The 131,965-nt window shown below is 44.1% G+C and overlaps 3 protein-coding genes and 1 long non-coding RNA gene across 6 annotated transcripts; 2 read left to right on the forward strand and 2 right to left on the reverse strand.

Annotated features, from left to right (window-relative positions):
• Nucleotides 1-131: 131 nt before the first annotated feature.
• On the forward strand, nt 132-2,938 carry LOC143288222 (uncharacterized). The gene is made up of 2 exons (XR_013056049.1): nt 132-695; nt 1,102-2,938. It is a non-coding gene; the product is annotated as an uncharacterized LOC143288222 (long non-coding RNA).
• A 7,853-nt stretch (nt 2,939-10,791) lies between these two features.
• Nucleotides 10,792-84,211, reverse strand: LOC143288647 (ATPase MORC2-like). The gene is made up of 30 exons (XM_076597315.1): nt 83,925-84,211; nt 81,649-81,773; nt 80,465-80,518; nt 79,637-79,671; nt 78,872-78,940; nt 78,262-78,352; nt 77,150-77,258; nt 74,531-74,605; nt 74,006-74,223; nt 70,180-70,425; nt 67,722-67,767; nt 66,624-66,709; nt 65,468-65,608; nt 64,253-64,272; nt 62,163-62,297; nt 59,432-59,456; nt 58,596-58,699; nt 56,930-57,035; nt 55,944-56,037; nt 53,454-53,585; nt 48,712-48,951; nt 46,761-47,174; nt 45,328-45,442; nt 43,671-43,713; nt 41,321-41,410; nt 19,216-19,258; nt 18,455-18,624; nt 15,908-16,040; nt 14,731-14,847; nt 10,792-11,097 (listed from the first exon to the last, which is right to left on the reverse strand). Exons 2-30 carry the CDS (start codon nt 81,705-81,707, stop codon nt 11,014-11,016), a joined length of 3,294 nt encoding a protein of 1,097 aa, XP_076453430.1. The 5' UTR covers nt 81,708-81,773; nt 83,925-84,211; the 3' UTR covers nt 10,792-11,013.
• Nucleotides 84,206-92,621, forward strand: LOC143288648 (uncharacterized). The gene is made up of 6 exons (XM_076597316.1): nt 84,206-84,367; nt 85,111-85,180; nt 85,969-86,067; nt 87,378-87,460; nt 88,110-88,227; nt 91,150-92,621. Exons 1-6 carry the CDS (start codon nt 84,211-84,213, stop codon nt 91,808-91,810), a joined length of 1,188 nt encoding a protein of 395 aa, XP_076453431.1. The 5' UTR covers nt 84,206-84,210; the 3' UTR covers nt 91,811-92,621.
• Nucleotides 92,622-92,729: 108 nt separating this feature from the next.
• LOC143288649 (transmembrane protein 248-like) lies at nt 92,730-121,430 on the reverse strand. 3 transcript variants are annotated; one of them, XM_076597320.1, is made up of 8 exons: nt 121,308-121,430; nt 110,281-110,436; nt 106,291-106,433; nt 105,171-105,292; nt 103,756-103,909; nt 102,525-102,684; nt 101,639-101,779; nt 92,730-100,567 (listed from the first exon to the last, which is right to left on the reverse strand). In XM_076597320.1, the coding sequence occupies exons 2-8, from the start codon at nt 110,428-110,430 to the stop codon at nt 100,547-100,549; spliced, it is 891 nt and encodes a 296-aa protein (XP_076453435.1). In that variant the 5' UTR covers nt 110,431-110,436; nt 121,308-121,430; the 3' UTR covers nt 92,730-100,546. The 3 variants fall into 3 exon arrangements, with proteins under 3 accessions (XP_076453435.1, XP_076453433.1, XP_076453432.1); XM_076597318.1 differs by having other exon boundaries at nt 92,730-100,552; nt 106,174-106,433; XM_076597317.1 differs by having other exon boundaries at nt 106,174-106,433.
• Nucleotides 121,431-131,965: the final 10,535 nt, after the last annotated feature.

Genomic DNA, 131,965 nt, shown 5'->3' on the forward strand with positions numbered 1-131,965 from the left:
AGCGGTATTCAGAATTTTCGGATTTCGGAACACATCTCAACGAAACAAACCGTTAATGATTCGACACTGGCTTAATTCGGGATATTTACAAGCTGTTATTGGTATGACTGTTTTGTTAATACTATGTTTAACTCACTCGCTGCCATTGTCCGCATATGCGGATGTCATCGGAAAAAGCGTTCGATGCCAATGTCCGCATATGCGGATTTGGATTTTGAAAAGTCGCACTGTTGAAGTGACGTGTCGGATGCGAAACTCAAAAGCAGAACTGATTCTTAAGTTATCTCCGGCCAACTGTTCATTCACACACACAGCGTGTGTGCAGTGACACGCTCATTAGCAGACGACAACGAAGCATACCCTCGGTCAGCTCTGCAAGTTGTTTGACAAGATGGCGTCGCGTCCGAAGTGTTCGACACGGTAGGAGAGGTCAAACGCAACACAGTGTTGAAGCTACTTTGGAAATGATCCAAACTGAAGGCTCCGATGTTGAAGGAGATAATGTTGGTTCGTCGGACAGTGATTTTGAACCATATCCCGATGAACTAGAAATAGATTCGGCCGCTGAAGAGGGTGTTTACAGTGGAGAGGAAAGCGAGTCCTGACCATGTGCCAGCTGACCGACACTGACAACGAAATCACTGAGGAAACGGACGACTTTGCTGGTGTTTTTACCAATGACTGGACTGAAAATGGTGAGTGTGTATGTATTATATATATATATATATATGTGTGTGTGTGTGTGTGTGTGAAAGAAAACAATGTCACATGCTCAGGTGTACAACTGTGTGTGTGTGATTGCATGCATATGTTTACTTATTTTCTGTTTTACTTGTTCATTTGTAGAACAAGGTGCTGTAGAAATGACAGTAATAGTACTAATACTGATGATACTGTCATTATTGTTTGTTATTTTGTAAAAAAAAAAAAAATCTAAAGTGGTTTTCCTTGACTACATGTAAAAAAAACTTACCACATTATGCTTCCATTCACATAAATATTTAGAATAAACAAGGGAATAAGCAAACAAATAATTTATAAACAACAATAAGAAGAAAGAGTCAGACCTGCATGATCATTTGTGTGTGTGTATGGTTGCAGGGCATGTTGCTGTGCTGAAGTGGCAGAACAAAACACCAGTTCATGTGCTGACAACAGTCATGCTGCCAACTACCATGGTCAGTGTGACAACACAACACTGTTCTGAAAGACAGAAGCTAGCTGCAGTACAAGACTACATCACCAACATGGCTGGAGTGGATATGAGTGACCAGCTACTGCAAGTGCAAGGTCTGTGAAGACCTGTTCAAGCGCCACAACACACCAAAACACCAAACTGCCAACTGGTGTCCAAAATGTGGAGTTCCACTGTGTGTGAAGCTGTGCCCAGGACTCAACATCACCTGCCATGAGCTTTTTCACTCCAGACAAGACTATTGTCAGTGATAATACATCAGGTTTTTGTGTGCAGTGAACTCCCGAAAGCAGTCAATGCCCTGTCTCTCGAACAAATCCAGTCTGATAACTAGAATTGTGCAATCAACAACCATCTACCTGAAGATCTAATCATCAGCCCCATCCACATGTAATATGCGGCTTCTCTTCAAACGTGTGTGTGTGTGCATTGATATGCACTTGTGTGTATGCCAATTTCTAGTGTATCTGTGTATGATTTTCGATTTATGTTCGTACCTTGTTATTTACTATCCCCCCCACCCCCACCCACCCCCAAATATTCCTTGTGACCCCGGTACACTTGGTAATAAAGATATATTCTATTATATTCTATACTAATGCGAAAAAAATGACAGAAAAACACCTTCCAAAACCAAAATGAACCCTGGGCATTGCTTCATCACATTGCTCCTGCCCCTGTTCATAAATGTGGTGATGAACACATGGAGACACCCATCTTTCGTCTGTACGCGTATCCTGACAGACAGTGAGAGATCGGTGCGTGTGTGCGTGCGTGTTGCATGTGTGCATGTGTGTCTGCTGTGTGTGTGTGCGCGCACTTGCGAGGGCGCGCTCGTATCATTATGAACTAGGAAAGTGTGTGTGTGTGTGTGTGTGTGCTGTCTTCAAATTCATGTCTTTCCTCTGGCTATGGAAGGAGAGATCGAAGGGACAGGGTGTGGGGAAAAGGGAGGACTGGTTAAGGATTGGGTATAAGTGTAAATCCCATCCCCCACATGTGTGTGTGTGTGTGTGTGTACGCGTGCGTGTGTGTGTGAGTGAGAGACAGACAGACAGACAGACAGACAAACTGAGTTTCAGTTTCTCATGGAGGCGTCACTGCGTTCAGACAAATCCATATACACTACACCACATCTGCTAGGCAGATGCCTGACAGTAGCATATAACCCAACACGCTTGTCAGGCCTTGAGTGCATGCTTATATATTTGTGTACCTATCAGAGTGGATTTCTTTTTACATAATCATGCCAGAGGACAACACTCTCGTTGCCACGCTTTCTTTTCCAGTGCACAAAGTGCGTGCTGCACACGGGACCTCGGTTTATCATCTTATCAGAAAGACTAGACGCTCATTCGACTTTCCAGTCAAACCTGGGAGAAAGGGCGAGAGCTGGATTCGAACCCACACCCTCACGGGCTCTCTGTGTTGAGCATCTTAACCATTCTGCCACCTTCCTCGGAGAAAGACGGAGACAGAGAGAAACTAAAGAATACAAAACCGTTTTTTTTGTCCAAGAATTAAGATTCTTAGTATGGCCTATTCTTCCAGACAGTGACGGGGTGTGTGTGTTGGGGGGGGAGGGAACAGGGTAAGAGGAGAAAGGTATGGTATATGGACAAAGTAGCAAATGGGTGGGGAGACACAAAAATCTTCTATCATCAAAAAAGTATAACAAACGTCCTATTGGATGGTGAATTAAACTTTCTGCAATGTCACTTAACGTGTGTGTGTGTTTGTGTGGTTTTACAAAGCTGCTGAACACTCCTCTAACATTACCCACCCCCCTCATCCCCGCCCCTTTTTTCCCCTCTTGTGATAAATACCATTTCTCAAAATGGAATGCAAGCGAACATTTAATTCAGCAATCAACCGCTGAGAAAAAATCCCATCCAGATTAAAAAACAAACGAAAAAACAAGGAGTGAATGTGTCTGCTAAACTTTACTGGACACAAGCACATCAAGTCACAAGTGAAGACATCTTAAATTTTTAAAATAAAACGTAGCTGTATTTTTTTGTACATGAAATCAGCATCATACAGTGACATCCTAAAAAATCTGATAGAACCATGACGAGATGATACTCTGATGCAGACAGTCACTGACAAAAGCATATGAATGCCCAACTATACATACTTATGCTTTGTTTTCCAGGTAACATGAAAACCAGAACACAATGAAGAGAACCTGGAAAAAAAAGAAATGAAACAAACACTGCCTTTCAAAGTTTCAATCATATCATCATACGTTGCTGCCTCAGGACAAATGGAAATCTACATAATCATAATTCCTCTCACCAAAGTTCATGGTTCAAATTTCAATCACCACATGTACAGCCAAAGAACCAACACATTTTCTCTACCACACATGTTAATGTCTAACAAGCAAAACAAAAACCACATCCAACATCAACGCAAAATATTTCATTTATATTTTTTTTCCAACTAGACTGGTTTGTTACAGCAAATCTTCATCAACACTTTTTGTACACATGAGCTCACCACCAACCCCCCCCCCCCCCCCTCTCCCCACACACACACACACCCCAAACCCTCCCTCAACTTACTCCACCTATCTGAAGCCTTCTTCTTGTTTAATTTTTCACTGCTATTCCAGATAAAACCTTAAACATACCTTAAAAAAGAACTGAAAATGAACACGCTTTCCCTTGTTAAAATTTCTGCATTAATAGGCTGAATGAATCCAAAAACACAAACCTACCAGCCTCTCTTTAAAATTTGTGATTAACTTTCATTAAGAGTGTTGACTTTGAAATGTCACAACTGAAACATTTGACACTGAGCATACCCTTTGAAATGTCACCATTCGATCACCTGCACACCACCACGACAAATCGCACATGCTCTGGGCAGTAATTCTGACAACGGGAACCTGTCAGTGCATGATGCACATTCATAGCACATTATAATATCATTATTATTTTATTTTTATCTTTAAGTTTTATTGTGACAGAACAAGATAGATGCCATGTCTCCTAACTCAAATCCCCTGTGGCGTTTTCAATTAAGCTCACCACCAAACTCCACCAACAGTGCGTACCATTTCCAAACTCTTCCCACAAAGATGACAAAATACATCAACGATGCAAACACACACCTATCTTTGTAACGCAAATAATTTACCCTGACACCAAGTCCAGGAGAACACTCCTAGCCACCTTCTGTTCTGTTCAAATCACAATGGACAGAGAAAAAAAATGTGGAAATATACATAAAATAAGGTGGCAGTACTGACCCAAAATCTAACCCCCCACCCCCCCACCCCCCCAGGTGAAAAATCAAAATCAGAACCAAATGAAATGATCACAATCTGGTCCAGAAAAAAAAATGAAGGACATTTTCAAGAAAAACAACAAGAAACAACAGACTATAATATAAAGTAGAAATGAGGGCAGGCAAGAAAAAAAGGAGAAAAAAAACCCCAACCCAACAGCACCAAAGAGAGACAGCAAATGGTGCATTTCTGACGCTGAACTGTCAAAGGTCTTTCAGAGACAGCTACGAGCTTCACATTATAAGGTGCACTGCATTTCTGATGCTGAACTCTCAAAGGTCTTTCAGAGATAGCTATGAGCTTCACATTATAAGGTGCATTGCATTTCTGACGCTAAACTGTCAAAGGTCTTTCAGAGACAGCTACGAGCTTCACATTATAAGGTGCACTGCATTTCTGATGCTGAACTCTCAAAGGTCTTTCAGAGATAGCTATGAGCTTCACATTATAAGGTGCATTGCATTTCTGACGCTAAACTGTCAAAGGTCTTTCAGAGACAGCTACGAGCTTCACATTATAAGGTGCATCCTCCAAAATTTGGATGAATTTCCAATTTTAAGAATATATAATGCACAGCATGTAAAAAGGAGCACATCAACATGAAAAACAAGCAGTTCAGTGTTGATGGGTTTGATCACTGCTGCCATCATGGCCATGGCAATGTGAAGTTGAAGCCCAAACATCATCATTGGAACTCTCGTTGCATGTCATCTACTTTCATGTCTGCTCTGCCTTTCTCAATCCGCCCTGTCCACAGCTCTCCCTTTTGCCTTGTTCGTATGCTGCATATCCAAACCACTCACGTGGCAAAAACCAACCAATCGAGATCCAAGTTTTATAGCCTTGATCCGACTGCCTTCCACATAAGGAAAATGACGTCAGTTTAGTGGGGTGATTTTCACGGGTTTTGTGCTTTGTCAGAGGGTTGTACGCACAAACCAGTGACGTATGTGTGTAGCTGAGACTCCACTCTACAGATTCGTATGCCACAATACCACCTTTCTTGGCTGAAAATGCCAGTAACTATGGACTAAAAACGATGCTTTTTCTGCAGTTTGGAAACAAACGAAGCATTTTTTCATTACACCAATGTGTTTCAAAGATGTTTTTTGCACATAAAATAACCATTTTCAGCAAAATCAGATACACAGTGGTGTAGTATAGACTTTATTGAAGCAAAAAGTGCAATGATCCCATATCAGAAAATTTTCACCCCAAACACTTTTTTCTGTCCCAAGTCTCCCCTTACTTCTGATTCATGGAAATATTTCACTAGTTTTCATTGCCATGAACATCATACATAAATAACACTGCAGAATGGACAGCTAGTGCCCATCCCAGTGTTTACATCTCACTACCTAATCGCCAGAGCAAAGCAGCAGATAGCACATCATAGACTGCGGAAATGAGAAAAAAAGTGTCAAGGCTTGCTCAAAAAAGAAGAAAAAAAAAAGCAAAAAGTGGGAATGGACTGGGAAAGCAGAAAAAAGAGACACCAGTGAAAAAAAAAAAAAAAAGTGGGAATGGACTGAGAAAGCAGGAAAAAGAGACACCAGTGAAAGAAGGGGAAAAAAGTGAGAATGGACTGGGAAAGCAGGAAAAAGAGACACCAGTGAAAGAAGAAAAAAAAAGTGGGAATGGACTGGGAAAGCAGGAAAAAGAGACACCAGTGAAAGAAGAAAAAAAAAGAAGAAGTGGGAATGGACTGGGAAAGCAGGAAAAAGAGACACCAGTGAAAGAAGAAAAAAAAAAGTGGGAATGGACTGGGAAAGCAGGAAAAAGAGACACCAGTGAAAGAAGGAAAAAAAAGTGAGAATGGACTGGGAAAGCAGGAAAAAGACACCAGTGAAAGAAGAAAAAAAAAGTGAGAATGGACTGGGAAAGCAGGAAAAAGAGACACCAGTGAAAGAAGAAAAAAAAAGTGGGAATGGACTGGGAAAGCAGGAAAAAGAGACACCAGTGAAAGAAGAAAAAAAAAGTGGGAATGGACTGGGAAAGCAGGAAAAAGAGACACCAGTGAAAGAAGAAAAAAAAAGAAGAAGTGGGAATAGACTGGGAAAGCAGGAAAAAGAGACACCAGTGAAAAAAAAAAAGTGGGAATGGACTGGGAAAGCAGGAAAAAGAGACACCAGTGAAAGAAGAAAACAAAAGTGGAAATGGACTGGGAAAGCAGGAAAAAGAGACACCAGTGAAAAAAAAAAAAAAAAAAAAAAAGTGGGAATGGACTGGGAAAGCAGGAAAAAGAGACACCAGTGAAAGAAGAAAAAAAAAGTGGAAATGGACTGGGAAAGCAGGAAAAAGAGACACCAGTGAAAAAAAAAAAAAAAAAAAAAAGTGGGAATGGACTGGGAAAGCAGGAAAAAGAGACACCAGTGAAAGAAGAAAACAAAAAGTCAGAAATAAAGAGGACCATAGAAAAGAGGAAATTTTTATTACATAATTTCCAGAAGGCAGGGATGCTATTCATACTGAAAGACCTCTGGGGGGAATATAAATTGTTCACCTTCCCCTGAACCTAACATGTTTCAAACATTAAAATCATTCAGCGCTTTTGAATGGTCGTGAAGCACAATTTCTTCTTTCTTTCTCTGCTGTCATTTTTTTCTTCTTTTTCTTTCATGAACACTTCCCGCTCCTCCAAGAAATTCTTCGTATCACTTGTTTTGAAACAACTGTTTTTCAAGTTACAGATCAAGATGTCCTTTAATATCTTTTTCCTCTCACTGATGATAAATGCACAGTTGGTGAGACAGACATTATGTTTCCCCAAAAAACTATTAAAAAAAAATAATAAAAAACCACCTAAAAAACAACATACAAATGAGTACACAGACAAGCCTGACAGGTAGCACCTTTGACACACATCACCAGCATCAACAAGGAAGGAAAGTCCAAAAAGCAAACCAGAAAGAAAACAAGGAAACAACAACAGCAACAACAACAAAACACAACTATTCACAGCGAATACAAAAACCTTTCTATGAAAGAGAATTATGGTCTTTAAACCACTTTTCTTCTGCTTTTTTTTTTTAAACCAAGGTGTATGAAAAAGAAAGACAATTTGCACCTGTCTTGTCCTGTGCAACTACATGACACATGTTTTTAATAAACAGCAAAAAATTCAAACTTCTGCAAAGATTTTCATTTTTTGTGTCCCAATGTTAATGTTATTACAGAAAGCATATACAAAGACAGTTTATTACAATTAAAAAAACCCAACAAAGTCATGTTGTTTACACATATAATTTTTATTTTTTTTAAACAGATAAAAAGTGTATGGTATTTACACATGAATTAAAAAAAAAAAGACTGATGAGTTCATATTGAACAGTATTAAAAATCATTGAATCAACTCCCATGCAAAAATAAAACTATGTGCAGAGGAGTGTTTTGTGAAGGAAACAAAAAAGAAATAAAGAAGAAGCCTCAAATTGATATGCTGCAGGCTTCTCTCGATTAACATTAAGAATTCACAAGTCACGTCACAGAAGAATCACTGTCAGCTTTGCATAACACTTGGCTGTCAGCAGTGACCTCCCCCCCACCCCCAAAATCTCAGAATAATGGTTGGTTGGTTGGTTCTGGTCAAGCTGTTGTGTAAGTTCTCTGACCTGTTCTTGATCATCCTTGCTTTCGGTCACCCACAATACACTCACATAGTACACACACTCACACACACATGCATACACACACACACTCAGTCTGACTCACACACACACTCTTACACACACATTCACACACCCTACCCCCTTCCCACTCACACACATTCACATACCAACACTCTCTCTATCTGCAGCATATACATATGTTCCAAAAACAAATCTCCATCCACCCACAAAAACCCTGCAAATCTCGACAGGGGCAGGGCACTGATCAACACTCACTCCCAAGCACAAAAGCCCCCCACAAAAACCCTGCAGATCTCGACAGGGGCAGGGCACTGATGAACACTCACTCCCAAGCACAAAAGCCCCCCCAAATTCCCTCCCCCATTCACCACCACAGCTGATACGGCATGCGCTGACACGCATCACAATGAACCGTTACACGCAGTACACAGCAGTGTGTGGGTGTGTGTATGTGCGTGCTCACTTCCCTGGCTGGAACTTGTCACACCCGTATGAAGTCAGCGGAGCCAACGTCCAGTGGAAGGCCCCATCAGGTGTGTGGCACTCCACGGTTGAGCACAGGAACACATTCACCACACCACAGCATCAACCACTTTCTCCCAACCACCCCCGCCTCCCTCAGTAATGGACACTGGAATTCATGTTCCGGTTGAGTTGACATCAATCGGAAAGCAGCCAGCTACCACACACACGCAAAATCCATGGCAGCAACACCAATCACATGATGGGTTTTTCCACAGCAGCAAACTGTATGGCATGCACAAACTGACATGGTGCATGCACACACACACACACACTGCCCGGTCCCAGTCACAGCATGTATTATCACATGTTTGTTGTAAGCGGGCCACAAAATTTCTTCATTTCCAAATTCCATTCGACCACCATGACCACAAACGCAGCCAACATCAATCCCTCTGATTGAACACAAGATGCCTTTCTAACTGGTCGGACGTTTCCAACAGGTCTGACAACTTTCCAGCAAGTCAGGCAACTTTCCAGCAAGCCAGGCAACTTTCCAACATGCCAGACAACTTTCCAGAAAGTCAGACAACTTTCCAACATGCCAGACAACTTTCCAACTGGTTGGACAACTTTTCAACCAGTCATTACAAGTTCCCAACTGGTCAGACAAGTTTCCAACAGATCATAAGTTTCTAACAGGTCAGGCATCTTTTCAAGGGGTCAGACACCTTTCCAACCAGTCAGACATGTTTCTAACAGGTCAGACACCTTTCCAACCAGTCAGACATGTTTCTAACAGGTCAGACACCTTTCCAACCAGTCAGACAAGTTTCTAACAGGTCAGACACCTTTCCAACCAGTCAGACAAGTTTCTAACAGGTCAGACACCTTTCCAACCAGTCAGACATGTTTCTAACAGGTCAGACACCTTTCCAACCAGTCAGACATGTTTCTAACAGGTCAGACACCTTTCCAACCAGTCAGACATGTTTCTAACAGGTCAGACACCTTTCCAACCAGTCAGACAAGTTTCTAACAGGTCAGACACCTTTCCAACCAGTCAGACAAGTTTCTAACAGGTCAGACACCTTTCCAACCAGTCAGACAAGTTTCTAACAGGGCAGACACCTTTCCAACCAGTCAGACATGTTTCTAACAGGGCAGACACCTTTCCAACCAGTCAGACATGTTTCTAACAGGTCAGACACCTTTCCAACCAGTCAGACATGTTTCTAACAGGTCAGACACCTTTCCAACCAGTCAGACAAGTTTCTAACAGGTCAGACACCTTTCCAACCAGTCAGACAAGTTTCTAACAGGTCAGACACCTTTCCAACCAGTCAGACAAGTTTCTAACAGGTCAGACACCTTTCCAACCAGTCAGACATGTTTCTAACAGGTCAGACACCTTTCCAACCAGTCAGACATGTTTCTAACAGGTCAGACACCTTTCCAACTGATCGGACACGTTTCTAACAGGTCAGACACCTTTCCAACCAGTCAGACAAGTTTCTAACAGGTCAGACACCTTTCCAACCAGTCAGACATGTTTCTAACAGGTCAGACACCTTTCCAACTGATCGGACACGTTTCTAACAGGTCAGACACCTTTCCAACCAGTCAGACAAGTTTCTAACAGGTCAGACACCTTTCCAACCAGTCAGACAAGTTTCTAACAGGTCAGACACCTTTCCAACCAGTCAGACAAGTTTCTAACAGGTCAGACACCTTTCCAACTGATCGGACACGTTTCTAACAGGTCAGACACCTTTCCAACCAGTCAGACAAGTTTCTAACAGGTCAGACACCTTTCCAACCAGTCAGACAAGTTTCTAACAGGTCAGACACCTTTCCAACGAGTCAGACACGTTTCTAACAGGTCAGACACCTTTCCAACCAGTCAGACAAGTTTCTAACAGGTCAGACACCTTTCCAACCAGTCAGACAAGTTTCTAACAGGTCAGACACCTTTCCAACCAGTCAGACACGTTTCTAACAGGTCAGACACCTTTCCAACCAGTCAGACAAGTTTCTAACAGGTCAGACACCTTTCCAACCAGTCAGACAAGTTTCTAACAGGTCAGACACCTTTCCAACTGATCGGACACGTTTCTAACAGGTCAGACACCTTTCCAACCAGTCAGACAAGTTTCTAACAGGTCAGACACCTTTCCAACCAGTCAGACAAGTTTCTAACAGGTCAGACACCTTTCCAACGAGTCAGCCAAGTTTCTAACAGGTCAGACACCTTTCCAACTGATCGGACACGTTTCTAACAGGGTCAAACACCTTTCCAACTGATCAGAACACGTTCCCAACCAGTCTCATATCTTTTCCAACAGGTAAGAAATCTTCAACCCTTGGCTGTTAGAGGGTAAGGAAGAAAAGAGGGCCAAGAAGGCATCAGGTGATCGCCGTGGTGACCGGCTCTATGACTGGAGGGCTTGACGCACACACATGGACAACAGTTCGTCCACCTGGTCTCCGTCGGCGTCAGGGTCAATGTCAAACTCCTGCAACATCACTCCGTGTTGTGAGAAACAGGACTAGAGTGTGTGTGTGCGTGTGTGTGTGCTCTTGCGCGTGTGTGTGTGTGTGTGCTCTTGCGTGTGTGTGTGTGTGTGTGTGTGTGTGTGTTTTCCTGCTTGCGTGCTTTTAAATGTGCGTGTGCATGTGTGTGTGAGTGTATGTTTTTGTGTGTGTGTGTGTGTGTGTCGTCGTCGTCTTCAGTTTAACGTCTTTCCACTTGAAGTGATATTAGACCAAAAAAACAAAATAAAACAAAACAAAACAAGACAAAAAAAAAAAGCAAAAAAACGTGGGGGTAGGGGTTGTGCAAGTGTGTGTATGTGTGGAGGGTGAATAGAAAGAGACAACGCTAGGGAAAATGGAAACGTTATAAACGCCAACATCAAACAACTATAACCAATGTCATATAGGACTACGTAGTAAACCTTCTGCAACAACCAGTAACATTGGAATTGTAAATAACACATTCAAATGAACTTTTGCTGAAGTCTGGCAAAAAACATTTTAGATTCTGACATTCGAATATTACATGGTTGCTAGATATATGTTCTCCACATATGCATCTGACATCTTTGCTGAACTTAGTTATAAAAGCATTCAGTTTTATCCTGTTTGATAATGTATGAATCTGCTTTAATCTTACTGAATTACTGTATGTATTTGACTGACTGATAGTTCCCGGTTGTTGAACATTAATTACACTATGGTTTAAAGCTTTGCCGTTTTCCTGGTATAATTCTCTGACTTTCTTCCACAATGTTTTTTCTAGTATTTGACAACCCTCTTGTACAGACAGAGGCACATAAAGTTCTATGGTTCCCTGTTCATTTTTTGGCACCTTTTCTAGCAGCCCTGTCAGCCCATTCATTGTGGAGAATATCAAGATGTGAAGGAACCCAGCAAAACGTAATATGTGTTCCTTTCAAGCTTTAAAGATACAAAATGTGGCTGATTTCTATTATGATTTTGGATTTGTTCTTACAATTTGATGAGTTTAAAGCACATAATACAGATCTGGAATCAATGCAAAACAAGACTTGTAGAAGGCAAATTGGAAGATCAAGAATATGATTCAGAGCCATTAGAACAGCAATAAGTTCAGCAGTGAATATTGAACAATTTTTACCAATATAGTATGATCTTTCTGTTTTCAGTTTTTGTATAACGAAAGCTGAACCTGCTTGGTCACTGTCTAATAGTGAGCCGTCTGTGTAGATCTGTAAATGATCACAGTATCTATTTTGAAGGTGTACTCGGACTTCCATTGCCATGATATTCAGATTTTCATTCTTTTTAATGTTAGTATGATTAACATCAAAATGTGCTTTATCCATCTCCCATATGGGGTATGGACTTACGGTCTTCTGTGTGTCTACGTCATCTGAATTAATTTCAGACTTTTCGAACAGGTTTGACACAAACGTGCCCATGGGTGTTAAATAAGATATGTTTTTAGCTCTTTTGGGGAAGTTGTTTTCTGATGTAATTTTTACTTCCTCTGATGTATAATTTTCAGTTGTTGAGCTTCTCAATACGTATTTAGCACATGTGAGGTTTCGGTATTCATCTAGAGGTAGTACTCCTATTTCTTTGTATGTTCCGCGGGTTGATGCATGGAAAGGTACACCAAGGGCAAGTCCATATGCTTTACAGTCTATGCTTTGAAGTTTCTTTAGCAAATATTTTGGAGCATTGAAAAAGGCTTCTTGTCCATAGGATAGTTTTTGATCGAATAAGTGATGATGATAAATGTTTCAAAATCGTTTATCTTGTCCCCAGTACTGTTTACTCAAAATTATAAATGATGATGATAAATGTTTCAAAATCATTTATCTTCTCCCCAGTATTGTTTACTCACAATTTTGAGTAAGTTTAAAGATTTTCTTGCTTTTGTTATTATATATTCAATATGGCTATTCCAAGTTAGTTTTGAAGTAAGCATCAATCCTAAAAACTTAACAGTATCTTTATACTAAATTGTCTCATTTTCAATCTTAAATGTGTGTGTGTGTGTGTGTGTGTGTGTGTGTGTGTGTGTGTGTGAGCAAGTGAGATGGACGAGTTGTGTCATATGTCTGTAGTTTGTGTAAACTGATTTATTCTATCCATTCATCACTTATAGTCAAGAGTTTTTGCACATGCAAAGCACTTTGAGCTCTATTTGACAAAAAGCAATGAATAAGCGCTTACTTTTATCATGATGATGATTATTATCATTAAGCACATAGCTATTCAATTAGCTGATTTTATGACACTAGCACACTACCACTGACTTTTTAATTGATCTTAGAACACAAGCACACTGCCACAACTCTGATTTTCATAACAGGAACACACTGCCACTGACTTTCTTTATTTAAAAAAAAAAATTAAAAAAATAAAAATAAAAATAAAAACAAGACTCTGCCCTACCATGTTAAAACTCCCTGCAGTAAACTGACCCGGGGGCAAAGAACAAACATGAAAAAAAGACAGAAGGAGGGAGACACACAAAATGAAAACCCACAACAACAGAAACAACAACAGAAGCAACATGCTCAAGCCACATCCCCCCCCCACCCCCCCGAACCCTCCACTACCCCCACTACCCCAATGGCTAACCCAAGAAAAAACAAAGAGAGCAACAGGAAAATGCTAGACGACACCAAAAGGTCAGCAAGAACAGCCAACACTGTGGACTGTCCATTAGACCCAACAGCCTCTAGCTGGAGAGGGGGGGTAAAGGGGGAGGACTGGGTGTGGGGGGGGGTAGGCTCCTGGGAGTCGTGCAACAAGGGGCAGGCACTGGGAGTGGGGGTGGAAGGGGGTTGGGGAGGCGGGTGATTTGGAAGGGGGGAGGGTGGTGGTACGTAGACTGCTGGCGATCATGGAATGAGGGGGCCGGGGAGAGGGAAGAGGCTAGCAGTGGGATATGCCGTTCATTGATTTGTGAGTGGGCATTAAGTGCTGTCCGTCCACGTCAGCATCCCTTCCTGACCCCCACACCCCCACTGCTTGACTGACCAGACTTGTTATTCTCCTTCATACATATTCCACTCCTTACGGGAGAAGGAATAGGGGGGGGGGGCAGCCCCCGAGACGTCAAAGCCATACTTACACCCTCTAAGTATGAACGTCCCCTAGAAACTGTACAACACATGCCTGGACTGACTACAGCCCTTTGAGATAACAAGTACAGACATCCCCAGCATACAGTGCAATACATGCCTAAACAAGTACGAACGTAACCTGCATGCAGAATTTATATAGCACCTATTAGAATTGGGCTCTAAACACTTTACAAAATTGGGTAAACATACACACTCTCTCTCTCACACACACATGCTCACACAGTTGGGCCATGCAAAGAGAAAGAACACTGACCAAATATGCATAAAACCCTTTTAAAATAACAAGTACAGACGTCTCCAGCATACAGTGCAACACACATGCCTGAAATCCTATACGACTAACAAGTACAAAAAGTAGTCTGCAAGCACTATGGTCACCTAACCACACACACACACACACACACACACACACACACATTCAAACACGTCACACCTACTTTCTTTCATGTCTTGTATAAGAATCGAAAACAAAACCAGGCAGGAAATCAACAAGTCTGTTCTACTTACTTCATTTGTTGATTTCAAAAGCTTGGCAATCAATTTCCGAACGGAAGCCAGCTTGGCCTTTGAGTTCTCCGCCTCCTGCTTCTGGGCCGTCGCTTCCGCTTGGAAATTGCTGACAAGCTGCAAACCACACAGAACCACGCATCTGATAATGATAATGGAAATGATGATGATGAGTTATGACAATGATGAGGGAGATCATGCTGGTCTACAACAAAGATCAGGAAAATAATGGTGGTTTATGACAATGATGAGGAAGATAATGGTGGTTTATGACAATGATGAGGAAGATAATGGTGGTTTATGACAATGATAAGGAAGATAACGGTCGTTTATGACAATGATGAGGAAGATAATGGTTTATCATGACAATGGCGAGGAAGATAATGGTGGTTTATTATGACAGTGATGAGGAAGATAATGCTGGTTTATGACAATGATGAGGAAGACAACGGTGGTTTATTATGACAATGAGGAGGAAGATAATGGTGGTTTATCATGACAATGATGAGGAAGATAATGGTGGTTTATCATTACAATAATGGGGAAGATAATGGTGGTTTATTATGACAATGATGAGAAAGATAATAGTGGTTTATTATGACAATGATGAGGAAGATAACAGTGGTTTATCATGACAATAATGGGGAAAATAATGGTGGTTTATCATGACAATGACGAGGAAGATAATGGTGGTTTATTATGACAATGATGAGAAAGATAATAGTGGTTTATTATGACAATGATGAAGAAGATAATGGTGGTTTATCATGACAATAATTGGGAAGATAATGGTGGTTTATCATGACAATGACGAGGAAGATAATGGTTTATTATGACAATGATGAGGAAGATAATGGTGGCTTATGACAATGATGAGGAAGATAATGCTGGCTTATGACAATGATGAGGAAGATAACAGTGGTTTATCATGACAATAATGAGGAAGATAATGGTGGTTTATTATGACCATGATGAGGAAGATAATGTTTGTTTATGACAATAAGAAAGATAATGCTGGTTTATGACAACGATCAGGAAGATAATGTTTATTTATGACAACGATGAGAAAGATAATGCTGGTTTATTATGACAATGATGAGGAAAATCATGCTGATTTATGATAATTAAGATCTATAACCAACCAGCACACTGCGGTGAATTTTTCTTCAGTACTCACCTTCCTAAGGCCACGTTCATAATGATCAAAGAAATCATCCAACGGAAAGTCTGCCAGTTCTTGCAGGGTCATCTGTGAGATGGTCTCCTTGTCCATGACCCACTGTGGGGGTAAGAAGTAGCGAAGGCACGTCCTGCAGCATGGCAAAGCAACAGTCACCTTATGTATTCATTTATTTCTTGACTTAATTATTATACTTTTTTTGTTTTCTGCAAAGAAAACCTGGCTCACAGAGGTGCCGATCCCTGTCAAGTGTTTGTAGGAACAATCAGGAAATTTGTAAGGAACATTCTGAATGTGGTAGGAACACTTGGACTCTGGAGCCACATCAGCAAACATACAAAGCTTAATTCATCGGGCATAGACTCTTGTCTGACAATGACGCAACTTGATTTAGCCCCATTCTCTCTTGTTTGGGCGAACAATTAAGTCGACTGGTCCACTCAATGCTGATTCAATGCAAACATACACGCAATCAACTGAGCATCATCACACGAGACAAAGGTTAGTAGTGACTGCTGTGGCCTCATGATCGATAGGTCTAGAGCGTCTGGGTAATGTGAAGACAGGAAAGCAGGTAATCATGCTATGTAGTCGAAAAGTAACTCGTCAGAACAATTTTGACGCTGGTGTAATGTCAAAACAAACCACAATTGAGCGTTAACAAAATACAGCTAAATCGTAACAGTTGGCATCTCTGGGCTCAAGTACAGTCACATTCAAGCACAAAACCAGATCTGCCAATCCCAGAACAGACTTCCAACAGAATATTTTCAGCAGCAGAGAGGAATATTCAGATGCTGAGACAGAGAGGAAAGCGTGTGTCAACTACAGTTTCATAACCAAAAACAAAACCCACACATTTCTTATGCAATTCCAAACACTTTTTTTTTTTTTTTACTTTTCCCTTTCTTTAATCTATTATAAAGTATTTCTGCAGCAGACGGTGACATATATTGTCTTTTTTTTCTTTGCATTTGGACACATTTCACTTTCTTGCATTCCTTCAAGGAACTGTCTCTTACTTCACTGTTGAAGCACGGTCCCTTTTGGCACTTTAGTTTCAAAGAAACCCAGGACAGGCCTCTGATGTTGACCATTCCCAATTTTTCACTAAAGTATCTAAATAAAAAAAAGTAACTGAATACAAACATAATTATACATATACATAAAATAACAGACATAGAAAAAAATTTTAAGCCAGCCGGCAACTCGCTGATCATAGGCTCCAAAAAGAAGACAACACAGAGTGCAAAATTATCAAGTTCAGAAAAAAAGGACAAAAATAATCCAATGTTTCCTACAAAAAAAAATAAAATAAAATAATAATAATAATTTGGTGAATGGACCAGCAAAGCTAGAAAAGTAAAAGAGGAAGGCAAGACAAACAAAAAGAGCAATAGAAAAGAGGAAGAATTTCCAGTGTGTAAATTAAAAAAAAAAAAATTTATATATATATATATAAAGTACAAGACACAACTCCACTAGTACACATGGGTGGGAATCACTGATTTTTGTAACACTGAAGAGTATGAGGCCAGAACACAGGGGATGCTCAAGTTAATACAAAAGCAAACTAAAACAAAGGGGGGGAACGTTTTTTCCATATCACCAGAATGCCAATTGGTACAATACAAAAATATTCCCATCCATACACCATAACAAAAACACATTTCCAAACAAACAAACAGTAAAGCATAATTCAAAACAAACCACCACTACAACAGCACCCAAACCAAACAATGTTGCATACAGCCCAGCCAACTGCAAGGGCGCAGTTTCATAGGATTGAACACCGGTCACTTCTAAGAACCAGCTGAAAAGGACCTAAAACAATGTTGAAAGGTCAGCACAAAAACAGCCCCCCTCTGAGTGACCACACTGCACCATGGTCCCTGTACCTGCATGATTGTCATGTCTGACTTGGACCATCACAACAGCACAAGAGGCAACTGCTGGACCAACTAGCTAGGCTCCAAATTGTACTATAACAGAGAGAGTTTTGCCCAAGTTACATCACCACTCTCTAGGCCAAGAGGGCTTTTTTTTTAGGACAGTCAGCCTCAGGATGGTACCCGAAGGCCAACTAGTAACTAGCCCCCCAAGGCTGCAGCGCTCAGAGCCAGTGCAATCTTGCCTCCTACTTTGAGAGTCATGGTCCTTCACAAAAAAGACTAAGCAGTAAAAGAATTCCCATTACGGTGGAGAAAGCACTGATCATGTAGCTCTCACTTTGCTGTTGGCCCAGCTGTAAGCTTATGACAATCTCTGATATAAACCATGGTCCTTCACAAAAGACTAGGTTGTAAAAGAAGAATTCCCACTGTGGTGGAGACACCACTGATCATACAGCTCTCACTTTGCTGTTGGCCCAGCTGTAAGCTTATGACAATCTCTGATATAAACCATGGTCCTTCACAAAAGACTAGGTTGTAAAAGAAGAATTCCCACTGTGGTGGAGACACCACTGATCATACAGCTCTCACTATGCTGATGGCCCAGCCGTAAGCTAATGACAATGTGTGATACAAGCCAAGCGTCCCATACCTGTAGCCATTAGCGATCTCGTCGTAGTGCTGTGCCGTTGATGCCGTGGCTGCAGCAGTGGTGGTGGAGGAGGTGGGGGCTTCAGCCGACTCCTGGGCCGGTGAGGCCGCCGCCGCCTCAGAGGAGGGAGGGGGAGAGTTGGGGGGCTTGTGGTCTCCCTTGTCCTCCCTCTGTCACACACACACACACACACACACACACACACACACACACACACACACACACACAGCAACTAGACATCAGCGTGACATTTTGATGTTTGATGGATGACACGTTTCGACAGAAGGTGTCTGGCACTGATGTATTCTTACTGGAACTATTGTCCCGTAAAGCGCTTCCAGCAAAATGTATTTGATTTGGCACTACATTAATACAATAAAAATGAACTAATCGTTATTATTATTTGATAGCGTTTAGAGAGAGGCAGACTTTTTCCTCACTTCATAACACACCATCATCTGTCACAAACCACACAACACTTGCAGTACTGTGACGTACATACAATATCTGCCATTCACACCTGATAACTGTCACATGCCCACATTTAAAAAGAGACAACCTTGTTCTCATTCTGTCACACACCACAGTCATAAACCACGCCACACATCACATAACACAAACCACATACCTGTCACAAACACCACATAAGTCACACACAAATATTAAAAAAACAGACTTGTCCTTGCTGTCACACACCATTTACAGTCAGAAACCACATAACACATGACTGTGACAATGCACGCGCACACACACACACTTACCTTTTCCTTGATCAGTCTGATGTCAGAACTATGTTTCTCATACCTGCAGCAAAACAAAACGGATGTGAACTAATAATGAATACAACACATACCTGCAGAAAACAAAATGGATGTGAATTAATGAATATAACAATCTTCCATGAAGAGTCACTTAAAAGTCACTTTGCAAAGTAAATGAAAATGCTCATGCTTTCTCCCCAATCCCCACCCCTCCCCGCTTTATGACATGCACAGAATGCAAACAATACATGGAGTGATGGCCTACAGGTAACGCGTCTGCCTAGGAAGCAAGAGAATCTGAGTGCGCTGGTTCAAATCACGGCTCAGCCGCCAATATTTTCTCACCCTCCACTAGACCTTGAGTGGTGGTCTGGATGCTAGTCATTCGGATGAGACAATAAACCGAGAAGGCACGGCAACAAAAAGGTTGTTCCTGGCAAAATTCTATACAAAAATCCACTTTGATTGGGAAAATAAATAAAACTGCACACAGGAAAAAATACAAAAAATGGGTGGTGCTGTAGTGTAGCGACGTGCTCTCCCTGGGGAGAGCACCCCTGAATTTCACACAGAGAAATCTGTTGTGACAAAAAGAGAAATACAATACAATACATGTGCACAGATACATATGTATGTGTGTGTACATATGCTCATGTGCCTCTCTGTGTGTGAGTGTAATTTTTTTTAAATCAAACTATAAAGGAAAACAACTGTATTTAAGATTCAAAGTGCAAGAGAACAAGGTGAAATATAGCTGTAAGAAAAAAAAAAATCAAGAAAAGAGCGGCTAAAGAAAAACGTATGCATTTATTCACAGCACTATAGCCAGATAAGGAGACATACATATATTTGATTTTAAACAAGACAGAACACTCCTGGCTTCCTGGACTGCAGCTCACACATTCGCTCATATAAAGTCAGTGGGCGTTTATACTTTATGAGTTTAACTGTTATTACCTTGCCTTGCAGGCGGAGCCATGCTTCATTTCCAGTAATATACATGCTGGGAAATTTCATGTTTCCATAACCCACTGAACACTGACATGGATCATCATGTCTTTAACCTGCGTATGGCACAATGTGTTAGATTTTCTGTCCATACACAACAAAAGGATTCAGAAACCAGCAGGTCTGCATATATGTTGGGACCTGGGAGAAAAAAATCTAACCCACCAATCGCTAGCAACCGTGATTCAAACCCAGGAACCTCAAATGATAAAAGTCCTAAGGCTTTGATATGATAACCATCCAGCCACAGCACCCGTCACACATACACAGAAAGGAAGGTTTCCACACCCTCTCCCTCCCCTACACTCAACACCACCACCCCTACCCCGCAACAAAGAAAACAAAATGTAAAATAAAAATTTTAAAAAATTTTAAATCCATTTTTGACTCACTTGTGTAAACAAAGTTAGTCTATGTTTTAACCCGGTGTTCCGTTGTCTGTGTGTGTATGTGTGTGTGCGTGTGTGTGTGTGTGTGCGAGTGTGTGTGTCTGTGTCTGTGTGTCTGTGGTAAACTTTAACATTGCCATTTTCTCTGCAAATTTGGCATAAAAATAGGAAAAATTCAGTTCTTTCCAGTCATCTTGTTTAAAACAATATTGCACCTCTGGGATGGGCACAAAACAAAAAAAAGAAAGAAAAGAAAAAAAAAGAAGCCAAATTATATGCAAACTGGATTTACTGTTATATTTATAAATTTTTTTATTCTCTAAACTTGGCACTTTGATCTGATATTCTGACACAACAACAAGAGCAGTCATTTTTATCATTTTTTGTTCAAACAGGAACTTCTTTTGCTAAGCATGGAAGTTATATTTCTGGTACATGTCTTTGCTGCAGATAGTAAAAAAGGGAAATTAATCTGTTATCAAAGCTAGGGGGGTTAATTTGCTTTAAACTGATCTTTCTCATCTCAAACATTACATTTTGAAATTATACTCAATACATAAAAAGCTTGTGTGTTTTACTCTCAGTGTACAGGTCTTTCACTATGTTCATTCGCCCAAGAGGTCTTTTTCGGAAAATACTAAAATCAGTACTACAAGTGGACTTTATAGATCTACTGGCTGAGCCCTGAAGGTCATGAGCAAAATCAATTGTGTACACATATTTATACACATTCAAAGCACGTGCTCATATTCTTCGAACGCGAACGACACCATTTTGTTTCAAGTTGTTGACCTGCCCGTTCAATCCTATATTCAATCGTCAATACATGATAACATGTGATGGAAAGTTGGAGAAGGAGACAGTTAAATATTTATTCAGAGAAACATTTGTGAACTCCTCAACACTTACTGGATTATGCCCCAAACTGCCATAAAAATATCAGCAAAATCAGTTGGACTTCACAGTTAAAAATAATAAACCATGAGAGTTAATACCCTTGATGAAACGTAAAAATTTCCAGTCTTGACTTTTCTCAAAATGAAGTCCTTTTCACTTCATACAACGTTTAGAAGTACTTGTATTTGGCTCTACATGTTATTAGTTTGACAAAATACTCAATTTTCATATCAACTTTAAAACTATAAAACTAGAATGAACATAAAAGAAAAATTGAATCGACCATGTCGTACATTCCCGTGTAACTAAACTTGTACATCTATCTAGATCCAGAGAAAACGGCTAAATGTTGCAGTGTGATTGTGGGGATAGCCATGTCTCCTTTACCGCAAACTTAAAAAGAATTTTTAATTGCCCTTAAAGATTTTTTGAATGCCCAAGATAAACCAGAATAATATGATTTAAACAGCATTCTCACTGCGAATACCGCAATCAATTTATCACCCTTTAAAAATGCATGTTTAAATGTTAAATTTTTGAACGTCAGTTAAGGAGCCACGATAGTGTATTGGTTAAGACAGTTTCTTCTCACCCGAACACGCGGGGTTCGAATCTGCCGTAGGACTTTTTTTTTTCTTTTCTTTTTTTTAAACCCAAAGCTTTATAATAACAAATACAGAACACAATTTAACGACTGGATTTTTTTTTTTTTTTTTTAAGTGTATCACAAGTGAGTCTTGAAGGCCTTGCCTCTTGTTTAATAATGTGAACATTCCAGGTCCAACAGCCAAAACAGACTATCTCACAGGACAGCAAAGCCAAGATGGGGTATAAAACTGAAATAAAAAAAAGAAAAAAAGAAAAGAAAGAAAGAAAGAAAAAAGAGAAAGCAGGAAGAGGGAAAGGAAGGTGAAGGAGGTCGGGGCGGAGGAAGAGAAAGCACGGTGAGGGAAGAACAGAGGGAGGGAAAGAGGGAAAGAGGAAGGGAAACCAGCAGCAGCCATGTTGTAGCAGCAGGAGGGGAGGGAGGAGAAACAACGGAAAGCCGATACTCCCCTTGAGACCCTGCTCCCCCCCCTCCCCCCGTGGCCCCATCCCTCCTCTCTCTTTCCCCTCCCTCCTCCCCCCTCTCCCGCAGGGGCCCAACAGACAATTGCTTTCAATTAAATTCTAATGATCACTTCAGTAAACAATGCTCATACTCCATTTGCTGGCCCCTCCTCTGGGGGGAGGGGAGTGGGGGGGGGGGGCAGGGGTGAGGAATTCCCTTCCATCCTCCCCCCATCCCTTCCTCCCCCACCCCCCCAGCTCTGTAACTACCATCCATTTGAATTTGGCCCCCATCCGTCTTTCTGCATCCCCCCCTCTCCCCCTCCCCTCCCCTCCTACAAGACCTCCCCACCCCCCTCTCCCCCTCCCCTCCCCTCCTACAAGACCTCCCCACCCCCCTCTCCCCATGGTTGTGTGCCCCTTGTGGATCCATGGAACAGTTCTCTGCTCCTTGTCCTCTTGCGGAAGAGCAGTGCCCCCCCCCCCCTTTTTTTTCTCTCTCTCTCTCTCTCTCTCCTCATTGAACTTAGATGTGGAATATTCTGCGATCTGTTGTATTATTTATTCATCATTTCATGTTATTTTTTTGTTGTTGTTATTGTTGCAAAATTGCACAGTTTTATTTTTTATGTTCTGCCTTCTGCATTCATCTATCGAATTCATCACATTTTTCATGAAAAATATGTTTTTCCCCAGAACACATATTCTAACAATGCATCTCATTATCAATCTACTGACCCATTTCATATATATGTATATATTGATGTGCTACTGAATCCCGAATTTACTTACAAGAAACAAGCATTTCTTTAAAATGTTTTTAATTTAGATTTTTTTTTTAAATCAATTGTAACCCACTGGTTTAACTACAGATCAATATGTATCATAAAAGTTATTAAAACAGACCATTTCATCTTGACTGATAAGTGAAATGATAAATGTTGCATGAAATAAAAATGGATAAAGGATGTATTTGTTAATATGACTGAATCGAGGAGAACAACAATCATAAATACCGTTAAGCATTTTGAACAAGAAGTGAATGAGTGAAAACTATGTGCAAATGGCATACTGCATGACATTCAACATTTACAAGAAAGAAAAACAGACATTAGGCTGCTCTAACTAAGAAAGACAAAAGGTAGAGAGGTGTTCTCCTCTGCACATAGGTGAGGCACAGACCCTCTAAAAACTATGCATTACAAGTTTCTTTCAATAGTCAATTATCAACAATACCACTGTTAATAATGTTTAGTCATAAACACTGTCAGTGTCACTGCTACAAGACTATGATATTAACCTCTTTTTTTTCCCTTTCTTTTATCCCCCCAGTAATGTCAATGATCATTTAGCCCATTGTCAATAACCTCTGGTGACAAATACTGTCACTGTGTATTGTTAAAACACCATGTTCATCACTGTTATTGTCCACATTTGTTTCAGATCAAAGACATGGAAACTCACAAATACAATGCTGACAAAACTCTTATTTACACGGGTGTCCTTACTAATAGGTGATGTGATAACACTTACACTTACACACACACACACACACATATGCACACGCACAAGCAGTCACATTCTCAGTATCATCATTGGCCTCTCCCCCTATTTTGTTCCCCCTCTAATTCTCCCCCCTCTTTCCCATCCTAATAGTAACAAAACAGCATACTAACACCTTCCACACCCCTACCACTCCTCCTGCTCCCTTATTGGCTCTCCTTACCACCAAACGAAAATCACACCACTCACCCACACTCCACCCACCCCTGTCCTCCCCCCCCACTCCCCATCCTCCCCGCTATCCACCACCCCCCCCACCCCCCCACTCCCAAACACCCTTCTCCACTTTCACCATCGTCCTCACAACAAAGATGGCCAACCTTCTCCAACAGACGGCTGGCTCAATGGCCGTTTTCTGCCTGAATGGACAGCCAAAACAGCCGCTCACAATACTCCCCCGCTCCCCCTCCATTCAACCCTTCCTCCCCTCTATGCTGCCACTGTTTACTTTCAGAAACCGGGCTGCACTGCCGCCCCACAATCTTGGGATTAATTAATTAAACGTGTAACGGCACTTAGATTTCCGCCATGATTCAATAACCGGGGGGTCCCCTCAGGGGGACGATAGGATGGCCATCAGAAAACTGTCGGGTCCCCGCCAGCGCATCGACAATGTTGGAGAAATGCGATCTGCGAGCAGATTTTCCGCATTTCTTCGCCCAGCGACATCAATCTGACACCAACATTTCCACTGAGGCTTCCCCGTCCATATGCAGGCAATGCAGTACAGCTCATACACAAAATATGTTTCTTTCTTTTTCTTTTGTTTTCTTTCTTCTCTTCTTTTCACACGCATTTCTTGTGAGGCTTCAACATTTATGGCAAATAGATATGCAGCATTCTCACATGTACACTCCTCTTGAGATAACTTGAATGTTTACTGCAGCTTCACACAGCTTCCTCTCAAAAGTACATCGTCTGTGAGGTTCCCATGTTTACACTGGTCGACAGGTACATTTCTGCCAGTTTTTTTTGTTTTGTTTTGTGGGGGGGGGGGGGGGGGGGGGGTTGTTGTTTTTGTTTGGGTTTTTTTTAAGATGTAAAACCACAGGAGAATATGTGTAACATGTGACACACTGGAGTCTTGTGAGGGTTTGGTGACAGATTCTTGAGTACTCATCTATCAGACACTGATCGTTACTGTGGGATTTCAGTATTGACACTGGATACACAACTCAAGTTAAACAAGAAGTAAGACTGAACAGGAAATTTTCATCGCCACATTGCACCTTTGTCATGGGCAGCTTCTGTTGTTGTTTCACAGTGAATCTGATTTAATACTGAAAGCAAGTTGTTGTTTTTTTAACGAAGTGCTTTCTCTTTCTTTTTCTCACACATGCACAAATTTAATGTGCATACGTGTACATATATGCACACACACAAACTTCTTGTTTCAGGCAGAAAAGAAAATGTGTGATGTTTCTGTTTTTCCAGTTTCCCTTCCTTCTCCTCATGCACACAAACACCCCCACAATACCCCCACCCCACCCCCGCCCAATGTACACAGTGTGTGTTCATGTGTGTGTGTGTGTGTGTGTGTGTGTGTGTGTGTGTGTGTTGCAGGGTGTTTGTGTGCATGAAGAGAAGAAAGGGAAACTGGAAAAACAGAAATGAGTCAGAAACAGAGAGAGACAAGATTCAGAGTTCGTGAAATACAATGAATAAAGTAAAACAAAAGGAAATCCATATTTCACACAGTCTGTAAAACTAGACTAAGTATTTCAATGTTGTCTTTTAGTATCAATCAACACACTGCATTTTTTGTTTGTTTGTTTTCTTTGTCTTTCCCCCCGCCCTCTTTCATATCTGTGGGGGAATAAAGTGACACAGTATCATACTGTATATTGCACTGTATTGTACTGTATATTGTCTTGTATTGCATTGCGTTCTATTATAATGTAAAATACTGCATTGTATTATACTCTACAACTGTACTGCACTTTATTGCACTGTATTCTATTGCATTGCATTGCACTGTATTGCACTGTATTGTATTGTATGGTAATGTATTGTGTATATAAAGGTGCGGAAGGAAACCCGCTATTGCTAACAAACTATGATGCAAATTTTCTTTCATTGTCAGTCACCATCCAGTTTAGGCTCCATCCACTGATCTCACACCCTCTTTCATACAACACTATGTCTGACTGTATGATGGCCACGGCTCCATCCACTGATCTCACACCCTCTTTCATATCACCACACTATGTCTGACTGTATGATGGCCACGGCTCCATCCACTAATCTCACACCCTCTTTCATATCACACTATGACTGTATGATGGCCACGGCTCCATCCACTGATCTCACACCCTCTTTCATATCACACTATGTCTGACTGTATGATGGCCACGGCTCCATCCACTGATCTCACACCCTCTTTCATATCACCACACTATGTCTGACTGTATGATGGCCACGGCTCCATCCACTGATCTCACACCCTCTTTCATATCACACTATGTCTGACTGTATGATGGCCACGGCTCCATCCACTGATCTCACACCCTCTTTCCTATCACACACTATGTCTGACTGTATGATGGCCACGGCTCCATCCACTGATCTCACACCCTCTTTCATATCACCACACTATGTCTGACTGTATGATGGCCACGGCTCCATCCACTAATCTCACACCCTCTTTCATATCACCACACTATGTCTGACTGTATGATGGCCACGGCTCCATCCACTGATCTCACACCCTCTTTCATATCACACTATGTCTGACTGTATGATGGCCACGGCTCCATCCACTGATCTCACACCCTCTTTCATACCACACTATGTCTGACTGTATGATGGCCACGGCTCCATCCACTGATCTCACACCCTCTTTCATATCACCACACTATGTCTGACTGTATGATGGCCACGGCTCCATCCACTGATCTCACACCCTCTTTCATATCACACTACGTCTGACTGTATGATGGCCACGGCTCCATCCACTGATCTCACACCCTCTTTCATATCACACTATGTCTGACTGTATGATGGCCATGGCTCCATCCACTGATCTCACACCCTCTTTCATATCACCACACTATGTCTGACTGTATGATGGCCACGGCTCCATCCACTGATCTCACACCCTCTTTCATATCACACTATGTCTGACTGTATGATGGCCATGGCTCCATCCACTGATCTCACACCCTCTTTCATATCACACTATGTCTGACTGTATGATGGCCATGGCTCCATCCACTGATCTCACACCCTCTTTCATATCACCACACTATGTCTGACTGTATGATGGCCACGGCTCCATCCACTGATCTCACACCCTCTTTCATATCACCACACTATGTCTAACTGTATGATGGCCACGGCTCCATCCACTAATCTCACACCCTCTTTCATATCACTACACTATGTCTGACTGTATGATGGCCACGGCTCCATCCACTAATCTCACACCCTCTTTCATATCACACTATGTCTGACTGTATGATGGCCACGGCTCCATCCACTAATCTCACACCCTCTTTCATATCACCACACTATGTCTGACTGTATGATGGCCACGGCTCCATCCACTGATCTCACACCCTCTTTCATATCACACTATGTCTGACTGTATGATGGCCACGGCTCCATCCACTGATCTCACACCCTCTTTCATACCACACTATGTCTGACTGTATGATGGCCACGGCTCCATCCACTAATCTCACACCCTCTTTCATATCACCACACTATGTCTGACTGTATGATGGCCACGGCTCCATCCACTAATCTCACACCCTCTTTCATATCACACTATGTCTGACTGTATGATGGCCACGGCTCCATCCACTGATCTCACACCCTCTTTCATATCACACTATGTCTGACTGTATGATGGCCACGGCTCCATCCACTAATTTCACACCCTCTTTCATACCACACTATGTCTGACTGTATGATGGCCACGGCTCCATCCACTGATCTCACACCCTCTTTCATACCACACTATGTCTGACTGTATGATGGCCACGGCTCCATCCACTGATCTCACACCCTCTTTCATTATGATGGCCACGGCTCCATCCACTGATCTCACACCCTCTTTCATACCACACTATGTCTGACTGTATGATGGCCACGGCTCCATCCACTGATCTCACACCCTCTTTCATATCACCACACTATGTCTGACTGTATGATGGCCACGGCTCCATCCACTGATCTCACACCCTCTTTCATACCACACTATGTCTGACTGTATGATGGCCACCTTGTTCTCTTTCTCTCTTTCTTTTTTTTCTCGGAAAAGAGTTTTGCTGGGAAAAGCAGTTTTGGGAAAAGAGATAATAGTTTACCAACTATGAAGACTCCATGAAATCTCTACATTACTTCTGTGTACCTTTCAATCTAAAAACCCCATCATACGAAATATTTTTTTTAAATTCTGTTTAGCATGAAAAATGTTAAGAGGATATATACAGTAATTTAAAGAGACTAACTGAAAGGCAGAAAGAGACAGAAACGAGAGCTGTAGAATTAAAAGGTTATACTTTGCATCATCAATATACTTCTTTTTTTTTCCCCATTAATTTTTTTTTTTCAAATCTCTTTACCTCATTTGGTTTCCAGTCCATTGTTAATTAAAAAAAAAAATTATTATTTTTATTTTTTAATAACAAGAAAACTAAACTACAGCTTTCAGTTTCAGCTTCTTTACAATCTTTCAATCCTGACTAAAATTTTTAAAGCTCAGTAGATGCCTTAGCTGATATTCAGATTGGTTGGTTTTTACTATTTCACAGGGAATCCTGACTAAAACTTTTAAAGCTCAGTAGACGTTTTAGCTGATATTCAGATTGGTTGGTTTTTACTATTTCACAGGGATCTGTTTTAGGCCCACCAGTGCTCTTCACACTGTACACTGCTCCTCTCGCTGAAATTATCAACCGCCATAATATCAGTCATCATTCTTATGCTGATGACACTCAACTCCAGAAGAGTGATACCCCTGAAAAATTGTTGTCGCTCTTGCAAGAAACATCCAACTGCTTCCTAGACATTCAAAACTGGATGACTCGAAATAAGTTACAACTGAATGCGGACAAAACTGAAGCAATGATCATAGGAACTAAACAAAAATTGTCTTCCATCACAATTGACACAATCAAACTTGGCAGTACATCCATCCCTCTTTCCACGTCAGTCAGGAACCTCGGTGTTGTCCTTGACAATACACTGTCCATGCAAAAATTTATCAGTCAGACATGTCAGTCCTGCTACTATCAACTGCGGCGTATCAGTGCCGTCCCGTAATATCTGTCCACTGACGCAACATCTAGACTTGTCGTTTCTCTCATTCTCTCTCGCCTTGACTACAGAAACTCTCTATTGTCTGGTTTGCCTGCTTCATCCATTCAGTCCCTTCAGTGCATACAAAACTCTGCTGCCTGACTCATCCTCAGAAAGAAAAGATCTGAGCACATCACTCCTCTTTTGCAACATCTCCACTGGCTCCCTGTCTCACAACGAATAAAGTACAAGATCAGCACTCTATGTTATAGATGCATTCACAAAACTGCCCATTCCTATCTCTGCGGCTGCCTTCACCTCTACACTCCATCTCGCTCACTACGATCAGCTTCGGATCCACTCTGTTTACGCATACCCAGATTCAAACACTCAACTGTTGGCCGCTGTTCTTTCTCTGTCTCTGGACCTTGCGATTGGAATGAACTTCCTCTTTCGCTTCGTCAAGTCTCCACACTCAGCTCTTTTAAGTCTGGCCTTAAAACCCACCTCTTCCCAAAATAGCCTCCCTTGCCTGCCCTTCCTTGTCTTTAGTTTCTACAGTTTTTGAGCTATGCATGCGTGTGAATGACTGGTGCGAAAGCGCTTTGATTTGTCTCTGCACAAGATTCAGCGCTATATAAATACCATTACTATTATTATTATTATTCTCTTAATTCTGAATGGTTGGTTTTTAGTGTTTCATTATTATTTTCTGTTTCCCAGAATCTGTGTGTGTGTGTGTGTGTGTACGTGTTCCCTGTTTTACAAGCAGGGGTATATCTGATCTCTGTTGAGGGCAAATACAAGCGAAGACTTTGGAGATCATCGAGAGCCCAGAATGTAAGCATTTGAAAAATTAAATTGCCTAAAAGTTCAAAAGTTACTAGTTGCTTGGGGTAGTATTTTTAGTTCTACACTATTTATTCTATTTTATCAATGACATTCCATACAATTGTGCTTGAAAAAAAATTTGCTGATGATACAAAAACTTGCTGTAGAATACACAGTAAAAATAAGCATTCAAACCCTCCTCAACAGAGTACTGACAAACTAGATCAGTGAACCAGTGACTGAAAAATTTAACGATAATGAGTAAAATATCACATGCAAACAATAACAACCGCATTTACTAATATATATGAACAACTATGAACTTAATTAAATCAATGCAAGTGAAAAACAATTTAAAGGGTGTTCAAAACTGACAATGTTACATTCACTTCAAAAGCTGGTCATGAGAAAACATATCACTCAGACTGTAACCCCTTTACTGCTGAAGTCTGGTGTAAGCATGTTACTGGTCCATGGTTTTTAAGAAGAGAAAGAAGGCTTTGTGTGTTGTTGTTTTTTCCTTAGATATAGATGGCATTGTCTCAGATAATAAAGTACTCTTGTGTCATTCTTCAAAAGTAATAACACAGAATAGCGTTTGATCAGCAGCGTTTGATAGTACCATGTTCCGTCATCAGAACAGTCTGAAAAATGCAGCGAAATGTATTGTGACAAAATACTCTAAGTGAAATTTGGGCTGCTCTCCCTGGGGAGAGTGAGTACAATGACACAGTGCAACACAAACCTTTCTTTTCTGTCTGCAGGTGCAATACAGTTTGTTTTACGACAAAAGAGGATTCTTGTACAGAATTTTGCCAGGGGAAACCTTCAGTTTCGCCAATGCCAAACATTCTAGTCTCACCGCACCGCACACATAAACACTTGTGAAAATCTGATGAGAGGCAAGAATTCCGATTGAACTATAAATACAATACACATTAACAAAAACATGAAACTATACAAACAAGACACATGACAACTGAAGGGTAAGAACATTGACGTTCATGAAAGAACCACATACCACCATATTGTGCTATTTGGGAACAAACTATTCAGGAACAAACTAATTAAGAATACTGTTTCAGAATGCAGTCATGCATGTCTTGTCAGTAAAGTGAAACCAAAGGTGCCATAAACAAATCCATGGTTGGTGATCTTCAATCCTCTGAAATCCACAGATCTGCTGATTATTCTGATGCCTGCATGTTATCAGTGTGCCCAAACTGAACAGACTTCCAGCTGGAAAAACCCTTGTTAACAGTACTCAGATCGAATACTGATGACAAAATAAAGAAAAAAACGGGTAAGAGCGACCCGAGTTATAATGGTAAAAATTCACTATCTACCCACTAGTTCCGAATTTCAAAGAATTCTAAAAGGTTATGAAACTGAAACTTTTCAAAATTCTTCATGGTGACTGTGATACCAATGTCAAATAATAAATTCATCACTAAATGATACCTCTGTACCTGGTGGTATAAGGTAACTGATTTTTTTCTTCTTTTTTTTTTTTTTAACCCAGTGACAGGGCTATGGAACAATCTTATAACTAATGCCGCTTCCGCAATTTTGAGAAGAAAGAGAAACACCCATAGGTGCCATTATCTAATTAAGTCATCTAATCAAAATTATATCAAAATTTTTTTTTTTTAAATGTTTCTATGCAAATATGTCACTGCTGAAGGTTAGATGAATAAACACTGAAAAGAATTCTGCGTACTTTGCACAAAACAGTATTGTCAGGTTAATGGCTGGTCCTCCAATTTGCCATATACTGTGATTGAGAGCTGTGTAATGCAAGGGAAAGAACCCAATACCATGATCTTTATAAAGGGCAACAATTTACTTCTACTAGTAACCAATGCCTGTCCTCTTATGAGCATTTCCTTTTTTTTTCTCATCTCCTTCTTCATTCATGGATTGTAACTCCCATGTTGACTTGTATGTATACACAAGTGGGCTTTTATATGTATGCTCATTTTTACCCCCACAATATATAAAGTCATTCTCCATTTTTCGGGTTGGTGGATGCCTACTCGGTTGTGTTTTTGTTTCCATAACTCACCAAACATCGACATGGGATACTGTATCTTTAACATGCATGTTTGATCTTCTGCACCAGAAAGAGAGTTCAGGCACAAGCAAGTCTACACAACTGGTGACCTGGGAGATCGGAAAAATTCCCACCCTTTACCGACCAAGCGCCATGACCCAGAATCGAACCTGGAACCTTCAGACTGAAAGTCCAATCCTTCAATCACTCGGCTGTTGCGCCTGTCTTCTCATCTCTTTCATTCCTTTAACTTTTGGTAGGCTATCAAGGCCTAAACAGTATGTTGGGTATATGTATAGGGCAGATGACGGCTGAGAGGTAACGCATCCACCTAGGAAGCGAGAGAATCTGAGCACGCTGGTTTGAATCACGGCTCAGCCACATATATTTTCTCCCCCCTCCCACTTGACCTTGAGTGGTGGTCTGGACAAAGTCATTCAGATGAGACAATAAACCGAAGTCCCGCGTGCAGCATGCACTTAACGCACGTAAAAGAACCCGCGGCAACAAAAGGGTTATTCCTGGCAAAATTCTGTAGAAAAATCCATTTCGATAGGAAAAAATAAAAACTGCATACAGGAAAAAATACAAAAAAAATGGGTGGCGCTATAGTGTAGTGACATGCTCTCCCTGGGGAGTAGCCCAAATTTCACACAGAGAAATCTGTTGTGACAAAAAGAGAAATACAATACAATACAATACAATGTAAAAACAATACAATACAGGAACCTGCCTTGTGTGTGTATCTGTGTGTGTGCTGTCTTCTTGCTGACATGCAGCAAACGTCATGACTGAATATTTGCACACTGTCACAATTTTTTTTTAAATCCCAACACACATTAAGGTAGCCAAATTCTGTCTCAGGGGATGATGCCAATTTAAGTTAACTCTTCTTCTTCTTCTTCTGTGTTTGTGGGCTGCAACTCCCACGTTCACTCGTATGCACACGAGTGGGCTTTTACGTGTTTTTACCCCGCCATATAGGCAGCCATACTCCACTTTCGGGGGTAATATAAGTTAACAATCCATACCATCAGCCAATAGTAAGCCAAACTGGATTTCTCTTCTGCAAGACAGTGATGCACAGGATGTTATGCAAGCATTCACACATGGAACCTAAGATAAGTGCCGTTCTAAAGACTTGTAGGGTATGGAGTCAGAAGCAAGATTAACTTTTGAGGGAACCAATCCCCACCCCCACCACCACCCCCTAAACTGACTGGCACTGCAGAGATTCAAACCCCATTACCCTCAGATCATGAGTCGATCTGTGTGTGTGTGTGTGTGTGTGTGTGTGTGTGTGTGTGGTGTGTCTGAAACTACACATCTGGTGACCTGGGAGATCAGAAAAATTCCCACCCTTTACCCACCAAGCGCCATGACCCAGAATTCGCTGAACTGAATTCGGTGTGCGTCTGAATCTATATCATCAGCCAATAGCAAGCCAAACTGGCATTCTCTTCTGCAAGATGGTGATGCTCAAGATGTTATGCATGCATTCACACATGGAAATCAGATTAAAGTGAATAATATATGAAAAAAAAGTCAAATTACATTTATAAAAATAAATTTAACAGATAAAGGAAATCTAACTTCAAAAAAGGGTGATGAGAAAGGAATCAGGCCAGCGATTGTTTAATTTTTCTTGTTGGAAGAGGCTTTCTGTGTAATTTATTTCATGCAGCCAAGACAATAAGTATGTTGCAAAGATGAGCAAAGTAGTCTGATCTATCCAGAGGTTTAATACTAGAAAAATACTATCATCATTTATGTTGTGTTTCATATCATTTGTATTCTGTTTCTGATAGTTATGTTATTTTAATTGTTTATGTTTAATTTTGGTGTAAAATACTATTGCTGTTATATAATATCCTCCATGCCCCAAAAGGGGTGAAAGGAATAAATGTTCTTGATTCTTGAAACTCCACTCTACAGATTTATATGCCACACTACCGCCTTTCTTGGCTGAAAATGGCAGTAACTAAGGACTAAAAACGATGCGTGTACACACATGCTCAAGTGCCTGTAAGCGTGTGTGTGAACTGGTGGATCCAGGGACAGATGTGTGAAGTGGGAAGGTCAGATTTTTGATGAAAACAACTTCAGAATTTTACCCTTTGCAGGGCTTGACATTTAACTTTTTTTCCCACTTGCCCAGTCCAGCAAGTCACTGGAAAATTCACTTGCCCAGATAGAATTTGCACTTGCCCAACTTTCAGAAACTTACATGCATCACCAAATGCTCACATGTGCACACACACACAAACACACGCACATTTATGGCTTAATGTAAAAAAAGCAATTATTGTTTATTCAATTTACCATCATGAAATAAAATCTTGACTTGACTTGACACAAAGAAGTAGTCAAACCCTTTTCTTTAGCTGAGGTTTGTTTTGTTGGGTTTCACCAAAGATAACTTGTTTTGAACAGCCAGAACAAGCTTTATCTCAGTCTCATTTGACAAAACACTGCCTTTGGCATGATTTTGCAGTTGACTGTAAGCCACAGAAATTATTTCTTTTTTTAACCTCCACTGCAAACAGCAACATGCAGAGTTAAAAAGAAAAGCCAGCATTTGCACTGTGAGACAAACAATGTCAGGATTTGACAGATCCAAGTATGATTCTGTTAGATGGGGTCAACAGTTCCTGTTTCTCACTTGCCTGGTAGGGCAACTCTGATGAAAATTCACTTTCCACGATGGCCACACCAGGATAATTTTCAGTTGTTCTCACCCGGCATCAGAGGCAGAGAGAGAGAGAGAGAGAGAGTGTGTGTGTGTGTGTGTGTATTTGTGTGTGTGTATGTGTGTGTGAGTGAAAGGGGATGGTGAAGGGTCACAGTTCCAGAGAGGGAAGGTGGTACAGCTGTTCTATCTATATGGAGGTTGCTTAGCAACAGAGCTTTCCACGAAGTCCTTTGATATGTGTCGATCCCATCAGCAAAACTGGACTTTGACCACTACCCTGCTTCCATCCTTTCTGCTATTCCAAGTCTGACCAATGTTAAAAAATAAAATAAAATAAATTAAAAAAAGGAGGGGTGGGGGTGGGGGGTAAGGGTAAGCAAGTCTGCGATATGGGATGTGGTCTCAGGAGGGGAGGTAGGGGGTAAGGGTAAGCAAGTCTGCGATATGGGATGTGGTCTCAGGAGGGGATGTAGGGGGTAAGGGTAAGCAAGTCTGCGATATGGGATGTGGTCTCAGGAGGGGAGGTAGGGGGTAAGGGTAAGCAAGTCAGCGATATGGGATGTGGTCTCAGGAGGGGAGGTAGGGGGTAAGGGTAAGCAAGTCTGCGATATGGGATGTGGTCTCAGGAGGGGAGGTAGGGGGTAAGGGTAAGCAAGTCTGCGATATGGGATGTGGTCTCAGGAGGGGGGGTAGGGGGGTAAGGGTAAGCAAGTCTGTGATATGGGATGTGGTCTCAGGAGGGGGGGTAGGGGGGTAAGGGTAAGCAAGTCTGCGATATGGGATGTGGTCTCAGGAGGGGAGGTAGGGGGGTAAGGGTAAGCAAGTCTGCGATATGGGATGTGGTCTCAGGAGGGGGGCTAGGGGGGTAAGGGTAAGCAAGTCTGCGATATGGGATGTGGTCTCAGGAGGGGGGTAGGGGGGTAAGGGTAAGCAAGTCTGCGATATGGGATGTGGTCTCAGGAGGGGGGGTAGGGGGGTAAGGGTAAGCAAGTCTGCGATATGGGATGTGGTCTCAGGAGGGGAGGTAGGGGGGTAAGGGTAAGCAAGTCTGCGATATGGGATGTGGTCTCAGGAGGGGGGTTAGGGGGGTAAGGGTAAGCAAGTCTGCGATATGGGATGTGGTCTCAGGAGGGGAGGTAGGGGGTAAGGGTAAGCAAGTCTGCGATATGGGATGTGGTCTCAGGAGGGGAGGTAGGGGGTAAGGGTAAGCAAGTCTGCGATATGGGATGTGGTCTCAGGAGGGGGGGTAGGGGGGTAAGGGTAAGCAAGTCTGCGATATGGGATGTGGTCTCAGGAGGGGGGGTAGGGGGGTAAGGGTAAGCAAGTCTGCGATATGGGATGTGGTCTCAGGAGGGGAGGTAGGGGGGTAAGGGTAAGCAAGTCTGCGATATGGGATGTGGTCTCAGGAGGGGGGGTAGGGGGGTAAGGGTAAGCAAGTCTGCGATATGGGATGTGGTCTCAGGAGGGGGGGTAGGGGGGTAAGGGTAAGCAAGTCTGCGATATGGGATGTGGTCTCAGGAGGGGGGGTAGGGGGGTAAGGGTAAGCAAGTCTGCGATATGGGATGTGGTCTCAGGAGGGGACAAAGAGAAGTTTGGGGGGGGTGGAGGGGGGGGGGTGAAGGAATGAGAAGGGGGAAGGATTGAGGAGGTCATTGTTGACTTGGTTTAAGTTACGATTCTACAGAATGGCCATTTCCTTTTTGATTGACCAACTTGACCTTCACACACAGATGCGAGGGAGAGAGAGAGAGAGAGACTGAATGAGACAGAAAGGCAGACAGATCACGGTCAAAGAAATGGAGGGGAGGGTGATGAAGGGATAGCGCAGCAGGGATTTTGACAACCTTGCCAGTGGAGGGGTGAAGTGTAGGTGGAGGAAGAGTGGGAGGCTGGGGGAGATGGGTACGGCTATCCATGTAGGTTGCCCTCTTGGACTGACTACAAACATACAAACAGGCCTGGCTGGCTATCATGTAACACCAATGGGCTGGTGCCGGCAGTCAACTTTCACTTTCCTCCAAAGAACCCATCGCCACGCCAGCAGCGTCAAAACTCCCCACTTTGTTGTTGTGGACCCAGAATTCTGGTTGACCAAAACATTTTTTCTTTCCTCATAAGTTGAACTGAAATCGATTTTCACATACTGGTGTATTCTAAGTCAAAATGATGTACAAATTACCCCCAAAATGGCACTGGTAAACAGGTCTGTCATGGAAACAAACTGTTGGTGGGTTTTTTTAAAGTCGAACGACATTTGAGTACATTGCGACGTGATTTTTTTTGTTGTGATGTGATGGGCGGAAGATGAACTACGCTATGAGGAAAATTACCATTGGCTTTCCAAAAATAGCAACCAATGGCAAATCACCTTTTAGAGCTGCATGATAGCTCTCTTTTTCCAGTGACCACTTGTCACAGTCAAACTAGAAACATCGTCTGCTAGACGAAAAGTGTCAGACGATCGGGAGCGTGATGGATATTTTTGAAAACAAAACATGCTAGTCCTGGAAAATATAACTTGTCCGGTCGGGCAAGTTCCGTATGGGCAATACTTGCCCGACACGATGATCTACTTGCCCCGGGCAGTTGGGCAATCGTTAATGTTGAGCCCTGTTTTGCCACATGGTTTCTGGTTGGTAAGTGCATTTGATTTATTCAGTCTGTTCTCACAAACTAGTGATGTGAAAAAAATTCCAAGTAAATAATATATATAAAGTTAAATTGCATTCATCAAAGGAGAAGTTTGTATTATACTCCATGTTTGGTGATACATATACTTACCATGTCAAACTGATGCAAACTAGGCCTATCGGTTCGCTCTGCTTGGCCAAATTTCGCGTGGCGAACAGTGAAAAGACGACCTGTCTTGCCTGGTCTGCTCTTAGCCAATCAAACACCTCTAAAAGATACAAGCGCTGAATCATTCCATGGCCATCAAGAAAAATGCCCCATGAGAACCACGGCAGAGACGCGGGGAAGAACGGGCGGGCATTCGAGTTTGACATGGCAAGTACATGTATCACCAAACATGGAGTATAATACAAACTCTTCCTTTTGGTGTCATACGCTGTACCATGTCAAATTGATGCAGAATTTAAAGCAAATGGAGGAGGGCAACGCCTACTGGTTCGTATGTGAAGCCTTTGTAACTGAGACGGCAGTGTTAGCCGTAACAAAGGAAATCCCCTTGGAACTTTCAGCCCTGGTCATACGGAAATCCTTGAGGTAGAAGTTGATGAAGGGATTCTCAGACCCCCAGAAGGCTGCCTCCAAGACATGCTGCAGTGGCACTGAGTGCTTGAAAGCAGCCGAAGTAGCTATGGCCCGTACTTGGTGTGCTCTGGGATTAATACAACTGATATCCCTGTGAGAATGAGAGTAGGCTCTAAGAATGACTTGGGAAACCCAGCAGGAAATGGTGCCTGCAGCAATGTCTTTCTTGTAATTCTCACTGAAGGAGATGAGAAGACGTCTCTGAGAAGAACGCCTATGGGGAGACCTATCCCAATAGTATTTGAGACACCGAACAGGGCAGAGATGCCTATCCTCATCATCTTGGGCAAGAATATCAGACAAAGGTCTGACCCTCAGAGAGGGGGAAGGGACCTCAGGGTCTTGGTTCTTAGCCAGGAACTCTGGAAGGAAATGGAGGGTGATGGAACCATCTCTGTGGAAGGCCAGATCTTGTGGCATTCCACTATTACCATGAATCTCGCTTCTACGACAGCCTGTGGCCAGCAACAGAAGGAAAGTGGTCTTGAGGGTAAGTCGAAAGGAATAGTCCCCAATCGCTCGAAGAGTTGCTTTCAAATGAAATCCAGCACCAGGAATAAGTCCCACAGGGGTACTCTTCTGGGGTTTCTAGCTTCCTTCAGAGGGGCACCCCTAGCCACCTCTCTGAGCAGGAAATCCGCTTCAAAGGCGGGACCACCTAGCCGTTTGATTGTGGTACAAATGGCAGACCTATACCCTCGCACAGAACTAGCAGACAGGTTGAGAACCGTGGAGCAGTGAGCCAGAAAGTTGGCCAGCTGCATGCTCGTAGGGTTAGTAGGGGGAATGCCCTGAGCTGTACACCACCGCAACCATTTCTTCCAGCTAAAGTCATACAAAGTCTCCGTTCCCTCCCTCCTTGCTTTGGAGACTATGGAGAGGAGGTCAGAGGAGTCAGCCCACTGGGTAAGCGCCACTGACACAGAGGCCGATCGAGGGGTCGAAGACTTCAATGGTGATGCTGACAGTTCCAACCACACAGCAGCCACACGTGCAGGTGGAGCAGTTCAGGATTGGAATGAGGAATCCCCGAACAAGGCTGCCTCAGCAGATGAGGTTTGGAAATTTAATTTCAAAAAAGGGTGATGAGAATGAAAAATCTGAAGGACAAACAAAGGAGAAAAAAAATAAACGGGGGTGGTGGTGAGTAGAAACATACAAACATGCATTTTTAAAAACAATCAGTGCCCTAAACTACAGCTGAAAAAACGTTTTAAACCACATGTGGTGTGTGTGTGTGAGTGTGTGTGTGTGAGTGAGTGTGTGAGTGAGTGAGAGTCACTAAGTGAGTGTATGTGTGTGTGTGTGTGTGTGTGTGAGAGTGAGTGAGAGTCACTAAGTGAGTGTATGTGTGTGTGCGTGTGAGAGAGAGAGAGAGAGAGAAAGTCACTAAGCATGCGTGTGTGCATGCGTGTGAGAGAGGGAGAGAGAGAAAGAGAAAGAAAAACTGACAGACAGACCAAACCCTAGCCCTGGACAGACAGACAGATTACATGTGGGTGGGGTGTGAGTCTGTTGGAAGAAAGCTATCCTGCAAGCAGGTTTACACAAACTCAGACAAAAAAAAAAGAAAAGATGCAAATGTTTCCTGTTTCAATAACAACAGATGAGCTTCTGTCTTCATATCATCATTAACTCTGAAAGTATAAACTGATAAAATCCTGCCCGCTTCTTAATTCACTTCATTCCTAACATGTGGTACAGATCATTTTTGGCAAAATAAAAAGTTATGTGAGTGAGAGGTTATATACGTGCTGTAACAGATTAGTTGGGGGAAATATGTTCGCGCATTATGAGAAAAATGTCATGATGATCTGGTAGTATCAACATCTGAACATGTTATAAAAACGTGCCTACCATTTCTATTGTGACTTATTCTTCCTGAAAAATATTCCAAGCAGTCAACTTTAAATAAATAAATAGATAACCAAGCAAATAGATAATTAACAACAACAAAAAAAGAATAAAGTGGGTAACTTTACCTACCATCAGTTAACTGTACAACCTCCATCTTTGTGTGCGTGTGTGCACGTGTGTATGTGACTGTGTGAACAGTGAACTCCTCCCCCCCCCCCCCCCATCTCAACATCTTTGTGTGTGTGTGTGCGTGTGTGTGTGTGTGTGTGTGTGTGTGCACGCACACACACACACATGCACACACACACACAAAGATGTGAACAGTGAACAAACTCCCCCCCCCCCATCTCAACATCTTTGTGTGCGCGTGTGTGCACGCGCGCATGTGACTGTGTGAACAGAGAACAAACTCCCCCCCGCCCAATCTCAACATCTTTGTGTGTGTGCATGCGTGTGTGCACGCATGCATGTGACTGTGTGAACAGTGAACAAACTCCCCCGCCCCATCCCAACAATACCCGCTAGAATCCAGTTCACAGATCAGGCCGGCCCTTGCATGCTCTTTTCTCTTCTTTTGTATCAGAATCAGACCACTCTCCCCTAAAATCTAACTTGAGCACTGGTCAGCAACAATCTGTGCGCTCTTCAGAAAGGTATACTTCACACACACCAACAAAATAATAATGAACTTTTGTTTTGGTGTCGACCTTGACCCTCACATGTTGTGTTTTTTCTTTGGTGTGTGTCACACCCAGTCATGTTACGGAGCCCAGAGGTTTAACGATAACATCTATTTCCGTTTCCTTTCTTTCTGTGGTGTATTCTTACTCTCAAAGTTAAATATTATCGAATGCAATCACTGTTCCATGGCAATGGACTGTTTCCTCACTCAGAGCAGAAGTCAGAACTCAGAACTCACATGGTTTAATTGTAGAGGACACTGGGGTGAAAAAAATGCACTCAGAGCAGAAGTGAGAGTGTGAGAGAGAAAGAAGCATAAGAAACAAACAGATGCAGACAGATACACACACCAAAGAAAGATAGTGAGACAGACAAATACACAAAAACACATGAGAAAGACACACACACAAAATACACACACTGACGTAAGCACACATACACACTCATACGTGACAGAAAGAGACTGAGACAGACATGCATACGCACGCAAATTAGAGACAGAGACACAAGATACAGCATGACAGAATGAGTCAAAAGACAGAAAGATACCCGTCACAAAGAACTCACCACTTGTCATACTTGTCTTTGGGGTAGCTGTCAAACTTCACCTTCCACTTGGCTTCTGCCGCATTCACTTTTACAACACTGCCCGCATGCCTGTCAAACACACACACACACACACACACATGCATATACAACAGACTGAACACACAATACCAACAATTAATCAAAAACAAAAAAGGTAATCATAACAATGATAATAATAATTGTAAACAATCTCCAATGATAATAATAATTATAAACAATCTCTGTTCATACTGCCATCACCAACTGAATGAAGATTTGTGTGTTCTGAGAAACCCCTGACAAATACAGAATTTCCTGTCAGGAGACAGTGACACTTCAATACCAACAATCAATCAAAAACAAAAACAGTCACAACAATAATTATAATCATTTTAAAATTCTCTGTTCATACTGCCATCCTCAACTAAATAAAGATATGTGTATTCTGAGGAACCCCAAACAGATACAGAATTTCTTGTCAGGTGACTGGCACTTCCCTTGTCCACATACCACATTGGTTCTCGCCAAAAAGAAATGTGATCATGTTACACCTCTGCTGAATCGGTTACACTGGCTTCCGACTGAGTCCCGCATTCACTATAAGTTAGCAACACTCACTTTCAAACATTTTGACAAGTCTCTTCCATTGCATCTCTCCTCTATATTGAAAACATATGAACCGCACAGAACATTAAGATCCAGTTCTGAAAAGCTGCTTAAAGTTCCAAGGACGAATCTCAAATTCGCTGGAAATAGGTCTTTCAGAGCTCAGGTTCCCCAAGTGTGGAACTCTCTACCTTCATCTCTTAGAAATGCTTCTGATCTATATTTCTTTAAGTCAGATCTGAAATCTTATCTTTTCTGTAAGCATTTTTGTTCTGGACGAACGGTTAAACCAAGGTATGCCTGTTAACAAGTATCTTTGTACTAGTATTTTTGTAGTCCTGTTTTAATGCATGGTGTATTTTATGTAGTTTTGGTCTTAGATGTGATGGCATTTTTTCTATCTGATTATTTTTAACGTGTGTGTGTGTGTGTGTGTGTGTGTGTGTGTTTGTGTGCGCGCGCGCACCTCAAAGCCTGTGACATAGACATCGCTTCCTGGGAAACTGATGCCCTTGACCGCTCTCGCTGGAGGATGCTGTGCTCTAAGTTACATAAAGATGTTTGAAAACAAGAGAACGCTGGCCTTTGAGGAGAAGCGTGAGGGAAGGAAGCAGGGCTCAACTTCTGGAGACGTTTTCCCTTGCAACAGCTGTGGGAAGTGCTGCGCATCCAGAATCGGCCTCTTCTCCCATATGAGGACACACACTGACAGATAAGCCTGCCTGCCTACTCATCCGTCAGACCAATGGGAGACTCCATCTTATTTAATGTCAGCGTGTGTGTGTGTGTGTGTGTGTGTGTGTGTGTGTGTGTGTGTGTCTCCATGTGTGAGTGCATGTGTGTGTCTGTAAGGGAGGGGCATCTATATATATATGTGTGTGTGTGTGTGTGTGTGTGTGTGTGCGCGCGCGTGTGCACGCGCATGTATGTGTGTGTGTGTGTGTATGTGTGTATGTGTGTGTGTGTGTGTTCTATGAAATGCATTTTGTTTTAATCGAAGCCTTATTTACTTCATAATTTTTATAATCTGATTCATCACTTAAGTGTGCTTTTTCATTGATATGAACACACTGGATGTTTTCCATTGTCAGATAGCGGCTGATGTGTTTTTTAAGGCATGTTTATAGTCAACTGGATGAATGTAAGGCGCTTTGAGCAGCATTGGTGCTGGATATCACACCATAGAAAAACTATGTATTATTATTATTATTATTATTATACCCCCCCACCCCACCACACTCCCCTCTCCAAACACCTCAGCCACCCCACCCCCCTCTATGCCGTCCCCGTCCCTAACACCCCAAGTGTGTTGACAGAAGGAAGGTGGCAGACACTCCTCTGCCAATAACAGTGTCCATGAGGTTCTGGGTTTCAATTCTGGTCTCACCATCCCCCCCCCCCCCCAATTTTGACTGGAAAATCAAACCAAGCATCGTGTCATTTGGATGAAACAATAAACTGGGGTCCTGTGTGCAGATCCACTTGGCACACAAAAAAGGACCCATAGCAATATTTGTGCAAGTGTTGTTCCCTGGCAAAATTTCATAGAAAAATTCCACTCTGACAGGTTCACAAATTTATATAAGCATGCACTCAAGGCCTGACAAGAGTGTTGGGTTATGCTGCTGGTCAGGCATCAACCTAGCAGATGTTGTATGTTGTATAAATATATATGAATTTGTCCAAACGCAGTGACGCCTCCTTGAGAAAGTGAAACTGACATCAGAGGAGTGGAGAGACTCACCATTTGCTGTTGATCAGGGCCTCCACTCTGGTCCCCACATCACCTGCACAGCACAGCACACCGCCTTTCAGCAACATCTCACACAGCACAATGCACTGATCACATCGCTGACTGACACACAGCACGACATGACAGACAGCCTAGAGGACAAGGCGCCTATCACTGGGTCCTGTCACATACAGAGATACACCCCACACACACCCCCCTCTTCCCCAGACCTTGAGTGGTTGTCTGGGTGCTAGTCTTTTGAATGTGAAGATATACCAAGGTCCTGTGCACAGCACTTGACACTCATTTAAAAAAGAAGAAAAGAAAAGAAAAGGTGAAAAGGTGTAGATGTGAGTTGTCCATACTATTGTTCTACACCAGAAGCTACTTCAACCAAATACCTGCTTACACACCAACAATGGGGAAAAAAAACCTGACAACATTTAAACAGTATTCAGATACACATACCAGTACACATATGACTTGTATCATTCTTGCAGTGACAACGACAATATATGAATCCCTTTCCTTCTAACATAACTGGATATATTCACAATTCTTGTCCTCCTTTTGTAACTGGCGAAGTGAACGTCCATGCCTTGTTGTGAACACTACTCATTCCATCTTGAGGAGAAAAACTGTGGATATTGTAATATAATCCTGCTGACACTGCTCACACACAGATGGTGCAGGACACAGAGCAAGGGAAACTACCACAGTTCTCAACATTTGGTTGTAGTCCAGTCAGGGTTACGTCCCCTGGAGACACAATTGAGTCTGTGCCCCTTTCCACTGCCTCACTGGGATCCTTTCTTCAACAAAGTATGTTTTGCTATTACTGATGTTGTTTCTAGTTGGGAGAAGAAACTGTTGGTTTTTTATATCATAAATTTGCACCTTAAGTGGAAAGAGAGTGAGAGAAGACATTAAACATCCCATTTTTCATTCCCTCCCCCCCCCCCCCCCACCCAATAACCCCACTAATACACACAGACAAAAATATTCCGTCATAATGCAAGCCATCTTCTCAAGGCAGACCTGACAACAACAACAAAACACACACACACACACACACACACACACACACACACACACACACACTGCATTGCATTGTATTGTATTGCAGGATTAGAAGAAAAATATAAACTACTCTGAAGTCAAAAAGAACCATAAATAATTTACATCTGAACGATATATGCCTAAGCAGACACAAAAAGGGATTCATAATGTGACATTGTATTGTATTGCATTGCATTGTATTGTATTGTACTGTACTGTACTGTACTGTATTGTATTGTATCGTACTGTATTGTATCGTACTGTATTGTATTGTACTGTATTGTATTGTACTGTATTGTACTGTATTGTATTGTACTGTATTGTATTGTATTGTACTGTTTTGTATTGTACTGTACTGTACTGTATTGTATTGTACTGTATTGTACTGTATTGTATTGTACTGTATTGTACTGTACTGTATTGTATTGTATTGTATTGTACTGATTGTATTGTACTGTATTGTATCGTACTGTATTGTATTATACTGTATTGTATTGTATTGTATTGTATTGTACCATCCCCAGCAAAGCACCACTACCACACACAAGAAAATTTTTAAAAAAGAAAAAAAAGAAAAAAAAAGAAACAGGTCTGATTCTCTTTCCCTCACCATTGCTGTCAGCATCGTTGACCTGCACACTGCTCTCCTGTGCAGAACTGACGGCCTCTGTCTCCATCGACTCCACGCCCGACTGACTCGCTTCCGCATCTTCATCCGCCGAGGACTGTCACACATTGCAATGGCTGTCCTGTTAACAATGTCTTTCAAAACACATCTCTTCTTCCCTCCAATTCTGCCTACCCGACTTGTGTGTCATCTTCATCCTTCGAGGACTGTCACATTGCAATGGCTGTCCTGTTTACAATGTCTTTCACAACACACCTCTTCTTCCCTCCAATTCTGCCTACCTGACTTGTGTGGCTTTCTTGAACTTCTTACTGGATAAGCGTGAGTGTGCTTGATTTGATTGTGTGTTTGTGGGTGTGTGCACGTTTGTTTGCTTGTGGTATGTCAAACCTGAATGCATGTATATTCATGTACACAAAAGTTTTCACTGTATACACTGAGAGCTCCCTTGTCTGAGAGGCGTGAGCATTGTTATTGTTATCGTCAATTTCATAGTTAGTGGTCTATTACACTTACACACAACCCTCACAACTAGTTGTCTATCCGTTGAAAACATGAAAAAAGTGTTTGTTTCAGTTTCAAGGAGGCGTCAAGTAAAACAAAAAGGGACATGCACAGAGCTGGTCAGCCATGGAGAACCTACCAAATGCCAAAAAATAAAATAATAATAAATGATAATAAACTATTCAAAATTAAATATATGTAACAAAGAAAAACACAACTGAACCAACAACCCTCACAGCAGTCCAAAAGGATCATTCAGAAATAAATAAGTAAATGAATAGATAAATAAGTAAGTAAATGAATGCATATAGAGTAACAAATGAAACCCCGAAAGAATAAAAAAAATTTTAAAATTTTTAAAAAAACAAAAAAACAAATAACTACGCCAGAGCCTCAATGAGAACAAGGCCAGATTATGCCAACATGATATATTTCTGGGAAAGAACTTTTGAGATTTGATATGCTTTGGTTTGTATACTGTAAGCAACAAATGCCCAGTCATGCAACTGAAACACATATGCACCCGTGTGCACACACGCATACACACTATAAATATGAACTGTATTGTGTGTGTGTGTGTGTGTGTGTGTGTGTGTGTGTGTGTGAATAGAACAGAACAGAACAGAATAACATAATATCATGAAACCTTAAGGTTAATAAGACATAAGTGTGTGTGTGTGTGTGTGTGTGTGTGTGTGTGTGTGTGTGTGAATAGAACAGAACAGAACAGAATAACATAATATCATGAAACCTTGAGGTTAATAAGACATGTGTGTGTGTGTGTGTGTGTGTGTGTGTGTGTGTGTCTGTGTGTGTGTCTGTGTCAGTGTGTGTGCGTGCGTGTGTCACTGTAAGTGTCTTTTCAAGATCGGTGTCACCATGGAAAATACACAACGGTGGACCAGACTCACCATGAAGACGCCCCGTGGGGGTTTGGGCCTGGGCCGGGCCGCTTCCTGTCCCCCCACGTCCTTCGCTGCCTTGTGGGGGGGAGGTGGGGGCTCTGCTGCTGCTGCTCTCCGAGAACCCCTCGAGGGGGGTTCCACCACCACCTCCTTCACCTTCACTGGGGGCGGCAGGGTAGCCTTGGCCTTGACTGGGGCCTTCTCAGGTTTCTTTGTCGCCGCTGCCGCCATGCGACCTTTCTTCTGAGGGGACGGCTTCTCTTCCTCTTCTTCCTCCGATTCTTCCTCCTCCTCTTCCGATGAGGTCACCGCCCGCTGTGCGATCCTCCCTCTTGGGGTGGACTTTGCTGCTGACTTGGATGAGGAGGAGCTGCTGCCGACTGGTCGTTTCCGACTGGAAGGGGGTGGAGGGGTGGGCTCCTGGAATTTGGGTGTACGATCAGCGTTAATGTCAACAAAAAAAAAGAAAAAAAAAAAAGACTATAATCCCTTCAAAAAGCGGTTAACACACTGCTACATTGGTTCCTTGGGACTTTGTCTCTATAGCTCAAATAACCAAGCACAATTAAATAATAAATATATGAAGAAAAAGAAGAAGCAAATTTACTAAAACAATATGGGCACACATTTACAGCAGTGTCTTTGTGAAGGATACACAAAACACATGCTACAATTATGATCCCCGTTCCATTTTCAGGATAAATTCAAAACTGTTCAGGTCTGAACACCTGACGCCTAAGTACCACATAATTTCCTTTTGACCCCAAATAAGAAAAATAATAATGAATGGTATCTGCAATGCACATTTCCCTCAGTAAATTTTGACTCAATGCACTAGCGATGCGGCCATGCCCAAGTACCATACAATTGTCTTTTGACCGCAAAGTATTGCACAAGGGCCCAAAACTCTGCCTGTATCAGAGATTGAAATAAGCTTACACTCTGGCCAAGAGCAAAATGAGAGCTGCATGATCAATGGTTTCTCCACTGCAATGGGAATTCATGTACAAGCTTAGTCTCTTGTGAAGAACTACCACTCTCCAACTAGGAGGCAAGATTTCACTGGCTCTCAGGGCCGCAGCCTTTGAGGCCTGTTGGCCTTTGGGAACCATCCCAACACCAACTGAGTGGGGATGGAACTTGGACAAGGCATTCTCCACTATAATCAATATCTACATCCCAACACCAACTGAGTGGGGATGGAACTTGGACAAGGCATTCTCCACTATAATCAATATCTACATCCCAACACCAACTGAGTGGGGATGGAACTTGGACAAGGCATTCTCCACTATAATCAATATCTACATCCCAACACCAACTGAGTGGGGATGGAACTTGGACAAGGCATTCTCCACTATAATCAATATCTACATCCCAACACCAACAGAGTGGGGATGTAACTTGGACAAGGCATTCTCCACTATAATCAATATCTAATGCAGACAGTCAGGACAGCAGTTGTCTTTTCTGATGTTCTAATGGTCATAGTCGGACAGGGCTGACTATCATACAGTACCTCACAGGGATCAGGTTCGACATCGGTCATTGACGCATTTAATTTTGAAATGACCTATTGTTTTTCAAGTTGCCAGGTCACATGACTTATTGTTTTTATGACCAGTCGGTCAACCAAAGTAACCATCTCTCTCTCTCTCTCTCTCTCTTTAACGATCGCGATCGCTTTGTCGTCTGCTCCTACAGGAAATGACTATAAACTGGTTTATTAAAATATGGATCCGTGACGAAACGAAATCCAAAACGAATCTTTATCGCTGCCTTTCGCGAGCTTCAGCGAGAAGAATTGGCGTTCCCACTTTTGCATTAACCGGGTGATATTTGACCTATTGATTTTCAAAATGACCTATTGATTTTATGTTCTTCCGGTCATATGACCTATTGTCTATTGAACCCAACCTGATCTCTGACCTCAATACCCATGGCTGGTGGATCTCACCTTGGTGCTGCGAGCGGTCCTTGCTGGCATGGTCTTTGTACTGGGAGTGTACTTGGGCTCCGGCTTGCTGGCACCACGGGCAGGGGTCTTGTTCCCTGACTTTGGTGTGGGCTTGGTGGCAGGCTTGGGAGACACTCTGGAAGGCGGTGCTTCTGTTTTCGCCGAGCGTGAGCGTGAGGGAGGGGGTGGTGTTGGTTCTCTCTCTGGGGAGGGGGAGGGGGATGGTGCCCGTCGCCGAGACTGTCGTGAAGAACAATGTGATTTGTTGTTGTTGTCGTTACTATTTATTTCTGTTATCTTCTGATGATTTTTTTTTTTCTAATTAAAAGAAAACCTGATTTTTTGTATGCAGAAAGGTCTACACCACGCATAACTTTTTCAAAAGCTATAATCTTTTCTTTCTTTTTATTAACAAAAAAGTCTTTAGTAAGGGGATTATTTTGTAATACTAAACCTAGATATGCAACTCTTCAAGTGTTTCACATTTCTTCCTTTTTTCGGAGGGATGAGGGGGGCCAGCAACTACATATCTGAGTCACCAGATTCTGCCAACAAAAACAAATTTATGTGTATGAATACTGAAAATTCATCACTAAAATCAATCTGCAGTTACAAAATCAATCAAAAGGATTCAATTTAAAAACAGACCAAGTGATCATCTTTAAATCCACAGTGACAAAGTGACTCCATTGAACAGTATCATGATTAATATTAGTTGTGAAGGTGATTCTCTTTTCAAGACTAAAAAAATCCTACAGTTTACCCTGGGTAGGGGGAGGGAGGATTTGATTAACCAAGGACAAATCCCATGCTTTACCCTGGGTGGAGGGGAGGGAGGATTTAAAACCAAAGAGTAAATAAATCCTACATTTTAACCTGGGATAAATCATACACTTTACCCAGGGTGTGGAGGGGAGGACTGATTTCAAAGCACAGACTACATAAACCCTACAGTTTATCCTGGGTGGAGGGTAGGAAATTTGGTTTAAAACACAAACTAGATAATCCTACGCTTTACCCTGGGTGGAGGGGAGGGAGGATTTAAAACCAAAAACTAAACAAATCCTACATTTTTACCTGGGATAAATTGTACACTTTACCCAGGGTGGATGAAGGGATTGATTTCAAAGAACAGACTACATATACCCTACAGTTTATCCTGGGTGGAGGGTAAGTAAATTTTGATTTAAAACACAAACTAGATAAATCCTACAGTTTACCCTTGGATAAATCCTACAAGGTAACCTTGGGTGCTACAGTTTACCCTTGGATAAATACTACACTTTACCTTGGGTGGAGGGTTGGGAAGATTTGATTTAAAAACACAAAATACATAAATCCTACAGTTTACCCTTGGATAAATCCTACACTTTACCTTAGGTGGAGGGTAGGGAAGATTTGAATTTAAAACACAAATTAGATAAATCCTACAGTTTACACTAAATTCTACACTTTACCTTGGGTGCAACAGTTTACCCTTGGATAAATCCTACACTTTACCTTAGGTGGAGTGTAGGGAAGATTTGATTTAAAAACACAAACTACATAAATCCTACAGTTTACCCATAGATAAATCCTACATTTTACCTCAGGTGGAGGGTAGGGAAGATCTGATTTAAAAACACAAACTACATAAATCCTACGGTTTACCCTTGGATAAATACTACACTTTACCTTGGGTGGAGGGTAGGGAAGATTTGATTTAAAAACACAAACTACATAAATCCTACGGTTTACATGGGTGGGCCTACACTTTACCCTGAGTGGAAGGGAGGGAAGATTTGATTTAAAAACACAAACTACATAAATCATAGTTTACATGGGTGGAGGAGAGGAAGGATTTGATTTAGAACCATAGACTCCATAACAGAATAGAATAGAATAGAATATGTCTTTATTACCAAGTGTACCGGGGTCACAAGGAATATTGGGGGGGATAGTACATAACAATGTACAAACACAAATCAAAAATCATACACAAACACAGATACAGAAATTAGGATACATACAAGTGCATATCAATATAAAAACTTGTGCATACTTACACATGCACGCACTGCACATACACACACACACATGTGCACGGACGCGCGCACACACACACGCACACACACACACACACACACACACACACGCACACACACAAACACTCACACACACGTTTGAACAGAAACCGCATATTACATGTGGATGGGGCTGATGGCTAGATCTTCAGGTAGATGGTTGCTGATTGCACAATTCTAGTTATCAGACTGGACTTGTTCGAGAGACAGGGCATTGGCTGCTTTCGGGAAAAAGCTATTGGTGAAGCGACTGGTTTTCATCCTAATACTTATGTACCATCGACCAGAGGGGAGCATCTTGAAAATCCCAAAAGCTGGATGTGATTCATCCTGGCTGATTTAGCTTTTTTGAGTAGCCACTTATAATGCATGTCTTCTAGAGAAGGTAGATCAGCCCCAGTGATCTTGGAGGCAGTTTTTACAATTCTGTTCAGGGCTGCGACTTCTGCCTTGGAAATGTTTCCGTACCAAACAGTAATAGCGAAGGTTAACACGCTTTCAATGACTGCTCGGTAGAAATCAACCATGATCTCTTTTCTAGTTCTCAACTTTCTGAGGTGCTGAAGAAAGTGCAGGCGCTGTTGTGCTTTCTTAACAATTTTTTCCATATTTTTCTTCTATTTCAAATTGTCGGAAATGATCAGTCCGAGAAATTTAAATTCGCTGATGATCTCTACTTGTTTGTCTTTAATGACAAGTGGTGAGGGGTCAGATCTGGTCTTCCTGAAATCTAAAATTAATTCTTTGTTTTTGATACGTTGAGTTCTAAGTTGTTTTGATCACACCAGCTGACAAGTTCTAGTACTTCTTCCCTATATTTTGACTCATCACTGTTCGTAATCAGCCCTTCTAGAGTAGTACCGTCGGCAAACTTGACCATGGTGTTACATTCATTACGAGTTGCACAGTCATGTTTGAATAGTGAGCACAACAGTGGGGATAGAATACATCCCTGTTGGGCGCCTATGTTGAGAATACATGTGGAGGAGGTGAGGTCACGAACTTTAACAACTTGCAGTCTGTATCTTAGAAATCTAGGATCCATGCACAAATTGATTCAGGCAGTGAGAGGTCTTTCAGTTTAAAATATAGTTTTGATGGTACTATTGTGTTGAATGCAGAGCTGTAGTCAATGAAAAGGATCCTAGCATAACTGTTAGGATTTTTGAGATGTCTGAGAACGTGGTAGAGACCTATGCTAATGACATCTTCAACTGATCTGTTGGCTCTGCAGGCAAATTGAAAGGGATCAAAAGATGAAGGAATGCAAGTTATTAGGAATTGCAGAATCAAGCGTTCAAATGTTTTCATGACGACTGATGTTAAGGCTACGGGACAATAATCATTAAGACAACCAAGCTGTGCTTTCTTTGGAACAAGAATGATTGTAGATTTCTTAAAGCAATGTGGTACCACACATGACTGAAGGGACCTGTTAAATATGTCAGTGAAGACACGAGATAGTTGGACTGCACACTTCCTCAAAAGGGCCAGCGGCTTTTCTCATTTTCAGACGACTGAAGTGGCGTTTGACTTCACTCTCTTGGACTATGAAAGGGGGAGTGGGGGTGATTTTGGGTGCAACCACATCGGAAGTAGACAATGGTTTGTCAGACCTGGAGCAGAATGTGTTCAGTTTGTCTGGAAGAGTTCTGTCAGTGATGTCGACTGTCTGGTGGGTCATTTTCTAATCCATGATGTTCTGCAGTCCAGTCCACACATTCCTAGAGTTGTTTGCGGACAAATGTTCTAAATGTTTCCTATATGAAAACTTTGCCTTCTTAATGCATTTTTCAACATTTCTTTTTGCCTTATTGTGGACTATTCTATCATCAGTTTCACGAAATGCTCTCTCTTTTCCCTTTAGTTTTTGCCTAACAGCCCCGTTAAACCGAATTTTGTCGTTTGAAAATATTGTGATATTTTTTGTTGGAATGCACACACTTTCACAGAAAGAAATGTAATCGCACACTGTGTCGGTATGTTCATCTAAGTTCCCTGCAGAGTCTTTAAAAATACTCCAGTCTGTACATTCAAAACAGTCCTGCAAGGTCTCTAAAGCAGGGCCGACCATTGCTGGACAGTTTTCACGACTGGTTTTTTGACTTTTAGTTTTTGTTTGTATACCGGCACCAGATACATCATGCTGTGATCAGACTGTCCTAAAGGCGCACGGCGGATCGTGTGGTACGTCTTCTTGATGGAGGTGTAGCAGTGATCCAGGGTCTTGTCACCACATGTTGGGCAGTCCACTTGCTGGTACAGCTTCGGCATCTCTTTCTTGAGGCTGGCTTTGTTAAAATCACCAGCAATGATGACGGTGGAGTCAGGCCGACTGTTCTCGCACTTGGTAATTTCGTCTGCTAGCAGGCGGAGTGCGGCGGGGAGGTTCGCTGTGGGATGGATGTACACCGTCACTGAAGTAATTTCTCGTGGGAGGTAGAAGGGTCAGCACTGGATGGTGAGAAATTCCGCATCAGGGAAGCAGGCATGCGATAGCACCTTGACATCGGAGCGCCAGCGTGTGTAAATAGGATACTTCAGATGAATTTTGATTTTTGACCAGATAAATCCTAGTTAACCCTGGGTATGGGATAAATCCAATACTTTACCCTGTGTGGAGTGAAGTGGAGGATTTGATTCTGAACCCACAGACTATATAAACTGTACGGTTTTTACCCTGAGTGGGGGTGAGGGCTCCCTGGCCTTGGGTTCCTGTTTGTTCTTGCCGACGTCCATGGCGTCTTTGCTGGACAGCACCACACGCGTCTTGTCCAGCCGGGCCAGCATCTCCGTTTTCTTCCGGATTTCCTGCACACACACAACACGCACGCACACACACACACAACACACACACACAACACACACACACACAACACACACACACACAACATGCACACACACACACAACACACACACACAACACACACACACACACCACACACACACACAACACACACACACACAACATGCACACACACACACACACACACACACACAACACGCACACACACAACACACACACACACACAACACGCACACACACACACACAACATGCGCACACACACACACATACACACACAACATGCACACACACAACACACATACACACACACACACACAACACGCGCACACAAAACACGCATACACACACAGAGGTATGCACGCAACAGCAAATATATGCACACGCATACATATATGCAAGTGCATGCAAATGCTCACACACACACACACACACAGACACATACACAAATTATACAAATTGTGTATAATACAAATTAAACAACAACAAAAATGTATGAATACGCAACTGTAAAACGACAAAAGAAAGGACCAAAATACATCTTTAATATAAAAATAATGAATAAATAAAAGGGGAAAAAAATAGAGAGAGAGAGAGTATATATGTATATATATATCTGTGTGTGTGTGTGTGTGTGTGTGTGTGTGTGTCTGTGAGTGTGTGTGTGTGTGTGTGTGTGTGTGTGTGTAGCACTCTTGATTTGTATTCTTCCTTGATACAATGCATAAAAAAATTCCACCAGTATTGTGATAAAGATTTCCCAAACAACAAAATACAGTCCCTAGTCCACAGCCAATGATGACATCAGCCAATATATATATATATCTGGGTGAGGAAAAAAACATAGCTTTTTGCAGCACAGCAAGATACAGGGGAAAAAACCAATCAGCCATACTGGTAACCCAGTGACTCACACACAAATCAGACACCAGGCATGACCAGCACAACAGCCCAGTGGTTGCAGCATTGAACTTTCAATCTGAAGGTCCTGGGTCCAAATCCCAAAGTAACCCGTTATGGGTGGATATTTTCACTCCAAGGTCAACATATATGCCGACCTGCCAATGCCTATACCCCAGCTGTGTGTATCTGCATGCAGAAGATCAAATGCACGTGTTAAAGATTCTGTACTCCATGTCAGCATTCGGTGGGTTATGAAAACAAAAACATTACCCATCACAAATACCCCCCAAAATGTACTAGTGTTACCAACACAGCGGGATATAAACAGTCATATGCGTAACCCCACCCGTATGAAAGAGGAAGTTTCAGCCCACAAATGCAGAAGAAAAAATTAGCACCAAATGGACCAGAACCAAAACATCCAGTTACTCATTGTCCAATCTCTTCAGGTCGATTATCTGATAAGCATCCTCTCCAATAAGCATGACAAGTTGTGACAAACGACACCGAAAATGACAGAAAAAAACCCGACGGATGACAATTTCCACGACTGATGAAACAGCGACCCATGACACTTAACTCAACACACACACACAACCATCACAGAGGATACTTACACCCATGACACTTAACACACACACACACAACCATCACAGAGGATACTTACACCCATGACACTTAACACACACACACACAACCATCACAGAGGATACTTACACCCATGACACTTAACACACACACACACAACCATCACAGAGGATACTTACACCCATGACACTTAACACACACACACAACCATCACAGAGGATACTTACACCCATGACACTTAACACACACACACACAACCATCACAGAGGATACTTACACCCATGACACTTAACTCACACACACACAACCATCACAGAGGATACTTACACCCATGACACTTAACACACACACACACAACCATCACAGAGGATACTTACACCCATGACACTCAACACACACACACACAACCATCACAGAGGATACTTACACCCATGACACTTAACACACACACACACAACCATCACAGAGGATACTTACACCCATGACACTTAACTCAACACACACACAACCATCACAGAGGATGCTTACACCCATGACACTTAACTCAACACACACACAACCATCACAGAGGATACTTACACCCATGACACTTAACTCAACACACACACAACCATCACAGAGGATACTTACACCCATGACACTTAACACACACACACAACCATCACAGAGGATGCTTACACCCATGACACTTAACACACACACACACAACCATCACAGAGGATGCTTACACCCATGACACTTAACACACACACACAACCATCACAGAGGATACTTACACCCATGACACTTAACACACACACACACAACCATCACAGAGGATACTTACACCCATGACACTTAACTCACACACACAAACATCACAGAGGATACTTACATCTTCCAGATCTTTCTTCTTTTGTTCTTGTGTCCTGACCTCCTTCTTCAGAATGCCCTCCTGGATGTTCAGTTTCTGCTCTGGCGCTGTACATCTGAAACGAGCCAAGGTGCACAACGTTCACTGCATGTCCTGAGATCTGTGTCGTCCTGTCCCCTTTCACAAGAACGCTGGCAAGGTAATCAGCAAAGTGAGCACATTTTCTTATAAAAAAAATGAACAGTTGTCTTACTGAAGTTAGTTAACCAAGAAAGAATTACTCTGGTTATGATCATAATTCATAAAACTTATATAGTTTGACATGACTGCAGCAGTCCAAATGCTACCACTTCCAAGACTGACATACTGTACACAGCACAAAACAGTTGATGCTTCTTTTCAATGCTGCTCTTGTCCACATCCACACACACACACACACACACACACACACACGAATTAACACAAAATGCCAAACAATTATACACCGAAACACAGTGTGTCATGTACACAAACCAAATATACTAGAAATATTTTAAGCATCTTTGAACAAAACATCAAACCCTAAAAAGCTTTATTCCTTTGGTGCTTGAAACCAATATCTTCCCAACACTTTCAGTACTAACTGATGTATAGTGCATATTTTCCTTCTATTTTTTTCTGATCTGGAAATAAAATAAAATGGATAAATATTGAAGCATTAACAAATCATCATGCACACACACACACACACACACACACATGTGCACACACACACACACACACACACACACACACACACACACACACACTCCATGTATTCTGAGACCACCACTCCCCCATGGCATTCATTACACCACTCCCTCCCAAGCCCTTGTATATATATATGTATGTATATGTGTGTTGTTTATGTGCATGGGCATGCGCATGAATGCGTGTGTATGTGTGTGTGTGTGTGTGAGCACGTGCATGCACCCGTGTGTTAATGTCCCTGTGACAAGACATCAGATCGATGAACGGCAAACACCCACTTGTTGTGTTGTTGGTCCGGGTTCATGCTACACTGCCAGTTGTCGGGGAAATCTTTGTTGACGTTGGACGAGAGGAATGGTAGAGTCCTCCACTTCAAACACAGGTCTGGTGAACAAATGCATTCCTTTGTTTGTTGTTGGGTTTTTTTTGGTTTTTTCTTTTTGTCTATTTTTTTAAAACACACATTTGACGTTTGTCCAACGAGACCACAGTACTCAGCAGTGAAGAACTTCCTATATTCTTGAGAGAGAGAGAGGGGGGGAGAGAGAGACAGAGACTGGTGTACAGAGAGAAGAGTCGAGAGGACTTTTTGAGCAAAAGAGGGGCTTATATGCAGTGAATGTAATTATGGAAAGATGAAGGAGAAGAAGCACTGTGTGTGTGTGTGTGTGTGTGTGTGTGTGTGTGCGAATGTAAATGAGAGTGTGCATGCAAATGTGAATGCATAAGAGAGAGAGAGAAGGGTACGGCAAGAAATCAAGAAATGGTGAGGAAAAGAGAGAGAGAACACTTTGGATTCAATCACAATATCACACCACCTTTCTTCCACACATATGCACCTATCCCACCATCTACCCACATAAAACACACACACAGATGTAATATTTCACAAATGTACATTGACCACATTGCATCCCCCCCACCCCAAACACACACACACAGTTACACATTGTAAACTTTCAAATAAAATGTTCACTGATCACACTGCAGTCCTCAACTCCCCTCCCTCCCTCCCCTCAACACCCCATCACAAACACACACACACACAAAACACACACGCTCATGCAGAGAAACAGTAACATGTGATGTGTACACCTTCACCACCGTACACAGACACTGCCTGACCACACTGCGGAGTCTTGTTGATCTGTATAGTCCCCCCCCCCCGCAACACACACACACACACAATACAAGCTCACACAGAGAAACACAGTAACACGTGTACACCTTCACAACCGTACACAGACACTGCCTGACCACACTGCGGAGTCTTGTTGATCTGTATAGTCCCCCCCCCCCCCCCCCCGCAACACACACACACACACACAATACAAGCTCACACAGAGAAACACAGTAACACGTGTACACCTTCACCACCGTACACAGACACTGCCTGACCACACTGCGGAGTCTTGTTGATCTGTATAGTCCCCCCCCCCCCCCGCAACACACACACACACACACAATACAAGCTCACACAGAGAAACACAGTAACACGTGTACACCTTCACCACCGTACACAGACACTGCCTGACCACACTGCGGAGTCTTGTTGATCTGTATAGTCCCCCCCCCCCCCGCAACACACACACACACACAATACAAGCTCACACAGAGAAACACAGTAACACGTGTACACCTTCACAACCGTACACAGACACTGCCTGACCACACTGCGGAGTCTTGTTGATCTGTATAGTCCCCCCCCCCCCCCCTGCAACACACACACACACACAATACAAGCTCACACAGAGAAACACAGTAACACGTGTACACCTTCACCACCGTACACAGACACTGCCTGACCACACTGCGGAGTCTTGTTGATCTGTATAGTCCCCCCCCCCCCCCCCCCCGCAACACACACACACACACAATACAAGCTCACACAGAGAAACACAGTAACACGTGTACAACTTCACAACTGTACACAAGACAACTGACCACACTGAAGAGTCTTGTTGATCTGCATGGCCCGCTTCCTGACAAACTTGATGTCTGAGGACGGGGGGTCTTTCCAGCGATGACTGGTGTAGCCGTACCCCTCCCTGTCACAGCAGTTGTACAGCAACTCATGTGGAAAGCCTGTCATGCTGCTTGGTGATGGTGCAAACGCTAAGTGCAGGCATATGTGTGTGTGTCTGTGTGTGTGTTTGTGTGTCAGTTGTGTGCTTGCATATGTGTGTGTGTGTGTCTGTTTATATACCTGTCTGTTGTGTGTGTACAAGTGTGTGTGTGTGTGTGTGTGTGTGTGTGTGTGTGTGTGTGTGTGCACATGCGTGTGTGTGCGCGCGCGTGTGTGCTTGTACGTGTGAGGGTGTGACTATGTGGTTTACATACATGTCTGTTGTGTGCTTGCGTGTGTGTATGTGTGTGTGTGGGGGTGTATGCATGTGCGTGAGCATGTTTATTTATATCAGTTTGTGTATGTTTGTGTGCGTGAGTGTGTGTGTGTGTGCATGTTCATGAATATGAATCTGTGTTTGCATGTTTTTTTTATGAATGAGTGTGTGTGTTTGTGTCTGCCGACTTATGTGTGAAAAAGTTCCTTTTTAGCTGTCGTTTTTTGATGTTTTTAGTCAAAGTTTCAAATCCATTAATTTCTATTTCATATCTAAACAAAGAATGTGAATCAGTGAGTACAAAGAAAAAACTCCTTTTAAACATCTCTTTTATATCAGATTTTTCAGATACACCGATTAAAAATGTCTGTGTGTCAGGCAATGCAAAACAGTAAATTAAAAAATAATAAGAATAATAATAAAAAATAAAAAACTCACCAAAATTTTACAATCCCTTGTTGGGCTGAAAAGAAAAGAACAAGAAAACATATAATGAACGGAAACTGCAAGAAAAAAATTATCATGTGAGAAAACTGCAAAAAAAAAAAAGAAAGCAAAATCTGCATGGAAAAAGTACCATAAGCAAAAACTGTATGAAAAAGATATGAGCCCAAAATGGCTGAGAATAGAATGATGAGCAAAAACTGCAATGAAAAAGATAGGAGCCCAAAATGGCTGAAAATAGAATCATGAGCAAAAACTGTATGAAAAAGATATGAACAAAACAGCAAGGAATAATGATCATAAACAAAAACTACATGGAAAAATAGAAGCTGCAAGGAAAAAATTGTGACACCATCATTTAACAAGTGCAACCGCTGAATGGTTATAAAGTATTGGACTTTGAATCCAAGTGTCCTGGGTCCAATCCCCATATCAACACGTGGTGTTTCGAAAAGGGTGGAGATTTCTCTGATCTTCCAAGTCACCATGTGCAGACCTGCTAGTGCATGAACCCCCTTCCTGAGTACTTACATGGAGAATACCATATGCATGTTAAAGATCCCATAAACCATGTGAGCATTCATAGGGTTATGGAAACACAAACATACTTAGCATGGACACCCCCAAAAATGGAGTATGGCTGCCTTAAAAACAGTCATGCACATAAAAACCTTCTCATAGATATCAACAAGCGAATGTGGGAGCTGTAGCTTATGAATGCAGAAAAAGAAAAAAACAACATTTTCCTGAAAGAAACTCTGATCTTGTCAAAGACAACAACAACAACAAAAAATCTTGGATTCTTATTTTCAATCTGAAGCATATCAAAAGCTGACACCTGGAGAAGTGTTTCAGATACAAAGCATGAGCAAAAGACTTTTACCAAATCACACCAGTTCTACAATCAGTAGCAAAGTCTTAGAACAACCTTTGTTATCATAACATTACCATAATGATAACGAAATAGCCAAGAGATTAACCCCTTGATCGCTGAACCTTACTGAAATGAGATCAGTGTGGCAAAAGTCTGAAAAGCAGTTGCTTTGTTCTGTGTAGATATCAGTGATACAACTGATTTTACTGAACAAAAGCAATGCAATCCCAAAGAGGAAGAACCGACACCCGGACCTGTAAGGTGAGTCCCATCTCAGTGAGGTGACAGCCCTTCACACTGACAAGCACACCCATCAGGAGCAGTCAAGGCACAAAAGCACTTGACCTGTGGCCTGCAGGTCAGTGAGGTGACAGCCCTTCACACTGACAAGCACACCCATCAGGAGCAGTCAAGGCACAAAAGCACTTGACCTGTGGCCTGCAGGTCAGTGAGGTGACAGCCCTTCACACTGACAAGCACACCCATCAGGAGCAGTCAAGGCACAAAAGCACTTGACCTGTGGCCTGCAGGTCAATGAGGTGACAGCCCTTCACACTGACAAGCACACCCATCAGGAGCAGTCAAGGCACAAAAGCACTTGACCTGTGGCCTGCAGGTCAGTGAGGTGACAGCCCTTCACACTGACAAGCACACCCATCAGGAGCAGTCAAGGCACAAAAGCACTTGACCTGTGGCCTGCAGGTCAATGAGGTGACAGCCCTTCACACTGACAAGCACACCCATCAGGAGCAGTCAAGGCACAAAAGCACTTGACCTGTGGCCTGCAGGTCAGTGAGGTGACAGCCCTTCACACTGACAAGCACACCCATCAGGAGCAGTCAAGGCACAAAAGCACTTGACCTGTGGCCTGCAGGTCAATGAGGTGACAGCCCTTCACACTGACAAGCACACCCATCAGGAGCAGTCAAGGCACAAAAGCACTTGACCTGTGGCCTGCAGGTCAGTGAGGTGACAGCCCTTCACACTGACAAGCACACCCATCAGGAGCAGTCAAGGCACAAAAGCACTTGACCTGTGGCCTGCAGGTCAATGAGGTGACAGCCCTTCACACTGACAAGCACACCCATCAGGAGCAGTCAAGGCACAAAAGCACTTGACCTGTGGCCTGCAGGTCAGTGAGGTGACAGCCCTTCACACTGACAAGCACACCCATCAGGAGCAGTCAAGGCACAAAAGCACTTGACCTGTGGCCTGCAGGTCAATGAGGTGACAGCCCTTCACACTGACAAGCACACCCATCAGGAGCAGTCAAGGCACAAAAGCACTTGACCTGTGGCCTGCAGGTCAGTGAGGTGACAGCCCTTCACACTGACAAGCACACCCATCAGGAGCAGTCAAGGCACAAAAGCACTTGACCTGTGGCCTGCAGGTCAGTGAGGTCTGTTACTGGAAGTCTGGCAGCACTTGGTGCGTTCACAGCAGAGATTGTTTTTGGTGTTGTTTTTGGTGTTGTTTTTGTTTTTTTTCAGTCTTCCAGGGCAACATATGAACTGACCAAATACCGTTCAAATGTCGGTCACGTGTATTTTCATGCATCACATCATGCAGAAGTTAAAATTCCCATGATCTAAGTCAGAATTCGGTGGCTTATGAAAACTCAAACATACCCATAAATAAACCATCCCAAAAACAAAGCATACCTACCGAAACAAGGTAAAAAGTCAAACACATAAAAAACAACAACAACTAACTGGTAGATAAAATGAACAACTGTGGCAGTTACAGTCCAAAAATCACAGGACAGTAGGTAGAAGTGAAAAAAAAACCAAGACCCAAAACTTGTCCCACGCCTGAGTACCATAACAACAGGGGACACACAGAGACACATACCGATGCTGATATCCTTCCAGTATTGCACCATATGTTCCCCCATGGCCTTCATCAAATGCCTGTACTCTTTGGCGTCGGCAAAGTCCTGTTTGTTGTGTGTTGGCTCCAGCACCAGATAGGGCACGTCCACAATGCCTGCCAGCAGAGCACACAACATTCATGGCTGGCAGTGACAGATTTGTGTGTGTGTGTGTGTGTGTGTGTGTGTGTGTGTGTGTGTGTGTGTGATACTGAAAGTAAGTTTGTGTGGTCAGGGTCCACGGGTTGCTTATTCGAAGTGTGTGTCTTAACACAGAAACACATCCAAAGTGTTTCTTAACACAAATACTTATCCAAAGTGTGTCTTAACACAAAAAAAATATCCAAAGTGTGTCTTAACACATTACCATATCCAAAGTGTGTGTCTTAACAAAAAAACAAAATTATAATAAAGGGGGGCAGGGGGGAACAATCCAAAATACAATTCTGAGATTCTCACAACAGGAAATATCACACTCTCATTCAAACAACTTTACCCTTACTCTTAATAATATAAAAAGAATCATAACTAAATGATACTGTAACTTATATAAAGCCTTTCCATTTAAATCATGCTCAAATCCGTTGCACAATATAAAAACCAATGTGTACAACATACTTTAAACACTAAAATGACAACATGCATGCATTCATTTGCACAAACATCTAACCAACCACTCAAACACTCATTTACGTAAATGTGCACACACACACGACACAAAAATATGTCACACAGCATAACTCTAAACATATCATACATCACATTACCTATATTACATCTTCTAATGACAGTACTAAAACAGACAACTGCAGTGTGCCAAGACACAAGGTCGCAATGCAACACAAGACAGTTCATATCACATTGTAATGAAAAACATCAGGTCACACACATTTTTCACAAACTATGACTTTCTCAAGCAGACGCAGAAACTGCGCAAAAAAAAAATCTTTTGTTCATCTTTATTTCAAAAACCCATTTATACACACAGATAGATATCTGAACACTGAAACTTGTCCATTTTCTCCATAATACATAGAATGTTAAACACACAATGAAGTATTACAACAATCCTTTTCACCACCCATAAAAATTTGCTAATTCTTTTTCTGATCTTTTTTTGTTCAACACCCCATCAATCACATCCATTACATCAAATCAAGCTTTATAACATGTAATAATAAAAAAAAAACCACCGTGTCGCCACTGAGCGCAGCGCCACCACATTGTTGTAATACTTCATTGTGTGTTTAACATTCTATGTATTATGGAGAAAATGGACAAGCCCACTCGCCACAGCAACACCTGAACTTCACCAGCAGACGAGTGTATGGGAGCAGACATTATGCGTGCATGTGGGACTGAGCGGGTGAGCACGGGCAAGCAAGCATTTTTGTGTGTGTGTGATTGGAAGTGATTTTTAAATATTTTCTTATTTTACTTGGATTTCATGTATCTTAATGTTCTAATCTTATTTGCGTGACATATGTTATGTGCATGCATACGTTGTTTGTGTGTGTGTGTGTGTGTGTGTGTGCATTTTACTTATATATACGATTTATTCCCTTGATGTTTTTATTTATGTATTGTTGTACAATACCTTATGGTCTTAACGTGTGTGTGTGTGTGTGTGTGTGTGTGTGTGTGTGTGTGTGTGCATGTGTGTGTATGTGTGTGTGTGTGGGTGTGTGTGCGTGCGTGCGCGCATGTCATTTTTAGTAATCTTATACCCTTTTTTTGTTGGATGTTTTCATTTGTTAATATTGTTGTGCAATACCCTATTGTCTTAACATGAGTATGTGTGTGGGGGGGGGGGGGGGTGGGGGGGGTTAGTATATCGTCAGCTATTGGGAATTCTTATTTGACTAGTTTTAATCTCTTCTTATGTTGCGCATGATTTTATGCCAGTGTTTACAATGAGCCTGTGATTGCACAACTTAATTTCCATGTGGATTAATAAAGTGTTTTTGATTTGATTTGATTAATATGCTGAAAGTATATTGTAATATACAAGCTAGCACTTTAGATTGTGTATTGACCATAGTGGGGGAAGAAAAAGGAAATTTTTACTTACCAACAACACCACTGCAGTACCTGTAGAACCACCACAAAAAAACACAAAAAACGGTAATACCACTTTCTGACATTTTTTTTTTTTTTTTACATTCTGTCATATGAAAGTTAATTTGGGGAAAAAAGAAAGCTGAACAGAAGAAAATGTAAACCAAACATATATATCATTCTGACTACCTCTCTATTCTCCAAACATGACTGAGCAAGATACCTGTTTTTGATGAAGGGAATCACTTCTTAAGACCTACTAAAACAGACTCGAGAGAAAAATTTCCAACAACAGAGACTGGAATATTTTAAAAGCTGAGAGGAATGTTTTCATTATGATGCCCAAACCAAACCGACACATTTCTTTAGCTAGTTCTGATCACTCATTTTCTTTTTTTCCAGCTTCAGAGCAATCTGTGTCTGATACATGATCCAACTTGATGCCAGTGAAAATGAAGGCGGAAGTTGACGACATGAACTTTTACCCTCCACTGGCTCTATACACATGGCAGCTATGCAGCTCTGTGCAAGTTACTATCACAAAACCTTTTTTTTCTTTTTCTTCTTCTTTTTTTTTTTTTTTTCGTAGGAGTGGGATTTTTAAAATAAGCATAAATGCAGAATCAAGCAGGATAAATTCCTCTGAAAATTGAAGGTTTGAAATTCCTGCTTGTTATAGTACACTGTCAACTTGACATATATATCACAACTTGAACATGGACAGATGAGATCTTTATTTTCACTGTCCAACGACTTAAAGAATTACACTGACTTTCCTAGAAGTCAAAATACACCACCACCACCCTATCTCGTTCTCAGCAAATTCTGTGCCCTCAAACATCACCCTCTTTCTCAAGTTTGATACATTTCTCATGTCACAATAAAGGATTGCATAAAGACTGACAATGGAAAGCCACAAATGGTTGTGTGTGCAATTGCATATCCACATGCAAGTGTGTATGAACATGCACACTCCACCACCCACCTCCCGTGAGTGTGAGTGTGTGTGTATTCAATGTCATTCACACATAATTCATTTCTGTCTTGCTTATGTCTTTGCTACTAGTACCTGGTGATGTTTTTTTTTTTTCAAACATTTCAACTGTTCCCCCACCTTTAAAGATGTTGATTGTTAGAGCTACGTGCCCTGTGCTACAGAGATAGAGCACACAGTACCCTTTCTTTCTCTTTTTTCTTTCTTTTTTCTTTTAAATCCGAAAATACTTACACTCCTCCTTCATTCTGTGGTCCCACTTTTTCATACATCTTGATGAGACGACTGCAGTTGTAGACAAACACTCCATCATGAGCACGGTTTTCCAAGTTCACTCCAAATATCAAGTTAAGGGTTTTCGGGTCTTTCAATGCTCTGAAAAACAATAATGGCAAGTGAAAGACTCAGTCTGCTGTGAAGAGCAGGTATAAACACACACACACACACACACACACACACACACACACACACACAAGCACACACATGCACAAACACTCACACACACGCACACACAAACAACACACACACACAAGCACACACACACACACACAAAATAAGCACCTCTAATGCCAAGTTGTTTCAGAGCCTTCACACATGACACAGACACTGCATAAACATACACTGCATCAGATCTTTAAAAAACAACATTCAGCGCCAGTCTTCTGGTGCGACAGAAGGTACTTGCTGAAGGCACAGCCAACACTTCAAGTCCCCAGACAATACATCAATACATCCATCAAGTTCAGTTAAAAAGTCTCTGAAAAAAAACATTACCACTACCCTTCTACCTACCACACATGACTTAAAAATGTGCTTTTGGAACTTCTTCTCTGTGTGTTGTGGGGAGGGTGGGGGGGCGGGGGGGGCAGGGGGCGGCAGGAGTTTGGAGGATGAGGTGTGGTATGGTATGGTGTGGTGTGTGAGTCTGTGTTATGTGTGTGAATGCTGAGTTGGTTGTGCATGCATGTACATGCCCATGAGAATGCGTATTTGTGCCTCTGCATGTTAATAAGTGAATAGCTATTGTATATGAGCATTTGCACGTTTGTGTGTGCATGCATTTGCATGTGTGGGCTGCTTGTTTGTGCAAGGAATGTCCTACTTGAACGCACACAATCATGTACGTACAACTTTTATCATAACAACCACAAGCTTGTGCGTGAATGTTTGCATGTTTGTGCATGCGTTTGCACATGTGCACCACTTGTCTGTGCAAGGAATGTCCTAACAGAACGCACACGATCACATACATACAACTTTAATTACTACAACCACAAGTTGCCTGTCAGAGAAGCGTGAGTCTAAGTCAGCATCAGCTCAGTTCTTTCTCCATGCCCCTGTGTGACACCAGACTCCTGCTAACACCCACACAGCCACACTGCGCCCCTACCTCACTTTCCTCTCTGCTATCTGCCGCTTGATGTCCGCCTCTCTTCTGAACTCGGCTGCCGTTGTCTGTGCTTTCCGTAAATCGATCTGGTGAAGGGAGAGAAGGGAAAAAAAGAAAGGTATACACACTGAAATGGTGTGCTATCGTCCAAATTCACTTTAGTGAACAAACGGTTAATTTAAATGACCAACATGGTGCGAGATGCAGCAAGCATTTTATAACTTTATTGTCACTTTTATTGCCACATTTTTATGCTGCCAGAGATCCCATTGGCTTCGGTATTGGTACTGTTCTGAGCCAAAGTGGATCGGTGGCCTGGTGGTAATGCACCCAATCAGTGAGCGTCCATGGAGTCCCATAATATATTGAAAGGGATTTTTACTCCACCCTCCACCAGACCTTTATTGGTGGTCTGAGTGCTAGTCTATCGAGCTAATATGATAAACTGAAGTCCTGTGTACAGCATGCACAAAAAAGAACCCATGGCAACAAAGAGGCTGTCTCTGACAAAATTCTGTAGAAAAGTCCACTTTGATAGTAAAACAAACACACTTGCAGACAGGAAATAAAAAGGTGATGCCGCAATGCATGTCTTCTTGGGGACATTAGCCTGATGTCCATTGAGAGAAACCTGTTGTCACAAAATAAAAATGCAAAACAAAACAAAAAATTTACACATCTGTTGTGATAAAAAAAAAGAAAAAAAAAAGAGAAATACAATACTAAACAAAACGCAATACAATACAATCTTCACAATGTGAATGGAAATGCAACATATAACTCACTCAGCCTGATTCCATGTTTTTTGCCATATGAGATGGATGTTCTAAATCAAACCATGATATTATTCCTTACCACCTGTGTCTTGATTTTTCTGTCTTCTTCTACTCCTTTTCATTGGTTTAGTTTTTATTTACTACAATTTCACTTTAGACAGGCATGCATTCACTCATTTCAACACATGTAGAAAAAAATTCTGCCATCTCATAGGCGGCATATGATACCTAGTATTCCACGTCATTTGTTTTATCTCACTGGAGAATGCTAATCTTTTTTCTTTTTATTTTCTTTTTTGTGACATCAGAAGTGAATGCTTACTCTCTGATCTTTGTTGAGTGTAGAGCCGAACTTGGTTTCCAGGTTCCTGAAACAAATAAAGTTTGTTTTTTTTGTTTTTCTTTAACTTTTTTTTTAAAGACTGGGGAGGATGACAAATGGGAGAAACTGAAGGAAAGTGTTCTGCACGGAACATCCAATAAAGAAATATACATACAATTCAAAGAAATAATAAGTTGATCAAGGTGATATCTAAATGAACAATATTAGGTCACTGGTCCATAGAAGCTGTGTACAATAGATCAAACATTGCAACAAAAACCAAAAAAATTAACTGTGAGACATAACAGGAAAGCTGTATCTCATGGTCTGTGAACTCATACTGCTGTCTACCATGCTTTGACAACAGCAAAACTCACAGACCGGAAACATCAAAGCGCAGAAACAAGTTTCAAGCATAGGAGTGAATGTGCTTCATTTGTTTAATGTTACATGACTTCGGCCAAAAAGGACAGTTATTTCATAAAATTGCCTTTAATCTAACATGTGTACAGTGACCCACTGACCCTACTCTGCCCTAGCGTAGAAATCAAAAGTAGTTGCTGCTAGTTGCCTCCCTTAGTGTATTACCTCCCTTCTGTTTACATGTGCCACCCACACCCCCTTCTCAAACAAATTTCTATAAATTTACGGACAACAAAGTCTATGCCGCACCCTCTCCTTGAACAAAAACTTTCAAGAATCTACAGACAATAAAACTCCTGTCTCTCATCGCCCCAGACTCACTTGGCTTAGCTAGTAGCTTCCCTTAGTGTATTACCTCCCTTCTGTTTACACAGGCCACCCATGCCCTGCAGAGGTCTGATTCCTGTCCTGTGCAAACTCCTACTCCTACCCAAGTGGAGACATTGAAAACTTTCCACCCTTTACCCACCAGGTGCCGTTACCGAAATTCAAAGCCAAGGCCCTCAGATTGAAAGTCCAACACTAACCATTCTGTGAGTTCACCCATCGCTCGTCTCTTATCACCCTGGCCTCACTTAGCTTTGTTCTCAGCCTCCCGGGCCTTGTTGTCAGCGGCCAGGGTCTCCCTAAGTGTATTACTCCTCTTATGTTTACACATGCCGCACACGCCCTCTTCTCCAACAAATTCCCACAAATTTACAGACAATTAAGCTCTTATCTCGTCATCGGACTCACTCAGCTTTGCAGACTCCAGCAGGGGTCAGATTTCTGTCCTGTGCAAACTCCTACTCCTACCCAAGCGGAGACATTGAAAGTAGCTGCAGCTAGTAGCCTCCCCTTTGTGTATTACCACCCTTCTGTTTACACATGCCGCCCACGCCCTCTTCTCCAACAAACTTCCATGAAAAATTTCCACCCTTTATCCACCAGGTGCCGTTACCGAAATTCCAAGCTGGGACGCTCTAACCATTCTGTGATTTCGCCCATCGCTCTTGTCTCCAATCACCCTGGCCTCACTTAGCTTTGTTCTCAGCCTCCCGGGCCTTGTTGTCAGCGGCCAGGGTCTCCCTTAGCGTATTACTCCTCTTATGTTTACACATGCCACACACACCCTCTTCTCCAACAAATTCCCACAAATCTACAGACAATAAAGCCCTATCTCTCATCATCGCCCCAGACTCACTTGCTTTGCTAGCAGCTTCCCTTAGTGTATTACCTTCCTTCTGTTCACACATGCCGCCCACGCCCTCTTCTCCAAAATCTTCCACGAATTCACAGATAATAAAGGTATGTCTCATCCTCCAGACTCACTTGGCTTTGCTAGTAGCTTCCCTTAGTGTATTACCTCCCTTCTGTTCACACATGCCGCCCACGCCCTCTTCTCCAAAATCTTCCATGAATTCACAGATAATAAAGGTATGTCTCATCCTCCAGACTCACCTGGCTTTGCTAGCAGCTTCCCTTAGTGTATTACCTCCCTTCTGTTTACACATGCCGCCCACACCCTCTTCTCCAACAAATTCCCATGAATTTACAGATAATAAAGCTTTGTGCCACACCCTCTTCTCGAACAAAAATTTCCATGAATTTACAGACAATAAAGTTCTATGTCACGCCCTCTTCTTGAACAAATTTCTATGAATTTATAGACAATAAAGTTCTATGCCATGCCCTCTTCTTGAACAAAAACTTCCATGAGTTTACAGACTATCATAATAAAGGTCTGTGCAGCGCCCTCTTCTCAAACAAAAACTTCCAAGAATTTACAGACAATAAATTTCTATGCTGGGACGTCTTCTCAAATAAATTTCCTCTTCTCAAAGAAATTTCTATGAATTTACAGACAATAATGTTCTATGCCACACCCCCTACTCGAACAAAATTCCTCTTCTCAAACAAAATTCCTCTTCTCAAACAAATTTCCTCTTCTCAAACGAATTTCTCTGAATTTTCAGACAATAAAGTTCTATACCAAGCCGTCTTCGCCACTTTACAAACAATAAAACTCTTTATCTCGTCATTGACACGGACTCACTTGGCTTTGCTCTCAGCCTCACGGGCCTTGTTGTCGGCGGCCAGGGCCTCCTCCTGGGCCCGCTTGGCCTCATTCTCCGTGCGCGTCTTGAAGCGGTTGGAGGAGTACTTGTAGAGGCGGGGCTTGTAGAGGCAGGAGGCCAGGCGCTTGGTGTGCACCTTCTTCCCCTGGATGTAGATCCTCATGCGTGGCTCCATGTACAGCACTGAGGCGTAGGCACGGAACGACCGGCGCTCAGGCATCAGGCTGTGTGTGTGTGTGGGGGGGGGAACAGGACCTTCATGAGTTTTGTTGTCACTGTCATCATTATTATCAGCATTTACACCTTATTTGGAAAATAAGCCCTTGGCATTTTCAAAAAGAAAAAAAATACACATAAATATCAAAAAGAAAACACAGGACACAAGATACATAACATTATTAGATTATTCAACCCCACCGTCCTGCACACACACACCCAAAGACCCACATAACACACCCAAACACGCACATAACACACCCAAACACGCACATAACACACCCAAAGACACACATAACACACCCAAAGACACATATAACACACCAAACACACACATAACACACCCAAACACACACATAACACACCCAAACACAGACAAGCATGTGCACACTCACACACACGTCACATATATGATAGTCAGTCGTGTCCAACTATGACCATCAGAACATCAGAAGAGGCAACTGCTGCTCCGACTATTTGGGCTAGAATTTGATTACAGTAGACAATGTCTTGCCCAAGTACATCCCCACTCTCTTGGCCATGAGGGTTTTAGGACAGTCGGCGTTAGGATGGTTCCCAAAGGCCAACTAGCCCATAAGGCTGCAACACTAAGAGCCAGTGCAATTTTGCCTCCTAGTTTGAGAGTCATAGTCCTTCACGAAAGACTAAGCTGTAAATGGTTTCCCATTGACTGGAGAAACCATTGATAATACAGCTAAATAGCACACAATCACTATAACCTACTAATTCTGAAACTCTCAAACTCACTCACTCACTGATAGTCATTTTAGTTCATAATGAAAAGGGATAAGCTGTTGAGAATTATTCAGGAGGGAAAAAAGGTGTGTCTTCAGACTTGATTTGAAAGACTGCAGCGAAGATGAGTGACGGAGATGCTGAGGAAGTTGACTGCAAAGAATGGGGGCTTGGTGTAAAAAACTCAGTGGCCATACATTTTAGTTCGAACAGGCGGTTGTCAGAAGAGGAGCAGAGTTGGCGTGAGGGTATGTAAGGATGGATGAGATTGGAGAGATACTGTGGACCAAAAGCCTCAATCAACTTGAAACAAAGAGAGACAACTTTGTATAAAATTCTTTCTTGTACTGGGAGCCACTGTAAAGCATGAAGGAGAGGAGAGACGTGATCAAGTTTAGAAGAACGAAAGACCAAACGAGCAGCATGAAAGCAAATGCATACACTGATATGGTGTTAACTTCATGCTGGCTTGTCTTCACTGCAAGCAACTGGATTCACCAACGAGGTGTAATTTGATGGTGGTTTGTTATCACTGAAAGTTACTGCATTCACTAACAAGGTGTAATTTAATGATGGCTCATTAAAAGCAAATGCATTGACTAACAGGTGTAACCTGATGACAGCTTGTCATTGGAATCAACTGCATTCACTTACAAGGTGTAAGCTGAGGAGGGCTTGTCATTATTAAAAGCAATGACATGCATTAATTTGTGCAATATAATGGCTTGACAACACAAAATGCAGCGACATACACCAACAAGGTGTAACTTGATGATGGCTTGTCCTCACTGAAAGCATCAACATGCACTGTAACTTGATGATGGCTTGTCCTCACTGAAAGCAACAACATGCATTGTAACTTGATGATGGCTTGTCCTCACTGAAAGCAACAACATGCATTGTAACTTGATGATGGCTTGTCCTCACTGAAAGCAACAACATGCATATGTAACTTGATGATGGCTTGTCCTCACTGAAAGCAACAACATGCATTGTAACTTGATGATGGCTTGTCCTCACTGAAAGCAACAACATGCATTGTAACTTGATGATGGCTTGTCCTCACTGAAAGCAACAACATGCATTGTAACTTGATGATGGCTTGTCCTCACTGAAAGCAACAACATGCATTGTAACTTGATGATGGCTTGTCCTCACTGAAAGCATCAACATGCATTAACATGTAACTTGATGATGGCTTGTCCTCACTGAAAGCAACAACATGCATTAACATGTAACTTGATGATGGCTTGTCCTCACTGAAAGCAACAACATGCATTAACATGTAACTTGATGATGGCTTGTCCTCACTGAAAGCATCAACATGCATTAACATGTAACTTGATGATGGCTTGTCCTCACTAAAGCAACAACATGCATTGTAACTTAATGATGGCTTGTCCTCACTGAAAGCAACAACATGCATTGTAACTTGATGATGGCTTGTCCTCACTGAAAGCAACAACATGCATTGTAACTTGATGATGGCTTGTCCTCACTGAAAGCAACAACATGCATTGTAACTTGATGATGGCTTGTCGTCACTGAAAGCATCAACATGCATTGTAACTTGATGATAGCTTGTCCTCACTGAAAGCAACAACATGCAATGTAACTTGATGATGGCTTGTCCTCACTGAAAGCATCAACATGCATTGTAACTTGATGATGGCTTGTCCTCACTGAAAGCATCAACATGCATTAACATGTAACTTGATGATGGCTTGTCCTCACTGAAAGCAACAACATGCATTAACATGTAACTTGATGATGGCTTGTCCTCACTGAAAGCAACAACATGCAATGTAACTTGATGATGGCTTGTCCTCACTGAAAGCAACAACATACATTGTAACTTGATGATGGCTTGTCCTCACTGAAAGCATCAACATGCATTGTAACTTGATGATGGCTTGTCCTCACTGAAAGCAACAACATGCAATGTAACTTGATGATGGCTTGTCCTCACTGAAAGCATCAACATGCATTGTAACTTGATGATGGCTTGTCCTCACTGAAAGCAACAACATGCATTAACATGTAACTTGATGATGGCTTGTCCTCACTGAAAGCAACAACATGCATTAACATGTAACTTGATGATGGCTTGTCCTCACTGAAAGCAACAACATGCATTAACATGTAACTTGATGATGGCTTGTCCTCACTGAAAGCAACAACATGCATTAACATGTAACTTGATGATGGCTTGTCCTCACTGAAAGCATCAACATGCAATGTAACTTGATGATGGCTTGTCCTCACTGAAAACAACAGCATGCATTAACATGAAACTTGATGATGGCTTGTCCTCACTGAAAGCAACAACATGCATTAACATGTAACTTGATGATGGCTTGTCCTCACTGAAAGCAACAACATGCATTAACATGTAACTTGATGATGGCTTGTCCTCACTGAAAGCAACAGCATGCATTAGCATGAAACTTGATGATGGCTTGTCCTCACTGAAAGCAACAACATGCATTAACATGTAACTTGATGATGGCTTGTCCTCACTGAAAGCAACAGCATGCACTAACAAAGGTCAGCATAAAAACACATTCACAGGGTCAAATGTTGGAAACTGGTTTTGTAACAGCAATTTTTTTTTCTGTCTTCATGGGCTTTGACTCTCACATTCACTTGTTTCCACTGGAGGTATTTAACATGCATGACTATCACTGCACTTTCTGAGCTGGGTCAATGCTTTTCATACATTTAAGTATATAAGTTTAGTGAACCAAATTCCAGGCCATCACTGACAAGAACCTTTTCCAGAAAGTGATGTCATAAACCACATATGCTTCTAAACAGAAAAAGAAAACCGACCCATCATCGGAGTCAAAGTCTGACTCTGGGTTGGCGAGGATGATGTCAAACTTGTCGGCGTTGATGTCCAGTTCCGTGTGACCGTCATCCAGCAGTTTCAGGTTGAACACGACAACCAGCGTGCCCGAGTTGCCCTCGATGCGGTCAAACTGGGAGAAGAAATGCTGCTCCGTGCGGAACGGGGAGTACTTGTAGATCAGGTCCATTTCCGTCTCGTGCTGTGTGCAGAAACATTTGATGGCAGCGTTCAATAGTTGTGACTAAACGTTCGGAAATGCATAGTTTTGTTCAGAACACATCCTTCAGTTTAAAAAACACAAAAAAATTAAGTATACAAAGTGTACTTCAAAAACACGTTTATGTAAATACACGGGCACAATTACACATGGACACACTAAAACAAACATTCACATGCACACACACATATTTATACACAAAATGCCTGTACACACACACACACACTTATCACACACACACATGTGCAAATGCACCCACATACACACACACCAAATCACAGCAACGTACCCTTTCCTGAGCGCGGGTGCCTTTGGTCAGAGGACGTCGTGTACTGGCTTCAAATGATGGTAACGGTACTATCACCTGAAGGGAAACAGTGACATGTAAAATCAACTTCTTGCCTACAGCCTTCACCTCCTTGTTATACTGATGATGTGTATAATGTTCTGAGATAAAATATCTCCTTATAATGCAGATTATGTGCACATGTTTTAAGAGAAAATACAACCCTAATCTCATTATAATGCAGATCATGTGAATAATATTTCAAGAGAAAATACAACCTTCACCTTCTCAATAGCAGACAATATGAACAATGTCTTAAAAGAAAATAAAGCCTTCACCACCCTTTAGTACAGTTAATGTGTCTAATGTTTAAACCCATTCTTCTTCTTCTGCGTTCGTGGGCTGCAACTCCCACATTCACTCGTATGTACACGAGCAGGCTTTAACGTATATGACCATTTCTACCCTGCCATGTAGGCAGCCATACTCCACTTTCAGAGGTGTGCATGCTGGGTATGATCTTGTTTCTATAACCCACCGAACACTGACATGGATTACAGGATCTTTATTTGATCTTCTGCTTGCGTATACACACGAAGGGGGTTTAGGCACTAGCAGGTCTGCACATGTTGACCTGGGAGATCGGAAAAATCTCTACCCTTTACCCACCAGGCACCGTCACCGACATTCGAACCCGGGACCCTCAGATTGAAAGTCCAACGCTTTAACCACTCGGCCATTGCGCCCATCAACCCATTCAACCTTGGGGAGTTTACAACCTTAGCAAGCTTCCCTGGTATCTTGAAGTGGTAAAAATTAGAAAAGACACTGAAATCAACCACTTTTTCCTTCAAATTGGAAGTGGAGAAGTAAGTTCCTTTACTTTACTTGCAGTTTATGCATATGTATGGAACATGAAAAACATTTTAATATAACGGTTTTGATGCCACAGCAATGCTCAGGCATGGTGTTGAATGAATTAAAGAGAAAATATAGCCTTCTTCTTCTTCAAAGTGGATAAACAGTCATTTCAAAGCTCAAAGTCACTTAAAGCTCAAAGCTCACAGTCACTTAAAGCTAAAAGCTCAGTCTTATAAAGCTCAAAGCTCTCAGTCACAAGTGTCACTCAAAGCTCACAGTCATTTAAAAGCTCAAAGCTCTAATTCATTTAAAAACTCAAAGCTCACAATTACTTTAACCCCTAGGCTGCCTGCATGACGAGATAACTCGTCATGGCAAGCATGTATGCTTCGCTGCCTGCATGACGAGATAACTCGTCATCGAAATATTCTGACTTTTCCCTGCTTTGCATTCAGTTCGTTGACAAAAATGCTGGTAGCTTTAGCTTGGGGAATCTTTCTGGATTCTATTCATAGCTAGAAACACCATCTGCGTCATAAGGCAGTCCTTTATTTGAACGTTTTGGTTGGGTTACTGGCCGCAGTCTTTGCCTGGCTCCTCTTCTCGCTCGCTCAACAAAATGTCGGACTGACGCCGTGCTCAAGACACGCGATCGTGACGAACTAAATCAACCAAGATTACTTTCTTTAGCTAATGCTCAGAAAGAATTGGAGCATAAATTCGAAGGAGAAGACAGTGGTGAACATTTATAGGACGATTTGATAGAAAATAAAGGGAGCAATCAAGAGAGTGGCCAAGATACAACTATCAGTGAGTGATGCAGGCTGTTCAACTCTAGCAGACGAATTTTTAGCAGGGCACCGTATGAGCTATTTTCTTGGCACTCAGCCAACGCGGTCTGATGACGTGACGGTGTGAGAGGGGTGAAGAGGAGGGGGGTGGAGACTGAGGGGGCGTGGCCTCACATTCATATTATCACTTGCAGAAGTCACAATGCATCTATTTCTTTTTCAGTTTTTTTTATATTGTGGTTGTTCTAGTATGATTTTGTGTGTGCAGATATCCATTTGTCCAGAAAATGATATTTTTGTGCAAATTACCAGACTAATGTTTGTAATGAACAAGTTGAAAATGTGACAAAAAACAAAACACTGATTTCAAAACAACAGCATGTCACTTAAAATGCATAAAATGGGAAAACATCATGTATTCTTTATTCATTTCCCTTTTAGAAAATACATACTTTTATGGGTCTTTCTCCAATAACAAAGAGCACAGAATTTTTTGAAAATTTATACCCGTTTTTTGTGAAAAAACCCTGGCAAATAGATTTCACTTAAATCTTATTTTCCTGGCAGCGAAAGGGTTAAGCTCAAAGTGACTTCTCACAACATTTTTCATGTGTGCGTGTGCGTTTTTTCCTGGCATCTTGATGCGGTAAAAATTAGAAAAGACACTGAAATCAACCAGTTTTTCCTTCAAATTGAAAATGTTCCTTTACTTGCAGTTTATGCACATGTATGTAACATGAAAACCATTTCAATAAAAGATTTTGATGCCATAGCAATGCTCGGGCACAATGTTGAATAAGTCAAGAGAAAATATAGCTTTCTTCTCCTTAAAATACTGATGATGTATACAACATTTTAAGAGAAAATGCAGCCTTCACTTACATGTAATGCAAATGATGTGTATAATGTTTAAAGAGAAAATTATCTTGAAGGAAACTTTATTTAGACAGATAGATAGAAAGAAATATACCTCATCGATGCCTTCCTCTTCATGGAATGTTCTGGACAGGAAGAGGGAGGACATGGTCAGCCCTTTCTTCGTGAACATAATCAGGTCGTTGCCAAGTCGCATAGAACCACTGCCACATCACAGTCATACTTTTTATTCTCACATGTATGTTAAGGTCAGTGGTTTTTTGTGTTTTTTTTGTTTGTTTGTTTGTTTGTTGTTGTTTTCATAGATAATTGAGTTTAATTTCAAGAGGACAGAAATCTGTGCTAAAGCACCTTCCAGACTGATAAACAAATACACAGATTTTTAGTGTCCATGAAAGCAAGCATGACTGTGCGCAAAAAATGTGTCTGCATGAATGTGTGTGTGCATGTGCGTGCATGCATGTGTGTGTATGTGTTCATGTAATACATGTGTACGCATGCAATTTCATGCCTACACTCACAATGGAGTGATGGCCTAGAGGTAATGCGTCCACCTAGGAAGCAAGAGAATCTGAGAGCACTGGTTCGAATCACAGCTCAGCTGCCGATATTTTCTCCCCCTCCACTGGACCTTGAGTGGTGGTCTGGACACTAGTCATTCGGATGAGACGATAAACTGAGGTCCCGTGTGCAGCATGCACTTGGCACATGTAAAGGAACCCACAGCAACAAAAGGGTTGTTCCTGGCAAAATTCTGTAGAAAAATCCACTCTGATAGGAAAACAAATAAAACTGCATGCAGGAAAAAATACATAAAAATGGGTGACGCTGTAGTATAGCAACGCGCTCTCCCTGGGGAGAGCAGCCCGAATTTCACACAGAGAAATCTGTTGTGATAAAAAGAAATACAAATACAAATACAGTGTATAAGTGCTTGAAGTGTATGATCATGTGTGCTTGCATGCGTTTGTGTCATTAAATAGAAGACATTTTATTGATTTAATTCAAAGATCATGATATATATTTCTGTTCTTGTGTTCATAATTACTGGGATATGACCGGACAGCACACACACACACACACACACACACACACACACACACACACACACACACACACATGCACATGCACGCGCACACACGCACCCCTACACACAAACACTGACTCCAATACTCACTCATCAAAACACAAGAAGGGTATACTCACGATTTCAGTCCATTGCCGTACATGCCAATGTTATGGTTGTCCACAGACTTCTTGGTGGACTTGCCAAAAGTGACGATGTCTGCTGTTTCATCTGGGAAAAGCAACATCAGTTGTTTGGTTTTTTTCAATGTCTAGCATGAACAATGAAACCACTGTATACATATTACCTTGACATGAATAATTTAACACCAATCCAGTATTTCTTGCCATTCTTCTGATTGGATTTAATAAAGTGTGTGCATGTGAGTGTATGCTATATCTGATTATTAAACTGAATATTTCTATTCGTAATGTGTGTATTGTAGTATGAATTTTTGCTGTTTTATGTATAATCTTATTACTCCACTTTATTTTATTTTTCATGGATTCTAAATCACTGAGCACAGCATAACATCGGTTATATGACACCACACACACACACACACACACACACAAAATGACAAATGGCTGCATTCACCACGGAGTTAAAAACAGTCATGTGAGTGAACGTGGGAGATACCGCCCAGAAACACTGAAGAAGAAAAAGACAGAAGCATACACACCCACCCACATGCCTGCCAACACAGCCCCCACCCCCTCCCCACCCACTCCTCAGCTACGCTACACTCACTGGGATCCATGCCTTCCCCGTCGTCCAGGAAACAGATCATGTAGCCCCCTCGCAAAGAGGCGTCTGCCACTGCAGCAAAGTGGATGAACAGTCATTTGAAAATCATAGTCACTGAAAGCTCAAAGCTCAGTCACTTAAAGCTCAAAACTCACAGTTACTTAAAAGCTCAAAGCTCACAGTTACTTAAAGCTCAAAACGACTTCTCACAACACTCTTCAGACAACAAAGCAACAAAAACTGAACATGAACATGACAACTTAACCCCACTCTTTTAAGTTACAGAATCTTTGAAGTTACAGAAAAGATCACTACAAACAGATGGGGACATTGGTTCACTCCCGTCTTTTTATAGAAAAGAGAAACATAAACACGGTGACATTCAACCCATTCTGTCTACGGATAAGAGAAACAGGAAAATGATGACATTCACTTCATTCTTGATGTAGATAAGAAAAGTAAATTTGAAAAGTAGTAGCACTGACTCCATTCTTATGAAAAACAGAAGAAGAAAAAAAAAGTAAAATAACATTCTTTTATTTACCTAGAAACAGTCACTCAACAGGCCAGAAAGACACAATTCAAGTCCTTTTTTTCCAGTAATGGTCACTGAAGTTTATTTAAGTGTTTTAACTGAATCATGTAACTTAATTTGAGCTTAGTTACAAAGATTCTAGGAGGTATACATGTGTATGTTTGCGTGCAGCTGTGAGTGCTTGCATGTGTGCATTTTCAACAAAACTGGAATTACATTTACCAAAACTGTACCTGTGTAAATGTTGATCTTGGTGGCAGAGGCATCTCTGAAAAGCAAAACAACTTTGTATCATAAAAAAAACACCCTAGGTTCAATTCAAAAAGAACAATTCTCCTTAAATATAGAGCAATAAAATGACTACACTCCATTCCTCAAATCATTTTTCAAGGCATACAAATAAAACTATTTCACTCTGTTTCTCATTGAAATACAATGTCAGAAATGATCTATTTCACAACATACTGCCAATGGCAACCTACTGTCTTGGCATCAGCAAAATGTATACAAACATCACAGAAAACTTTACCATCAGCTAACACAAATCTTTTAAAATAAAAGTACATGTTCTGCATCAACAGCTAACACAATAGTTTTTAAATACATATTCTGTATCTTTGTAAAGGTAGTCTATTTGATATAATAATGTCTGTTTCATTTTGATAACCAAACTGTGCAAAGAGAAACAGCAAAAGAACACACACAAAAAAACAGACAACATTAGTCAATTATAATCAAATCAGTTATCAAAAGGGAGAAACATTAAGTATCAAAAGACCATCATCAATATATGATAGTATATCACTATATGATAGTATTCAATAAAACTCAATAAAGTGGACATTTGCTATCTGTTGGTGTTATTGTAAACCTTTGATTCCATTTCAAAATCTTTCCTGTTGCAAAGATCTTTTCAAAAATTTTAGTTTAGAACAAATAATAATTTCAGATTAATCAACTCTGGCCAAAAGACATAGTGGTTAACTGGACTGCGACACTGAAGACCATGACACATCACAGATCTATCTGGAACAGTGGGAGTATGCAGATAAATGATCTACCTGGCATTGTCCAGAAGTTCTGCCAATGCACCAAAGAGAAACTCGTGAGTTGTCCTGCAAAAGTCCAGTACCAGTGAACATACTACTGACAAGAAGGAAATGACATTTAGAAATTAACTCTGTGTGTGTGTGTTGTGTGTGTGTGTGTGTGCGTGTGTTGTGTGTGTGTGTGCGTGTGTGCACACACATATGCATGTGTGTGTGTGCGTGTGTGTGTAAATATGTCTGTGCATGTTCAGAAATTAAGTGGCATGAAGTGTTTGTTTGTGTGTGTGTGTGTGTGTGTGTGTGCTAGTGTGTGTGTGTTTGTATGTGTATCTGTGTTTGTGTTTGTGTACAGATGTGTGTGTGCGCGTGCGTGCGTGCGTGTGTGCATGCATGCGTATGTGGGTGTGTGTGTGTGCATCTGAGTCTGAGTGTGTGTGTGTGTGTGTGTTTATGTGTGTGTGTGTATGTGTATGTGTGTGTGTGTGTGTATGTGTGTGTATCAGTGTGTGTGCGTGTGTGTGTGTGTGTGTTTCTGAATGTGTGTGTGTATCTGCATGTGTGTTAGTGTTAGGAGGTTGGAGTTGCATTCGTATACAGACACATACATGTGCGTCTATGTGCACCTGTGTGTATACATATATATCCACATCTTTACTAAAACCCTTTGAGAGTCATGACAGGTCACATTCACAAAAAGATGCATTGTCTAAATCCTCTCAGACAAACCATGACTTTTGACCCCCACCCCTCCCACACTGCTTACCACATCTTCATAAAGGATATGATTGGAAAGGTCTTAAGAATGTTTATGTAGTCTTATATCAATATATACTAATTACTATCCCTTCAATATTCCTTGTGACCCTGGTACTATTGGTTGTAAAGATACATTCTGTTCCAATTACAATCCTGGTATGCATACTAAGCTCAGTTACAAGAGATGAGAATCAAAGCATTTAATTTTACCATGGACAGACAGACGCACACACACAGTTACATGCGCACGCACACACACACAGTCACAACACACACACACACACACACAGAGTGACAAACATACACATGTACACAGACACACACACACACACACACACAGAGTAACACACACAAAGTGACACACACACACACACACACACACACACACACACACACACAGAGTCATAAGCTGCTGATACAACAAGCAGCCCTCAACTCACGAGTTTGTGTGCAGATAGTCAAAGCTAAGCTGGGCCCTGCTCAGCGTACTGTACGCCATGCTGCCCACTCAGAACTCACTCCCTCACTGCAACACTGGCCCCCTGCTGAGCACACAACTGCTCCTCTGCACAGAATTATAATCATGATAATGACAAAAGCTGTCTCCATGATGACATCTGGATGCTAACTTTTGGTGAGGTGTCATATTGAATACGTGTGCCAATAAAATGAGTGAAAAACAAGAAGGGATGCAACTGTAAAAATTAATTAGACTAGGAAAGATTATCTCCCTTACACAAGAAAAAACAAACAAAAACACAGTGTATAATTATTCCAAATAACATCATGAGCTAAATCAAAGATGTATTTTGCCTAACTAATCTTTTTGTGAGGAGTGGGGTGGGTGGGGAAGGGGGAGCAAATCTTTCCAACTTATACTTACTTCCTAGTCTACTGACAGGTTTGGATTTCTTAACACTTGTAGCTGCTCAAATAATGATTGATATCAAATTTAATTTCATAAAATTACACAGAGAGAGAGAGAGAGAGAGAGAGAGAGAGAGAGAGAGAGAGAGAGAGAACTGAAATGGAATGATACTGCAGACTACATGCGCACATACCAATTAAAAGAAAAACAAAGATAAAGTGGGTAAAAACAACATACATTTAAATTATCTATTTCATGTGTGAACCGCTTGACAAACCATTGATTTCAGTTTAGTGTCAATCTCGTCTTGCTGGCATGCATCAGAAAAATGTCCCTATGTCACTGATGATAAGTGCCAGTTTGAATGATGCCTTGCGGGGGCTTCCTTCAATCATTTTAAATACTTAGTCAAATAAAGTGAACATATAATCAGATTTATTGTAAAATACATGTGTGAATCCCACTTAGTGCATACAAGTATTCAAGCTGTTAACCAAACAGCTTTTTCAGACAAATATGATGCTTTGGGATTTTTGCCCCAATTGATCTGGTCCAATTCTTGTGTAAACAAGAGACTCATCTTCTTTCACAATGTTTTAATTTAAGTCTACAGATTTAAATTTTAACCAAGTTTCTAAAGATATTCTACTAATCTGTTTTAAAACTGCACCATTCCTGATTGAATTAAAGAATGTGTTTGACAACAGATTGGTTTTTAATTATTTGTAGATAGTTCATGAGCTAGAATAATGTGGTTTGGTGGGTATGGTGAATGCCCCAAAAGGTGTTTGTCACAGAACCCACTATCATGTCCCAATGCCAGAACACTGGAATGCATTATAATAATAATGTTGTTGTAAGGTTCATTCATATCACCCAGAGGGAACACTGGCTGGACATTTTATACTCTTTACTCTATCCAACTTTAGACAACAGCACAGAGAGTACACACACACTGACTCAGGGTGGAAATACCAAGAGCAGTAACTGCAAGCAAAGAAAGAGCATTGAAACAGAGACAATAAGGGTGGTGTGATCAGCATGGAAGGGGTGGTTGCTGACTAACATTCCTTGACCTACGGTGCCAAAGTTATTTGGAGAGTTGCTGTAATCGCTCACGCTGGCAAAACTCCGGAGTTAGAGCTGTATACGACAAAACTATATTCACTAGGCCTACATGCATGACTGGTCAAATCGTTTCAAGTTCTAATTCTATTACTTGTATAAATATATGTTTATTGAGTTAGAAAATATATCTTCTTTCATATTCTGATTATTAATCATGATCATGTCAGAATTTTTTTTTTTTTTTTTTTTTTTTTTTTACATAAGCATTTCTGATCTTCGTTAGCTTTTTCTGATAATAAAAATAGAACCCGGACACCCTATCTCTCCTAAGTTGCCTTTCTAAATCATTGAAGTAGAAAGACGGAAAATGAAATAATGAAGACTTATCATATACACATTGTGAATAATGTGTCTGTATTTGTATTTTTTCTGCACTGCACAGGAGCGGCAGAGGTACCCTGGAAAATTCAAACTCAAAGATGTCAATCAAAACGTTAGGAATGGAAGTATAGCCTGATGCATGTGACGGAGCATCTGAGAACGTGTGTTTATTCCGGATCTAACTATCCTAATGAATCAATCTGCAAACCCAACCTGCTTTTATGTTATCTTGAATGACGATACATGATTCAGATTCCGTTTCGGCATTTGAACCGCGCTGCTTTCAGTATCAGTATTATAATGTTCTGCTCGGGATATACGTATCTAAGAAAGGAATTACGCACCGGTTAGTCATCATGCACGTAATGAGTGGACTTTGAAAGGTGACAATATTCATACCTGGAATCAACTGTCAAAGTTTGAGTGATGTGCTCTTGCGGTGTAATAGTGTGTTTGTTTCCGTCACAGCGCCAGACCGCAGTCCGCCATGTAAAAATTACAGTACAATTTGTGGAATCGAAAGAAACTATTTCAAAATGACATTTCATATTCAACATATACATTAGTAGCTTACCAAATAGGATATTGTTGTTTGTGATATTATTGATTTCAATTGATCTGAAGCAAATTGGTTGCACCTTAATTTTACTTCCCTCGTGTCTGCTCTTTATTTTTAATTAGCAAAATGGCGACCTCTTCGGAGCGTGCAGTAAAGTCAACTTACGAGTCCAGCACATCGTCCGATTCCAGTGATGTCCAAACTGAAACGGAACCGAATGAAAAGCTACAACGATTCCAAGATGCAGCCGTCACTGCTGAGTATATCACAGATTTATGTCGATGTGCGGAAATTCATAGAATGAACCTATCTCTCTCTCTCTCTCTCTCTCTCTCTCTCTCTTGTCTCAGTCATTGATCAGACTCAGTCTCTCAGTCTTGTTCACTCACACACAAACACACACACAAACAGCGCGCGAGCGACACACACACACACACACACACACACACACACACACACACACACACACATGTGCAGGCATAAACAACACACACACACACACTTGCTCACCACCACCCCACCCACACTCACACAGTTAAAAAAAAGAAAAAAAAAAAGAAAAGCTTCATTGTGACTTGGAATAGAATACCAATTTAGAAAGAACAAAAGTTTTAGAAACATTCAAATTTACTAATACAAATTATACTTTTATTACAGAACTGTACCCAGTGCCAAACACTTTCAAAACAACTTTTTAACCATCACAAAATGTGTCTGGGTAGCAAACAATTTTTTCTAATGAAGCTTAGTCATTATTTTGCTCTAGTTTGATGAACAAATCTCAGCATTGTCATGTGTTTTAGTCTTCTCACTTTCTTAGGCTTAGAGAGAAAGGGAAAGTTCTATACAAATGCACATGTCCCTGATGTCATATTCTCCGTTTCGAAAAGTTCTCTCTCTGTTTCTCCCTCTGTCTCATTCTCTCTCTCTCTCTCTCTCTCTCTCTCTCTCTCTTTCATGTGACAGTTGTCATTTTTATGCATTAATAGGCAGCGGAATGACAGCAGTAATTTCTATATTGAACAGGGAACAAACCTGCTGGCACAACACAAACAGCACAAGATGGTCAGTTGATGAGCAGTCTTCCTTCTAAAAGGTAAATAAATTAGCATCTTTGCCTTTTTTTCCTGCAGAAATAATCAGAACTATAAATGTAATGTTACATTATCCAGTTGGATTCACTAGTCAGAGTAATCTGCCATTAACTCTTAGTTTGTTTTATTCTATTTTTTTGTTTTCAGTTTTTTGTTGTTGTTTTTTTGTTTTTTAGTTTATGCTTTTTATGTGTGTTTGTTTTTTGTTTTGCTCAAAAGCAAGATGGGCTCATGAGAGTTTCAGTTTGTTTTGGTTATTGGGAAATAATTTGCCTTATCAACTTGAATGTGTTTAGCAATATGTTTTGCCCAGTAATCAGTCATCAAACGTGTGTGTATCTGTCTGCCTTTGCTTTAAAATCCTCGAGGCCTGACCAGCAGTGTGTGTGTGTGTGTGTGTGTGTGTGTGTGTGTGAGGCCTGACCAGTACACTTTATGACTTTATATGTTGGTCAAACATCTGCCTACTTCCCAACCCCCCACCCCCTCCCCTCCCCCTACCACCCCTTAATTAAGGCAAATCTGCCAAATGTCACAGTGATGTAGCTATATGGATCAGTCCTATACTTGGATGTCTCAGTACTCTCACTGAAACTGAATTTATTTGAATTTTGTTGAGTTTGTTTGCCTTTTTTTTTTCTTTTTTTTCTTTTTCTTTTTTTTTTCTTTGTTTTTTTAATCATTTTGAAAGTATTTCATGAAATTTATTGTGATGCTAATTTCCCTTAAAAGAAGAAGTAAGAAAGACAAATAATCTTTCACAGTGCCTCTTCCCTTTTTGTTCCCACAGATGTGCTGATGTGAACGATCATGAAGACGAGAACCCTCTTGGCACAACACCTCAATTCAGAGATTTTGTGGCCAAGAAACTGGCTGAAAAATTGGACAGGTATTTTTTGCACACATTTTGTTTTGTTTATTTATTTATAGTCTGTTCATCCAAGATGATGATATAAGATTTTTTTTTTTTTTTTTTTTTTTTTTTTTTTTTTCACACAGAGAGATAGAGAGAGAGCATTTCTGTTATGAATTACACATCATTATTACATGCTTGAATTATTTGGCTGTTCATTTGGTGAAAATGCATGCAGTTTTAACCACATGTATGCTTCAGTTATTTCATTTCTGACAGGTATTAAGTCTTAATTCAGTATTTATTTACATGCACAGATGTATACAATTCTATTTTCTGTGTGTCAGTGGTTTTTTGACTCACTTGTGTAAACAAAGTGAGTCTATGTTTTAACCTGGTGTTCGGTTGTCTGTGTGTGTGTCCGTGTGTCTGTGTGTCCGTGGTAAACTTTAACATTGACATTTTCTCTGCAAATACTTTGTCAGTTGACACCAAATTTGGCATAAAAATAGGAAAAATTCAGTTCTTTCCAGTCATCTTGTTTAAAACAATATTGCACCTCTGGGATGGGCACAAAAAATAAAAAAGAAGCCTAATTATATGCAAACTGCATTTACTGTTATATTTATATTTTTTGTATTCTCTAAACTTGGCACTTTGACCTCTTATTCTGACACAACAACAAGAGGAGTCATTATTATCATTTTTTGTTCAAACAGGAACTTTTGCTAAGCATGGAATTTTTATTTATTTTGCAAACGTTTTGGTGCAGATAGTAAAAAAGGGAAATTACTCTGTAATTAATGCTAGGGGACTTAATTTATCACAAGTGAGTCTTGAAGGCCTTGCCTCTCTTGTTTGTTGTTGTTTTTGTTTGTTTTTGTTGACTTATTTCTGCCATTTCAGTTTTTTTTTAAATGTATGACATATAATATATACATTGTAATGGAAAACATTGTTTTTAAATCTGATTTTGTGCTTGATTTTTTTTTTTTTTTTTAAATTTTGTGTTTGATTTCAATTTTTGTTTAATTTTGTGTTTCTATATGCTCAGATTGGAAATCTGATTAAATCTTTGCACTACAAAGCGCATTTAATCATTGGTGTGTGAGTTCTTGTGTGTGCAGCTACCTCTGCCTTCTAGTTCTATGCTCAGATTTGTGTCCTAGAATACAGAATTTGTTACCAAATGATTTTTGCGAGTGTGACTGAGTGATAGAGAAAAAAATCCTTTTTTTTTTTTAAATCCAGTCTTTTCCTTTTACCCACTCCTACACATTTAGTTCTCCATCTTCGGTTTCAGCGTCATGGCTAAAAAAAAATTTTTGCTGAAATTTGGCTTTCAGGGAAATAGAATTCTGTGTGACAGAGACACCGGCGTCTGAATACGCACACTGGATCAGTGAGGATGTCAGAGTTATACAAGAAGGTATCTGCTCTCTTATCTTTTCCTGCCATCTTCTCTTATGTCTCCCCCCCCTCCTCTCTTTTTGATCAGTTATTTTGATGATAATGATAATGCATGTGGTGATGATATTAGTAATGATAATAATAATTTCATAATCTAGTACATTTACATAGTGCTTTCAAATATTTCAAAACAAGCCACACAAAAGCACACAAACATACTTACACACACTCACACACACACACAAAAGCCACACAAGAACACACATACATACACACACACACACACACACACTAACACACAAGAAATATAGATCCATAGAATACAGAGTATGGAATGGAGTGTCTTAGCTATGTAGAGATTGTTTAAAAAGGAATGTTTTGAATGGCGCGAGTGAAAGACCGAAAAAGGCAGTGAATTCCAGGTTTGTACAGTTGAAGAACACCAAGCTCTAGCTGTATTGTTTTTAAGCTCTACATGGGCGCTACACGCTAAGTTTTGATTTTCCAATTGAACTTGGGAGAAAGGGCAAGACTTGGAATCAAACCCAGACCCTCACAAATACTGTGTTGGCAGATAAGTGTCTTAACCATTCTGCCACGTTCCTCCTCTGTTCAAATGTGCTGTTCCATGAGAATTCTTAGTGATCTTTCCCTGATGTGGTGTGCAGGTGTTCGTCTGTTTTCGGACTCGCCCAGCGTTGTGTGTGACACGGAGGAAGTTCCCAGCCAGCCACAAGGAGCCCGGAAACGGCACCACCATCGGGCCCACAAAGCTATGTCTGATGGGTGAGTTGTGTGCAGAGTTACCAACCCTGTTAAGTGTTGGTAGGAACAGTCAGGAAATTTGGTAGGAATATTTTGAATTTGGTAGGAACACTCAGACTTGGAGCCACATCGGCAAACGTACATTTTATCTACAAGGCATACAAACACTCTGGGCCTACCTGCAACACGGTGTAACTGCTATGATTAAGCTGATTGCTCCACTGAGTGCTGTTTCAGCGATTAGCTGAGGATCATCATGAGAGACCAATATTAGTAGTGACTGCCTTGGCCTCATGATTGATAGGTCTAGAGTGTCTGGGTAATGTTATGACAGGAAAGCATGTAGCCATGCTATGTAGTCGAAAATGAAGTTGGAACAGTTTTTCCATTGGCGTAACGTTGGAACAAACTGCGATCAAGCGTAACGAAACACGGTGAAATCATAACAGTTGGCTTCTCTGCTTGTGACAAAGCTCTTTTTCTTCTCGTCCTTCTGTGTTCGTGGCTTTGAATGCCAGTATTCACCCATAAAGATCTTTTGGTGTCATATACTGTACCATGTCAAACTGATGCAAACTAGGCCTATTGGTTTGCTCTGCTTGGCCAAATTTCGCGCGGCTAACAGTGAAAAGACGGGCCCACCCGCTCTCAGCCAATCAAACGCCTCTAAAAGCTATAAGCGCTGAATCATTCCTTTGGCCAAGGCTCTCCACGCCATCTTGTCAGGTTTACGCTCTGTCTCGTCTTACGCTTTTTTCGGCTATTAAGCGTATCCTTTTGGCCTTTTTTTGTTGCATGCGGCTTGTGTTTATTGTATTCTTACATTCTGTGTACTCGATTCGACTCGGCACCCTCGATTCGTTCGTTTTTTTCTGCCTCTAAGTCGCTCCTGTCTTTCCTTTCTCTGTTGGGGGTCGGATTTTCGCTGGGTGCCTAAGCGCGGGTTCCATGCCTCGTGTGCCATACCACGAAGGCAGGGGTCATGACGCTGGGATTGAGACTCGGACCGCGGCGATGCGTCGTTAGACGCTGATCGCGGAGGCGACTTTCGTACCAGTAAAACGGTCATGAAGGGGACCGTGGGGAAAGAGGTACGAGCGTCGCCTCCCGAGGTGTCCCAGCGCGAGGCAGGGAGAGGGGGGAATGGCAAGTCCTCTCCTGGCTGTGGGGACTCGCAGCTAGGCGCGAACTCCCAAGGGGAGGCCGCGCACGGCCATTACCCGGGTCCCCACTCGGAGACGGCCCTCACGGGCCCCATTGTTGTTCCCCCTCCTCCCTTCTCTGTCGACCCCCCTCCCCCACCTCCTTTTGGTGGGGGAGAAAAAGTTGGTTCCGGGGGGGGGGGATCTCTACTTTGCCCACCCCGGGCCAAGCCACCCCAGTCTCCCCACGGGAGGGGATTCGGGGCGCGTGGCAACCTGCTCTGCAGGTCTTCCCGCTATCCGGCCGGTCTCCCCTGCTGGGGGAGGCCCGCGCGTGTCAGGCGGTTCCGGGCAGTCAGCCCGCTCGTCTGCGAGCGGGACTGACACCCAAGTCGGACCTGACCTCCCTCCGACTTGGCCAGGTTTTTCCCTTCATGGAGGTCAACGCGCCAGTGACCCTTGGGGTTCGGGTCACAGTATGGCTGGTGCCCATGGGTAGTTACCCCCATTCTACCCGTACTGGGGTGCACCTATGGTGCACGCTGGGTTGCCGGGAGTACCAAGGGCCAGCCCCTTGTCCGCTCCCCACCCGACCCAACCCAGCACATCTCACAGGGTGACACACACAGCCCCGACAAGTGGGATCAACTTCTTGTCGGTCAGGTCGAGCTCCTCGACCAATATTGCCACTCTGTCCACAAATCGGGTCTCTGTCAACCCACAGGTGACCTCCACGGTCACAACGGCCTTTTTGTCAGGACCGACGGCGGCTGAGGGGCCCTACTCGGCCCGGGGGAGCCTGCGGTTCCCACCTGCCCAGCCCTCGGTCCTACAGTGAGATGAGTGCGTGTTTGTCCCCTCACAGCACCCGTGGGTCCCTCTTGCATCCAGGGATGCCCTCTCAAGAGGTGGCACCCACCATCCCAAGCATGGTTGGACCTACGGTCCACACGCTCCCCACCCGCTTCAGGTGTCAAGGACATAACAGCGGTGGCCATGGTCCCGGCTTTCACATGCATACTTTTTTTCTTTCTTTACTGTCTGTCTGGGGGCATGTGCATGCAGGACACCGTGACTAGGATTCAAACCCAGAACTATCAGATTGAAAGTCCAGTGCTTTAACCACTTGACTGTTGTACCCATCATGACAAAGCTGTCACTTTATTCAGTCATGTAAGTCAAAGCCTTGCCAACACTGCAAGTCTGAGCATCTCTTACAACTTAAAATCAGATTTTCACATTGTGGGATTCTTGTTGTCCAATAGTACCCCAAATACCATACTTTCTTTTCGTATATATATTAGTTTACACGTTTCAGAATCAGTCTTATGGTTACATTTCTAGGTTGTTGTTTTTTTTGGTTGTTGTTTTTAATGTTCTGCTTCTATGTCTCAGGCATGAGATACTTCAAAATAAGGTCTGAAATCAGACTTGAGGGAAGATTTGTAAAGTGGCTCATTTCTGTTGTTTTACTCACAGCTGGGGATGTAGTTTGGTGATTGATTTCACAAACCTTGAGTCTCATCCCTGATCTTTATATTTTGACGTTGTGTTTGAAAATCATAGTTTATTGTGTTGGAATAATGTACACTTTAAAAAATGTCTCCTTGTGAATGACTGGTGTCATGTGTGAAATCTCTTTTGTCCCTGCACAAGGTTCAGCACTAAGTAAATGTGTTTATTATCATTATTAGAAGTTTATTTGGCCTTCCAGACTGGATATGGTTACAAATTATTTTGATAAGATCAGTTGGTTATTATACATGCTAATTATGTTCAGTTGCATGTGTGTGTGAGACAGCTGTGAAGCAGAACGACTGGCTTCAGTGGCCGTGACAGCTGACTTTCTGGCAGCAGAGCGAGCCATGTGGAACCGCCTGCATCAGAGTTCACAGGATTCCACAGAGAACCAGGTGACTGCGGCCACCACTGCTAAAAACGGTGTGCCTGACTCTGCTGCCATCCAGCCTGAGACAGGCAAGAAAAAGAAGAAGAAACGGAAGAAGAAGAAGAAATCGGAGAGTGGCAGAGAAAGTGTAAACAGCAAGGGGCACGACTCAGACTCGGACACCGTAACAGATCCCAGTTCTCACAAGGAAACTTTGACAGACAGTGCCAGGAGAAAGAAGAGGAAACTGGGAGACACTTCTGCATCATCTGTGAGTGTGTCTGACAACAGTGCTGTGAAGAAAATGAAGACAAACACCGAAAACGTCAGTTGTGAGCACTGGGAACATGTTAAAGAAAAGAAGAAACATAAGAACACTGAAAACAGCATAACAGTAAGCTCTGCAGTAGACACTGAAAATGGACACAGTGGTGGAAGTACAAGAAAAAAGACAAAGCACAAAAGCGTCCTTCACACCGCAAGTGAATCAAATACTGCCAAAGGGAATGACACAATAAACATGAATCATGGTGCACACAAAACAAAGAAGAAGACACACAAAAATGCTGAATAGAGCACAGCTGACTTACTGGATACATAGCTGAACAGCTCAGCAAGTCAGTGGTGAGCTTGATTCCCCCACCCCCCCCACCCCCCGCCCCCAACACCCTCCCCCCGCCCCCCTTTAATTTTTTAACTGCCCCATCATCTGCAAGTGTTTCGGTGTCATTCCTCCCACACCACTCATTTTGGGTCCCTCATACACACTTGGGGTTCGTCTGCTTCAGTCACAGCGTTTGAATTCATATGAAAGTCAGATTCACTGATTTTCAGTGAACATGCTTAACCAATGTTTACATACTGATTGGTGTAAACTGACACAGCATGCCTTTTTGTACAAATATGTGCACTCATACACACACGTGCGTGCACGCACACACACACACACAAACTTGCACACATACATACACACGCACAAACACACACACACACACACACACACACACACACACCTTAATGTTCTCTTTACACCAAAAAAAGAAAAATCATTATCAAAGGATCAGCCAGAGAAAAAAGGCAGAATGGAAAACAAGGAGACATGTATCTGAATTTTCAAACTTTATTCATCTCCCACATACTTCATAAGATTCCCACCAAGGTGACACACACACACACACACACAAAATGTGTTTTATGTACATGAATGTCCGTTGTCATTAAAATAACCAAATACCCAACTTCTCTGTGCTGATGACATCACAGTAGCATCAATAACACAGAGAGTAATTGATATAAAACCCACACAAATAAGGAAAATGCATCTGTGATTCTGATTCAATGTGCAACTGAAGGAGGAAAAATAAACACAAATGAGGAAAAATGCATCGATCTGTGATTCAGTTTTTGTGTGCAACTGAAGGGTGTGTGTGGGGGGAGGGGGAAGGGAAGATCTGTTATTTTTGAGTAAAATGATGTCTATCAGTATCAGTATGTCATTCTGTTTGGGGGTGGGGGTGGGGGTCTGTTATTCTTGAGTAAAATGATGTCTATCAGTATCAGTATATGATTCTGTTTTTCTGAATTTCTTTGGAAATCTATCTTGACCCTGTTTAAACTAAAGCAAAGGGGAGTTAGGACTGTAATCCTAAACCACTTTAATTATATAGAATGAGGTAGAGATATTTCTGTATTCTTATATTTCCATTCTTCTGTGCAACTGAGAGAGAAATATCTCTGTGGCTGCATTCTTCTGCGAAACAGATGGGGGAAAAGTACCTATTTTACTTTCCTCTTCTCCCTGAACTCAGAGAATCAAAGAGTTATTCGGGCACCACACACACAGAAATGTTCATCAGATTCCTCCAGGTCTGACTCCAAGCCTGGCTCTCTGCAAACAGCTTTCCCATCCATTTTCCAAAGTTGTCAGTCTGTTATTTTTGTTGTTGAATTTCTTTCTCTCGTCTTCTTTCTCCATATGTTACCTATACCAAGAGTGAGAGAAAATGTCTGTTGTCTTATTCTTCTTTACCACTAAGGAGATACACCTTCTGTTTTCATTGATACACCATATTTCCTCAACTCAATAACTGTCTTTGTATACAACTCTTCATCATTATGCAGGTTTCTTGTCTGCAGTTGATGTGTGTGTATTTTCTGATGTGGTAAGTTCACTAGTTCATAATATGCTTTTTTCTGATTGACATGTATTTGCTTATTGACTGATCAGTTGAATATTTTTACTTCTTTTCTTTAACAAGTATATAATGTATCTCCTACCCCCACCCCAAAATTCAACAGAGACATGACTGCATCAAACAAAAACATCAAGTGTTCACCTGTCAAAATCATGCTTTAAATAAAGAAAAAATGCTCTGAACAAGCGATTAACTAAAACAATATACAAGTCTGCAGACTTGCCAAAACCATGTAAAAAGAAATACTGATGATTCAGTTACAAGTACAAGATGATGGTAGTGTGTCTGTATAATCTCTATTCATATACACAAGGGGCTATGTTTAGGGAGGTTAGGGGATTTTGTACAGAATTCAGAGGGGTTAAAGTAGAAATTATTTTAATGTTTGTTTGCATCGCAATAAAAATAATGATAATAATACAAAAACCTGCAAATATAAATACTCTGTGTGATAAAACAAAGTCTTTCCACATCACAACAATGAGGAAATATCACAAAATGCTAACAAGATGATAATGTGAGCAATTCATGAATAACAAACAAAACCTTTCTTATTCCTGCTCCTCAGTTCAAGGCTTTAATTCCCATGGGATTTTCCTTCTTTTTTTTTCTTCTTTTTTTTTAACCCTGCCATCTAAGTAGCTAAACACTGTTTTGGACATCAGTGAGTATGGCATTAGTGAGTTTTTCAGTGTTTACAAACCCCACTGAACACCAATATCTTGATGCACCCATTTCAGAGATGCTCACCCCTCTGACCTCTTTTTGGCAGCAGTTTTGACTATTTTAGGAACTTGTCTCAGCTTTATTACCCAAGACCAGTAGTGTGACTCACTACCCATGTGTGTAGCAAAACTACCAGGTGGCATACAGAAATGCAGACCCAGCAAGCTGAAAACTAACTTGTTGGACAATTTCAGTGTTGGTGTGACACTGGAACAAAATACAACCAGTAATAACAAAATGTTTGAAATCAGGACAGTTGCATCACTGCCATTTAATGGTAACTACTTCTTTCTGTATGCGCACATCAAGGGTATTTGGACACTTGCACTAGTTGCATCACTGCCATTTAATGTTCTGTATGCATGTGCACAGCAAGGGAATTGGGACACTTGCCCTAGTTGCATGTCTGTACATACAACATTTCTTCATTGTTAACAAATGAAATACCGCTAGAATTTGAACTGTAATCCTCTGACCTCCAACATGCAAGTCTGTGCACTGACTACTCAGCTATGGTGCCCATCAAACACGATCCTACATTTGATCATACTAAATGTTGCTCCACAACCAGACACACGCACACCAAAAGACAAAACAGTCACAGTGATAATGTACTTCAGTCTTCTTCCTCTGCATTTGCTTTCAGTGGTCCCTTTGTTTTAGTCTTCTTCCTCTGCATTTGCTTTCAGTGGTCCCTTTGTTTCGGTCTTCTTCCTCTGCATTCGCTTTCAGTGGTCCCTTTGTTTCAGTCTTCTTCCTCTGCATTTGCTTTCAGTGGTCCCTTTGTTTTAGTCTTCTTCCTCTGCATTTGCTTTCAGTGGTCCCTTTGTTTTAGTCAGCTTCCAACTACTTCCTCTGCATATGCTTTCAGTGGTCCCTTTGTTTCAGTCTTCTTCCTCTGCATTTGCTTTCAGTGGTCCCTTTGTTTCAGTCTTCTTCCTCTGCATTTGCTTTCAGTGGTCCCTTTGTTTAGGTCAGCTTCCAACTACATCTGGAAGAAGTTGACATTAACAAAAGTGTGGGAGCTCACTGTTCATAACAAGTAATTTGTTATCTATTTTAATCATCCAAAATAGGATGATGTTTTCAGAGCTTACCCCAAAGACAAGAAAAGAAGGAATCTATTGTCTGTTCCATAATTACTGAAACTGAATCAGCAAGCTATTAGTTTATTTTTCTTATTGTTCATGGGTTTTATACTGTATCAATCTGAACAGTTGACAGAATAACTGGGAAATATTGTTAATGAGACATGAACATTGTTTTCTATCTTACCAGTGTTAACACAGTTTTCAATTACACCAACATCATGGTTTTGTTATACCAGGGTGTGTGTTATTTTGTGGTGGTGTTTTGGGTTTGTTTGTTTTTTAATCACACTGAGCACAACACTTTCAAGAAATAACAGGACAACATGAGATCTGTAAAGATGTCACAGTAAGTACAATCTGTTTCATCTCCAGTAACCAAAATCTTAATTTACAAAAGAAAAAAGAAAAAAAAAACTTTACAGTCTGCACATTACAAATGTCTGCATAGTGAACACATGGCATTTATCCATTAGGCAGCCAACAGTAAACAAAGAACAGATATATCCATCAGCAAAAATTAAACACAAACTCCAGTCATACGCAGAGGGCAAATATTTATTAAAGTAATGGGGTTTAATTTTAGCACAGACTGACAGAGGACAAATACTGTGTTAGCAATGGGAGTTTTATTCTTCCCGAGAAAAGAGTGTTGAATAAACCAAATTATACTACATCAGTGCATGGAACACATTGTTAAAACCCCCTTTACAATTAACAGCATAAAGCAAATTAATTCAATTACACACAACATATGGTCAAACCATTTTAATGGTAAAACGTTCCATGGCAGTACATTTCAGAGTGCAACGATGGAAAGGTGCCACAAGACTTCAGATACAGACATGGCATTCTGCAGATCAGTAGCGCATAATGCACAGGTTAGTGCCATCCTGTCAGGGCAAAGCATCTGCTATCCAGTGTTTGTCAGTTCAGAGTAGACTTTTTTTTTTTTACATACTTATCTGAAGAAGAGAGTTTTGTAAATGATTTCTCCTGTCTCGTAGAGAAAAAGTGACACTTTAATACATGGTGAACAGTTAAGATCATGACTGACACATGAAAATGACTGTGACAAAACTACCAGTCAACTGCAAATAAAAGTTCTAAGTGTTGGTCATATGAACTGAACACTGCGATTGCTCAAGTTGATTCTGCACTTCTGCAGCTTGTTCAAATACGCCAGTTCTCACTATACACTTCTTTTTTTCCTCCTGGCATGACTTATCGCATTGGGTTATGCTGCTGGTCAGGCATCTGCTTAGCAGATGTGGTGTAGCATATATGGATTTGTCCGAACACTGATGCCTCAGTGAGTAACTGAACTGAACTATATACAATATTCTAACTGCCACGAAGCTGATCCATACCTTTCTCCGAAAAATTCCAGCTTGTTGACTGATATCACAGTATTATTGTTATAATCACTGTTGCATACAATAGCCCAGCCAATCACACAGGGCCATGTAAGGGCTGGAAACACCACCAACAGATCCTAAAGAAAAAGAAAGACCTTGAAAACAAAATATTTGCAAATGAACCAACAACAGGGCAGAAAATAAAAAAAGAGATGACAGAAAGAAAAGGGAAAAGCTAAAAAGAGCAACAGAACAGAGAAATTTGCTACCACAGATTTTCCAGAAGATCGGATGTAATTTGTAACGAAGGAAAAAACCAATAACAAAGACAGTCGCAGGAAAGAGGAAATTTCTTGCACAGTATTCCCAGATAGGGGACGTTCTATAATTGAAAAAACAACAACAAAAAACCTCCACCCAACTTGGGCTGTTACAGGAATACCAATTTAAACAGGCACACATGTATGCAGTGTTTGTGAAATTCTGTCCAAACTGATCTAATGTCATCAAAAACCAAGCTCTTGAAACAGACTATCAAGAACTAAAGAGATAGGTGTACATTCACCCAAGTCCGCCAAGAGCGAAAGAGATTAATGTACACTTACTCAAGTCTGTCAACAGGTACAGAGATAAGTGTACATTTACACAAGTCTATTAGCAGCTAAAGAGATAGGCCTGCATTCAGCCACGTCTTTTAACAGCGAAAGAGAAACGTTTACATTAACCCACATCTGTCAACAGCTAAAGAGATGAGTGTACACTTACCCAAGTCTAAACAGGAACACATACTTCACTTGCAACACACAGTGGGTTATGCTTGTATAATATTAATAATTTACATAAAATAAAATATATATATAATAATAACGTCTCTCATGAAAAATAGGTAGGCAGCCACAAACGTGACACTGAAAAAATCATCAATGTCACCCCTCTCACACCAACTGAGCCATTTAGAAACACTATAGTTAATCTCTCTCCTATGTGTCCGACTATTCATGCTATAGACAAATATGCATAAATGTGCACAAACTAATGTGCATCACATCAAAATGGGGGGTCTCCAACCCTGAAAACCGATATGAGCATTGCACAAACCTGCAAGTTAGATGGCACACATTACAAATTGCTTAACTATGACATGACCATATAAGATTTTTTTTTTTTAAGTGGGTGGAAAAAAAGAGTTATGTCCTAATGGTGTTGATTATGTTTAATATAAAAAGTGCAATTTATCTATCACTACAAGCCACATAGTGTCTTCAATCATACTGAATATAATCTTAACAAAAAGTAGTGCCTTCTGTCATACTGAAAATAATGTTAATAAACAGTAGGCTCACTAACAGTCACAACATCAAAATCCAACAGTGCACTCTCACTGCGTAACTCCAAACCACACATAGACAACAGTTTGTGTATTTGGAGTTTCCTCGATCTTCCTACACATCCACATACTATACATCCACCCACAAGCATGCCAGACAATGCCAACATTCCCTCCTATACAAATACATCTTCAGATTTAGATAACTCTTTTCCCTCTCACCCACACATGCCCGCTCTGTCTTGTTTTCACCAAGTACAATTTCAAGCTCATCAAGACATTTATCACCCTATCAGATATCCCAGGAGAAGCTCCTTCTGTGATTACTGAAGGCAAATCAAAGAGCCAGCCGTCCCATTCAATAGTTCACACTTCCACACACCATGGATTCCTTGATCCTTGGTTTCTAATTCTATACACTGAAACTCTTTGTCTTGCTATCATAAAAAAAATAATTTTTAAAAAAGCAAAAAGGAAGAAAGCAACACACACAAACACACAAATCAAACACAGACTGTCCACAGATTCTACTGAAAGCTGGTACTATGGAATCTTCATTCAATCTTGAAAAGCTTGTCTGTGGAAATTATCCCATGCCTCACCCACACCATCACCCAAACCACATTGCCCCAGTGATCGTTCCACTGGGTCTAGACAGCCTCAGTCCAGATCTCTGCCTTTGGGTTTTTTTTTGTTTTGTTTGGGGTTTTTTTCCAAATTTTCGGTAGCAAAAAGAACACATCATCAAACTACACTTTACCCTCAAATCATATGGATTAACCTTCAGTGAACAGAAGAATGCCAAATACACTGCTTTCACACAATGTTCCAAATTTGCATACAGGGTCATCATTACAATAATATCTTCTGTAGCATAATGCAATCGAAAATTCTTTCTAGAAAAACACCACAGTATCAAACTGGATTTCACAAAGCAAAACCAATGTCTGAGTCCACACACTGGACTCAGGTACATAAGTTTGTTCCAAAAGGAATGCATATTTTATTTCAGGCATGTGAAAACAATCCTCATCTTTCTTACACACCTTTGTACAATATCCTCCTTACGCACATGTTCATAACCTTTCTTATTCACAAACACAAGCAACCTGTAAAGATGCACAAACAATATGCACACAAACACACAAGCATGCATGCATGTGCACACACATGCACACAGACACATGCAACTGCAAGACACAGGACTCTTAATTCCTCTCAGCATTCAGTATTACAACCAACTAAACACGACCCACACTTGGCACTGCTTCCTGGAGATTCTCAAACTGCCATACTGTGTAAATTCATGACATCAAGCTATATATGTATAGCATAAGACCCCGGGTGGAAACGATCTTAACAGTGCAAAGCTTGCTTAGGTCTAAGAACATCCCGAAGTCTCAGCTTATTACACAGACCTGGAAAAATCTTAAAGCTAAAGCAAAGTTTGTGCTGCTAAAATCACTCTTAAACAACCCAGCACAGGTGCTTTGCTTATCAGAAACCTCGCTATCCTGTATGAACAATATCTTTCATTTACAAAAATACAACAAAAAAACTATACAGAAAGAGAAACAAACACCACCAAAAATTATTAATACACCAAGAGAATGAGATGTTCTCTCTGTAACAACAATTACAACAAAGAGACACAGAGAGAGAGAGAGAGAAAAGAAAGCAAGAAACAAGGAAACTCTTCCTCTCTCACTCTCCAAATCTACATTTATACCTTACACCAAACTGCATCTGAAATATGGTTTAAGACACACAACATCTTCCACACACAGCCACACAGTTTCAACACAGGTCAAATGTACCAAAAAAAACCCATTCACCACATTCCAACATCACAGAACAATGTAAGTAAACAAAGGGGAAAACAATCGTTTATCACCTTGTATCAACAAAACTATATACACACACAACAATGAAAAACATGTGGCAGAATTTCACTGTTGTTGGTCCTCTATCCTCCCTCCCCTCTCTCCCATCACAAAACCATCACTGCAACTCCATCCATGTCAAGGAGGCAGGCAGTTTTCTGCGTAGCTGATCATCATCTCCATACTTGTTTAACAAAGAAAATATTTACTCAAAACACAAAACAAAAAAATTGTGATGTTATGATACTTTACTCTGTTTCTGAACATTTTATCATGGCATCACAGATATACAAACTTAAAAAAAAAAAAAAGTTTTTTCTTAAAAATGTATAAAGGCTTGCTTTGTTATTCAGCGTTTTCATCCTAACTTCAAAGATTCAAAGAAGAAAATAATAATGAGGTGATTATCCACCACTGCCTAACCCCTCAAGTGTCATAAAAATAACTCTCCCTGTCTTACTTTAGCAAAAACATACAGTCCCGAAAATGCCTATGCATCAGATGACGTACCACATATGATGCCACAAGGGAACTTTCTTCCCACTAAAGTTCATGTGACGCACGCATCATCCAATCTTATGAAGTAACGCTCATGGCGCCGCTAGTGCAGATGAATAACTGCCTGCAGGTTCAAAAAGTGAGAAGAAGCTACCCGTGACATGGACCTGTTTTTGCTGGAACTGCCAGAGTGTTGGCCCTTGGTCCCCGCAGGTGGCACCACCCACTGCCCGTCTCACACCTGGATGAGAGTGTGCTGCAATATAACCATGGGACACGTCACCAGGACGCTCACCTCAACCCCCAACACTATATCACTACCCATTTTTCATTGCTGTTATATGTCGCTCAGCCGACCAGCCACACAGAGCCATGACAGGGCAGAAAAATCAAAATTTAATTAGAAATTGAAAAGTAAAATAGTTGTCTGGTAGAACCTGGACAACAGAAAAATTGAGCACAAGTACAATTGTATTAATGCACACAAATCTTGGACATGCCTCTGAAAGTGAACTTTCTGCCCATTTTTCACCATAAAAAAAACAACTCAACCTAACCTGAATGAAATAAGATTATATGTCATACACAAAAGTGTACACAATAAAAGGCATACAAAACAAAACAAATATAATGGGCAACTCACGCACCACACCAAGAATGCCCAATTATCAAGGAAAGAAAAAGACCAAAGAAATCCAAGGCTTTCTATGAATAAATTTAAAAAAAATTACAACAGGTCAACTGACCTGCAAGGGAGAAAATAAGAAGGGAAGATATGACAACAAGAAATGAAAAGACCTGAAACAAAAAGAGTGATAGGAGAAAAAAGAAAAAGAAAAAAAAGATGGAAACTGTGGCACAGGATTTCCAGAAGAGGGGGATACTGTTCATTGTGGAAGAGTTCTCAGCATCCCCACAGGGGGTGGGGGGTGGGGGATAAAGCCACCTTTCTGCCCCCCCCCCCCCCCCCCCCCCCCCTCAAACGCCACTGTTGTACAAGTTTTCCGGACACTCAACTCGCCTGCCTTCTTGTCTTTCTTTACAGACTTTTCCCACATATGTTGTTTTGGTTTTTTTTTGTTTTGTTTTTTTAAAGACAAGCTCTATCCTCTGACTCCAAGTCTAAGATCCTCCATCACCAATCTAAAAACTCAAACCTGGTCCATAGCTTAACAAACATAAAACTCAACTGAAAAACAATGAAGCAAAAATCAACTGTCACTCACTCACTCAAATACACACACACAGACTCAAGTGTTTCTCGCTCTCGTCTGGGCTCCCTCTCACTCACATTTAGCTCCCCTACCCACAACCCACCCCCATTTACCTTGTCTGAGGGACACTGAGTGTGGATAACCTTGACCTTGGGAGGCCGACCTTTGATAATGGCGTAGCAGAAAAGGGAGATGACCATGACAAAGAGGAAGTAGCTGGAGTGCATGAGGTGAAGGTTCATGGCAGAGCGGTCCTGGAGCACACAGCACAACCACTGTGTCAATCACTTATGTCAGTCACAACACTGATCATTTTCATCTGGTATGTGTGTTGTGTGTGTGTGACTGTGTGAGTGTGTCTTTATGTCTGTTCTGTGTGTGTTCTGTGTGAATGTTATGTATTATGTGCTGTGTATGCATTCTGTGTGTTGTGAGTGTGTCTGTCTGACTATATGCATGCATGCTGTTTTGTGTATTTGTGAGAATGTGTGTGGGCAAGCAAGCTGCTTTGTGTGTGTTTGTTTCTGTCTGTGTGTGAGCATTATGCTGGATGTGATGTATACACATCTGTTAGTATGATGTACTCTTCAGTGTTTGGGTTATGGACAACTGTGTGTGTGTGCTGATGTGGGTGTCTGTCTGCCTGTCAGTTATATGCAAACATCAACTGACTGATTGATATGGATACTTATATTGTGCTTAATAGCTCATCCTTGTTCAGAGATCGAGCTCTAAGCACTTCACAAACATGGAGTCATTTGCAAAACAGGCCGCCTACCTGTCTCATTATTGGCATGCGCAAGTGTATATATATGTATATGCATGCCTGTAACTCCCATTATGTGTGCATATCTCGCAGAGTTAATATGCATGAAACTGTTAGAAAATATGACTTAATCGAAACTCCCCAACCAAATGCAGCAAGCAAGAGAGAAGAGACAAGACAGGGACATGCATGATCCTCCTCACCCCCACCCATCACCTCACCCCCACACGTACCATGTCGATGAGAGCGTGATGGGCCGAGTCATACATGAGCTGCAGCTGGATGAGTGAAGCGTTGGCACAGCGCTCGGACGCAAAGACCACCTCCCCGTGGAGATGGTTCTCTGCCCCTAGTTCTGGATCTCTGTGGCATTTGTCCATTGCATCCGGTCGTCTGGCAGAGACACAACAAAAACAAATGTTTCACGGGTTAAAAAACAAAACAAAACAAAGAGAGAGAAAAGAGTGGTTGTTTAAACAGACACCCCATTAAAGAACAAATATTTCAAAAAGAAAAAGAAAAAAAGATTTTTAAAAGTGGTTGTCCAATAAACATACCATTATTGAACAAATGGTTAAGGTTAGTTTTACTGAACTTCATGTATGGTCAGTTTCAAGACAACAAATGTTTCATAGGTTGAAAAACAGAAAGGAAGGAAGAAGTGGGGGGGGGGGGGGGGGTTAAAAGTCTGACTCTTATTTGTTTACTCCACATGTATGTGCGTAAGTGTGTGTGGTCATACGAGACAAAAAACAAACATTCAAGGGGTTTGGTGTTTTTTCTTAAATACACAAGAATGGCGCTGCCATGCAAAAATAGGAAAGATGGAGACAGCAGAAAGAAAAGGGAAAAGCCACAAAGAGCTATAGAAAAGAGGAAATTTCTAGCGCAGGATTTCCGGAAGGTGGGGACAATTTATCCAGAAAGAGCCCATGGCATCCCTACAGGTGGTTTTCACAAGTTTCTGTATTGTGGACCTGTGAGGTCCGTGGTTCAAATCCCAGTGGTGCCTGGTAGGTTAACTGGAGATTTTTCCTGTGTCCTTGGACAATGCATGCGCAGACCCATCGGTGCCTTAACCTTTGAGTGTACACATGTACAGCAGACCAGACGTGCATGCTGAAAATCTCACAATCTGTGTCAGTGTTTGGTGGGGCATGTTAACACAAACACAACCAACCCACATCCATTCCTAAAAAATGGAAATATGGTTGCCGAAAGAACAGGGTATGTATAAAATTTTTAAAATTCAAAAAAATTTATATACATCAGACATCACTCATTAAAACAAGTGAATATGGAAAACTGCTGCCCATGAACATTGGTAAAATAAAAAAAATTTTAAAAGCCCACTTCATATCCATTAACCATTTCATGACCTCTAACTCACAGTGTGTGGGGGGGTGGGGTGGAGGGGGTGTAAGAAGTACCTCAACCCTTTCACAACGTTATTACATAACTCACTGTGTGGGGGGGAAGAAGTGGCGAGGGGCAGTCAAAGTGACGCAGGACATCACCCTGAAGCAGCGGCCCCTATGGCCAGTCAAGCAGGGGCGGGAGTGATTCCCCAAGGGGGGTAACACCATGGTGACGTTGGCCTCCATGTCCTGGCCATATTCTGTCGACAATACACACATACCCCACCCCCAGTGATGAGTCAACTGAAATAGTGGAATGCTGAGGAGCAACAACACCATTAACAAAGTTGCTTCCCTTTAGTTTCCTGCATGTATGTATATCCCCATCACATTTTAAAATCCATATTCAAAAGAATACTTCCTTGACATGGGATGTATGACGTAAAGTTCGGTTTATAAGCCTGGACTTTTTACCCCTACTTCAACCTCTGCAGCTTATACAATGATGCGGCTTATTTGAGGATTTTAATTATCCCGGGAGTGTCACTTTCTCGTCTATTCTTAGCTGCCTTTCAACTCACCAAAATCATGATTTCTGTCCATGAATTTTTGGATGAGCTTCACGATAGTGTGCTAACTGTTCATGTTTTATAAATCAAATCCCCACACATTAAAGCCTTCAGATCAGCATTCAGTTCTACTCTGCTCAAGCGTACACCCTCATCATGCCGAAAACGCGACTTAATGCCTATGATGCAGCCTTCAAATTGAAGACGATTGACCTAGCAGACGACAGTGCAAGTGGCGAACCAGCAGTGACCTCCACTTTGCGTTCATGTTCATGAAGTGAAAGCGAGGCTGAAGTCAGTGACAAGATGGCGGAGGAAGCTGTGCTGGTTCTCTTCACCTCGGACACTGAAGACGAAGATTTCAGTGGATTCAGTTAGTAGGATGACGTTGAATAAATGTGACTATCCCTAAATTATGGATCTTATTTTCGTTGTGTTCATTTTTTATTTTTTTGTGGCACTAGCAGTATTTTCGCTTGCTTTTCTTTGTGTTGTTCCCGCTTGTGTTTATTTCATAACCTACAGTATTGACAGCTTTTCTGTAGTATCAGTATGTGTTCCGGTACCGGAAATAAGTGCGGCTTATAAGCCAGTGCAGATTATGTATGTATGAAGTTAATTTTTTTCCTAAATTTAGCGGGTGCGGCTTATATACCAGTGCGCTCCATAAAAAAAAATTCAAAATAATAATCAATGAGAAATGTTACATAAAGCTAGCTCCTAAAATCCAAGATCTATTTCCCTCTCATCCTCTGAGAAACAGTTCTACCTACCTATTTCTGGAAGATGATAAACTGACATGCTGGATGTTAAGGAAATTTGTGTATGAAAAACTTTATTTTACTATTATACTATCCCATGCTTTATTCTCACCCACAAGCCAATATTCTTTGTTTTTTTACGAGGGTACTAAAGTGAGTTGATGGATTTACTGATAAACTGACTGCCTTACCAGCACGACCAAGCTGGCTGGCCCACACTGTGGCTGAGACTGAGGTCCAGTTGTGGAGAGTGGCCATGCTCAAAAGGCCAGAGCTGGCCGCTATCTCCAGAACCATTGTCGTCGTCACATTCCTGTCAAATACCAACCAAAAAAAAAACAAAAAAACAACAACAGTACTCCAGCTGATCCACTTTGTTCCAAATTACAACAATAAAGTGGAGCAAAGGTCTAGCGGTAACGCAACCAATAGGAAAGAAGTGTCCAAGGTTCAAATCCTGTATATGGACTGGACCTTTTTTTTTTTCTTAACTCCTCCCTCCACCAGACTCTGAGTGGTAGTCTGGGTGCAAGTCTTTCAGATCAAACGTAAGGTCCCTTGTGCAGCATGCACATAACAAAATGCATCAATACAAAATGGCTGGAAAGATTCTGTTGAAAAATATGTAATAGTGAAACAAATGGACTTGGAGACAGAAAAAGGAAAACAATATATCAGTGGCACTGCAATGTAGCAACCAGCTCTCCTTAGGGAGAGCGTACCAAATTTAACACAGAGAAACCTGCTTTGACAAAAAATAATATCACAATACTATAAACCACAAAGATATCATAAATACTAAATTACTATGCATCAATGTGTGAGTCAGGCAAACCAAACAGTTCTCTTTCCCTTTGCTGTTACACCTCACAGTAAAATCTACAACCAGACATGCAATTTTGGTCAGTTTGTGCAATCATATTTTGTGTCATTATAATGTCTTTTCTCTTTCTGTCTCAAACATTTTTTTACATATGTATACGTGTACATATTTCAAGTATTCTTTGCGTAAATAACTTCCCACACAAAATCACTCACAACTGCCTCTTTTTCTTTTGTAAATATACTACCATTATTTATAAAATGGTTATGTTAAACAAGCACAAGAAAGATGTATGGCATTTTGTAATAATACCACAGGTACAAACTAACAAAGGAACATAATAACTCAAAACTGCAGCCAGCATCACTCACACAACTGAGCTCCTAGTGGCAGCCGATGGAGGACTGGTCATGACAGAGGTCACTAGCTTCCCATGCTGCTGATCTCTGAACACGTAGCTGTCGGCCTGTCTCATGCGTTCCACGTACCTCATCCTCCCCAACCCCAATGCCACAGCAGGCTGGGAGCCATTAGCCAAGGATGATCCTCCTCCTCCTACAACTCCTCCCCCTCGCTCATCCCCAACACACAGGTTCAAGGCAGACAAGCGCTCCATGAACTTGTTGAATTCCTGACCAAGACAACAAACAAAAAAAGACTGGCTCCAAGAAAATGTAAACCGTTTCCATCTCCATTATTTACATGAAGAATACATGACAGCATGCAGAATTCAAAAGAGTGTTACCTTTTTGCTCTCCAAGGATAGACTGATAGGTGGTGAAGGCAAAAAGCAGACACAGTTTGGAACACAGTTACACAAACACTAAAGCCAATTTTAACTCCAACATTTGAAATAAATCAGTTTCAACTCCAACCTGACACAATCTGTTAATCCACGAGTTTGAAGTGTTATTCAACTTCTATACATAAACTAGTCTACAACATCAAACATAAAACACCCCAGCTACAAATAACAGTACACCGCAGGCAGGTTACAAATGATCTTGTACAGTTGAATCCTAGTGTAAGCCTGCTATACATAGAACTCAACCAGTTTAAGGCAAAAAGGAAACAACTGTGTAATGTCAGAAAAATGAATGAAAAATCGTTTTAATATTAATACAGGGTTATTTCCTATTCTGATACTTACAGAGCTGGAAATTTGGATTTAGCTTATACTGATTAAACACTTCTGGTGGACTTAATACAAAAATAATATACATGTGCAGCACAGCTTGAATTTGAACCAATCAAAGTACCAAATCTCAAGATGAAAAAGTGCTTTAATGGTGGTTAGTTATAGTTAATCGAACTCAGAGGTGTTGTCATCTATTTTAATGTCAAAGAAAACTGGCAGTGAAGAAGAAAACATCAGAATGATACTGTTCAATGTCTAAGTTTTTATCTTTTACCACAAAGTAGTCTGGTATTTCATGGTTTATTTCAATTCTGATTGTAATGACCTTGTCAGCTGCAACTGGAAAAGCTGGTTATCACATCAGTGATCAAGTAAGCCTGTGTCAAGGCCTTAATGCTTGTCACATAATCAGCATTACTGTGAGATGAAAAACACCTGGTGGGAGAGAAAGTCTGAAGAGCTTCAGTCTGCTGCTGATGCTCATGACATGAAGACCTTCCACGATGGTCTCCGAGCTGTGTATGGGCCGAGAGTCACAGGATCAACCCCTGTCCAAGCCTTGGACCAGACCACCCTCCTGACAGACAAGAAAGACACCCTTGCCCGCTGGGCAAAGCACTTCAACACCCTCCTCAACAAGGACTCGTCTATATCTGATGAGGTAATTGCAGCCCTCCCACAGCTACCAGTCAATGACTCGCTAGCTGCCCCTCCCACCAAGGCCAAGACCCGGAAGGCCCTGAAGCTGGCAACATCAGGAAAAGCACCAGGAGTGGATGGAATCCAGGCTGACATCTACAAGTATGGAGGCGAGGTGCTGACAGACGAGCTGACCGCCTGCTCCAGTCTATCTGGGAGAGAGGGGAGGTCCCCCAGGATTTCAAGGATGCTTCAATTGTTCACATTTACAAACAGAAGGGAGACAAAACATCCTGCGATAACCACCATGGGATCTCTCTCCTCTGCATCGCCGGCAAGATCTTCACCCGCATCATACTGAACAGACTGGTTGACCATGACTCCAACACGGTCATCCCTAAAGCACAGTGCAGCTTCCACTCAGGCAGGGGAACATGTGACATGGTGTTTGCCATACGCCAGATGCAAGAGAAATGCCGTGAGCAGAACAAGGAACTCCACATGGTCTTTGTAGACCTGACTACGGCCTTCAACATGGTCAACCGCCGTGGTCTGTGGAAGATCCTCCTAAAGTTCAGCTGCCCAGAGAGCCGAATCCAGCTGATTGCATCATTCCATGATGGCATGCAGGCGAGAGTACAGGAAAATACTGACATATCGCATCCGTTCCCTGTGGTAAATGGAGTGAAGCAGGGCTGCGTCCTGGCACCCACACTGTTCTCCATTCTCTTCTCTGCCATGCCTTCTTGATGCCTTCCAAGACTGTGACCGGGGCATCTACATTCAGTTTCACACAGATGGCAAACTTTTCAACTTGCGGTGACTCCACGCCATGTCCAGGGTGTTTGAGGCACTGCTGAGAGAGTTCCTCTTTGCTGATGACTGCGCACTTGCTGCACACACCCATGAGGACATGCAGTTCATTTTGGACAGGTTCTCAACCTCCTGCAGGCGCTTTGGACTCACCATCAGCCTCAGCAAGACTAAGTCCATGTACCAACCAGCTAGCTCACAAAACACCATTGCCACCCACTCACCTGCAATCAAGATCGATGACACAGAGATCAAGTCAGTCGACAAGTTTTGCTACCTGGGCAGCACCCTATGCAGCAACAGAGCCCTTGATGCAGAAGTGACGCTGCGCATCGCCAAGGCCAGCTCCGCCTTTGGCAGACTCAACAACAGGCTGTGGAACAACAAAGGCATCAGGCTCAGCACCAAAATCAAAAACTACAGAGCTGTTGTGCTGACCACCTTGTTGTACTGCTGTGAAACATGGACAACGTATCGCCGTCACATTCAACAACTTGAGCAGTTTCACCAGAGATGCCTACGAAAGATCCTCAGCATAAAGTGGCAAGACAGGGTCTCCAACCTCCAGGTCCTAGAGAGGAGCAGCCTGCCCAGCAACGAAAGCCTGCTGATCCAGTGGCAGCTACGCTGGACAGGACACGTTGTCCGCATGACATACAGCAGGATCCCGAAGGTGCTCTTGTATGGCCAGCTGAAGGAAGGCCACCGCGAACTTGGAAGACCCTGCAAGCGCTTCAAGGGCACCTTGAAGACAAACCTCAAAGCCTATGACATAGACATCGCTTCCTGGGAAACTGATGTCCTTGACCGCTCTCGCTAGAGGATGCTGTGCTCCAGTGGCATAAATATGTTTGAAAACAAGAGAACACTGGCCACTAAAGAGAAGCGTGAGCGAAGGAAGCAGGGCTCAACTTTTGGAGACGTTTTCCCTTGCAACACCTGTGGGAAGTGCTGCACATCCAGAATCAGTCTCTTCTCCCATATGAGGACACACACCGACAGATAAGCATGCCTGCCTACTCATCCGTTGGTCCAACAGAAGACTCCATCATCACCATGATAACTGTAACTGACAATGATAGTGATATAGCCCAATTTCTTACACCCGAAGACACATCGTATCAGTCAATATTTTCGCATTGAGTTTTTCTTTAAGACTGAAAACAGGCCGTAACAGTTTACAACAGATGCAATCTTTTACACACACACACGCACTCACACACACGTTTCAGCATCATATGTGTAACTGCACTTGATAGCAATGACAATAAATATAACTAAGCTGGGACACAGATTTTTTTTCTGCTTTTTTCTTTTTTATCTCCCCCAGTCATCTGCACCAATTTAGTGGCATTCCTCCCACACCATTCATTCCACGCTCACCCCATACACAGCCACACCATTTTTTGTTTTGTTTTTTTGTGTGTGTTTTTTTTCTCTTAGTGCTGGCTGTCCACGGGGAAGCAAAACTATGAATGATTGGTCACTAGGAGACCATAAAAAACACCAATGACCAAGATAATGGCAAGATAGCCAGAAAAGACATGACTACTATTTTCTAAATTCAATCAATGGGGAAAAAAATGCACTGCTGCATCCAACCAAGTAAAGACTGTTTCCCTTACTATCACATATACTGATGAAGAGATGTACTAGAGAGAAGTAAAACAAGTTAAAATCTATAAAAATTAAAAAAATAAATAAATAAATAAATAAAATTTAAAAATCAAGAAATCAGATAATATATATATATATATATATATATATATATATATATATATATATATATCCAATACTAAACATAGTGCCCACTACTAAACCACTAGTCTAAATTAATGAGACTTGACAACATGTGCTCAGCTAATGAGGCAGACAATTTTTCACTGACCTGGTCCACGATGGTTTTGGGCATGTCGCTGACAAAATAGGCAAAGGTGATGAGCCCCACTGCCATGGACCCCAGGAAGATCATGCACATCACAAGGGGAGGCCGAGACCCAAAATAGCCCCGCACATTCTCAATAATTGTAATTGTCATCTTGTCCTGAAACAGAATGCAACACACACAAAAATATAATGCAAACAAGCAACACCTAAATTTACCAAAATGGGGTAACATGAAATAAATATATATAATTTTCTTTTAATTGTAAGGAATACTTTTTTTGTTGTTGAAATAAGATGAATCTATAAAACCTTTTTTGAACTGCATCTTAAGCTGATTTTTCAAACTTAAATTTCAACTCTGTAACTGTAAGTCTGTGACAGTGTGAGTCATGTAAAATGCATATTTCAGCTCCTAAGATTAAAATAAATGAGCCACTCTGCCAGTTAATTCACAATTTATAACCATCAAAAAGAATCTCAAAATTCTTAATAAAAATTATGGATATAACCATAAAAAATCATCTGCCAGAATAAGGAACAGTTTAAGAATACTGAATCTCATACTCATATAACTTCAACCCTTACACCAGTTCATAAATGATGAAAAAAATACTACGTAGTATGACTGTTTGACAGTCACGTCCAAGTTCCAACTATAACCAGCATGTACCAACCAGAACAATCATCAGTAAACTGAAACTAGCTGCATTATGAAAGACCAGATTCGATGAGCCTGACTCAGTGTGTGTGTCATAATAATTTCTCAATTCATGTTTCTCATATTTTTTTTTTTTTTTTTTTTTTTTTTTCAACATTTTTTATTCAGACAAAGGTTTACAGATACAGAATTTATATGTTTTGTGCATTAGAAAGTATAGGGTAGGCATATAATTAAGTTCTAAGTACTGACAAATCTATAACAGCAAAACAATATATGTTCAATGTCAAAGTTCCAAGGTATCATTGAAAAGCTTAATCTTGTATCAAACAATTATAAAGTGCCCATTTTTCCACAAACTTGTTATATTCCATAGTTATGTTAAAGGCATACTTGTCTATTTCATATGCCTGTTTGAGGTCCTTTTTGAACATTTGTAATGTTGGTTTTACTTTGTTGATTCTACATTTGTATATATAGAATTTAGCTGTCAATAAGATATATGAGAAACATTCATCAGTTTTCATTTTGTTATGTCCAAAAAGCACCAGTGTGTCATTCAGTTTAAGTCTATCACAATGTAAACACATTTCTTTTAAATATCTCACAAACTCCTTCCAAAAATGTTGTACATGGTTACATTCCCATAAATAATGCAGAATTGTATCTCTTTCATCCTTACAAAAATTACACATGTTATGTGGGAGTATTCCCATCTTCATCAAAACCGAATTTGTCACAAGAATATGGTAATTAATTTTCATCTGGAACCATTTCAACCTTATTTCATGGATTTTTTTTGTATTGAAAAAAATGTTTTTCCAATCAAGCTTGTTTTCAAAAATCAAGTCCCAATTTTTACAGGCATTTGGCTTTCTGGTTTTCCAATTATTATTTTGTAGAAACATTTCGTTCCTCTTGGTGCCTTTATCATTGTAGTGTATGCTTTATTAAAGCTGATTCCATTGTGATCATTGTTTTCAAATGTTATGTTTTTTTCTCTTAAAAAACTTTTAACTGAATTAACACAACCAAAGAATTCTAACATTGGGACTCGATTTTCAATTTTATCTTGGATTTCTTGAATATTGAAAAAATGTCCATTCCCTTTCACAATGTCTCTCACATAATAAACATCTTTTCTGACCCAGTCTTCAAAATACAAGACTTTACCATCAATCTTAAATTTGTTATTGAAAAACAAAGGTTCCATCAGGATATCTTGCTCAACATGTATATCAGTTTTGTCATAAAATTCTGTGTAGCTACGAAACACATCTTTCCAAAAGGGGTTTATTATACGTCTTCCAACTGTAAGAACTACTGGGCCATATTCTTGTAACATTTCAACTTCTGGACATTCTTTTGATAATATAATTTTCCATTTTGGACGATACGACATATTGTAGCATTTTTTCAACCATGTGAGTTTTAAAGCTTTTATAAATGATAGAATATGTGGAATATTTATACCTCCGTTTTGTACACTGTGCACTGCCACTGATCTTTTAACTTTGTCCTTCTTTTTATCCCATACAAAATTAAAACACATTTTTTGCAATTCTTGAATACTGTTATCTGGTGGATTTGGAAGCATAATCCATAAGTAAATTAATTTTGACAAGATAATCGACTTAAGGACAGCTACTCTTCCTAGAGGTGTAATTGGTCTTTTTATCCACACGTTAAACAGTTTTTTTGTTTCATTGAACTTATCAGTTATATTTAAATCTATCATATTACTTAAATCATTAGTAAACCAGAGCCCAAGGATTTTAAACTGTGGTGGATTCCAATTCATTTTCAAATTTGATAAATAAACTGTATCACAATTACGCTTATTTCCCAGCCATACATTGCATGTTTTTTCGTGATTTAATTTGAGTCCTGAGACTGTTTCAAAATCATCTAGTTCTTTGAACAGTTCTCCATATGATTTTTTGTCACCCTCTAAAAAATAAGACGTATCATCAGCAAACTGGCTAATCTTAAATTCTACCTCTGATATCTTAATACCTTTTATGTTTGTATTTTGACGAATTTTGCAAGCCATTATCTCTGCGCACAAAATAAACAAATATGGCGAGAGTGGGTCTTCCCTGTCTACAGCCTCGTTCAATCTGTATACTTGTAGATACTTTACCATTAACTACTATTGAGGATTTCATATTGGTGTAGAACGCTTTTACCCATCTACGAATATCCTCACCAAAACCCAAATGTTTTAAAACTTTATGCATATATTTCCAACTAACTGAATCAAAAGCCTTTTCAAAGTCTATTGAAACTAATAGTCCTGGTAGATTTTTTTCCTTCAAGTAATAGATTATATCATAAATAAGCCTTAGATTATCTCCTATATATCTGCCAGATACAAAACCCGTTTGATCTTCATTAATAAGTTTATCCAAGACTGTTTTCATTCTATTTGCGATGCAGGTAGAGCCAATTTTATAAGTTACGTTTAACAGAGATATTGGACGCCAGTTTTTAAGATATTCTCTGGGTTTATCTCCTTTTGGTAGGCAAATTATGATACCTTCTCTCTGTGTAATGGACATCTCTTTTTTCTCAAACCCTTCATTTAAAGATCGTACAACAATACCACCTATCTGTTTCCAGAAAAATTTGAAGAAATCAACTGTCATTCCATCTGTTCCTGGGCTTTTACCATTTTTCATATTTTTTAGTGCTAGTGATGCCTCATTCAAAGTTAATTTACCTTCTATCGAGTTGGCTTCTGTCTCTGTTAGTTTAGGCGAATTATTAACGTACTTTTCTAACTTAATGTCTTTTACTTCCTGCTCCTCATACAATTTGTTGTAATACTCTTTCGTTTCTTGCAGCATATCTTCTATCTTATCTAAATTTCTACCATTCTTAGATACTAGTTTAAACATTTGTTTGCTAACATAATGTCTCTTTTCAAGGTTACAAAAATATTTTGATACCTTTTCTCCTTCCGCTGCCCATCTAGCTTTGCTTCTTAACAATATTCCTTGTATTTTAGTTTTTCTTAGTGTAATTAAACTATTCTTCTTCTCTTGTATTTGCTGTAAATCTTCCTCAGATTTACAACTTTTACTTTCTAAGCTTGTAATTTCTTCTTCAAGTTGCTTTTCTGTTTGTGTGTCCTTTTTCTTCTTTCTAGAACTATACTCTATTGATTTTTTCCTTATTTCCATTATCAAGGTATCTAAGAATAACTGATCCGATATGGTAAATTGTAAATGTTCTATGGGAATATTACATATTTCTGATCTATTATATACTAGTGCAGCATACTGTTCTTTTATGTTTTCAATTGTATTATTTATCATATCTACATATTCTTTATCTTTAAAAGTGATGAGTTGAATTTCCAAAAATTCCTTGACCGAGTATCTTTTCTAAACTCAAACTTTATTGAAATAAAAGAATGATCACTCCTATATCCGAACAAAATGTCTACATCTTTTACATTAGCTAGTGAATTTTCGGATATTAAGAAAAAGTCTAATCTAGCTTGCTGCAGTGGATTTAATCTTCTCCATGTAAATCTATGTATTTCTGGGTTATTTCCCGCCATATATCTACCAGTTCTAGATCACCTGTCAATTTAATAACTTCTGTTTGTGCCTTAGGATTGTTAACATGTTTGTAATTACTGTAATCTAATGGTGGATTCAAAACTAGATTCCAGTCCCCTCCAATTACTATTATTTCGGATTCCAGTTCTTTAATCTTATTACTTAATTCTACATAAAACTGAGGATTATCCCTATTCGGACCATAAATATTTACCAGTGCGATATTTCTTTCCATAGTTTGAATTGATATGATCAGATAGTTCCCATGAACATCCTTAATTATATTTTTTACTTTGAAATCAAAATTATTATTAAACAGAATTGCTACGCCTCTTGATTGTGATGTATATGATGCAAAAAAGCATTCATATCCCCATTCAGCTCTTATCTGTCTCTCTTGTTTACTTACAAAGTGGGTATCTTGCAGGAAATATATTGACGTATTTTTTTGTCTAAGAAACTGAAAGACATCACGTCTTTTTTGAAAGTCACCCTAGGCCCTGAACATTAGCTGAAATTATTGAAAGACTAGACATTAATTATAGTCTAAAGATTTCATATCTACCCCTCTGTACATGATCTGATAAACCCTGTCTGTTTTTATCAAAATCGAACATAAAAATAAAAAAGAAAAGAATGGTTCAAAGTCAAACATAAAAATAAACAAAGAACAGAATGGTTATTACACGTATATAATGTTCCACAGAAAATACACATACATATAAAACAAAAACAAAACAATACGGCACTAACACTGAGTACTGAAAGAAAAAAAAGAAAAACAATCAAAAAGGCTGATAATCTGGACTTTCGCTCTCGAGCAAAAAGTGCAATCCATAATTTTTTGAACAATATTCTTTTAAAGCATGGACAGGAGCTAACCACAAAAAAGGTACATATATAAATAAATAGATAAATAAATAAAATTTAAAAAATAAAAATAAAAGAGGTTTGCTTGTATGTATGTGTGTGGGGGATCGGGGTTGGGTAGGGATGAGGAAGGGAGATGTGTGTGTGTGTAGGTGTGGGCGTGCAGGGAACCGAAACAGGTTCCATCAAACTGTCCTTTATCCATCCAGCTGGGCACAAACCATGTTCACTGTTCATCCTGACATGCCTCTGACCTTGACCTTCAGGCAAAACTCACGGGGGGTGGGGGGGGGGGCGAGGTGGGGGAGGGGGGGAAACTTCATGTACAATTAAAAAAAAAAAAAAAAAAAAAAAAAAAAAAAATTCCTTTTCCCCTTACCTTTTTTTTTCATCATCTAAACACCTCAACCTGTCTTTGGAAAAAACAACAACAAAAAAAAACAACAACCAACAAACAAACAAACAAAAAAACAAACAAAAAAAACAAAAAAAACAAAAAAAAACACACACACACACAAATGGTTGCGTGCGTGTGTGTGTGTGTGTGTGTGTGTGTGTGTGTGTGTGTGCGCGCACACACGTGTGCGAACAAGTGAGGAATTGTGTATGGGTGGATGTGCTTGGGTGAGTGAGTGTGTGCGTTTTACAAATATCTGGGGGAAATAAGGAAAAAACAGCCACAACAACAAAACCACCACCCCCATATTACTTTTATCACACATTTCAGAAACAGCAAATGAAACCACTTCCTGTAGGGATGAGCGGCCCGGAGGTCTGTTCTGCATTTCAAATCATACTGCATCCCTCCCCAATCAAAGAATACACACATCAAAGAAAGAAAAATCAAAACACCAAGACACCCCACTTCCCCCTTAAGTTTGAATCTTGGCATAATTGACATCGAATAGTTTACCAAGTGAAGCAATGGAGGAGCACATATTTTAGTATTGCTATGACTGCACTTGCTACGTGTTATTAAAATGCGCGCGTTCCTGAAGGGTTGGATGCAAATATTAATTTGTGTGTGTGCAGTGTGTGTGTGTGTGTGTGTGTGTGTGTGTGTGTGTGTGTGTGTGCGCGCGCGCGCGCGGGAGAAGCATGTATGGCTGTGTGTGCATGGGTGGGTGAGTGAGTGAGTGCGTGCGTGCGTGTGTGTGTGTAGGTGTGTAGGTGTGTGTGTGTGTGTGTGTGTGTGTGTGTGTGTTGCAGAAAAGAACAAAAAACCAAAACCAAAACAGAAAAAAAAGAAAAAAAAAAAAAAAAAAAAAAGGATTGATCTGTTCACAAACCCATTTAGCTGTGAAAAAAAAAACAACAAAAAACAACAACAACAACAAAAATCACGTGTTCTCTGTTTACCCCGTGTTGCACATGGCAGGCGCGGGTGTACATTTTCATACATTTCTATCTGTTGACATGTCCTTAAATCTGACCACTCATAATGATAATGAAAATAACTGTAACGCAGGTACAACTTCACAGACAAAAACATTCATAACTCTGGCACGCTAGACTAGACAGTAAAAATACCAGCCGGCCAATCACATATCTCAGACGAGGAGTGAAGCAATAATCTTTACACTCAGAAAACAAGTGGGTCAAAACAACACCCAATGTCAACAATCTAAATTGGAAAGAAATCAGAATGGTGTATGTTGATTTAAAGATGTCACTTTAAAATAATATTTACCCAGAAACAAATATCTGGGGGAAAAAACTAAAAGATACAAAACTACAACTACAACAACAACAACAAAACCACCACCACCATATTACTTTTATCACACATTTCAAAAACAGCAAATAAACCACTTCCTGTAGGGAGGAGCGGCCCGGAGGTCTGTTCTACATTTCAAATCACACTGCATCCCTCCCCAATGAAATACACACACATCAAAGAAAGAAAAATCAAAACTCTGTGTTTGTGTGTGCGTGCTCGTGTGTGTGCGCGTGCGTGTGTGTGTGCTTATGCATGTGCGTGCGTGCACGCACTCATGTGTGTGTGTGTGTGTGTGTGTGTGTGTGTGTGAGTGTTGGACTAGAGATAAATCGTGATTGCAATTCCTTCTTACATTTCAAAGAAAGCTTAGGTTTTAGCTCTGTTATCTAATATTCCATATCTGCCCGGCACAGAAAAGAAAATAGTTTTTTTTCCTTTTGTTTGTTCTCTTTTGTTGTTGTTTTTGATATTTCGCCAAATTCACTCTCTGATCTGTTACCCTCGAATGTTTTCGGACATTTTTCATCTGTTTAAAATGTCACTTTTTGAATATCTCATGAAAAAGAAAAATAGTGTACAATGAGTAATGAAACTGTAATGAGACTGTTTACAGTAAATAAATAAGAAAATCAAGAGGTATTGATAACAGGATTGAGGGGTTCCAGTGAACAACATCCATCCCACTTTGAACAGTGCATATAGTTGTGACAATGTCACCGCGTCACGCTACAATATCACTATAGCTGTAACATCGCAGGCATTGAAGCGTTTCATTTACTTTCATTGTTTTATACATCAACCACAAATACGCATCAAAAACATCAAAAACATTTCAAAGTCACCGACATTATTACACGGGCTCTGTGTAGTTCTCCAATATCAACCTCCGTTATCTGCTTTTGACAATGAAGAAAACAGTTGTATCAACATTCAACACAAGGGTTAGGTTGTTTGGATGAGCAATATTATTCTTGTGTGCGTGTGTGTGTGTGAGTGTGCGCTCTTGTGAATATGTGTGCGTGCGTGCGTGTGCATGTATGTATGTGAGTGAGATGATTGTGTGTGCGTATGTGTGTAAACCAGGATATTTGTGGAAATATCAAGAAGTGCATGTTTCTGGCAAAATATGAACACATGTAGATAAAATCCCGACACCCCCATCCTTCCCGTCTCATTTTTAACTCTTTCCTCTCCCAGTGTAAACAACATCGTTAACAACCTCAAAAATGCGTCGTCATTTTGTTCCAGGCAATAAAGTTTGCAAAAACACAAAACGCAAATCACGAAAGAAAGAGAAAAATTGTATTAAATTCATTACACTATGATTAAAGAAAATGGGAATTGTAGAAAGGTTAAGGGGATACGAGAGGGTATTTTACCGAATTGTGATTGGGCATTGAGCACAAGGGGGCTTTACATGGACATCCTGACGCATTGGATCAGAAGATCTCATATTTTTTATGACGAATACATAATACAATAATAGGATATATAGATATATATATATATATATTATATATATATATATATATATATATATATAATATGTACACAGTACTAACAGCTAACTGTAAACAAAATGCGAAAAACAACTACATTAAACATCAGTGTTTAAATGTCACTCAAAAACTGTCCAAAACAAATCCAACCATAAACCCTGGATTACCCCCCACATCAAGTCAATGAAAAGAAAACTTGCTGGGAAATTTAGAAAGAGCAAAACCTCATCTGACCCCTCAGTAAAATGACAGTACCTACAGATGAAGGGCAAAGTACAGCGGGAACAACGTCATGCCTACTGGACTTACATCAACAACACCATTGATCCTCCCAAAAGCGATGATGAGCAGTTGAAAGGGAGCAACCAAAAGCAATTCTGGAATTACATCAAATCTCTCAGACGTGACAGTACAGGGGTATCTCCACTTCGAGACCAAGGAAGATTATATGCATCCCCAAAAGAAAAGGCCAACATTCTAAACCACCAGTACAAGTCGGTCTTCACGAGAGAAAAAAGCAGCAAAATCCCAACACCATCGGGAGTGTCCTTCCCTGCAATGGCCGAGATCACGATCGACAAGGAAGGGGTACGCAAATTGCTGAAGAACATCAACCCATATAAAGCAGCAGGACCTGATGAGATTCCAGCAAAAGTGTTGAAAGAGTGCGCAGATGAGATCGCGCCCCTGCTCTCTATTATCTTCACCAAATCACTGGCAGATGGATGTGTACCAGACGACTGGAAAATGGCGAACGTGACAGCAGTATTCAAGAAGGGCAATCGTAACTCTGCTGCTAACTACAGACCAGTCTCCCTCACCAGCCTATGCTGTAAGATGCAAGAACACATCCTCGCAAGCAACATCATGCGCCATCTGACCCAACATGAAATACTTGATAACTCACAACATGGGTTTAGAGCCAGAAGGAGCTGCGAAACTCAACTGCTAACATTGTTCCAACACATCGCCAAAAACCAGGACAGCAGACCGACATGGTAATCCTGGACTTCTCCAAAGCCTTTGACAAGGTCCCCCACAAACGCCTCCTCCGTAAGCTGGACCATTATGGTATACGAGGATCGACGTTGGACTGGATCAAGGCCTTCCTTTCTGACCGCACCCAAATCGTCGTAGTTGACGGCGAAAAATCTGAGCCAGCACCTGTCATCAGCGGAGTCCCACAGGGGACAGTTCTAGGCCCCATCCTATTTCTGATTTACATCAACGATCTGCCTCAGAACATCAAGGCCAATATTAGATTGTTCGCTGATGACTGTATAGTCTACTCTATCATCAAGACAATCCATGACTGTAAAATGCTCCAACGAGACCTCAACACACTGTCTGACTGGGAACAGCGTTGGGGAATGGAATTCCACCCAGAAAAATGTAATGTCCTTACCTGTACAACATCAAGGAACCCCATCAGCTACAACTACAAATTAAAAGGACACACCCTCGAGCATGTTGACAGCGCAAAATATCTCGGCGTCGACATAAGAAATGATCTAAACTGGAAAGAACATGTTACAAGAGTCACCAACAAAGCCAATAGCATGGTAGGCTTCCTAAAAAGGAATCTAAAAACATCCAATAAAACCACTAAAGCCAATGCCTACCAAACTCTTGTACGCCCGCACCTGGAGTATTGTTCATCAGTCTGGAGCCCGTACAAAGAAGGTCAAAGGAACAAGATTGAAATGGTGCAAAGAAGAGCAGCACGTTATGTACACACTGACTACGGGCGGACCAGCAGCGTAACACATGCTGCAAGAACTAGGATGGGAATCCCTCGAATCACGGCGGAACAGACAAAGGCTGACCCTGATGTATAAAATGGTCAACGGCATTGTAGACATCCCTCCAGACAAATTTCTCAAGAAAGGATCCGGCAGAACAAGATCAAATCATCGACACAAATTTGTCCATCTTAGCTCCTCCTCTGACCCTTATAAATACAGTTTTTTCCCATCAACCATCCCCGTCTGGAACTCCCTGCCTGCAACAGCAGCAGAGGCTCCCTCCTTGGCAGCTTTCAAGAGGGAGCTGAACAAGATCACAGTTTAGTCTCCCCCCCCCCCCCCCCCCCTTTTTTTTTTTTTCCGGAGGGACGGTGGGAGGGAGTATGTATACATGCTCTTTCTCATTGTCACCCCCTCCGGAGGAAAAGATAGGTCTACTTAGGTTTTAGCTAGGTATTTACGCCTCTGCGCACACAGGTCATTAATAGTCAGTAATGACGGCTGACCTTCCAATTTGAAGATTGAAGATTGAAGACCTCCGATATAAAATATCACATCCAAATACAATCCCATGTGAACAAGGCCCTTAGTTTGTAAGTTGTCACAAGTATGATTTATAAATTCCATACATATTTATAAGTAGATCTATATCGGGAATGCACAATGTAACTACACGTCTATTGACTTACTTATCTATGTACTTATTCGTCTATAGTTTGTTTTTTGTTTTGTTTTTTTGTTTTTTGTGGGTTTTTTTGTTTTTTGGGTTGTTTTTTTTGTTTTGGTTTTTTATAATAAATCTGCAGTACGATACATAACATGGAATAATTGCTGACAATCCACTGTAAACATTAGCGAAAAACAACCGATTTTCACATCTCAAAAGAATTGGTTGTGTGGACAATTCTAAAACTTGCACTACTGCTAGCAACTACAGAAACAACTAAATCAAATCAATATTACTAACCGACTGAATAATAGCATGCACTCAGAGTCGATCAGGTGAATAAATAGTATTCAATTCCAAATAAATCAATTGAATCTCCACAGCTGGTCACGTAGGTAGGATGCCATACTTTTTATCTCGCGAATTTAACGTTTAATATCACGTGACTGCTCCGACCGGTGTCTCTCATCACTTCCCCAGCCCAGGCAAATCTAGCTCAGGCGAAATTCAAACATAAGATTTTAATATTGAAAAGCTTTTTCACAGATTTCTCACTGTATTTTATTTCATTAATACTTATGACAACAATACGACAACTGATCCAACAAGTAGAATGAAGATAATCTCCTTCTTGCCTGCAACTGAAACATACAAAGGAAGTTTTCCAGTTCAGTTCAGTTTCTCAAGGAGGCATCACAGCGTTCGGACTAATCCGTATACGCTTCGCCACATCTGCTAGACAAATGTCTTACCACAGCAGCTTAACCCTGGCCAACTCGATCGCAAATCAGGCCTTGCCAGTGCCTGCATAACACTCAGTGGTGTCAGTAGCCGGTCCACCTAGTGTGGAATAACGTTTTTCAACAGAATCACGTTTCAGTTGCCAGACAAAGAACGAAAACTTTTGTTGCCTTGGGTTCCTTTTCTGTGCGCCAGGTGCGTGCTGCACACGGGACCTCGGTTTATCGTCACATCCGAACCAAAAAAAAAAAAAAAAAATTCCTTACTCAGTCTCAGTTGCCAGGCAATCAAGCATAACAAGAAATTCCGAAGTAAAAATATCTGTTCAACCATTTTGTACTAATAAAAGAAAATATAACTTTTCTATTCGTGTTGTTATCATGTGGAACTCACAACCACCTTCACTGAGTTAAATTCGCTACAAAAGATACTTTTTTTTTTAACAGATTTCAGATTTTTACAGATACGGTTTTAAGAACTTTCTCAGCAGGCTGCAATCCAAAACTGATTCGGTAACATGTCTTATACCGCTCCGCTCAGTATTTAACGGCCCTATTTTTTTTCCGGCGCATAGTCATTTCAGTCCCGGCAGAACTCACTCGGCCCTCAACCGAGGTACACTGAAAAAAAAAAAATATATATATATATATATGTGTGTGTGTGTGTGTGTGTGTGTGTGTGTGTGTGTGTGTGTGTGTGTGTGTGTGTGTGTGTGTGTGTGTGTGTGACTTGCCAGCCGATAGGTCAACTCCATTGGTAGCCATTGCTTCCCATGTTCAACCGGAAGCCCCTTTTAACAATTAATTTTAGTACTACGATGGCAGAACCTACGTATCGTGATGACCCTAGGGTGAGGGTTAGGGTTAGGGTAGGGTTAGGGTCAGGGTTAGGGTCAGGGTTAGGGTTAGAGTTTAGGGTTAGGGTTAGGGTTTAGGGTTAGGGTTGGGGTTAGGGTTTAGGGTTAGGGTTAGGGTTTAGGGTTAGGGTTAAGGTTAGGGTTAGGTGTCACGGGCAAGGAGGGATGTGTGTGCGTGTGTATGAACGCTGCCACTAATGGTAGATCCCTCTCCTTGTAGCTATCCCGCGTGCTCCATGTAGCTAAGGAAGTCTATGGAATGCACGTGTTGCACTGGAAAGCATGACGTGCAGATTTCTGATTTGTGAGTTATGGAAAGTTTTCTTCGTTCGGAAAACTAGCACCATTAGTCAGTGGAGCAAGGCACTCGGCCAGGTCTACAAGTGTAGGGTCCTATGGAGAGGGACGCTCAGCCGGTATTTTGGCCGGAGCTCAGAAACCGTTGAGGTATTCATTCATTGATCTTAGAGTCTTGCATTGGTAAAATGATCTTGCAATTTGTAGTATTTGTTGTACAGCCGTCCGAAAATATACGTATCTGTATTATTCGTCGCTTTTGCTCTTCATGTGTTTGTTACCTGAATTTTTTACTGTCTGGCGTTACATGTGCTTAATCTCTCATTTTCGTCGTAGAGTTATTTCCTAGTCTCGAACGTTACCAGTTTGCTTGAAACTGACACGTGGTTTTTTGCTCGAGTGTTTGATTATTCTCTAATTCGGTATTACTTTCACTCTAAATTTACAGTTTCAAATTACCTCACGTATTCTGTTTAATGTGCTAGAATTACTCAGTCTATTTCTCCCAGTTCTGAATGTGGAAACAGTGTAGTAAGGTCTAGCCTACATTTGTTTGTGAGATTATTTTCCGTGGATTTGTACACTACTTTGGGAATTATTTCGTAGAAAGACTGCCGGGAAGACCGCCGTTCAGTTTGTTCATATCGCTTTGCCAGTATACCATGATGGGATTTAAGGGGAGTGAATGAGTCACTGTCCATAATGTAACGTAGTGCTATTGTGATTCCCCTTCGTCCGGACCGTCGCCGCGAGCGTCCGGCTCGCGGGTTCCGGCGTCCGGCGTCGCCGCGGTCGCTGGGGCAGGGCGCCGCCCGGGCTGCGGGCCGCCGCGGGCGCGGTCCGCGCCCCGCGGTCCTCCCTGCCGCGTGGCGGCGGGCGGCGCGCCCCCGCCCCGGTAGGTGGTCAGGCGCGCGCGCCGCCGCCGCGCCGGTTCCGCGCCGCGGGGCGTCCCCGCGCGCCTGCGCGCCGCGCGGCGTTTCCGCCCGTCCGGCGGGCGCCGTTCCGGCCGCCTTCCGCCGGGGTGCCGTTCCGGTTGCCGGGCCCCGGCGTCCGGCTGGCGCGCGAGACCCGGGGATGTGATTCCCCTTCCGCATCCGGGGCCGCGCGCGGGGAGGCCGGCGCGGCTGGGTTCCGCCGCGGGGGCGCTGAAACCGGGACCCGGCCTGCGCGGCGGCGCGCGCGCGGGGTCCGCCGAGCAGGCAGCGCGCCTCCGGCGCGGCCGCGTCCGGTCCGGGCGTCCCGCGCGCGCGGGCGGTCCCCGGCGGGGCCGCGCCGGCAGCGGGGGGGGCGTTCCGTCCGGGGCCTGCCTTCGCGCAGTTCCCGCGTCCCTCCGGGCTCGCTCGTCCCGCGCCGCGTCCGGGGGGCCCGCGGGGCGCGGCCGTCCGCGAGCCGGGCGGCCGGCGCCGCTCCTTCCCGGCGCGACGCCTCGCAAGGCATAGCCGCGCGTAGCGTCCGCGTCCGGGGGCCGGTCCGCGCGGGCCGGGCCGCGGCGGGGCGCGCGAGTCGCGCCGCGCCGCGTTCGCGGAGGACCGCCGCGGTCCGCCCGTTCCGTCCGAGCGCCGCCGCGCGTCCGCGGCGCCTGCGCCCGGGCGCGCGGTCCGCGTTCCAGGCGCACTTCCGGCGCGCGCGCGCGGCCGCGCGTACGGCCGCGCTGCGTGCGGCGGGCGTCCGCGCGCCCTCCGGCCCGGCGGCCGGCGGGGCCGCGGCGCGCGGGCGCGCCGGCGGCCCCGGGGCCGGGGAGAGCGGCTGGGGAGCGTCAGTGCCCAGCCGTGGCGTCCGTCGTCGCCGGCCGTCCGCGGCGCGCCAGTTCCGGGGCGCGGCCGCCGCCGGCGCGTTCCGCCGATTTCCGGCGCGCCGCGCCGCGCCCGGGCGCTGGTCCCGCGCGGCGCCGCCGGGTTCCGGCGACCGGGGCGCGGGCGGCAGGGGCGGCCTTCCGACCGCCGGCGCTCCGCCGTTCCTGTTCCGCCGTCCTCGCGCCGTTCCGCCGGCAGCGGCGCGCGCGAGGCCGGTCCCGGCGGCGCGTTCCCCGCCGCCGTGCCCGCCGCGGCAGCGTTACGGTCCGCCGCGCGCAGGTCCCGGGCGCGCGCGCGGTCCTGTCCAGCTGTCCGGTCCCAGGCGGGCCGCGCTGCCGGGCCGATTTCCGTTCCGTTCCGGTTCCGGTTCCGCGGCGCGGGCCGGCGTCCGCCCGTCCGCGCGGTTCCCCCTTTCCGAGTGGGCAGCGTCCGCCGTTCCGCCGCGCGGCGGGTCGCGTCCGTTCCGGCGCGGCGCTGGTGTTTTCTACGGACGGCCGGTCCGGCGGCGCGCCCGCGCGCCGGCGGGCCGGTCTCCGCGCTTCCCTCCGCGGTAAATCCGAGAGCCACGACTGGCGACGCGCTCCGGCGCGGAGCGGAGGGCGAGCGCCTCCCCTTCCGCGGAGACGCCGTCCGGGGCCGGGCGCCGCGTCCTCGGCGGCGTCCGCGGTGCGCGCGCCCGGCGCGGCGCGCGGGGCGGCCGCGGGTGAATCCCCGTCCGCGCGCCGGCGCCGCGTCGTGCGGCGGTTCCGGCGCTCCGGGGGCCGCGGCGCGGCGCGGGACCGTCCTGGTCGTCCCGTCCCGGGCGCGGGGCCGCGCGCGGGCCGGGGTGCGGCGGGCGGCGGTCCCGCGCGTCCTTGCCGCGATTCCGCGGGGGCGATCCGCGGCCGGCGGCAGTTCCGCGCCGTAGCCGGGCGGCCGCTTCCCGGCTCCGGCGGAGGTCCGGGCGTTCTCTGGCGGGCGTCCGGGGGGCGCTGCGAGCGCGGCGGCCCGCGGCGGCGCTCCGGCGGGCGGTCCGGCGCGCCGCGGGTCCGGGCCGGACGCGCCGCGGCCGGCCTCGGCGTCCTCCTGGGGGGGTTCCGCCGGAGTTCCGGCGCGGCGGCGTCGGGTTCCCGCGCGCTGCACGGGTCCTGTCTTCCGGGGCGCCGCGTCCGCGCGGGCGTGTGTCAAGCCCGTCCGCCGCCGCGCCGCCGCGGCGGTCTCGCGCCGCGGCGCGCTCCGTCCGGCGCGCGTCCGAGGCCGCGGTCCGTCCGTGCCGCGGTCACCGGGGCCGGCCCCCGTCCCGTTCCGCCGGGGGGCGCGCGCCGTCCCCGTTCCCGGGGCGCGCGCCCCGCGGGCCCCGGTCCGCGTCCGGGGCGCGGCGGCCGTCCGCGGAGCCGCGGGGCGGGGTTCGGCGGGCGGCCCGCCGGGCGTTCGCGGCCGGGGCGCGCCCGCGCGGCGCGCGGACGGCCGCGCGGCCGCGCGCGGCCGCGTTCCGCGGCGTCCGCCGCCGTGCTCCCCTTTCCGCGCGGGGCCGCCGATGTCCGGTCGACGCGTCGGCGCCGCCCAGGGGGGGCGCCCGGCGGTAGCGGCGCGGTCCGCGGCGGCCGGGGGGGGCGGCGGGCGGCCGTCCCGTGTTCCGCGCGCGCGTGCGCAGGCGGCGCCGCTCCGCGGCCGACCGGCGCCGCGGGGCTGGCGTCCGCCTTCACGGCCGCCGGCTCCGGTTCCGCGGCGGGTCGGTGCGCGCGGCGTTCCGGCGCCGGCGCGGCCGGGGCGTCGGGCCGTCCGGACCGGAGGTGCCCGGCGGCCGCCGGCGCCGCCTGGTTCCCCGGCGCGAGCCGCGTCGCTGCGCCGCGCGTTCCGTTCCGGCGCGGCGCCGAGGGGCGCCGGGCCTGTTCCGTCCGTATCCGCGTTCCGTTCCGTGGTCCGATTCCAGGGCCGTGGTTCCGCCGGCGCGATCCGGAATCCGGCCGGCGCGCGCGCGCGCCTCCGCCGCGCCGGGCGCCGCGGTCCGGGCGCCCCGGCGTCCGGCGCCGTTCCGCGACCGGGCCGCGGCGTGTTTCCAGCGGGCGTCGTCCGTCCCGAGGCGCGGCGGGGCCGGCGCGCGCCTGGCGCGCGGGCCCCGCCCGCGCCCGGCGGTCTCGGCGCGCGGCTCCGGCCGCGCCGCCGGCCGCCGCGGCGGGGCGCCGGTCCGCGCGTCCGGCTGCTGCGTCCCGGGACCGCCGCCGGCGTCCCGGTTTCCGGCGCCAGCAGGCGGGCGCCGCGGGGCGGGGCCGGGCTCGCGAGGCGCCGCGTTCCGGCCTTCTCCGCGGCGCCGGGCGCCCGGGCGCGGGGGGCCTGCGCTCCCCTTCCGCCCGCGGCGTTCCGCGCCGGTCCCGCGCGCGGATCCGCCGACCGTCCCCCCGGGCAGCGCCCCCCCGGGGGGGGGGGGCGGCCCCCCACCCCCCAACGGGATCCCCGGCCCGCGGGGCGCCGGCTCCCGCGTCCGCCAGGGTTCCGCGTTCCCGGCGCGTCGCGAGCGGGCCCAGGGCGTCCGGTCCGGCGGTTCCGCCGAGCGGCGGGCGGGCGGTCCGTCCGGCCCCGGTTCCGTTTCCCGCGGGATTTCCGTCCGCGGGGTCCCCGCGGGTCCGGCGCCGCGGGCGCGGGCCCTTCCGGTCCGCTACCGTCCGCCGCGCGCGCTCCGCGCGCGTCCGGTGCTATTGTATTTCCCCTTCCGGGCGTCCCTTCCGCGCGCGGCGGGGCCGGGGGGGTGCCCGTCCTCCGCAGGGGTCCGCCCGGGCGGGGCGGCCCAGCGGAGGGGGCACCGGGCGTGCCCGGGCGCGGGCGGCGCCGCGCCCCGGGCGCGGCTTCCGCCGCGGGGTCCGATCCGTCCGTCCGCGCGCTGGGCTCCGCGTTCCGCCCCGCCAGGGGGTCCGGGCCTCGCGGCCCCGTCCGCGCGGTCCGCGGCCGCCGTCCGGGCGCTCGGGGCGCGGGGGCCCGCCTCCGCGGCGCCTTCCGGGCTGACGGCAGCTGGCCGCGCGGCCGCGCGCCGCGCGCGCAGGGGCGTTCCGGTCCGGCGTCCGGCTCTCCCTTCCCGCGGCGCGCGGGCCTTCCCGCGCACCGGCGTCCCCTTGCCGTCGCCGTCCGTTCCCCCGGGCGCGCTTCAGGCGGGCGGCGCGCCGGGCGCGCGGGGCGGCCGTCCGCTCCCGGCGCGCCCCCGCGCGGACGCGCGCGGGTCCGCGATCCGGGTCCCCTTCCCCGGATTTCCGCGCCTCCGTCCGGTTCCCGCCCGTTCCGCCGCCGTCCGGGTCCGCCGCCGGCGCCCGTTCCGCGTTCCGCACCGCGCCGGGCGCCTGGTCCGCGCCTGGGCTGGTTCCTCGTTCCGCCTGCGTTCCTGCAGCGCCGCGGGTTCCGCGGGGCGGCGTCCGCGCGCCGAGCGGGCCGGCGCGAGCGGCGCCGCGCGGCCCCGGGCGGGCGCGCCGCGCGCGGCGCGGTTCCTTGGCGCGCCGCCGCGGGGGGTCGCGGCGCCGCGCCCCCGGGTTTCCGCGTCCGTTCCGGCGCGGCCGGGTCCGCCGCAGGTCCTCTTCCGGGCCGCCGCGCGGGCAGGGGGGCGTCCCGCGGGCGCGAGGGTCCTGGGCGCGAGGCGGCCGCGCGCGCGTGCGGGGTTCCGCGGCGGCCGGCGCGCCGCGCGGCGGTCCGGCGCGTCCAGGCGCGCGCGCGAGGCGGTCCGTCCCCTTCCCAGGCGCGCCGGCCGCCTGGGCGCGTCCCGCCGGGCCGACGCGGGGCGCGCGTCCGCGGGTCCGGGGTCCGCGGCGGCGGTCCGCGCCCGGGGCCCGCGGTGGGCCGCTGCTCCGCCGGGTTCCGGCCCGAGGTCCGCCGCCCTTCCCGGGAGGTTTCCGCGGCCGCGGTCCGCCGCGGCGCGCCGGAGGGTCGCACCCGGCCGCCGGGCGTCGTTCCGCGCCGCGCCTGCGCGGCGGCAGACGTTCCGTCCGCGGCGTCCGCTCGCGGCGCGTACCTTCAGGAGTTTCCGGCGCGCGGTCGGCTGGCGCCGGGCGCGCCGCGGGCCGGCCGGCGCGCGGTTCCGCGCGCCGCGCCGCCCGCGTTCCGCCTCCGGCCGCTGCGGCCGCTCGCGGCGGCGCGGGGCGCCGCCGGGCGACAGCCGGTCGTCCCCTTCCGCGCCGACCGTTGCGGCGGGGCGCGCTCGGCCGCGGGTGAGCCGGCGGGCGCGGCGGGCCGCGCCGGCTTCCGGCGGGGGGGCCCTTCCGGCCGCGGGTCCGGCGGAGCCGGGTCCGCGCGTCCCGTCCGCCGCCGACCGCGGCCGGCGAGCGCGGCCGGCGGCCGGCTCGGGGCCGCGGGTCCGCGCTCCGTCCGCGCGCGCCGAGCACTTCCGGGTCCGCCGCGTGCCGGCGTCCGGCGTCCCCTATCCGGCGCGGCCGCGGCGACGTCCGGCGGCCTTCCGATCCGGCGCGCGCGCCGCCGGGCGGCCGCGCTCCCCTTCCCCGCCGGTCCGCCTCGCCGCGTCCGGCGCGCCGAGGTCCGGGCCCGCGCGTGCGCGCTCCCGCGGTCCGCGCGCGTCCGCCCCGCCGCGCGTGCCGGCGTCCTCCCGAGCGCGCGTCCGCCGCGGGGTGCGGCGCGCCGATCCGCGCTGCCGCGCGGGAGGTCGCCGCGGTCCGGCCGCGGCGGGTCCTGGCGTCCGTCCGTCCCGCCCTCGGCCGGGCAGGGTGCGCCGTTTCCGCCGGCCGTCCGCGATCCTCCGGCGGCGGCGTCCGGGGACGCCGCCGGCGCGCGGGCGCGCGCGGCTCGGTCCGCGGCGGCTGTCCGCTAAGACGTCCGCCCGCGCCGCTGCCATGCGGGTCGGCCGCCGTTCCGCGCGCATTCCGTCCCGATTCTCCGCGCGCCGCGGGGGGGCGGGCCGGGGCGCGTGGCGCCTTCCGCACGCCGCGCCCGCGCCGGCCGCCGCCTCCGCGTCTGGAGGCCCGGCCCTTCCAGTCCGCCCGCTCCGGTTCCCGGCCGCGGGCGGCGCGCGATTCCGGCGCGCCGCCCCCGGTCCGGTCCGTCCGTCCGCACGTCCGTCCGGCGCGGGGTCCCCTTCCCCCGCGCGCCGGTCCGCCGCGGCGGCCGCGTCCGCCCTTCCGTGGGGCGGTCCGCCCGGGCGGCGGCCGCCGGCGCGTTCCGTCCCGCCGACCGGGCGGTCCGGCGTCCGAACCGCGCGCGGGTGCGCGCGGTCCCGGGCGAGGGCAGACGCCGCGCGCGGCGCGTCCGTCCCGTCCGCGGGCGCCCGACGAGCGGATGCGGGCGCGGCGGCGGCCGGGCCGGTTCCCCGTGCAGCCGTTCCAGTCCGACGCGTCCGCGCGCGCGCTCCCCTTCCTGCGTTCCGGCGGCCGGCGGTCCGCGTTCCCCCCCGTGCGGCGCGCGGGGCTCGGGCGCGGCGCGGAGCCGCGCGCGGGCCGCGGGCGCGTCCGCGTTCCGCGGATTCCGCGTCCGCCGCCGTCCGGGGAGCTCGCGCGCGCGGCGTCGTCCCTCTGCAGGCGTCCGCGCGCCGCGGGCGAGACCGCGGGCTCGCGCGCCGTCCGCGCCGCGCGTGAGGGGGCGAGTCCGGTTCGTCCGCGGCGCGGCTGCGGGACCGGGCGGGGCGCCCCGCGCAGCCGGTCCGGCGCGCGGTCACGGCGGCGGCGCGTCCGGAGCGTTCCGATCCGGTGACCTTTCGCCCGTCCGGGTTCCGAGGGAGCGCGCAGACACCGTCCGCCCTCCGTTCCGTTCCGTTCCCGCGGGCGCCCGGCGGCGCGCGCGCCGCGGCGTCCGCGGGTTTCCGGCGCGGGGCCGACCGTTCCGCCGCGCCTCCGCCGGCGCTCTCTTACCGTCCGACCCGGGGGCGGTCCGGCGCGTGCGCGCGGGATCCCGCGCGGGTCCGCCGCGCGTCGTTCCGCCGGCGGGCGGCGTTCCGGGTCCCGCGCTTCCGCGTCGCGCGTTTCCCCCGCGGCCGACCGCCCGCGGTTCCGCAGGGCGCGCGGCTCCGTCCGCGGCGGGGCGGCCGTCGCGCGCGCGCGCGCCGCGGCGCGCGGCGCGCGGGCGGCGCGCGCGCGGCGCCGCGCGCGCGCGGCGGCGCGCGGCGGGCGCCGGCGCGCGGCGGCGGCGCGGCGCGCGCGCGGCCGCCGCGCGGCGCGGCCGGGCGGCCGGCGGGCGCGGCGCGGCGGCGCGCGCGCGGCGCGGCGCGGGCCGCGCGGCGCCGCGGCGGCGCGGCGCGGCGGGGGCGGGCGGCGGCGCGCGCGCGCGGGGCGCGCGCGCGCGGCGGCGCGGCGGCGGCGGCGCGGCGCGCGGGCGCGCGGCGGCGGCGCGGCGCGTCGCGCGGGCCGCGCGCGGCGGCGCGCGCGGCGGGCGGCGGCGCGCGGGCGGGCGCGCGCGGCGGCGGGGGCGCGCGGCGGCGCCGGCGCGGGCGCGCGGGGCGGCGGCGCGGCGGCGCGGCGGCGGTGCGCGCGGGGCGGCGGGCGGCGGGCGGGGCGCGGCGCCGGGCGCGCGCCGCGGGGCGGGCGCGCGCGGGCGGGCGGCGGCGGGCGCGCGGCGCGGCGGGCGGGCGGCGCGGCGGCGGGGCGGCGCGGGGGGGCGGGGGCGCGCGGCGGGCGCGGCGCGCGGGCGCCGGGCGGGGCGCGGCGCGTCGTCGCGGCGGCGGGGCGGGGCCGGGCGGGCGGCCGCCGGCGCGGGGGCCCGCGGGCGGCGGCGGCGGGGCGGCGCCGGCGGGGCGGGCGGGGCGGCGGGGGGGCCGCCGGCGGCGCGGCCGCGGGGGGCGGGCGCGGGCGCCGCGGCGGCGCGGCGCGGGGGTCGGCGGCGGGCGCGCGCGGCGGGGGCCGGGGCGCCCGCGGGCGGCGCGGCGCGCGGGCGGGGGCCGGGGGCGGTCGGCGGGGGCGGGCGCGGCGGCGCGCGCGGCGCGCCGGCGCGCGGGCGGCGCGGGCGCGGCGGCCGGGCGGGCGGGCGCGCCGGGGCGGGCGCGCGGGCCCGCGGCGCGGGCGGCGGGCGCGGCGGCGCGGGCGGGGGCTCGCGGGCGCCCCGGCGGCGGCGCCGCGCCGTCGCGCGCGGGGCCCGCCGGGCCGCGGCGGGCCGGGCGCGCGGCGCCGGGGGGGCGTCGGCGCGCGCGGGGCGCGCGCCCCGGCCCCGCGCGCGGCGCGGCGCGCGCGGCCGCGCGCGGGTGCGGCCGGCCGCGGGCGGCGGGGGCGGGGGGGCGCGGGGGCGGGGGCCGGGGGCCCGGGGGGGCGGGGGGGGGGGGGCGGGGCGGGGCGCGGGGGGGCGCGGGGGGGCGGGGGGGCGGGCGGGGGGGCGGGGCC

Source organism: Babylonia areolata, chromosome 12, assembly GCF_041734735.1.
Source record: "Babylonia areolata isolate BAREFJ2019XMU chromosome 12, ASM4173473v1, whole genome shotgun sequence".
NCBI classification, from domain to species: Eukaryota; Metazoa; Mollusca; class Gastropoda; order Neogastropoda; family Buccinidae; genus Babylonia; species Babylonia areolata.

What these genes read in the sequence shown, in the direction of transcription:
- LOC143288647 (XM_076597315.1), bottom strand. Translation starts at nt 81,707, where the DNA reads ATGGCGTACAGTACGCTGAGCAGGGCCCAGCTTAGCTTTGACTATCTG. An exon ending in CTGGAAGGATATCAGCATCG is followed by an intron (nt 59,457 to 62,162) that starts GTATGTGTCTCT and finishes TTTTCTTTTCAG; the next exon opens with CCCAACAAGGGATTGTAAAA. An exon ending in GAGATCGCTAATGGCTACAG is followed by an intron (nt 16,041 to 18,454) that starts GTATGGGACGCT and finishes GCCATGCTGCAG; the next exon opens with GACGTGCCTTCGCTACTTCT.
- LOC143288648 (XM_076597316.1), top strand. Translation starts at nt 84,211, where the DNA reads ATGGCGACCTCTTCGGAGCGTGCAGTAAAGTCAACTTACGAGTCCAGC. An exon ending in TATCACAGATTTATGTCGAT is followed by an intron (nt 84,368 to 85,110) that starts GTGCGGAAATTC and finishes TATATTGAACAG; the next exon opens with GGAACAAACCTGCTGGCACA. An exon ending in AGCAGTCTTCCTTCTAAAAG is followed by an intron (nt 85,181 to 85,968) that starts GTAAATAAATTA and finishes TTGTTCCCACAG; the next exon opens with ATGTGCTGATGTGAACGATC.
- LOC143288649 (XM_076597317.1), bottom strand. Translation starts at nt 110,430, where the DNA reads ATGACAATTACAATTATTGAGAATGTGCGGGGCTATTTTGGGTCTCGG. An exon ending in CACTTCTTCCCCCCCACACA is followed by an intron (nt 102,685 to 103,755) that starts GTGAGTTATGTA and finishes TGTCTCTGCCAG; the next exon opens with ACGACCGGATGCAATGGACA. An exon ending in ATCACGCTCTCATCGACATG is followed by an intron (nt 101,780 to 102,524) that starts GTACGTGTGGGG and finishes TGTGTGCTCCAG; the next exon opens with GACCGCTCTGCCATGAACCT.